The following is a 121,896-nucleotide window of genomic DNA, read 5'->3' as shown; positions in this document are numbered from 1 at the left end:
CCTGTCATCTGCCGGGGTTCCCATAGAACCTGAATTACTATTCAGAGGCTGCTTTAATATCCCACCCGCATCTCGTCTGCCCCGCACAGCTGGTTGGAGCCGCCCCGAAGCGGCGCCCATCGGCATCGCGGCCGGGGGCGTCGGGGCTCCCGCCGCCGGGAGCAGCGATGCTGGGGGGCGGGTGGGGGGGTTGAAACGGCGGAAAGGAAAAAAGGAAAAAAATGGAGAAAGGAACGGCAAGGGAAAGATGAGCTGAGAGGGCGGGAAAGAGGGGGAGAAAGGAGAGCGAAGGAAGGGAGAAAGGAGTGAAGGATAGAAAGAAAAGAGAGAAAGAAAGAGAGAAGAAAAGAAAAAAGAGAGGGACAGTGAAAGAGCTGAAGAAGGAAGGAGAGGGAAGGAAGGAAGGAAGGAAGGAAGGAAGGAAGGAAGGAAGGAAGGAAGGAAGGAAGGAAGGAAGGAAGGAAGGAAGGAAGGAAGGAAGGAAGGAAGGAAGGAAGGAAGGAAGGAAGGAAGGAAGGAAGGAAGGAAGGAAGGAAGGAAGGAAGGAAGGAAGGAAGGAAGGAAGGAAGGAAGGAAGGAAGGAAGGAAGGCAAATGAGTGAAAAGAAAACGGAAGAAAGAAGAGAGAAGAGAGAAAGGAGGAGAGAGAAAAGAGAGAAAGGAAATGAAGAGAAAGAGAGAAAGAATAGAAGAGGGAAGGACGAGACGTAGGCTGTACTGGTCTCTTGGTCTGGTTTAGAGGGAGGTTTGGGGGGCGCTTACTCGATGCCAGGGTCCCTCAGGCCACGCCGGGCTCCTCGCCCCCTCTGCGGCGTCCCCCGTCTCGTCCCGTCTCACCACATCCCGTCCCGTCCCGTCGCATCCCGCCCCACCCCGTCCCGTCCCATCCCATTCTGTCGTGTCCCACCCAGCCCCGTCCTGCTCCCCTGTTTCCCAGCCCGTCCCGCGGCCGGAGCCGCCTGCGCGGGGCCGCAGCCTTTGGGGACCAGGTGACTGCGGGAGGCGACATCGCCCCCGCGCACAGACGTCCCCGCCGCTCTCAGCGCAGCGCGGAGCCCTCCCTGCGCCGGAGCGGCTTGGTGGCCTCAAAGGAGCTCCCTGGTGGGACATTGCTCTCCGCCACTGCGCCTCTTTGGATGCCTGTTGTTCCTTAACATTCATGCCTCATTACGGGGCAACCTGTTCAATCGGGGAGAGCGCTGTGCCAAGGGGCAGCGGCAGTTCAGCGGTGGGCATCAATAAGGGCTGCCTAGGAGAAAAACTCTCGCCGCATCCCTGGGCAAAAGTGATTTCGCTTTAACGGTGTTTCTAGTAGTCCGGTTTAAGTATATAAAGAGCGATAGTGGAATGTTTTGATTGAGTCTAAACATTGTCTCTGAATAAAGCTGAAACCATGTAATTAATGTGTCTTTTTAATAAGGGACAATACGGTCGTTCAAGCTATTTAATTTCATTTAATTTTCCATCCCATTTGCTCCAAAGGCTGCTTTTACTTTTAACACCCGGCCTTTCATGCTGCATCTTGCTCCAGTGGGCACATTAGATCGGTTTCACCCTTCCTTTTTAGGGAAGGAAAAATAAAAGAAAATGTGGTTCCTTTCCTCTTAATTTATTTCACTTGGGGAACTTCAACTTTGAGCCACAGGACAGAATAAAAATTGGAGAACTGGTGTGAATGCTTCCAGAGCAAGAGCTTTTCTTTTCTGAGTGGCTGGGAACCAGCCACAATTGGCTATATTAATAAATAACTTTCCTCACAGTCGGCCTTTACATGGTCCTATTGATAAAATTGTTCGCGTGTCGTTCACGCTTTTTGACTCATTAAGGCCTTGGACGGAGCGGCTCCCCAAGCGGAGCAGTAGGGTACCCTGCTCGCCTTAAAAGCCCTCTCGCTACCTCTGCAGCTCTTGGAATTTAAGCCGGGACTCATCCTAAAGCCGCTAGGCCAGAGGTTATAGGGACATGTTCATGGCTTAAATTTATTGCCCTCAACTTCTTGTTTATCCTTTCCCCCCCCTCGCCACCATTCATGCTGCTGATCAAAGGGGTCATCTTCAGTTCCCCGCATCTTTCCCCCCCAGCCCTTCCCCATCCCCGCTGAAGTGAAAAAGGAACCATCCCGTCCCCGGGACGGCCGCTGCAACTGCGCCCCGGAGGGCCGGGATCGATGATCGTCGCAGCCGCTGCGGACAGGCGCGACATTTACCTCGTGCGTGCGCATATGGAGCATTAATTAAAGTATATACGCGCCCCGCGCTGATTTAGTGCCGCCCCGAGCAGCCCCGTCGGGCCGAGGAGACGCTGCCCGCTCCGCCCATGTGGAAATGTCCCCCCGACGGAGGCCCGGAGCGGAGGGCGGGAGCGGGACGAGGTGTCGCCGCGTGGATTCCCTGATCCCCCCAGCACCGCCCCGACGGGCAGTCCCGGGCTGCGAGCTGCTCGCGCTGAGGGGTCCCCCTTGCTCTGGCCCCCACGCACACGCGTGGTGAGAGGGAGGCCGGCCAGGGCAAAACACCCGCGCGCGGGCACGTCGAAAGGACGCGCTGGGTTTTGTGCTGCAGAAGAGGCTGACCCGTGAAGCGCTCGCTCAGCTACCTGCCTGCTGTAAGGCACCTCCCAGCACAGGGTTTTTAGGTGGGTTTTTTTTTTTTTTTGTCTTGCTTTTGGAATTAGTAGCTTTAAATTTTAGTGAAACTGCTTAAAAAAAAAAGAAAGAAAGAAAAAAGAAAAAAAAAGCCCCATCCCTTCAATTGCTTTTGGAAGAAATGTATAAGATCTGTACCAGCAGCACCTGCTGTTTTGTCCATACTCTTTCATAATGTACCAGCAATAGCAGCGAAAATATGTCCTTGGGTGCATTATTTTCTGGGGCTTCTCATAATACCACCAGCTCCTCGTTTTACTTTAATCAAAATATTCCAATCACAGAGTCTTTCGGACACAGTCTGTTCTGATCACTTCGATCTAGTTTTATTCATAGGCTTCACCTTAGGAAAAAAAGATCTCGTTGAAGGCACTTTTGGCTGTGGGAGAGGAACCTGTAGACATATGAAATAAGGAACCCAGCAGCACCCTCTGTTCTCTCGATGTCTGTGATACCTTCTGGTTGTATGTCCCTATTTCCTGGCGGTTGCTTGCCCCTCTTTCCTAACGTATCGTTCTGCGAATAAGGCGAATTGCGCAGCTTCCCCGGCGCTCGCAAATGTAGCGGTTTGTGTTTCACGGGGACTACAGCGACTCATATTTTGTGCTATTCATCCTACTTAAGGAGCAAAGTTGGTCTAAATAGATTACTGGCCTGAAACCAACCCACTGAAATGGTAATATGGTCCTTCTTAAAAAAAAAAAAAAAAAAAAAAAAAGTGTAGGTATTTTCTGGTGTTTTCCCATCAAGTACCTGCCCAATTTCTGTATGGCACACGCCAGGAATCAATAGAAGTTAACAAGTCCTCAAAACATTCCCCATCTCTTTGTTTAATCTCCTTTACAATAAAGCCAAGGGAAGAGAATTAAAAATCTTTGAAGTATATTAAGCCTCAAAAGGCTCAGCCAAGTAGACTTAAAATAGTCACTTATTTTCCAAAACTGGTTTGTCGGGGAACAATAAAAGGAAGCAAAATTTATGGAGAAATTATACAGTGGATTTGTCACTTAAAATATCGTAACTGTCTCGGGGACAATACCCCATGCTGAGGATTAATGGTCCCTCCAGACCTTTGATTCACCAGCGCCTTTTCTTTGCCCTTGACAAATTGGATTTTTAGGAATGGGAAGGTCGCCTGGCCCATTGTTTGCCGCCCATTCAGAGCGCCTGATTATGCAGGAGGGTTAGGGAACGGCTCCATGTGACCCTCTCGGATGGGACTCGGCAGCTGCTCGAGGAGCGAAACTCTCTCACCCAACTCGGCGCCCTGGAGCACCCGCCTGCCGAGGGGTCCCCTCGCGCTCCCGTTGAAAAGCGGGCGCGCACAGGGCGCCGCGTCACTCTGCGGGCGGAGAAACGCCCGTGCGCATCCCTCTCGCTGCCTCTCTCTGTCATTCCGGCGCCGTTAAGTAGTTGGGGACCCTGCCTGCTCGTAGCCAGAGGCAGCGATGCAAACGAGCCGCGCTCCGGCCATCAGCGTGAACGCGGAGAGCTGCATCCCGGCTGGACTGCGCCTGGGGCCCGTGCCGGGTATCTTCAAACTGGGCAAATACCTGTCAGACCGCAGGGAGCCAGGACCCAAAAAAAAGGTATTTCCTAGGGTGTCTCCTGCGTCGGCTTCGGTTGGACTTCCTTTTTTTTTTCTTTCTTTTTTTTTTTCGAGAAAGGACTGCTTCCTCCTCGCTCTCTCCCTTCCTAGGGCAAATCAGGCAAAGGAAAGAGGAGCGTTTCCAGAGCGTCCCGAGGCTTCTCCGCACGCTAGTTATATCCCTCCTGCTCCCTTCCCCTGTCCCGCTGCCTAGCGCCGGAGCATCCGCCGGAGCATCCGGCCACTGGCTCCTGCGCGGCAAGACCGGGGCACCTGCCGGCTCCCTCGCCCAGCCCCGGCCTCGGACACGGATTTGCGTGAAAGCGGCAGCCGCCGGATCCCGGTTCCCGGGGCTCGGAGCCCGAAATTCGGAGCCCGACGCCCGGAGCCCGGTGCCCGAAATTGGGAGCCCGGTGCCCGGAGTCTGGTACCCGGTGCCCCGAGCCGGGCACCCGGTGTCGGAGGAGCAGATCCGACCCGCTTCCTCGCTCTCTGCCCACCCGGTCCAAACCCTCCGCCCGCTCGGCGCAGGGTTTGTCACGGCTCCCCTCCCGCCCCTACAGCCCCAGTAAAAGCGGGTGCGCGCTGCTCTAGCCCCCGATTTTTATCCGTGGGCCGGCAGGAACTGCAGGGAGAGCCTGGTTTATTCCCGCGTTTCGCTTCCCACATGGTCCAGGCTCATCGGCCACGGATGCTGCGCCTGGCCCGGAGCGCGGGCTGCGGGGCCGCGTGGGAGCGGGTCGCGCGTGGGCCAGCGGCGGCCGCAGGTGCTGGCCCAATATCCGCAAACCCCTGGGCCGGCTCGCAGCTCCGCAGCCGCGAATAACCCAACAGGGCGAGCTGGGAAATAAAGCGACTCTTCGTTTAAAGGGGCGCACAGGAGGCGGGAAGAAAGCGGTGTCTGTGCGGGGGTAACTTACCCCATGCAGCAGATTTTGGGGATGAGAGAGCCTCAGCCGAGGCCGCCTGCCATCCCCCCGCGCTCACACGTTCCGCTCGGGCTTTTAATGCCCTTTAATTGTTTTTAAACGCTCTGCCAGCCCACTCAAATTTATTTCTCATCTGGCTCCATTGGTTTCTCGCTTTAGACTGCTTTGTTCGGATGACTTTTATTGCACGGTCATTGGGCGAATGGGCACTTCATTTTCTCTTTGTATGGGTAAGCAGATTATGAAGTATGGGGCTACGGAGACTTTGTAGCTGAGCAGACCTCTCCCCTTTCCCCCTCCCAGCAAGTCTCGCGTTTCGCGATTGCTCTGCACGGATTCAGAGGCCGCACAAATTCTCCACGACCAGCTAATGACACCTTGGCGGGGCATTTAACGCAGTGTAAAGCTGACTGCGGCGCCGTCGCCGCGCAAGGTGCATTGGGGACCCAAGGGGGACCCAAAGGAATGATGCGATTTATCCTCCTCATGCTGCACACTGTGGGAGCATCCCCTCCTCCCAGCCTCCCCATCCTTCCTCCCGCAGAGGAGGTGAGCGTCTCAAGTCCAGGAGGGTCCTGCTCGAAGAGGAGGAAAGAAGGAGCTCGGGTGGGGAAACCCGAGGTCCTGCCTCCGCTCTTTTCCAGCCCTGATTCCCGGCACCAGGCGAGGGGCTGCTCGGGGGAACAGGGGAGGCTTGGAATTATTTCTGCTGTGTGCGAGTGGCAATGACGGCGGTGCCGCTGTCTTCTAGGTGCGGATGGTGAGAGGGGAGCTAGTGGACGAGGCCGGCAGCTCAGCCCTGGAGTGGATAGGGTTGATCCGCGCCGCCCGCGACTCCCGGGAGCAGACGCTGGAGGCCGTGGCGGAGCTGCCAGGAGGACAGGTACCCACTCGTGGCCCCGCAGCCTGCCAGCCCCGCAACCCGCCCGCCCCGCGCGAGGCTCCTCAACAAGTTGCCTTTCTCCCCTCCCCGCAGATCTTCTACCGGGCGCTGCGGGACGTGCAGCCGGGAGAGGAGCTCACCGTGTGGTACTCGAACCCGCTCGCTCAGTGGTTTGACATCCCCATCACGGCCACGCCGACGCACGACGAGAAAGGTGCGGGCGCCGGGGGGGCAGTTCTGCGCTGGGCTTTAAACTCCCGGGTCTCCTTTGCGAGAAAAAAAAAAAAAAAAAAAAAAAGCGCCGCGGGATGGCATCTCCACAGTGGTATATCCGCAACAAGTAAACCCGCACACGCGCGTGTGGGTAGGGATAGCTGTTCATTTCAGGTGGGCAATTTAACTGGCATCTTTGACGAGAGGTTAAAAAAGAGTCCTGCTAAAAATACACTGCCACAACATTTAATACCAGCACAGCTGCAGCGACTTTTAACCTGCCTCCCTTTAAAATAAGACTCCATCTGCTCATTTGAAGGGGTGATATATTAACTTGGTAACGTATGGAAAGGCCTCCCGTGCCTCTAGTCCTTCCGTCACGGGCACAATTTTATGATCTTCTGATAGAAAAACGTGATTTTATGAAACAATGCTCATGTTGTTGTGCAAGGCAGCCGTTTATCTTCATACGTTCTTAAAAACGCACCGTGTGTGTTCCTCGGTAGAGCTTCGGGTGCTCTTCGCGGGTAGCACTGAGGACAGTGACCTCGCAGCGCTCAGGCTGACGTAGGCGCGTCAAGACGAGTAATGGTCAGTTCGTGTGAATTAGGCTGTACTAGGTAAAAATAAAGCCGGCGTCAAATATGTGTGCCCGAGGATAGCAAGCGAGGGAAAGGCATCAGTCCTGGATCACTTGTTTGAATCCGCCAGCTAATTCTCGGCGGGGATTGTACCAGTGGTTTTTTTTTTTCGCTTCCTATCTTTTATTTTTCCTTTTATTTTTTTCTTTCCCCCCTTTTCTCTCTTTCTTTCTTTCTTTCTTTCTTTCTTTCTTTCTTTCTTTCTTTCTTTCTTTCTTTCTTTCTTTCTTTCTTTCTTTCTTTCTTTCTTTCTTTCTTTCTTTCTTTCTTTCTTTCTTTCTTTCTTTCTTTCTTTCTTTCTTTCTTTCTTTCTTTCTTTCTTTCTTTCTTTCTTTCTTTCTTTCTTTCTTTCTTTCTTTCTTTCTTTATCATTCTCCTTTTTTTTCCATTCTTTTTTTCTCTTTCCCTCCCCCCCTTTTTTTTCTCTCTCTCTCTCTCTTTTTTTTTTTTTCTTTTCAATTTAATCGATGGCGCCGGCAACATAAACGATGGGCGCGATAAGAATGTTTGTAGGCACCTCCTCGGTGCTGCCCGGCTCCTCCGGCCGGCGCGGGCTGCGGAGCCCCGCGCAGCGCGGCCGCCCCGTCGGGGCCACGAAGCTCCCGGCGCTTCTTGCGCCTTCTCCACGCGCGGGGCTGCGCATCCTGGCCCCGGAAAAGGAGAAAGGGCGAGATGCGGCCGCGGGTAGGATGGAGTGGTGATGGGCTCTGGCCCCGCTCTCCAGAGGACTCTACGCGGGGACCCGGCGCTCCTCGGCAGGAGGACGAGACGGCTCAGGTTTGCCAAGGGCACGCGGCGTGGGGCGCCTTCCTCCTTGAAGTCAAAGCGGGGTTTGCAAACTGATCCCGCAAATCTGCTCTTTCTGCCGCTCCGCGCTGTTCAAGCTAATCAATAAGGATCCAGAATTTAAGGGGCGCAACCAAAGGCGGAGACGCTCTTCTTCTGAGGAGAGCATGATGGAAGAGGAGTGGGAGACATTCAGAGAAAAGCTTTTTTTTTTTTTTCAACTTCGGAATAATTCTTTTGGACAAACGCACCTAACCCCGTTATTTTGAAGTGATGAACAAGGGGTGTCTTTTTATTTTTATTTTATTATTTTTTTTTCCCCGAGCGATCGTTGGCTGGGCTTGATTGTCGCTCCAGGATGGCTCTGGGGACACCCATCTGCTCTCGCCGCTTTTGCAGACCGCCAAGGCCGAGCAGCCCCTCGCAAAGCGCCGCCAAGGCAAAAGCTCCCGGCGCGGTAGGATGCGGAGCGGGAAGGCTCCTGGTCTGGCAGAACTTGGCACCAGTTCCCCAGGGCCATCCCATAGGATTTCTGCAGCGCTTCAGCCTCTCCCCAGCGAGATCCCCCACAGCCGGCATCCCTTCCCTCCTTCTTTCAGCCAAGCTAGGAATCTATAGGCGCAAACAGGGAGCCATCTGAATCCACTTGGCCCCCGAGACCGGCCCCGAGGAGAGCGGAGCCCCCTCCCGCCCTCGCCGGGGGCTGATCCCGGAGAGCCAAGGGCCAACTGGATCGGGGCCGCGCAGGAGTTTCCCGGAACGCGCTCCTAGCGCTTGGGAGAGCTCTCGCCTGACCTCGGCGCGTTTCCTCGCGCGGGTCTTTTTAGAGAGGAAACATCTAAGTCGGGACTGACTGCTCAGGCGTAGGGTGCGATGTGGCTCGCAGGGACTTCCGCTGCTTTGGAAATATCTTCTCGGTGCATTTTGGTGCCTGGGGGAGAAGAAGAGCCAGGCGGGTTCGGGTGAATAGATCCAGGTGTGTGTCTGGATAGTTGGCGGGCTAGGTGGGCGGGCAGAGGGTCCCGCAGGGACCCTGTTTCGCCATCGGGGCCGGGGAAAGGCGCCTCCGCCCAGGGCTGTTGGCCACGAGCAGGGCCGGGAGCAGAGGCCGGAGCGTGCGCCCCGTCGGCGCCCACGGGCGGCCCTCGCGGCCGCCGAGGTCTGTTCCGCTCGAGCGGAGCCGAAGCGTTTAGGGCACAAAGGGCATTGTGCTCCGCGAGGGAGCCATTACATATGGCCCATACATACCGGAGATTGTCTCGCCGCGTAATGAGGGGCTCACGATCATTAGATTGCCCTTTGTTCGCCGCAGCCGACTCCCTGACATACGCTGCCTCCTCCGCAAACGCCAACAGATGGGTCCCCCCCCCTCCATGCACCCCCCACGGACCACTCGCGGCAGCAGCTGCTCCCCCCGCCCCCCCGGTGCCCGCCCGTGAGGGAGGAGCTGGGGGGCGCCCCACGGAGGGCGGCGGGAGTGGTGGGGGGGCCGCGCGGGGCGCGGGGCTCGGGCCGTCGGGCCGCCTCTCACGGGCCGCTGCGCTTCCCCCCGCAGGCGAGGAGCGCTACATCTGCTGGTACTGCTGGAGGACCTTCAAGTACCCCAACAGCCTCAAGGCCCACGTGCACTTCCACTGCGCGCTGAGCCACGGCCGCGCCTTCCTGCACCACGAGCACGGCCGCCCCGTCGAGGCCTTCGCGCTCGCCGCCAAGGCGGTCGCGGAGCCGCTGCGGGCTCCCCCCGCGCCGCCGCCGCCGGGCTGCGGCCCGCGGGAGCCCGGCAAGCGGGAGGCGTCCCCGCCGCTCGCCAAGGCGGGCGCAGCGCGGCGCGCGGCCAAGGAGGAGCAGGAGCGGGCGCTGGACATGAGCGTGGGGGCGGCGCGGGGGCCGGCGCCGGCCGCTGGCGGGCGGCCCCGCGGGCAGCCCCGGCCTCGCCTTCTACGCGGGGCCGCGCTCGGCCTTCCGCCCCGCGGGGCCGCTGCGCCACGAGGCCAAGGGCGCCGCGGCGCCCGCCTTCGCCCGGCTGCTGGGCGGCCTCAAGGCGGGCCGCGCCGCCGAGGCGCCCGCCACGTGCGGCGGCCCGCGCGCGCTCCCGCTGCTCGCGCCGCTCGACGAGGCCTCCGCCTTCCGGCACGTGGAGCGCGCGCTGCCCGCCGCGGCGCTGCCTCCCGGCCGCTACCCACCGCTGCCCGGCGGCGGCCTCGACCGCTTCGCCCTGCCGCCCTTCGAGGGCCTCAAGGCGTACGCGGGCGAGTGCGGCCTGCCCGTGATGCCGCTCACCGTGTACGGCGGGGAGCTGCTCTACAGCGCGGCGCCCTACTACCCGCTCAAGCTGCACCTGGGCGGCCTCCTCAAGTACCCCGAGGCCGTGTCGTACGTGGGCGCGCCCGCGGCCGGGCTGCCCGGCGGCGAGCTGGGCTCGCTCGCCACCATCGACCGCGAGATCGCCATGCACACGCAGCAGCTCTCGGAGCTGGCGGCCGAGAAGGGCCGCGCGCGGCTCGAGGCGCTGCCGCCGGGCGCGGCGGGCGGCAAGGCCAAGAGCGGCCACCTCTGCCTCTACTGCGGCAAGCTCTACTCGCGCAAGTACGGCCTCAAGATCCACATGCGGACTCACACGGGCTACAAGCCGCTCAAGTGCAAGGTGTGCCTGCGGCCCTTCGGCGACCCCAGCAACCTCAACAAGCACATCCGCCTGCACGCCGAGGGCAACACGCCGTACCGCTGCGAGCACTGCGGCAAGGTGCTCGTGCGGCGCCGCGACCTCGAGCGCCACGTCAAGTCGCGGCACCCGGGCCAGGGCCTGGGCAAGGCGGCCCACGACGCCAGTGACTCTGCCTACGCGCACGCCGAGCCCGAGCAAAAGACTGACAACGAGAGCGACGTGGACGTCTGCTTCACGGACGACCAGAGCGACGCCGAGACGGGCGGCCGGAGCCGCGAGCAGTAACGGGGAGCGGGACCGCGGTCGGGCCGGGGCAGGACGGGCTGGAAACCTCCCCCCGCCCCTCCTCCCGCATCCCGGGGGCAGCGGGACGCGCGTGCTCGCTGCGCGCCCCCGGCCCCCGCCGCGGCAGCCCGCGGGGCGGGCGGCGGAGACCCCGACGGGCGCCCACGCGCCGGGTTTTCAGTGGCCATATATTTGTATTGTACCTTTGTGTGGAGGAAACTGTGCCTTTTGGAAACGATTTTTTTTTTCTTTGTACTTTCCCATCACTTGTCCCAGCTTCCCGAGCTGTAGGTCTCAACGGCAGTCCCGGTTCTGCAAGCGCCTCTGGCACCTGAACACTTTATTTGCCACCTCGCAGATGTGCTTTGTCAGGTCTTGAAAAAGCAATACCAACAGCTTTTTATTTTTTATTTTATTTTTTTTCGGGGGTAGGGGGGAAAAGAGGCAGCAAAAAGCCTCATTAGCAGCACTGAAGAGGTCCATGATAACAGGTGCACCATTTGATCGAGTTGCAATTATTATAACAGATGATATTTGAGTAACAAATGTAAAATAAATATTGAAAAGCATGAATCTAAAAGCACGCACTATATACTTTTAAAGGAAATACACTGTTTGGTAGAATACAAATGTGGTGTATGTTTGTTTTCTAATGAATGATGTGCAGTGGATACAGTATTTTGGTCTTGCTTACGGTTTGTCATGCGATTTTTTTTAAATAAAGTTCTGACAAACTACTGTTTGTCTAGCTGTTCACTGAAGGGCTGTCAGCAAGATCTCGGTTTTTGCAGTGTAGCACTTCTAATCGGGAGCTTGGCTCAAATCCCATTATATCTAGCGGCTTTGGATCAAGCTCCACACAATTTGCCGCTCGGTATCGTCGCCGGATACTTTTCCCTCTCTAAGATGGAAAAACAAAAACAAACGAGCAGACTCACGAATAAAACTCGCTCCGTTTTCTCCTATGCCTGCGGCTTTTTGAAAGCAATTAGTTGAACGGGGCCAATGTTAAGAGGTGTTAAAGGGTATCCGGTATCAATGTGTTTTAGGATATCCATCAGCAGCGTGTTTTTTATCTAGGAAATGTGCTCCCTTTGCAAACATGTCTCTCTAGAATCACTGCTGCTCTAAGTATCAGCGAAAAAAAATTCTCTTTTATCTTGTTGGTACCGGAACCGAAATATGCTCAGGAACAAAATATCTTGTTCCAAAATATTCCCAGTTCACAAAATATCTTGTTTCCCCTGGAAAATCCTCTGGCTCAAAGCGCGGGGTTGTGAGGACCTGCTGGCCGTGATGGGCGCCTGGGCGGATCTCCGCTTGCCACTTTCGGGGGATTTCGTGCGGCTCCATTATCCTGGCTTAGGGCACTAAATACCTACCCAATTCGCTGTTATCATAGGAAACTCCCTGAAGCTGTTCAGGTAAGTTAATGGCAAAAGTCTCTGCTATGGACAGAGCAGGATCTCGTTGCCATCGCTGGAATAAAAAATCCCGTTGTCATTTATCACACCGGGAGAGGGCTGTGGGTTTTGGCAGCAAATGGTGCAGTTCGATATGTATTTATCTCTCACCTTTTCAGAAGGTGGAAGCCCCTCCTGGCCGATGCCGGGGAGAGATGCCTCGTGTTCCCTCCGTATATACCATCCGACCCAGCATTAGTGTGTTTTAGGACATATGTGGAGTGAAATCCCCCTGGTTCGGTCTCAGCGGAGGCACTTGCGTGGGCATCCGTCGGCAGGGAAATGGCCCTTAAAATATTCCAGCCGCCTACTAGGTTAGAAAAAAAGCTCTCTTGGAGCCTATAGCGACGAACGATGGAAGGTTAAAACCCTAATCTGCGAATTATTTGCGTATCGCTGGAGTCTGTGTGTTTTAACAAGAAGTGTCCCACCAAATCGTAATGCTTCAGTTACCATATTAAAAAAAAAAAGCAGTCCGGACCAGTCAGTTTGTATGGATTTACGATACGTATCTGTAAAAAAATAATGTTATCTTTGAACTGAGGAACGAAACACAAACCAACTAAATAAAACCAAAGGCAAACAACCAAAGCCATAAAAAAACTACACCAGCCCTTCACTATATATATAAATATATATATATGTATATATATATATATATTTTCCTGAAGCGCAGCGGCTCAGTCGAGATGCAAAATACTCGAGGAGAAATTCTGTCACATTTCGTTTTCAGGGCTACGTCTCCAGCGGAGGCGCGCGCTCCAGCACCGAGCTGGGCCACACGCGGACGGAACCGGAGCCTCTTCCAGCAGCCCCCGCGGACTCCCGCGCGCGCCGGGGCAGCCCCTTCCCGGCCCTTCCTGGGGGCGTCCGGCCCGAAGGGGCGTCCGCGAGAGCCCGGCCCGCGCCTCGGGTGCAGCGCGCTGCGCGTGGAGCCGTCGGATGTGCCCCGGGAGGGCAGCGGCGAAAACTTGGCTCTGGTCACAAGGCTTCCTGTGACAGGTGACTTTTTAAATGATTTTATTTTATTTTATTTTATTTTATTTTATTTTATTTTATTTTATTTTATTTTATTTTATTTTATTTTATTTTATTTTATTTTATTTTATTTTATTTTATTTTATTTTATTTTATTTTTATTTTCGCCTGGGGTAACGTTCTCCTGTGACTTGAGTGAAAGACTCCTTGGAAGCCTGGGTGCATTTTACGTGTCCGTAACAAAAAAAAAATCAAGCCGGACTATTTGCTTTTGATTTTTAAACGTATTTTCTAAGTCCCAGCCGGCACCCGGGCGCTGCGCTCCGCTCGGGGCAGCGCGGCTTTTGCGCGCTGCAGTCCCGCGGCGGGCGCAGGGCCCCGCTCTGCCCGCCCCCTCGGGAATCGGCGTCCCCCATTGGCTGAGGGCTCCCAAGCCCGCCTCTCTATTGGCTAGACTGTCGAGGTGGGCGGGGACCCGCGGGAGTGGGGCCAGCGCCGGGCGCGGCGCATCCTCCCGCTGCCACCTCCGCGGGGGAAAAATGTCTTTTCTCCCCAAATTTATGAACATGATCTGTTACGGTAGAGCGTCCTCACAAGGAGAAAATAACACTTGCAGAAAGGTGAGGAAAACCTGCTGTTTTGATCCAAAGAGGAAAATATAGGCAGAAATAGGTGGCGAGGTAGAGAAGGAAACCTCTTATTTCTTTTAAAGAGCACCCACTGAGCGGCTGCTTAGCCCAAGAGTCATAGCGATTAACTTACAAGCTTTCCCTGTTTTATTTTTTTGTGGCAGACCTCATTGTTTTGAGTAAAGCTGAAAGGAGAATAATGAAAAGCTCCATTCTGCAAGTGAAGTATAGAACATTATTTGCTTTTTAGAAGACAAGAGTAGAAAAAATGTGTATACATATACACACATATATGTATGTACATATGGGAATGAATTTTGGACATTGTTAAGAACCAGGCTAAACATTTTGGAAGCTAGTCTTTCAGTTTCCAAAAACTTTTTCAGTCCCAAGTTTTCCTATAGAACGAAGTGATTTTATCCCTCTCTCTCCCTCTCTTTTTAGCCTGCAAATCAGTTTTGACAACATTTTGACTTTCCTTGCTAGCCTGTTTATAGGAAAAAACAAAACAAAACAAAACAGGAAAGTCTGTGTGCATCTGGTAGGAAGTGCTGGAACATTACTAAAAAGAAAATTGTAAAGTTCTTGGAGGTGAGCTTGTGATGAGCTGATCTTGATTTTGCTATGAAAATCTGCCATATGCTGCTGAATAGATTTAAACACGCCACTTGAGTTTACAGCTTTAAATGACCTGGCACCAGCCTGATTTTGCAAAGGAACTGGATGCCAGCTCTCGCCAATGAAGCTAGTGGTGCTTGTTTAAAATTTGTCCAGGTCTTTGAGATGCAGCTGAAAACTTGTCAGAACTGGCTAAGGAACTGGCCTGGAGTCTGCTCAGGGGAGGATTTGATGACTTCTGGGCAAGGCAGGAGCACTATGTTATATGTTATATGCTATGCTAAATGTTATGGACACATAACTTTTTGCATTGAACATATTTTAAATCACACACACACATATGACCTGACCTGAAAGCTCTTATTCTTAGCCTGTTGCAGATATGCAAAAGGGGCTGTTTTCAAAGATCAGTTTTGAGCACTGCATGTCTGTAATTTGGCAAATAAACATGATTTCTAGATTCTTAAGGAATCTGATTCATAAGGAATTCGCTTGGATACATTCACCCCGAAAATATTTCTGGGGAATTGTTTTTCTGTTTTCCCTAAAAGTTTGGGGCTTTGGAGGATGTGTTGAAACAGTCACTTTATTTGTAAACAGCATTCTCAAAGCAAAACGAACAAACAAACAAACAAAACCCATACTGCACCTGATGAAGTAAGCAGAAAGCCTTAGATTCAAACTACCTGTGTGACAAGGAGACATGGGGAAGCCTTTAGGACATGATCTAGCTTTAGGTCAGGGAATGGTGAAGGTCAAGAATTGTTTTTAATCTTTTCCTTGTCCTCAAAACCATCAGAAAAGAATGACTTAAAACTTGACTGTGAGCAGTTACTTCCTGGATTATCACCTTAAGGTAGAGAGGAACATGTCAAGGTTGGGTTCAAGCTCACTGGAGTTCATTGGATCATAGTGGATAAAATCAAGGAGCAACAAAATGCTTTCAGGTATATTCAAAGTCAATCCAATGAAGAATGATTCCCTACAGCATGTCGGATTTTATAAACTTGCATTTTACAAGAAACAGGAGAAGGAAGATCCTTAGCAACTGAAGAGCATGGCAGCTCTTACTAGAGCTGAGGTATTTATTCGGCTATCTCTAGAGATGATATTATGAAAGATGATGGAATAGTATGACCAAAGTTCACAAGCTCTCTCTGTGGACTTGCAGCTGAATGTGTTTTTTTTTTTTTAACACAAATGTATACAAATACATTTAATGATTTGTATTATTTTATCTATGTTTGGAACACACTGTCCTCTTCCAAGGTTTATGAAAGGGTTCATATTTGTATTCTTTTTTTAGAAATTGTGCATGGTCAGCTCCTGGGTACTATGGTACCAGGTACCAGGTAATCTGAAGCCCCTATTTGTAACAGAGAAAATGTGTTTTAGAAAAACAGCAGCAATAAACTAAGGGTTCAGGGTGCTAAGACGTAATTACTGTCCCTTCTTTTGCCTAATGCATCACTTCAGCTTTATTGTAGATGGATAAACATTTGTGTGGGTAAAACATTAGGAAGAGAGTTACTCAGGGAAGGGATTATATTTTGCACCCTTTGTACCCTGGAAGTTCATAAAGCTGATGGTGAGTCAGAGCTGCTCTATCTGACTTTTACTTTGGAGCACATAAGTGTTTCTTGTAGCATGAGGAATCCTTTTTTTTTTTTTTTTTTAGCTCTATTCAGAAAAAAATCCCATAGTACTAGAAATATGTTAGGGTATATTTCTGAGTATTTGCACATTTGCAACCAAGTGGCAACTCCATGTTGTAGTGCCCCACTAGCTGTGGTATTGATGCCTTCTTTTGCCCCTTTTCCCCTTATCGTGGAGATGAGTGGAGCAGACATTTCTGATGGAAACGAAGGGCTCTGGGTCCGTCTGTAGCCTCCGCGTGAAGCTGAGGCAGGACGGTGGTCGGGGCTCGCAGCTCCCCATGGCCCACAGTGATCCTTGTCTTTGGGGAAGCAGTCCCCAAAGGGACCTGCCTCGGCGCTGTGCAGCCCAGAATGCGCCACGTCGACACGCTGAGACTTTGCAGGCGTTTTTTCTTTTTGCTTTTTCTCTGCTCTTCTTAAAGCAGAAAGATGATTTGGTGTTCCCTAGCTTTGTGCTGGAGACAGCCGCCTTGATGGAAAGAATGCTTTTTGGACGAAGTGGTGGGAGAAAGCTAACTAATTTCTCAATGTCCTGGTATGAGAGACATCACAAACTATGTGCTATATTAAATTGTCACAATGGTTCCAAAGCAGATAGGATGTTAAAGGATATTAAATGAGATGCTTTAGCAGCTGAAGAACCTAGGGATACTTAAACTCCCAAGCCACTTAATTTCAGCGTAAATGGGACAACTAATCTGCTTAAACTGCATTTTTCAAGGTGTTCTGAATTAGTTTTAAAGATGTGCCTCTGCTCTGTTAAGATCTTTCAAAAATTCTGAAAAAAAAAAAGATTGTGACACTTATGATTTCAGGAATACTGCTCTTAACTATGGTAATAAATAGGAAGGAAGGGCACAATTTTGTTTCCTGAGTGGAAAGTTTTAGAGATAAAGTTAATAATATTTCATGATTTTGTAGTAGCTTATGGAAAAATATCCTGTTTTAAGAGTATATTATAAAACACTTGGAAAATAAAATGTATACCAATGTACAGCATTTTACAGTGATACAGAGCATTATTTGTCCCAATTAATAAATCCAATATCTATCTTAAAATAAACCAGAAGAATTAAGTATAAAACATCACCCTTATCTCCAATTATTTGCAACTCTTCCATAAAGGCATAAATTACCTCACTTCATACTAGATCTTCCTGTTTCTTGTTCTCAGTTTAGTGTTTTGGAAATAAACGGATTTTGATGAAGAGCAGAGTAATAAATGACAATCTCTAGTTACAAGAAGGGTTTCCTGAAGTGATTCTTTATGAATTCTCAGTTACATTTAAAGTCAAGCTATACATTTGTAAAAAAGGGAAACACATTTTGCTGATGATAATGATGTATCATGTAAGAAAGGGAACAAATCCTTTTTGCTTTTAAAATGCCTTCTACTTTTATGCAGCAGATGGTGCTAGATTGTGAATATATGTCAATTTGATTTATTTGTAGTATGAAGAATGTATGGTGAAAGACATGGCATGCACAGTGTTCAAATAGACTATGTAGCAAAGTGATCTTTATAAACTCATCTGCTTTGGCACAGTCTTCTGTGGTGCGCATCCTTTTCCTGATGTCCCTTCTGTACCGTTCCAAGACATCCAGAACCATTTCTATCTATAGTGCTTAAGAACGATGCCAAAACTAACAGGGAATTGAGTGACAAAATTACAGCCAGCTCTACAAGAGAGCCTTTATCTAAAGAATATGTAAAATAGAAGCAGAGGTAGCAGACGTTTACCCAAATTATGTTTGCCAGTGTTCCTATCGTTTGTGCTCAAGTCCCAGCACTCCCAGGCTTGGCTTTGGCAGGTAGGGACATGCTGCCGTGAGGACAATCCAGACTCCAGCTGCCCATAAATCTTTTCTACCCTGTAGGCATGTAACAAGGCCCTTCCTAGGGAGAACTCCAGGCTGAACTTGCCTCCCATATGCCGACTATATGATGTTGTTCCAAGAAAAAGAAGTGTTTGGGCATCCGTGGAAGGATGTTTGTTTGGATCCTAGCTCTGCCCTACAATTTTTTCTTGAACAAATTTGTCCAAAAGTTGGATTTGTTGGTTGGACGTTACTGAGCAACCTCAGTGTTTGGCTCCTGACGAAATACAGTGGACATTTGGAGATTTGGTGATTCTTTTTAAAATTCATATGAAATCATTTGCAAAAAAATGCTGGTTTGTTGCTTGAGTTTACATTCTGCTTCTGATGGTTCATTAGAATCTGTTGGCCTGGGTCCAGGAAAGACACTTCAACTTCTGGGAGGGCATCGAGAGAGATTCAAAGTTACAATTCGTTCTCTCTTAATCTAGTACCCAGGAAAAAGCAGGGCAGGGTTACTACAGGCTTTCCAAAGACTCTTTCTGGAATGGAGAAACAAACTTTTGGAAATCATTAGTCAGATGCTGATTAAATAATCAACTGAGAAAAAGTCTGCTAAAATACTGAGGAAATCTAGGAGATATTTGCAAAGATATTCTCAAATACTGCCTCAGGAGTCAAACTCTAGGGTACATGGTCTTGTTTGGCGGTCACTGCACTGGGATATGTTCAGGTGAGGGAGAAAAATAATTAAATTAGTGGATTAGCAGTGTAGAAACTGGTAGATTTTTCAAAAGAGTGACTTTGACAGAATTCTTTAATCACATCAGAGAGTGGTTCCTAAAGCAGCTGCAGAAAGTCTAATCACTGAAGCACAGCGAATGTCAGTGTATCCAGGTGTTGCTGCTGTTCCTCAGGAGCGAGGCCTCACTCACAGCAGAGCCATAATTGTTTAGTGATTCCAGCGGGGGAAAACAACATGAAGAAGGATCTGGAGGCTTAAATCAACTGGGTGCTCAGAGAGAGATTTAAAGTGTTACCGAAATTTGCATTGCAGTCCTGAACTAGGGAACTGTGAGAAAATGGGAAATGTTTGTATGAGATCCTTAAACAGATTTCTGAACTGGTACGTCAGTGATGAATCTTGGCTAAACTGTGAAGCACTAGCTATTTTTTTATTCTGGAGGAAAAGGTATATAAAGTAGTAATAATATCACACAGAAAGAAATAATTTCCTGTTTGGTTAGACTCTTTTACCTGGAGTGTGGTGACGCCACATTGCTCTGCTCAGCCCTTACCACTATCCCTGCCATGGGCACAACTAATCCCTGCATCCAGGGATATGGACATATGGACACCCAGACTCAGGTTCTCTCTCCTTTCCCCTCAGTTTTCTGGATGAAGCTGAACAACTATCCTGTTTCATTCAGTCACATATCTTTATATGGCAACATCCTCATTGGAGAGGAGAATTTTTACACGAGAGTTAACATGTAATCCCTTTATGCCAATATGAACCCAGGTTTGCATGTTCAAAGCTTTTACCAGGTCACTTTATATCCTTATGTGCATAGCATCTGTCTGTCTGTCCATCTATGTATCTATCCCCATAGAGTGCATCTTTTTTTCATGTTGGATTATCTACCGCATTTTTTTACTGAAAAACGTTCTAGAAAGTCTCGTGACGTTGGCATCAAGTGTTCTGTCCTGTTTATGTTCAAATTTGTTTATGGTCAAAGTTGTTAATGGTCAAATAAGGACCCGTATTGGACTCTATAGCTTGAATAGTTTGAATATAATGATTTATTCTGTGTTTTTGTTAAAGAAGGTAGCTTGACTGAGATTGTTCCAAGACAAGCTTTTTTTCCTGATTTTTTTCCTAGACAATTAGTCCTCAGTTTTAACAACTCAGAGGGGGCAGCAGTGTTTTGCGGGGCCTGTTTTCTTTAGGAGACATCTTTGGGCTTTTCTGTCTTTCTTGAACCTCTTGCCCACAGTTCCATGCATTCAGCCTGACTTTGCCTGTCCACATCCAACTTCAGTATATTTGAAAGTGAGAGGCAGATTACGCTCTGTGAAATGAGTTAAATAATCATAGAGTATAAAGTGTTAAAGAGGGCCTGTTCTTTGCCTGTGATTTCTGGGAGCAGGACTTGTGCAGCAGAGATTTCTAGCAAAAATAAAATGTCTTGTTTTTTGACATGTGTCTTGTGTATTGAATCCGTGCCCTGGGGAAAAGGACCTTAGCTTCAAGATTCAACCAAACATACACTAATCAAAGGAGGCCTCTGATTCCCCACCAGCCTTGGCCATGTCCCCAGGTAACAGGGAGCTCTGCAGACATGGAGCCAGACCCATGGGCTGCCTCAGAGGGCAGGAAGTCCATGCCTGGGGACACCTGCCAGGCAGATGACAGAGAGACAGCATGAGACATGACAGGGTCCGCGTTCCTGTAGAAGCCTCCTACACTGGCACAAGCTGGTCCCACAGAGCAGACGATTGGTGATCTGCATTGTGCTGGTCAGCAATTCAAAGCATGGGGAGCAAACTGGAAAATGCCGATAATCTGGATAATTGTCCCATATCTAATGCTCCTCTTTCTGAGCCTTTGGTTAATACCAAGAAGTACCAATACCAAGAAGTAAGGACATGTCTGTTACAAAGGCTTTGGGGGGAATTACAAGATGCTCAAGGCATAGGCAAGCAATAATTGTGGAAAGCACTGGAAAAGATAAAGTCTTTCTAGGTGTGCAGTGGGACCTGGTCACACAAGTGAGACACATCTGGTGCAGTATGAACGTGGCTGGCAGTCTCCAAAGGTGCCAGAGGAGCTCGCAGTGTGGGTGGAGAAGAATGTTTCAGTCCTGGATGCACTCACAGGGACAACTAAAATTAACAGGTCAACAACAAGATTGACCATCTGATACATATTCAGCCCTCAAATAAGTGCTTAATTCCCCAAACTCTTATAAATTTTATATTTTGAGATTTTGTTTTCCCTTGCCATACTAAGGAAGGATTTCTCAACTTCTTTATTAGCTCAGGTTTATCTGTCTGTGCTCCACACATCTTAGTCATATTTACTCAGATTTTCACCTTAATGTCATGAAGGACATTTGTTTGTTCACCAAATACCTAATCTTGCATTGTATGGAGTCCTCAGTTAATTTTTTCTCTGCCTTTGCCTTTCAGTTCCCTGTAGCATTATTTATTTTATCTTTGAAACTTTGTCTGGTCTAACTATGTTCTTCAACCTTTAGAAATCTAGATGAGCATTTTCCAACAGTCATTTTTTCAATTTTGTGTTTCTGTTCCCATAAAAAACCAATTTCAAGTTAGACATGGCAGAAAGCTTATAATACTGCATGTCTGACTCAACAATCTCAGATCTGTTAAAGAGAAATCATCAGTGTGAGGGTTATTTTTTTAGCATGAAATCATATCTTTTAGAAGTGTCTTTTTTCCTAGGATCCCATATCCTTCAAGTTTCTTTAGCACAGGCTGATAACTGCATTCTTTTCCCCACTTTACTGTAGGCTATTAGAAATCAAGAATCTCTGAGCAAACAATAGAAAAAATATTAGGAAAAAAAAAAAAACCTTTTGCAAACTGCTGAGTCCGACAGGTTCAGCTGTTCTTTTCTTGTTATTCACCACTTTCTGCCACTCTTCTGGACTTAATCCTCTGGCTTTACCTTCACTCCTGCAACTGGGAAGTGTTCTTTGGTAGAAAGGAAGGACGACTGCAAGCCAGAGCTCATAATTACAGGGCAGGCTCACACAGAGCAGGCAGCTGCCTCTAGCAGCACACTGCTAGGGGTGGCATGATGGCCCTGCTCTTATACACTTGTTTAGCTGGTGCTAGACTGCAGGAGGCTGGACTTGCTCTCAATCTAGCAGCTTGGTGCTGAGGGTGGAAAATGGCCCCTCCTAGCAGCAGCATTCACTGCCTCATCTCTCTCATCATCACTTTGTTCAGTAGGAAAAGCCAGATTGATCCTTCTGTGCACTGTTCACTGGATCCTCCGTTCCAGCTCCTTTGCTTGGCAGGAATAGTCTAGTCCTGGACTCTATTCTTGGTGGGATGCAATTCTTCTGTCTTTGCTTTGATAAGTCACTGGATCATTCACAAGGCCATCTAGTTCAAACTCCTCTTCGGAGCGAGGTCAGTGATGAGTTCAGGCCAGGTTGCTCAGGGCTTGCAAGGTGCTAATGATGGTGGAGCCTCAGATGATCATGCTTGAAGAATGAATTCAGAGCATTTTGGGCAGTTGTTTGTCTTGACTTAAGCAAGGCTTTTAACAATGTTTTCTGTAATATCCTGCTTGACAAACCGCTGAAGGTACGGATCAGATAACAGGGCAGTGAGGTGGACAGAGAAATAGATGAACAACCAGGCTCAAAAGGATCAACAGCAAGAAGTCCCCTTTCATCCCTGCTTTCCCACTATAAAGTACACGGCACAGAAAGCTATATCTGGTCTCATCTTCTACAGAAAGCTGCAGTCTGACATTTAGACTCAAAAGCAGGAATTGGCAATTTTTAAAGACAGTCATAACCTCATAGTATTTACATGCAAATTCTTTTGTTTATGATTTTCCATCTTTCATGTTTCATTTTTTTCCCATGTCTTATTTATTGCGTATAGATTCTGCTTTTCATAAAAGTCTCTGTCTTCAGGAATGTACTCACTGACAAAGTGTCTTGTGTCAAATAGCAAGTACAAAATATTGCACATATCAGCTGGTATACAAGAAAACTGCTAAATATTTCAGAAGGAAAAGAGACAGTTGAATAAGGTGCATTTTATGATCAAACACATTCATTTGTAAATTAACATTGTGTTTGATGTGAACCTAGTGAAAGGGTCTTACTGAAAAATCCATGAACTCCATAGAAACCTGTGAACACTTTTTCAGCTACTCATATGGTCATAACATAACATTTATGTGTGCATGTCGCTTGATTTGATCAGTAAGTTGTGCATTTTTTTCCTATCAGCAAATTGAAAGGCTGTGAGAGAAAGACTGTGAGGTTGTGCTACATCAAATACTGGGGATTTAGTTCATCTTAGGCAAATTTCAGTTGCCACGAGTTTTGCAGAACTTGATAAGACTATCCCGACAAATTCTCAAGATGTACATAATTTACATTTCAAGCTTTTTGGTGGTAGTTTAAGAGACAGCATCACTAAAGTATCCAAATGTTACATATAATCACAAGAAAAAGACCAAGGTAACAAAATTATGCCAGAACAGACTGTTCAGCAACTAGCCAGGAAGAAGCCTCTTCAAAGGTGTGAGTCAGCTAGGGGCATGGCCTGTTCCTGTCATTACTAGGGTAGGCAGGAGACTTGAAATTTTCAAGGAATCAGATAAATTATGTTTTTTTATCGAAAAAGATTATTCTGCTGTAAAGACCCTTATGCTTACAAAAAAAGGTAGACCTTTGTCGCAGTCGTGACGGCCAAAAACACAAACAACTGGGGTAGATGCAACTCAAACTACGCTTTGTTGTTTTCTAGGTACATTATTTATACTGAGCTCTCCTCGTTGTGGCTGCTGCTTATTGGTGAGGACTACAAAGGACAGTAGCTAGTGACAAGAGTTATGATTGGACGATTCTTAGCTTGACCAGTTTCTGCTCCGTGGCCAAACTTCCTTAAACTTGTTAATAAATTTCTGCTGTCTTTGTGTGAACTCCCTATCTCATAGACACACTCTAATCTTTTCAAGGTTAACATTCTGTGCTAAGGGAACCAGGGATTTCACAGCTGCAATCCCTGACAGACCTTGTCTTGAAAATTGTTTCGCCCATCCCAAGGTAAAGACTTTGCCTGGTAGAGATAAAAGTAGTGATGACTTCATTTCTTTTAATTTTGTTTTTCATCTCTGGATCCATCTCTCTTTCCATAAATACCTACGTCTAGGTCTTGAACAAATATAGTTTCACTTATATATATTACAGAGTTCTTGTTTGCGCAACTCAGCAGATCACAGAATCATAAAACGGTTGACGTTGGAAGAGACCTCTAGAGATCATCTAGTCCAACCTCTGTGCTCCAGCAGGGACATCTAGAGAACAGGACGCACTGGGTCACATCCAGGCGGGTTTTGAAGATCTCCAGAGAAGGAGACTCCACAGCCTCTTTGGGCAGCCTGTTCCAGTGCTCTGCACCCTCACAGTAAAGAGGTTCTTCCTTACATGGAGACAAAACTTTCTGTATTTTAATTTGTACCCATTACCTCTTGTCCTATTGCTGGCCACCACGGAGAAGAGAACTATCAGTCCTCAAAATAGTCTAAAGCTGCTCAGTGTTCATCCAGCTAGATGTCTAAAGGCTATCCAGACTGTAGTTCATGGAGACATAAATATCTCCTAAGAAATATTTATTCTTTATTTGTTTATTCTGCCATTGTTATTACATTACTGTGTATGACACGCAAACATCTCAGAGTTGCAAGTGTGAATGGTTGCTTGACTAACTGTGCTTTGTAACATACTTATTTCACGGTGGACTGACATTTTCTGAAGAGAACAGCAGTGACAGGGGGAAATTGTTCCTGTTCTTTTAGGATTTTTTGTAATCTTTCTCCCTCTTATTTTAGGTTTGCTGCTGAAGAAGATGAGTAAAATGAAGAGCTTGAAATCAAGATAATTTATTTTTTGGAATAATTTATTTTTTGATTGTGGAAAATTAGAAATTGATTCTTCTTCAACACTGGAAAAAGTTCAGTTGCACTTTTCAAGAAATTATTTTTACTGCCACTTGCTTCATGTTGAACAAGCGGTTCTAATAAGGAACTTGCAGCATTTGCATCTTTATGATTATTTCAAAAACAGTAGCTCATTTGTTCTTAATAATGTTACTGAAAAATACTAGTAATTATATAATGGCTATAGAAATCACATTTTAGGTAAATGAAGAGAGAAATGATTTTTTTTTATTATAACGCTCCAATTTATATGTAATTACCAGCTATAAAAGAACCTTCCTGGTATGCATAATGACCACCTTTTGTCCTTGCATAAAAAGTCGAGGTGTTTTCATTCAAGGTTTTGTTCTCTTCAGCTTATTTCTGGCTGGTTGGGGAGACAGAGGCAGCTGTTTTTATGACAAGTGACACAGTCCTTCCCTAGACTATTGAAAGCATTGGTCGGAAAACCAGCTGGGTTTATTCTTAGTCTGTCGAACTCAAGCCATAGAAACAAGAATTCTGGGCAAGCTAGTCAAAATGTGTCATTGTTAAAAAGGAGTAGTTCTTGATTTTTTTTTAATGTTAATAGAAACTAGCAATTGTTAATTACCTGTAACTGCTCTGATTTAAGGGTAATACAATAGAAAACATGCAAGCAACATAAAGTGACACACAGTTTTTTTTTTTTTTTTTTTTTTTGAGTTACCTTGGTCTCCATTGGAGATTTGATGTTGCATGATCTTTTTGTGTAAGTACGTACCAAATTCTAAGAGAAATAAATACAAGACTCCTCTTGCAGTGTCAGTAGCTATGACTATTGACTGTAAGCCACAGGGTGATGTTTAATGAGAATGAATATATTTCTGTCTTTTGTATAGAAAGGAAAAGACTATGGGCTATGTAGGAGTGTAGACAGTTCTCTGATAGGAGTATGTAAGTTTGGCATTTGTATTTTGATTGGGCTAGAGGGATATTGCTAGAGATGGAAAATCTAGATAAAAGGTGATTGCTTTAAATGATAAGGTCATGGGCTGCATTGACAAACTATAATTACTGGGGCAGAAAGCAAATGTTTGTTTTAAACATGGTGGAAAGATGGCAGATAGTGCTTGGACATGTATTCCTAAGGGGGAGGCTTCTCAGCTGAGTCAAGTTGAATAACAGGTAGAAGAGTTGCTGAGCATTGGTCTTCACAGCCCAACGTAATTTTATATACTTGACCTTTAACATGTGAGGAGGGGCTCAGGTATTTAGAAACAGTAGTTTTGTCACTATCATTCTTGCAATGGCATGATGGTCGAGGTACAGTGAGCAATTGGCATAGAATTGACATCTGGACCTCTCGGCCTGCCATGAATCTAGTTAGCAGCCTCACTTAGACTGCCGACTTTACTATGGGTCAAGATGAAATAAACATTGCTGTCAAGAATGCCCTGTTCACTCTTTCAAAAATTGAGGAAATGGAAAGAAATTTTCCATACTTCAATGTCTGCCCCAGCTTGACTGTTTTGGCAAAAACAGTGGAGACATCCCTAAGAAGGAAGCTGGTAAAGCCAACATCTTGTTATAAAGTTTTTTTTTTTTTTTTTTTTTTCAAACCTTAAATAATTTGTGTTTTGAATCAGGAACTAGAATTGGGATGAACAAGTAATTCTGAAGCTTGGCTTGTCCGTTTTCTGATCTGTCTCATGAAAATTTCTCCAGATATAGGGTCTGCAAATTGCCCTTTGAATTACAATCCTTATTATATGCAGTGCACTGTTTCATTTGGTAAACAGTCTGTACTTTGCATAGGGTTCTTGTGTTACGGTTGGCCAAATGAGTAGATGCAAGGAAACTGAGGCATGAGCAAGAGCACCAGCAATCCCTGAATGTGTTAATGGTTACTGACTGTTTCTGGACCCTGACCAGGTTTCATACAAAGAAGAATTTCTAGGTTTTGAACTTCTGTTTGTTCAAGGCGTTTTCCAAAAAGATAGAAAATAGCACCTAATCTGAAACACTGTGGCCTGGAAGGTGAAATAAAATGTTTTGTGGGCGCTGCTCTTGCACTACAAGCTTCAAGCTCTAGTTGAAAGTTTCAGTATTTTAGAAATATACATATACAATGTTAGTGATGAGGAAGAAAGTATGTGAGGCAGTTTAATCGTAGGGTGAGTCTGGATAACATAATTAAGGTTTTCTTCTGTAAACATGCTGCATTAGTCAGCCGAGGAAGGAGTGAATGAGTTGATCACAACTTGACAACTTCGAGGAGTCAAAAGGGGAAGAAAAAAAAAAAAAAAAGCTCCCCCCCGGCTTCTTCACACTGTTGTGATGGCTGGTCCAGGCAAGGCAGGTGCTCCAGATTGCTTTTCTGTCAACTCCATCCTGCTTATACTTGTTATTTACTTTTCACCCAAGTATTAGGTGCCGTCCCTGAAAGGTACTGAGAAAACAGCAGAATGCTGTGATTAGTACACAACATAGAGATGAAAATATATATATGTATGTGTTGTCTTGTTGTCTGCTTACTGTTGATGCTCACGGACCATCTCACTGTATCTCTCAAGGGCTTCATATGGATGCTGAATACAGAAGAGACAGCTCTGGTTTGAAGGAATTTGCAGGTATTGCCGCCATTGCCCACAATGACCCTCGTCGCTGAACGCCAGAAACATGAATACCTTTTCATTCAATCCTCAAGCTTTTGGAGGTGGAACAGAAATATTTGGTTATCACAAAACGTTGAAAACACCAGAACATAACATCCAAATAGGGTTCAAATAATTTTTTTTTTTTTTTTTTTTTTTTTTTGCACAGAGACACTTGTGTTCTTGACAGTCAATAGCAAGTGAATGGTGAATATAATACATAGTAAGTCATGCTAAAATCTACAGGTAAATGACTGTATTATTTGCAATAAACAGCTTTCCATTTAATATACTGGAGTTGTTCCAAGGACATCTTTTCATAGGAGAAGCAGATGCAGATGAAGTTTTCCACAATTTAGGCTGTATTTTTTTAAATAAAACATTTAATTAGCAGGCATGAACACAGCCAAACACTTGAAATGGCATTAAAACAATTGTTTGATATTAAGCAGCACACACATTCAACTTGTGAATGCAGTTATACTGAAAAGCTTGAAAATATCAACAAATTGTGGTGTGTTTAAAAAAGAAGTTTTAATTTTCTTCCAAGGTTTTTTCTTACATAAGTTGAAAGCTAAAAAAAAACAGTTCAAAAGAACATAAAAAATAGGAAAGAAAAAGGGAAAGGAAGAGAAAAGATTGTCTTACTAAATGCCAAAAGCTTATTAATATTTCTTTTGCAGATCGGAAAAGGATTCTGACCCATATTTTAAACACAGTACCGAACTGCTGTGCTCTCACATGGAAAAGTTTTTTCACATTATTATAAGAGACTATGATTTTGCATAATTTTCTTAAAATTTGAATGCAACAACAGAACTTAAATAACATTTAGAGTTTTGTAACCAGAAAATCTGTTTTTAAAATCGGTTTTGCAAAATGGTGGCTTAGGGCCAGTTCCAACAGAACATTGCAAAAGTGACTGCTTATTTTACTGAATTAATCTATTGATTTCATTGAAAGTGCCTAAATGCTTAAACCTTGATCATATTCCAAAGAATCTTTATGTTTTGCATTAAAATTCAAAGTATCCTTTGAAATCCCTGAAGTTTAGCATTTTGTTTGAAATCAGGGTATAAGTTACCCTACCTATCCCTAAACAGAAGAAAAAGCTCATTGCATCATCTTAAAAATACAGACTTCTCAGAGTTTAACTATCATTAAGTGATCATTACATTGGCACTGGAGTGGTCTTATATCCACATACACTTTCTAGCCATCATGATCAAACAACGGTGTGCACATGACTACATACAAAATATCACAAATCTATCCCCATAAAATCAAAATTTTTCCAAAACATACTGAAAAACCTATAATTGCTGCTGAGATTGCAGGCATCGTTGTAAAGACCTCAGATTTGAAAAAGAGCTGAAAAAACTCTTAGTTTTACAAATCTAAAGAGGACCTATAACACATCTCTGGAGAAATAAATTGAGTCTCTAACTATGCCAACTGCATGCAACATAAAAATTTAGTACCACTAAAAGCTGCCCTGATCTTAACTCATATATTCCTAGTAATCAACTACTATATCATATATGCATCATATGGAAAATATTTTGCACAATTACAGCCTGTGCTATAAGAAGGCTGTCTTGAAATGCATCATATGGAAAATATTTTGCACAATTACAGCCTGTGCTATAGGAAGGCTGTCTTGAAATGTATTTTTCCAATACCTTCTCCATCATCTTTGGAGCAACTCCTAACCTCACCAAACTCATAGTCAGAAACAAACTTCCTGCAGCAGAACAATACTGAATGAATCTGCTAGGGCAGAAATAGACGTTTACAAAAATTCCATAAGTACCCTAGTAAACATATCTCATAAGGGAATCACCAAAATCTTTGGCTCCTGTACCTATTGCTAATATAACATTCTCATCTAATATATTAAATATTTTTATCTAAATTATCTGAATGAAATCAAGCAATCGCAACAGGCACTGACAGAGCTGAGAAATACCCAGTTACCAAGGAGAGAACATTTCCCTAAAACAGCAATTTCATTTTTGACATCTAAGTCCTGGTTTTAAGGAAGACCAACATAATCTCTTCAAAACACAAGTCTGGAAATTAAAATTCATATTTCTGGTGGATGCTGTACATCATAGACACGATAAAAACAAGAATTATGGGACAAGGTAGCATTGCAACTTATGGAGTTGCAAAGAATGTAAAAACTGGAAAGAATGAAAAGCTTTGGTGTGCGTGTATTTCTAGAAATACAATGACTAAGACTGAGAGTAATTATCTGTGTTTAAAATAATCCTTTAAATCATTTAGGAAACTAAACAGAAAAGGAGAGTTGGCCTTGATGGCATAGGATGAGAATATTAGAGGGAGAGAAAATAATGTTGTTGGCCTCTGTGAGACATAGAGTTATGGACATGGAAGTATATAATTAACTGCCATTTGTAGAAGACAAGTATTGGATGCCTCCCAATAATACTCTATAAACCAGAGGCTTTTCTGGTAGCTTATAAAATAATCATAAGGTAGAGGGAGGAAACAGACAAAAAAGAATCCAGCATCTTCCCCTCATTACTTAACCATGTTTTGAACCATCCAAGTGAACAGTAAAATTAGTATCTTATGCAGGTGAGTTAAAAAACTGAGAAAAACACAAATAAGCAAAGAAGGACTTTCATTTCAACAGCATATTAAAATCAAAACAGCCAACACTGACGATGAATTTTGCTTTTCTCTTTCTACTTTCATAATGTGCACATATACAGTCATAGAGCAGTCATGGCCATGGCAAAAAGCAGTAGGAAACATTACAACTGAATGTACTGTAGAGAAGAGCACAGCAGAGCTGGTATGAAGCCACAGAGCATAGGATTTCCAAAACAAAGCACTCTTGTGGCAAAATAAAGGATTTAGAAGAGAGTAGTTCATTCACATATTATAATGAGAAATCAGCATATGTAGTACCATTTTTGCACTCAGCCCATGGGTTTTAGAAATAGCTGTTTATTGGCAGAGCCTGCTTTGGATAGCAGTTTTGTTTCAGCTGGCCGAGAGGTCACGTGAATGAGTAAAGAAACTTATGAAGCCTGGCCCAGTGAGGTGGTGGTTGCCCACTGGGTGGTGTGAGGGACAATGCAGAAGAGTTTTGGAGAGGTTGTTGAGGTACCTGGGAGGGTATCGCACGGAAAAAAGAATGAAGAAGTGCAGTTCAATCTGCTGAGCCTGGAGAACTGGAGGAGTAACTCTGGCCATGGTCAGGGTCATATGCTCTCTTGAAGGAAGAGACAAAAAAATTCTACTCAGTCTTCAGACAAGTGCTATTAGTCCACACTTCTGCTATTATTTGCTCTTTCAGAATATAGCTCTAGAACACTGCGACATCAGTCTGCCCTCTGCAGCCTCACATTCAGGTGTCACATTCAGGCTCATTTCTTACAACACAGGATGTCAATATGGTGTGGAAGCTGTCTCCTAGAGCTGGGCATCCTGCTGACTGCACCAAGTCTTTGTTTATTCAAAGCGACCTTCACCTATGACCAGTCACTCAGTAAGCTCTGAGTAAACCATTTGCCGACTGTGAAATCGCTGGTCCAGTCCCACTGCCCAGGCAGGAGCTGTGTGGCCTGGGAAGTGGAATGAACATTTTGGTGAGGTAGTTGTCCTTCTAGCACACAGCTGGAAGAACTGCATCTGCAAGAATGCACTTTCCCATCCTTCCTTTTGCCTCATGCAAAAAGCATGAACATCTAGAGCCAAAGCAGCTGTGACAAAAGATTCTAAAGGCTGATCAAGGCTTGCACATACTTTTTCCCTCTTCTGGTATCTAGAAAACAGGAGAAGGCTTTGCAGTGATTGATGGAACAGAGAGTAAGCAGAGAAAGGCAAAATAAAGTACAGACTAGAAACATATATATGTATAGAGATATATACAATTATTCCTCTATAAATAACGTTTACTTAGTCATATCTGGTTGAGTAAGAACATTTTGACACAAAAGTTTCAGTTAGTCTTGCTCAAGTCACCTTTTTTTAGCCATATTTTTCCAAACTTTTCACCTGGAAAAATTATGTTGATGGTGTAGCCCTCCTGCTCCCCAAAAGACACGCTGCAAATGAATAATGAGAATACTAACGGTCTTATTACTACCATTATAAATAATAAAGTGGAGGAGGAAATCAAACAGGACTGAGGTTCATGCACAATTGCTGTCTTGGCAATTTTTGTTACGGCCCATGGCACGTTTTTTGCTAGGATTCCATTTGTCCCAGGCAAATGGAAGAAGGTAAGAGAGGCAAAAGAGAAGCTTCTTGGTGGAGCAACCTGCCGTGACTCACGCGGGCAGCCTTCCTCAGTCTGCACAGCACAAGCAGCTAACTGGGGGACACAAGAAGACTGGGAACTGCCAAATATGGATGTGTTCTGTTGAGGGACGGTTTAGATCTGATAGAAGAGTCACTGTTAAGAAACAAGAGATGTTGACACCTGGAGAAGAGATGTAGTTCTGCAGGAAGGGCAGCCCTGCTTCACAAGCACAGTTGTGGGGCCTTTCACTCATGATGGCATACTTGATAAGACTATAGCATATATTTGTTGGTTTTCAAATACATACCAGTTCAGTAATTACTTTGAACAATTCCTGTGTATTGTAGCTAAGTTTTGGACAGATATTGCCATCCTAAGTTGTCATGCTGCTTAGGTCCCTTCCTTGCCTAATCTTGCTCTGTTCTATCCGAGGTCAACAACTCAATATTGTGCAGGAAAGTTGTTTTGTTAAATAATTTAACCACTTCTTTGCGTAATGATAAAGTAAAATTGGTAGAAGAAGCTTGTTATCAATCTGGGGTACTGGTAAGTAGTAATTATATGTAATGAGGCTTTTGTCTTGCAGCATTTTGAAGATAATCTTGAACTCCTCCTCGTGCTTTAGCAGAGGACTGTCATGTTGAATATTCCTTTAACATTTTCCTCACTCCCTGGAGAGAAATTATAGCTTGTTAGATGGAAGCTCATTTGAAGCCTCAATTTTCTTGAGTATCCTGCTCTTGTGGGGAGTACCAGGTGTGCTCAGCGACTCTGGCCTTCAGGTTCAAACTCAACTGGCATTCTACGAGTCTTTGATTTTTTTTTTTGCTTCTGCTGAAGCGGCAGTGGTTGTCTTGACAGCAGGAACAAAGCTACCTCCTTGCCCTTTGATATGTAGCAAGGTAAACGAAACCAAACTAGGCTTTGGAGAAATGGGGCATTTTTAAGGCAAAGGTTAAGGCAAATAACCTCATGTTGATCATATCTACTAAAAATTAATAATTCTGTTCACAGTGTATCATTAAGGTATTCAATGTAGAAAATAAAGAATTCACCAATAAAAAGATATGCTTTTTTGAGCTGTTTGATTTGTAAGGTGTGACACACCCAGAGCTCCAGGTGATGTTATGCTGTCAGAATCATATCCCAAAGGAAGATAGAAAAGTCCTCAACAAATTAGTTTTGATGAAGAGGAACAAATATAGAGAAATAACATGATTATATTAAAACTGTTAAAAGAAGTATTGGAGTGCTGAACAAAACAGATTGTTGAAAGAGAAAATAAACACTTTACCTTTCATTGATTCTGAGAAATTCTTACATCAATGATTTCTATAAAGCTGGCCAGGACTGTTGTTCATGATAAGAAGGTCTATATAAAGTGTTGTAGGAAGCATAAAAATCTTTTAGGATGCTAAAATGCTGAGTTCTTAAAGAAAGTTTTAACATGACCTGCTGTTTTTGCAAACTCAAACTTAATCCACCCTATAATGAAGCTGCATTTGTAGACAAAAACTTATGATGAAGGCAGAATTTAGGTATTCCTCAAGTTTATTTGCAATTATGAATTTTTGCTATCAGCTCTGTGCAAGTGGCAATGCTGATAACAGACATTTCGTGATTCTTGAAAATTCAGAGACCAGATACCGCAGATTTTCATTCTTACTACATAAGAACAGACTTGCAGCACATTATGCTGTGAGACATAGTTCTAATACAGTCTTGTTTGCAGCTCTGTGTTTACACAGGAATGTTTGCCATCCATGGCGTTTTTCTGCTCATTTGAAATTTTCTCAAAGAAGCTGGTGCTTGACTCTGTGAACCCTCAGTTGCGAAGAAGGAGATGAATACATGAAGCAACGTTAACCGTTGTCTCAGATACACCTCCCTTTTTATACTTTCTGAAAGGCTTATCTCATGCCTGCAAAAGAATTTTAATAGCACATTTAAATGGTAAATGACAATGAAAGTCTTACAGTGTTATCTTGCACATCTATAGAGCAGGATTTTCTCATAGGTACTTCTATATTGATGAACCGTGAATTTGGGGCTTCTCTTCGTTAATTTGCCACACAAGATGGAGTAAAAGGACAAATAAGAACAGTGACTCTTTAGATCCCTTACTGACAGGGATCTGTTTAAATCAAATGAGCATGCAGGTAAATGCAAACTCTATTACATTTCAGAAATTTGAATGCTGTATAAGCAATACCCTAGAAAAGGATCTTAGACTTTCTCCTCCATTTATCAGCTGCTGGAACAAATATAACTGCTTAGTAGAAGCCAAATTATTTTCTATTAAATGGAATTTTAGTGAATAATTGCAGCTTAATCAATGCAGTATATAATTTATTTTCATTAGGCTCTATCAGTCTCCTTGGAGACCATAACTTAAGAAAATTCAACAGTTGTAGGATCACAGATCATTTTTTGTGGTCATTATACTTTTAGGCTTATAGTTTATGCAATTTCAAGTAGTTTTTCTTTGTGTGTCTTCTTTGCAACTGCATGTAATTGTCTTATGAAACATTAGTAGGGAGTATCAGAAATCAGAACATATTATGAGTCTTTTACACGCTTGCAAGACAATGGGGTCAAAATACTGTAGCAAAGTTTTAACTTTGCTATACATGCTTATACATGGTAGACAAATTACATTTATAATGTAATTACCTGAAAACACACAAAAATAATTTAATGTATTTATAATCAAAAGCTAATTTGATTTACTCTAATATATAATTAATACATGAAACTCAATGAAGATAAGTTGCTTAGTGGTCTACAAGAAAACAAAATAATAGATAAGAACATGCCAGTGAATATGTATTAAAAAAGGCTAACAGAATGTACTAAAACTTTAGATTCAAATGCAGTGTCAGTAGCAGTCCGAATCTGGAACCGTTACCGAAGGTTTCATCAGGACAGTAAAATGGTCTTGGTATTCGTACCAGGTTTGTAATAGGGATTGGTTTGTTGTAGCACTTGCTATAGCAAAAAACATATTGCTTGTTTTCATGGAAGACAACTTCTTTTATTTTTCTGTATCCTGTTAGTGATATTTCACCCTGACTCCATAAAGGAAAGAAGCTTACAGGATCATGTGTGCATATCTGCATATATCTCTGTATCTCTCCCCTCATAACTTTTGAATCCATTGGTTGAATTCAGCCAAATTTAGCAGGATGAAGAGGTTCGAAAGATACCTAAGTTCCTGTGCAGTCCATGAAAATAGATAGTTGGATAGGTGAGAACATTTCTTATAAGAGAGAAATTGCAAATTGATCTTGTATGTTACTAGGCACCAGAGATGTGGCATGGGAAAGAGCTGCTCCAAATGCCTACTGTGGGAAGATCTTCAGCTGGAGTTCAGACACGGCAGCCACGGGACACAAACCTATGGGAGTCTCATTAGCACTGATGCTTGCAGAAATGGTTATTTTAATAACCATTTGGAGGGAGGGCAGCGAATGCAGCTCCAAGCTCGGGTGTAAGCCTCTTGCTTGACCATGCTGGAGGTAGTCACCAGCCAGCTGTGCTGCGTGGCACTGGGTTGAGAAGCCAGCTGTGCCTGTGATGCCAGCTGTGCCTGATGCCAGATGTGTCTGTGCTTTGGGCTGGGAAGCCAGCTGTGTCAGTGACGCCAGCTATGCCCGTGCTTTAGGGTATTGGGTGATTGAGCCATAGTGCTCTACTTCTGTTATCCTCATGGCCCTTCTGACCATGGGAGGCTGGGAGAACTACTATTTCACTGTGTTTTGGAGTTCCTCTCATTCCCTCTCTTTGGTCAAAATCTTCTTGAACCTTTTTTTTTTTTTTTTCTCTTTCAATTTCTTCCACATAGCCCTTTTGCTTGGGCAATGACTGCTTTAAATTCTCAACATTATATTGTCCTTCTCCTTCTACTGTGTTTTAACCTTTTAACCTTATTAACTTAATTCCTACAGCAGTAACTTGTCCAGTGTTGGTTGGGCTCCCTCCCTGAGTCATCAGGTGATTTCTAAAACTTTGATGATACCAAAACACTGCATTGAATGAAACTGCTGCCATTATAGTGACTAATAGAGCATCAGAGTGTGACCCCACCTCCCCATCTGCTGGTTGGACCTTTCCTTGGGGAAAAGTGTGCCAAATGCTGCTCTTTTCTGTAGCACAGCAGTACATGGCTCTGCCATCGCCACAACTTCTACCACTTGGCACTAAGTCGTGCTACAACTGCAGCACTCCCATGGCAGGTTTGTTTTAATTATTTCCAGGGCAATATAACAACCACATATGTGAATAAGTGGACAGTTGCCACTTGGCATCAGTCTAGACGTTAGCTTTTTCTCTATATTTTCTTAGTGCAAGAATTTTTTGAGTATTTGATATTTTTCAAATGCACAGTCTTGTCCCTTACTGAATATTTATGTGTGAATGAGCTGAAATAATATCCCTTTATAATGAATGGAAAGAGAAATAGGCACTCAGTGCATGATCCGCTGACCTACTCACAGTTTTAAAGTGAGATGTAATTTGGAAGTGCCATTTCTTGCCATTGAACATACAGGCAGGATGGATGACTAACTGGGATGCAGATTTTATACTTTAGAGGTCCCATGCTGGGTGCAAACTGCACTAAGGTGCCTAGCTGCATTTCTCTGCTCATTTTTAGTCTGTAAATTCCAGTCCTAGGCTACTAGGGCTGCTAGGGGACTAATGGGACTTGGCATCTTTATGCAATCAGTGTTTTGGGGGGGCATTTGATACATCGCACCCTCTCTGAACCCAATTTCTTAGCTAAACCACCAGTTTCTTGAAGTGCTAGAGGACCACAGGAGACTGCAGAAAGGACAAAGCAACAAACCTGTCCTCTCTGCCCAATGTACAGCAGGGAAAAGCTCTGCTCATTTTCTCTCCTCGCCTCCTCAGCACCCCAGAAGGCTGTCAGTGTGCAATGTCACTGGAGGGTGTAAATCCAAGAGCTTCTGACCAGCCTCAGCAAAGGAAACTGCTTCTTTTAGCACAAGGAAAGAGTTCAGCTGGTATATATATACATATATATATAAAGAAAAGGTACATATATGCTATTTGTTTTACCTATGGGGGCTTTACAGGAGCCCTACTGAGCAGCCACAGGGATGAACATAGTCACTTCCAAATATGTGTCTCTATTCCTGCCCTATCGGCTCACAGTGGGGAGAAAAAGGGACCTATTCTGCCGAGGGACTCCCACTCTTCTTCCTGCATGTGAGGTTTCGGGATGCAAATTTGACTAGCCTGGTTTTCTTTTGTGCTACTGAAGATTATTGTGCTGTTCAGAAACTGACGTGTACAAACAACCGTGCTCATTGTGAGCTATGCCAGACACATGCTCCTTTAATCGTTGTACTTCCCATATCTGTATGAAAATCATTAGTAGTAAAAGGCTTTGCAATTATGCAGCTACTTTCTCTGTGAGTGTTCTTGAAAAACTTTGCTAATTTCTCAGTGGCATATTCAGAAGAAACAGAACAGAAAGACTTTTAGCTGAGGCCCATTAAGTGTTTTTCCATCTGCTTGGGGTGAACCAGAAAGAGCTATGTGTTAGGTCTTGCCTTATGGCAAATCCTGATCTGCAGTTGCTGTTTTCCCACACTTACTTAAGCTTCTTTGCACATCCACGCACACAAAGCAGATGCCGGTGCCACAACAGGCCTGAGAGGCTTCTTCTGAGTGTGAGATAGTTTTATACAGCCAGGTCCTCGGGAGTAGCCTCCAGCAAAGCCAACCAACCAAACCAAAAAGCTGCTCACAGTTGACATCAGATGATCTGAAACAGGTTTATCGATTGAAAAGGCAAAAAGCACACGAGATCATGAGTTGTCTGCTGTAATCCTTCTGGACTCAATAGCCTTGTTTGGGGAAGGGCTTTGGGAAAGGAAAATCACTGCAGGAAAAATACTGTATTTTTCAATTTTCAAGGTCCTCAGCACATAGAATAAACAGTATCACTGAAAAGGCACTGAAAAGGAATGTTAAATAATATTTTTTCTTTTATACAAAGTAGGAGGGTGAGAAAACAACAAGTAAAATGTATCTTTTTGTGCACTGACAGTGATTGTTCCCTCTCCACGGGGGTGAAATCTTGCCATATAAAAATAATTGGGAGCATGCCACTAACTGCAATAGGGCCAGGATTTCACCCTTTTTATTCAAACCTAGACTCTCTCTTTGGCAACTGGCCCCATCTCAAACTTTTCTCTAGGGAGCTATTGTTTTTATATTATTTGCAAATCCACACTCATTGCTTTTAAAAAATACTTTTCAGAACCATGCAGACTACTCAAAAGAAACAGTGAGGTTGATAAATCTATTGTTAAAAGAATAAAATAATCTCAAACCAAAACCTTTTTCATTCTTTTACATTATTTGAAAGCTTTTTGTAGTAGTCATTTGGTAGCTTTTGAGTGTGAGTTTGCTGAAATTGTTTTGACTTATGACCTCATGAAAATAAAACTCATGATTCATTTGTAGAAGTTAGGAGTGTTGATGGAGTTAGAACCTGTAGAACAATTACACTGAAGTAACTTTATGAAGTATACCTCTTTGTAACTATAAAATATTCTACCGTGTGAGATTAATTATTGTATTTTAATATCACTAGCAGGTGCAAAACTTTCATGTTTTTCTCATATGTTGTAATTATAAAGTAAATCAAAGAACTTCATAGTGTAGAACATTCACAGATATGCGTGAATTAAAAGATAATTGATTTCTTCTTATCTTTCCCAGATAGATTTTTGGGTCAAATTCTGCTTCCATTCTCTCAGTATCTAAACTTACATAATTTCTGCTTTTGTAAAAAAAATAAAAATATATATCTCTCCACTTTTTTCTTGAGGGTGAATTTTACATCTCAGATAACTAAAGCGATACTTGCTAACATGCAATTTATTAGAAGAGGATTGTACTATTTTATCTCTATGAACTAATGCACATGACACCCTCTTTAAAAAAATAATTTTGTCCCAATGTAATCTTCAACACAATCCTTATGTGTTTATTTCCATGGTGCAAGATAATTTACACATATTTGCACTCACCCTTGCAAGATTCTCCTGAAAAGTCTTTGTAGATTAGTTTTCATTCCATATTGATCTACCCATATTCATGATTAGATGTTGATGGAATTTGGCAATTTAATCTTCTCTCTCCATTTTTAGAAAACTACTTTTAGAATCATTAACCTATTGAATCAAAAACATACAGCCTGATATTTTTTGCGCATCTACATACTCCTGAATGTTTGTTTTTCAGATTTTATCAATTGCTTGACACTATCTTTGTTAAAGACAGCATAAAATCTTTCCAGTGTTTGCTGTAAAATAAAGATATAAGAAGGAAGCCATGGCAAACATGTTGCCTTTGTGATAACATTATCAAAAGTCTAGCAGGGGTTGGATCTACAGCCCTTAGAATTTATTTTATACCAAAAAGCTTTTTGAATACATAATGAATACTCACAAATGAGAACCTATTCAGACAGTGTGCTATTGAATCAAGTTCATCAAAGTTAAAGTAACGTGTATTTTCTGAAAGCTGTAGATGATTATACACTGGTACAACTTCAATGAGTTCTGATAATCATAATTTCCTCTAATAGAGTTAATTAAATTATATTCTGTCTTGGGCTCCTTTTCTTATACCAGAATGATTGTAAAATACTCTATTATGTTTCATTGCAGTATAGCAGATTCTACTTAAAAGAAACCAACCCAACTGCCATATTTGTTAAAAATAAACTACTTCTATTTTGTGTCTAGTGATTCCTTTAATGTGTTCCTTCTAAATTGTACCTGCCAAAGATGATTGAGAGATGGCATTTATTGAACTGAAAGGAGCAGGGCCAGACTGTGACTGACAGGCGTACCGCAGCCTGCTTCATCTTGGTGGTGCTTTTTGGGAGCTCGGTCTACCTGCCGTGTCTCTGCACCACCTTATGAGACCAAGGGAGTCTTGTCATATCTTCCTTTATTACCATTTGAAACATATTTGTAACATGCAGTTAAATAAAATTGCATATTGGTGGAGTTTTACTAATACTGTAAAGAAAACAATAGATAAAGCCAGATGCACAACAAAATCTGAAAAAATCTGAGAAAATCTGAGCTTCTGATCTTGTTCAAACACTTGATTTTTGAACTTTGACTTTATGATATCCTTTGTCAGAGCCTTTTGATTGATTTAGAGCTTATCTTTCGCCATCACTTATATTTCATAAGGTTCTTGGGGTTTGAATGACAGTGGAAAACAGTAAAATATTAGTCAATTTATTAATTTTCCCTAGGTCACCTGGAATTATTTTATGCTGGAAATTATATACAAAATACACTAGATGCTTATGTATAGTCTAATTGCTGCAATACAGATAGAAGTGCAGGTACCATTTCAGGTGAACTAAAAGTAAAAATAAGTATGTGTGTGACTTATTTCTGAACCTTGCAGAATTCAGAAACTTCTCTGCCTCTCCTTGCAGAGAAAACATATATATTGTAATATTTGTTTTGGAAATTTATATATTGGCCGACCATATGAACATGTTCTCATTGCCTACTCAGGCCTTTGAGCAATTTGCAGCCTTTTGTTAGCAAATAAAGGCTCTCTGAGGCTCCTACTTGAGCACAGAGTTTACCAGCTGCTATCCACTACTAGACCTCATTAGGGGCCTGCTGTTCTGCTGAGAACCACACCACATGCTACACCCTGCGTTGTCTGCATATTAGCCTGTTGCTGCTCCTTAAATTACCAGGTACAAAAGGTTGTTCTATTTCTCCATAGAGAGCTACCACTCTTTTGCTGTTTGAAGAGGCTCTATATCATGATCTCTCTAACTAATTAAGGCTTGCAGACAAGCCACAGGTTGTTACAGAGGATTTGTCCCCATGGCTGATATCAGTGGGTTTTTTTTTTGTTTTGTTTACAGAGGATTAAAGCTGCTGTTTCTCAGATTAAAATCTTAAAACAATGACAACAAAACCAACACACGCTCCTGTAGATGTTTAAAATAAAATGCTTCTTAGAATTGACTAACAGTGCTATTGTTAGGACACTGTTAGTGAGAGACATTTCATAAATTCAAAATGTAGATTTAAATATGAGGAAAAAAATGGAATTACTTTCTATATGACTAGAATTAAATCCATTCTAGTTATCGTCATAGAGAATTTCATATAGCTCTGTTTGAACCTGGATGTTTGCAAAAAAAATAACAAAAGTTTTGACCAAAGTAACTCAAAGTGGAAATACTCTATTTTTGCTTTTATGATATACGGTTTTGATGGATTTGTGTGAACATGTGGGTTCTCCCAGGTCGCAGTTTAGAGTGTGACCTGGGAGAAAGACTACAATACAGTGATCTGCTTGCAGGCCTGCCAGAAGAAAATGTTGCTCCTGCTGCCCCTCTTCTGTCTTCCAAGTGAGATATCAGTCATCACATACTGGACCACATTTGTGGCAGCTGCCAGCATTTTTTGTATCTTGTTTTTGTTTATTGTAGAATGTCTTAACTGTTGTATAGTGTTATTAGGTATTTCCCAGATGTAAGTGTGAATAAGAATTAGTTGCATTTCTAATAAGGTAGCATGTGTTCTAGAGATACCATGCATTGATTTAAAACCTTGTCCAACAGCTGAAACACTTAACTAAAAAGTTTGTTCTTTTGTGTATACATCATTATATACTGGTGCCAGTAAAGAGCTATACTTGCCTATGATCATGGAACTATTTACATCAGCATGTGTATTAAAGAGGATCAAATAAAAATTATTATAGGAAGAAACAAATATATCAAAAAGAAAATCAATTAAGAGCCATTTTTTTGTAACAATGCCCAATATTTATCATGTGGTTTCTGTTATTATTAAGTGTATAGAAGTGCACCAATACTATGGACTTGCTTTACAAATGCATTTTGGTGTGTAGCAAAACAATCTTCATTTAAATTGGATTAGCAGTGTTGAAATCTTTTGAGAAAGCCCATTTATATGATTCAGGGACAATTAATGATCCTGTTACATGATCTGCCATCTGTTCAAAAAACAAGCAAACCCAGTTACCCTTTCCTCCAGGAATTCATAGCAACATCATAAGGTGTTCCAGGAATTCTATAACACATTTGTATAAAATCCATAATGTGCAGCTGGCTGTGAAATTTCACTTAACAGAAAGCATCTTCATTCTGCACATGTAGCTGCATAGCTTACTAACATAGGAGTTCCCAGCTGTCATAAACATGTATTAGTGATACTGTGGTCTGACGCTGTGAGTCCACAAACAATAATGCTGTAATTTCCAAGAGAGCCCGTAACTCTTACAAGAACTATGCTGTATTTCTGAGAAACCAATGCAGTCTCAATCTGAGGACTTCACAAAAGGAAATTTCAGTATGCGTATGTCTGTCCCCACAATTTGTCCCCCATTTGTCACAAGCAACATTACTTCACCTTTTAACCGCTGTGCCTTGACCTGCTCCATGAAGGAGCTTCTACTGCCAGAAACACCTTCCCTGAATATATACTTTACATATTAGAAAAACGGTGAATCTCTTTTCCATCCTAAGGCTGACTAGGCCTTTAAAAATTACAGTTTGTAATAGAGGAATAACTTAAAAAAAAAAAAAGTCATAAGGTGATAGAAAAAAAAGCCACCTGGCATTTTCTGCCACAACCCTTAAACAGATTATGGTCAAGTGCTTTTGTAATCTGCTTCCTTCATGGGATAGAAAGATGTGTCTCTTGTGTCATACAAAAGACATGCTATTTTCTTAAATCTTTTCTGAGTGTGTTCAAGATTTTCAACATTCTTCTTAAAGTATAGAAAATAGAATTGAGCACAGTATTACAAAAACATTTTGGTAATACTGTACAAAACGAAATATATATCTCAGTTTCTATGTAGGATTCTTTTACGCAGGATTATGTATGGATCTTTGGTTTTAGCTAAACCATCAAGGCAGTAATTTGTGTTCTGCTGGGCTTATATTGTGATTCCTAAATCTCTTTCATTGTCATTGTATGAGTAATATAAAAAACTTACAGATAATACCTGCCTTTTTTTTTGTTCCAGATGTATGACTGAACAAATGATTAAACATAAATTAGTGTATATTGCTGAAGTGAGCTAACTGTACAAAGTAAACTGGATCCGTCTCTGCAAGTGATCTGTCTAGCTATCATTTCCTTGCCAATTTTTGCATCGTTTATCATTGGTTGTTTTAGAATTTCTCTTTAACATCTTAGCTTTTGCTAAGAATAAATCCCTGTAATACTTTAAAATAACTATCCTTTCTAAATGATGATTTCCCATTGGAAATTATTTTCAGGGTGATATTACTATTTTTTGACCATTTTGCAGACTATGCTCATTTTACAACAATGCTGATATGTAATCAAAACATGATGTTAGACTAAGTAAAATAAGTCATAGGTAAATATCAGATGAACTCAGTCTTCAATATCAAAAAACTTCTTACTTAAAACCAACAACACACACATATATGACAAAACCTTCATAAAATCCTGTTCATTATTAATACTTACATTTCTTTTCACAATAATTTTACCTTCCATACATGTCCTCTCATGGTTTTGCTTAAGATGGATGTGAGGCAGTATTGTTAGTGGCTTTCCATTTATTAGTGTAAGTAAGTTTTCCATTTGTTAGTGTAAAATTGACTTTCTTCTTTTGGGTTTTGGAATTTCCCTGATATTCACATAAGAAACTCTAAAACATACAAATGAACAAGTGCCCTTTTATGGTTCACATTATTAGTTGGTGTTTGATATTCCATCTGGAATGTTATTTGATCAGGAGGCTTCAAATGTAGCTTTAAAGGGGGGCTGCTCTGAACTTGGACCTTTTTCCAAATTCTGTTTTTTTTTCCCTAATTATTTTTATCTCTTACTTTAAAAAAAAAAAAAAAAAACCAAGGAATGCTGATAGGGCATCATTTGGTTAAGTGGTTAGTAATCAGTTATTATTTTTCAAGAAAAGAATCACACTTCTTCAATATAATAGGTTATTTGGCTTTTAAGAAGATTTTGTTTGTATGTTCTCTATTTAAAAAGTTGTCCTTAGGTCTTTTGCCACCCACAGATGTGCTGGTTTTACCACTAGTTTTCATTACAGAATATATGTTGCTATGGAAAGTTATGGCAGCTGCAGTGACCTTACACCTCCATGTATATGCAGCCTCTCGCTCTTCTGATTTCATAATTTGTGTTTATACAACCTGAATTTCAAGTTTACTTTTTTCCAACCATATGAGACGGAAAATAGAAATAACCATAATTGACAGAGGTATTTTTGAAGTGGAAGGCTGCCTTGTGTATTTTTGGGGTATTTACTCTTGTGTTTTAAAGTAAAGATGCAGCTGTTTGCAAAGCAGTGTTTGGGCTCTCCTTCAAGATCTTTGACGTCTTTCCTGGGAGCTTGTGACTGATGGAACAAAGAGGACAAGCTCCTTCTCTGTCTGCACATCTGGGGCTATTTTTTCACCTTTATTCATCACTCCAACATCTCCCTATCCTTCCAACAATCACAAGGTTTTCATTGTTATTAAGTCCCTCTCCACACACTTCTGCTGTCAATAGTTCTCTCCAAATAATAAGAAATATACACCTGAAAATAATCTTAAACACAGATTAGAGTGATGCAACGTTACTGACTGGGTCATTCTGCCAGTAGTGCGTTGGATGGAGCAAGAGTTGGAAAAAATGTTCAATAAATAGCTATCACACTCCAAATGTCTTCACTGGTATCATTAGGGAAACAGGCATGAAGAGATAAAATTGAGAAAAGTAAAATTATTTGGGTCTTTGAAATCAAGAATAAGATTCACGAATCAAGAATCAAGAAAGGCCTAGTTTGAAGTTTGGTGTGACAGAAGGAGTAACAGCAGCAAGTTAGCACAGGGGAATGACAGTCAAAATGGTAGACAAAGACTAATCTCAGTTGCACAGTTTTTCAGAAATTGAGGTAATTTAGTATAAATGTTAGAAATTTGCAAGGACCATCCTGGAAAATTATTAGATATCAAATGAGATTCAAAGCCTGAAAGAATTTTGTCTGTGTGTTGTTATGCATGGTCCAGAAGTGGAGTCAAAGAATTCAGCTTTGATCATACTATCATTAGGACAAAGATTAAATATTCAGATAAAGTGCCAGAATGACAGGCACTGCATGGAAGAAGACAGATGCAGAGACTGAGGCTTTACATTCAATTAGGATTAGCATAAGAATGGTCATATTGAGTCAGACCTTGCCTACTATATTGGTTGCAACAATGGCCAAGAGAAGATGTCACTTGGGGGAAAGAATGGCAATAGAGCAAGCATATGGTGACGATTTCCTGAAGAAAAGTGGAAAACAATAAAGAAAAAGATTAATAAAACCTGGAGGGGAATCTCGGGGGTGGAGAAAGAAAGAATGGGATACAGCAGATGAAATGCTCCAGTAATAGATACTCTGAAAGGTGCAGAATCAAGAGAGGATGTGCTCTGAAGTTTGAGAGGAACAAGATCTTGGAGAAGAGAAAATTCTTGGCAAATCATAGACTCATGCTAGAGAAAGGAGAGAGTATATGTGTCCAGAAATGACCAGAAAAAAAAATCAAAATAAACTCAAAATAAGAGATTTTTTTTTATTTTTATGATTTATTCACTGAAAATTATGTCTAAGTTAAGGCTAAAGTGTTTATGAACTGTTTATGTGTTTCAAGTTGACCTTGTTTTTTTTTTTTTTTCCTGGTTCAGATGTGAAAACATTCCCTCTCATTTGAAAGCATAATTTCATATTAGATGGGTTTATGTTAGAGATAGAAGATAATGGCTGCAGATGACATGTTCAAATTAAGAGGAATTAAGATGATTTGCAGGTGTCGTAGACATATATTGTCGAGATATCACAGAATCACAGACTCGCAGAATGGTTGAGAGTTGGAAGGGACCTCTAGAGATCATCTAACCTGTGCTGGTGTCTGGGGTTTTTCCTCCCCAGGTGCAGGACCCTGCACTCGTTCTTGTTGAACCTCATAAGGTTCCTCTCTGCCCAACTCTCCACCCTGTCTAGGGCCCTCTGAATGGCAGTACAGCCCTCTGGAGTGTTGGCCACTCCGCCCAGTTTGTATCATCTGCAAACTTGCTCAGGGTGCACTCTGTTCCCTCGTCTAAGTCATTGATGAATAAGTTGAACAGTATTGGGCCCAGTACTGATCCCCGGGGGACATCACTGGCCACAGGCCTCCAACGAGACTCAGCCCCATTTATTATGACCCTCTAAGCTCTGCCATCCAGCCGGTTCTCAATCCACCTCACTGTCCACTCATCTAACCCACTCTTCCTGAGCTTCCCCATGAGCATGTTGTGGGAGACTATGTCGAAAGTCTTGCTGACGTCAAGGTAGGCAACATCCACGGCTCTCCCATCATCCATCCAGCCAGTCATCCCATTGTAGAAGGCTATCAAGTTGGTCAAACACGACTTCCCCTTGGTGAATCCATGCTGACTACTCCTGATCACCTTCTTTTCCTTCACATGCCTAGAGATGGTCTCTAGCACGAGCTACTCCATTACCTTTCCAGGGATGGAAGTGAGGCTGAGTGGCCTGGGGTTTCCTGGGTCCACCCTCTTGCCCTTTTCAGGAGGTTCATGTTCTCCTTCAGGTAACCTCAGGGTTACCTGAGGTGTAACTCGGATATTGATGAAGGAGAAAGAGCATAGGAATGGAAGTCAGAGTTCAGATAGGGATTAAATCGGAGGAATTAGAAGCTCAAAAATCTTGGAAACAGAAGTGAAGAGTTTGAAACAGTTATAGAGAGTGGATTATGTACAGAGCAAATGTTATCTGGAGCATGTCATGGAGCATGTTCTATATCAGAGGCAATGGGCTATGAACTGAAGAATTACTATATAGGATCATGAATACCCAAAATGCCGAACGTAAAAAAGAGCTCTGTGGTGGAATCCAGAGAATATTTGTTTTAGAAGACTCATTATGCTTTTCGTCATTTTGGAAACTCATTATGGTGTTGCTAATTGACTGCATGCCCCCCTTCCCCCACCTTGGTAAGTCACATGTCAAAAAAACAAGGCTGGGTAAAGAGGCCATTAGCTCTCATGATCTTTCCTGACAATCAGCAGCTTCTCATTGTGTTAGGCTGGTTAATAAATGCATGAGTCACAGTACTCAACAGCAGAGACTTGCCCAGAAGTGAATTTGGTCCCTGAGGTCACGGCGTGCTCCGACTTACACCACTGTTGTTGGCAGATCAGCTGGGAGTAAGGAGACAACTTGGTCCCTCGCTGTTTGTGACATCCACTTTGGGACTTTCACTGGCATAGCTGCTGAGCAGATACAATTAGTGTTCAATAAAGAGACACTAACTATTTACAGATGTATCAGAAACAAAAAATTCTGACATTCAATTTCAGAGTTTCTGGAGAAGTGAAGGTAATAGTGACACCAGTTTCCCTCACAATTCAATTCAAACTGTAACTTGGTTTTATATTAATTCCAACAGATCTGCTTTTTCTGTGTTTACTGAATCTCATGGCAAAGTATAGTTTTGGTGAATCTGTAGTCCTAATTATTTTCTCAGGCAGTGAAAAGACCAAGAGTGGACAACCTACTCCAAACATGTCTGGAGTCTTTCCTTTGCCTATTCTGCCCTAAACTGGAAGGAAAAATAAAGCTTCCAAAATCACTGCAAAGAAAAATGCTTAGTAAAGGTTCAATATTGTTCTGGCTCCTCCTGTTGCTTTCCATGGAATGGACGTGAGTGTTACCTGTGGGCTAAGCTGAGGTGACTGGAAACTCATACTTCCATTTCAGCTCATAAATGGGCACCAAATAGTGCACAGGCATTCCTACTTTGTCCTCACAGTGTGCAGTATGTTGGTTTGGATGGATCAGCCCTGGGGCCAAGAGGGAAAAACCCTGGCTATGGGCTGCCTGCTGCTTCTGCCCACCTGCCTGCCACCAACACCGCTGTGCTGATGTTGCTTGCCAGGTGGACACCTGCCCATGAGGACCTAGTCTGGGACAACCACATCATTTTAGGTAGGTCAGGAAACAGCTGTCAGGCGGTGTAATTTGGCTCTCCTAATTTGGAAGTGGATCTTATTCAGCCATGTAGCTGTTTGCCTGCTGACAAGCTCACATGTATTATACTGTGCATTATATGCGTGATTGATGCTTGTTTATGGGAACAATTTGCACTGTGACAAAGCTATAGCTTTTTTTGTGTGTGTGTCAAGTGACAAGCAGCATTGACCTCTTTGCCTTTCTGCAGAGGTGGTATAACTTACTAATATGGTTTAACACATTTTGAGGATGAGCAAGGAAACTACTACAGCCACAAGGCAAGGCAAGTACTTGGAAGCAGTTCTTCTGGTTCCATACAAGTGTGCATATTTTAGGTTGCAGGTTAGATTGCAGGTTATACGTGTGAATTTTGTAGCCTTATTTTTCATTCTTTCTCCTCATAGATAGTATGAACAAACCAGTTATGCAAAAATCTCATCTTTACTCCTTTTCCTAGGTAGTTTTACAGTAAGCAATCATATAATATTAGTGCAGGGTTTTTTGCTCTTATATTACAGAATTTTTGATAAAAGAAAACTTTGATTATGCATATGCAATTCATTGTAAGTTTCAGTCAAAAGTATCACAGTTTCCTGTCTTACATTTGCCTAAAATATGATGTTTGTAGGTTGATTTTTTTTCTGTCAGTATAGCCATGGTTTTACTAGGAGTAACACAAACCACATTAGGAAGATTTTCCAAAGTAATTAAAATGAAAGACTAAGGTCTTGATACAAAAATAAATTAAATTTTATTCTCTTTTATATTTTTAATTTTATTTTTTTTCTTGTGAAAAAAAAAATATCCAGATTATCTAGTAGTCATCAACATCCAGTTTCACACTACCGCCATATGTTAGCATATGTTTTCCTCTGTGACCTTTTTCTAGTTTTATAGAAAGAAAAAAAATACAGAGCCTACCTAATAAGTTACATAAAAGAAGAAAAGAAAAGAAAGAACATATTTTATTTCTTATTTCACTCTAGCTACTTCACTCTAGCTACTACATCTAGCTACTTAAAAGAAGAAAACATATAAAACAAAAAATCCTGTCTTGTACTGCAAAAAAAATATAATTTAACAAACACGAGACTTTCTCCCAGGAGACATGTGCCCCACCTTTCATATTCATTTGGTGTTATGTTGTTTTCTTTAGCGCTACATTCCTAATTCAAATTGACCTAGCTACTAATAGAATTTAACTTATTTCACTCAGACTGTGAAATACACCTGCAATTCCCTGCTATGTTTCCTTTGCATGCAGAGCCTGTTGAAGAGCTTTCCACCCTTTTTCTGCCTCTGCCAGCTGTTTGTTCTCACCCTCTCCCTTTGGAGATTATGACCCCCCTTCCCTTGTGCTGATTCAATTGTTTCTGTGTCTGTGCCTTCAGCTGGATCTGCTAGATGAACCATATAACCCACCCCCCCTCAACATTGATGAAGAGAAAGATTTTTTTTTCTTTTAACTAGTTTGTATACCAGTTCTGATTTAGAAGCATAGAGAAATGGTTCAGTCAACACAGTGGAGGAGGTAGTAACTGGGATGGTGGTGGTGGGAGCAAATGGAAAGGAGCAGATACAGGTAGAGGGAATCTGGAGCACCTCAAGGCCTGTTGATGAAGGAACAAAAACGGGAGGAGAGTCTGTCTCTTGGAAATTATCTCCAGTTGAAGCAAGAAAAGTAAAAACTCTTAAAAATCATAATTTTTGGTGAACTGGGGAGTGCTTTCAGGCAGAAAAGAGATTATGTGGTTGGGCTGAAGACTGGATATGGGAAGACAGGTTTTGGATCTGAAGGGAAAAAAAAATAAGGCAGAGCCATTAACAGTGATATTATGATAAAGGGGCACCAGTTTGGAATTGTTCCATGTTCCCTACACACCACTTGCACTCCATCCAAACGGAGGTTGCATAAAGTCTTGCAGAAGTTCTACAGTACCCCACTTTTAGTTCCATTTGGGGATGTATGGTTGTGATGGCTGGGACCTTCCTGCTCTTTTCCTGCTAAATGGTATCCAGCTCATCTCACGGAGGTGTTATTTTCTTGTAAGTTAAGAACATGGAAGGGAACGCCCTTGCAGCCTACAAAGTTGCCCCTTGTTTGTGACTGCTTTACTAATGAGTCTATCAGAGTAGGAGCAGTATTGCAACACTATGATGCTTCTTTCATTATTCTGTACTGTCTTTTGAATGCAACTTAATTGGGTTTTGTGGGGCTGGTGAACTGAAGTGAGGAATCCTCAGGTGTGTGTTTTTGGTAAACAGGTGGTCTGGTTGTACACACAAGTCTTTCTTTCCTTGCTTGAAGATGCATTCAGACCCAGGTAGCTGAGAAACACTCAGTAGCTCTCCAAGGTCACATCACACCTGCATGAATGGAAAGCTGTGAACCTGGTGGGTGAGGCCACCTATTTCAGAAAGCTGCAAGCACATACATCAAGTTCTAATAGTGTATTTGATCTTTACAAACCATGGAAATATGCCTCTGAGTGAACTGAGGACAATTTCCTCATGTCTGTTTTTTGAGGTACAGCCTGCTGCATTCTCAGTCTTTTAAATTGATGGCTTACACGTGTGCACACAGATGCTGCACAGCATATGCTGAAGTTTTAAATCTTCATCTTTGCCTCTGTGCTCATGAGTCTACAGCCTAACTGCTTTCATGTCATCTGCACCTTCTGTGACCTTGTATAGTTTTTTTCTTTTCTAGCTACTATGGGTGCTCTCTGTATTATTTTGCAATATCACCTTAATTATGTCTGTTTATCACCTGTCATGCAGAAAACTCACTGTTTCTGTTCTTTCATCCTCCAAGTAATTTCTAATTCTAATCTTCTAACTATTCATCCCTCAATTGTATACAGCTCCTTAATAGCCCTCTGTTGCTGAATTTTACTGAAGGCTTTATGAAACAGAAGAAAAAAACATATTCTTCTTTTCCCCAGTGTTATTTTGTCTATTCCCTGGAGGAATTCTGTTGTGTTAATAAGCAAGATCTTTCTTTGCACATCTTTGTACTTTTTATAGCATATTTTTCCTTAGATTTATTGACTCTTTATTGCTTCATTTAATTTACCCATTTTCTTTCTTTTTTTAAAAAACAAAAACTTACTATTTTTTTCCCTGATCTCCAGTTTTAAAAAAATAACCTGTACTGTTCACTAAATAAAACAGGAGAAATGGAGGCAATGGAGTGCTCTTTTTCAGTAGGTATCATCAACCTTTTCTTTTTGTTTTCATAGTTTTCATGGTCAAGAAGTGTTTGATAGACATCCATTACTTTCATTTGAAGGTGGTTGCTTGGAGCTTTATCCACTCAGCCCTGAAATGATATTTATAGTATCTCTGAAATAAAGGCTTGCCCTGTCATTTATTATCCAAAATCTACAACTCATGGTTGGTTTCAGAATGCCAGATTGTCAGTCAATAAGATGGTCAGGGAGGGATGGAAACTGGAAGAAAACCATGTTGAAATCAGTGTTTGGTGATGGACGAAATGATTTAGACTAAGCAATTTTTTTGAAAGTTGACAACTCCTAGCTAAACGTATGCAGGGAGAAAAATGGATTACAGACAGATCAACTGTGCTTTCTGGCTCAATGTATGGGAGCTAAAGCTATCACAGATGAGCAGGCTGGAGTAGATAGCCAAATTTTGGGGAGGCTCGAGAGGAAAAGGTGGGCAATGCAGAAGCCTGCAGTAGGGTCTGTTTCATGTCACTATGAAATTGCAACCATACATGGAATTCCCATCATAATTCCGTTCACTACGTAGGCCTTTATTTTGGAGAGCTGGGTCTACTTTTTGCTCCAGAACACATATGGTACCAAAGAACAACCTGGTTTGTTACTTTTACTCTCACGGTTCAGGATTAATTCAGACAAACAGCTTTGTTTTTGGCTTTTCTAACTGCAATAATATTTTTTCTCAACATTTGGCAACTGCAGATGGCATTTTAGGTAGCTCATCTAACACAAGGATCTTCTGGCTTTGCTAGTCCTTTGTAAAGGACACTAGACATAATTGCACAAATTCCTTCGTGTATTATTCATTTTCAGTCACACAAACACATAATTTCATCTGCAGGATACCATGTGATTCAAAAGGAGAGTCAATTAATTGCTATTTTTACCATGGTCAAAGTTCACTATTTATTACAGAATGATCTCCAAACAAAATAATTTTGTAGTGAAAATGATGGCAAGATGTTTAGAATTGTTCTTTTATGAAATATCAGTTATGTAAGTAAAAATAGAGTAGAAAAGGAATTTAAGATTTCTAGCTCAAAGTTAATAAAATAATTCAGTAAAATAACTGTTATTGCATTACTATTGCATTATTGCTTTTTGTGATTTAGAATGCAAACTTTTATCAGGTTTTATAGTGATACTTTCTAGTTTGGATAAAGTTGCAATGGATCAGACCCCATCCAGTAAGAAGAGGGCCTAAGAAGACCAAAAACTGGCCAATGAAGTCAAGTTGAAATAGGGGTTGCTTATTGTTATCAGATTGAAAGGTAAGTATGTGACTTTATTGCCCCAGTGGTAATCAGTATTCATCCTTTGGAGACATCAGTCTAGTGCTAGTCAGCTCAGAACAACTTGAATGTCTTTGCAGCTCTTGGTAGTTACTGCAGTGTTCATGCACTTACGAACTGTGTTGGGCCTTGATGTGCATGGTTGCTATCTTTGTTCCTCCTAGTGATGAGCAAGAAAGATAAATGTAACTGCTGAGTTTTTACCCCCTTCTTGCTTCTCTGACTCACCAGGAGTAATCCAGGTTTGTTTGACAACCTGGGGAAAAGATTCATGGATGCAGAATGTTCAGTAGCCTTTCTACAATTCTTACAAAACAAAACTAAGGCACAAAGAAGCAGGATACAGATGCTAAAATTGCATCCTAAGCACACAAGTAGTTTGACTTATGATATATCTGGATGTTTTAATTTTTAAAAACAACAAATACATAAGTCAACTACAATCTTGTGTTATTGAAGATCCTTGTCTAATACTGACCCTGAAAGTCTCTAGGAACTTATTTTACTTAGAGATTTTGTCTGTGCATTGAAATCCTGTCTGCAGAGAATTATGTCTTGGTCCTCACTTCATTCCTGAGTCTTCTGAGGATCTGTAAGTTGTTATTTCAGCATCTAGTTAGCCTGAGTAAGAGTGCATGGGCATGCTCAGGGTGCAGCTAGTGGACACCCATGTACTGAACTCCACATTAAGCCAGCAACTTCTGGCTTTTAAAAGACAGCAAAAGAGAAGTCTCAGTCACCTGGTCTTCAGAGTACTCAGGCAGAATGGAGAGGATGTAGTTCAGTCTTCACATTGTCCTGTTGAATGGCTCTAGGCTGTTTTCTGCTCAGGATGCAGCTTCCTTGTATAGCCCAGTCTGAGGCACTAAGGTAATTTGCATTAACATTTTTGTTTGTATCGTGAGGAGTGTGCTTTTGGGCTGAGTTCCCAGTCATCTGCATTCCCCACTTATCTTGCATTGAAGATCACTCTGTGTGGTCAATGTGGTTCCTTTTGTGAGAAACTAAATCAGCAGACATGTTCTAGGAGAACAGCTGGCATTCTGCAGTTGCTAGGATATTCAGTCTGCTGGAGAAGATGGAGCTATTGTGAAGTGAACCCACAAAATGCATATTCTGTGGTGACTGGGTTCCCAGCACCAAGCACTCTGAACTTCTGATTGACTCCTACTGGTCTGCACTATATACTAATGCAGTTAGTGGCTTGGCAATAGCTAATAGTTGTAATGTACTTGCTAATTGCCTAACTGTCTCCATCATAGAATCATAGAATCGTTAAAGTTGGAAGGGACCTTTAGAGATCATCTAGTCCAACCCCTCTGCACACGCAGGGTCACCTAGAGCACGTGGCACAGGACTGCGTCCAAGCAGGTTTGGAAGATCTCCAGAGAAGGAGACTCCACAACCTCTCTGGGCAGCCTGTTCCAGGGCTCTGTCACCCTCACTGTTAAGAAATCTTTCCTTAAGTTCCTGTGGAACTTTTGATGCTTTAGTTTGTGGCCGTTTCCTCTAGTCCTCTTGGTGGCTACCACTGAAAAGAGGCCAGCACCATCCTCCTCACTGCCTCCCTTGAGGTACTTATAGACACTGATTAGATCCTCTCTCAGCCTTCTCCAGGCTGAAGAGGCCCAGCCCTCTCAGCCTTAAGCAATGTTGTATTGAAGTCTGTGGGCCTAGCACCAGGTCCTGGTGTTGCTTCAGGGTGATATGCTTAAAGCCGGGCATTGCATGATTTGAAGTACTATCACCTCTATCCCTTTTTAGCAGCAGCCCTAAGTACATGTCCATTGGTATCTACCCATATTATACCTAGCTATTAAGTTTCCTGAATAGAGATGTTTATGTGAAACAGAAAGAAATTTGCAGTCTGCATTAAAATCTTTCATCAGGAAGAACATACTCATTAGTGTAACATTCACTTTAATCTAATCTTCTTCTTCTGCTACTGCACACTGCTGATTTATACTGCACACCACTCTTTTTTTTCCAGCATTGATTAGCAGCTAGAAACCTGGCCTGTTTTTCTCTTACCAGAGCATCCTGCAAATTGGGGGTGGACCTTAGTGGTTGGTAGTCAGGCAGTGAGGCGCTCTCTGTATTATGTTAGTGTTGTCACTCACAATGTTTTCATTATGAGCTTCATTGTTTACTGTTAATTTCCTGGCTGTTTCAAATTATGTTAGAATGAATTGCATGACAAAGGCTTTTAGACTTGATTTGATTTTCTTTCCCAGAGAGAGTGTGAAAATGTTCTGTTCTCAGTTCCTTTTTTTTTTTAAGAAGTGTGTGTGTGGATTTTCAGATACTACTTCCCTGATCATTTGTATCCAAACAGAATTCTAACTAAAGGCGGAAAAAAAAGAATTTTTTGTTGTTGTTGGGTTCTTGTCCTTGGTCTTCCAAGAGCTTTGCTTCTAGAGCTTTCAGTGAAAATATATCAGAGATCTTGGGAAGGCACTTGCCAGCTCAGTCTTAACAGAGCCACCGATGCTTTTTTTTTAGTGTGTGTGGGTATGCTGAAAAGGAGATAAGATGTGTGTTTATGTGAATTTCAGAAAGCATATTCTTAATTCATTCTTAAGCTGCAAAGGTCATCAACTCTCAAGAACACCAACATCCTAACAGTGCTAAAACAGTGCTAAAGTTGTAAATCTACAGTTTAAGTTTGCATGCAATAAATGACAGGTTCAACAGACACCTGGGAAAATTGGGAAAAAAAGTAAGTTAGTTACAGTTCCGGGGCACTTATTCTTCCATGAACACAAGCATAGTAACTGATAATTAAACAAGGTCTGAGAACGACTGCTGCATGTTTTTATGAAATAATAGGGAATATGGAGTCAAAAGCTCCCAGTCTCTGAGCTGTCATGAAAGACTATGACTCTGATGACTCTTCTTTAATATAATCCAAGATTCAGCTACATTCTACTCCACTGTTTTATTAACTTAGAAACTATTTTTAAAAGCTAGTAAAGTATTTTAGCTATTTCACTGGTTTGGTAGGTCCTTTTATCTTCTCTGACTGCTTTACATTTCGGGGAGAGATATTTCTTTTTCTCATTTTAACATCCTTGAGGCGAAATACAGCCATAAAGAGATGTGATTGATTCTACTGGTTGCTACAAAAATAAGCAATGTACTCGCATACCACCTTTTGCCATTTTATGCCAGTTCATAAATTTGGACACAATAATACCTTAAAAAGAATCCATCTGCTTTGGCCCACAGTCAGATATATCTTTTGAATTTTAATATTTCTTTCTGCCTGTTGGTGTCTGTCAGGTGATATCTCAGAATCACTAACTCTGTTTTTTGCTCCTGCCAAGCATGGCTCCAGCAGGCCCATGGCAGAGCTGGCTGCGCAGCTCTGCCCGGACGCACCGGTGCGGCTCTGCAGCACCTCTTCTTTCCCTTTCCTGCGGCAGCGTAGAGCAGGCACCGCTGTCTGCAAACCGCAGAAATCACCACACTTCTGTCACCATTATGCTGTCTGAAAGCCTACTTTTAAAAAAATAATTAACCACAGAAGTGGAGGAACCCTTCACATTAACCACTACATTTTAACCAGTTACAGTCTGGCCCATGTAATAAGGTGGCACTTGATTTGCAGAGCATTCTGTCACTAAAAGGGATCTGAGCCTACTAGAACTGCTGCATTACATCTTCCCATAAAAATAAGCTCTATGATATTTACAATATTTTTGTAATCAGTAATGCCAAAGTCACCAAGGGGGAGTCCTGTTTGTTTAAAGATCAGAGGATCTGGTATATAATATTGAAACCCATAGCAATACTTTAAAGCAATAGGAAAAGGCTTTGTCGACCATTAATACCTTAATCTATTGCTCATCTGAGTAATGTCGCCACTGTTCTATACTTCTCTGCATGACTGCAGTAACCAAGGAAGGATAGGTGAATTAAGGTTTCAATGCAACATTTTAAAAAATGATGCACCTATCTTTAGATGCATATGCTTCAAGAGACTAAGAGGAGTTTATGCATTATCATAAACACAGCTAATTGCCATGAATATGTTTCGCTACTGATATTTGACAAAGCGAACTCTTTGGTAGGATAAGTATATAATGTTAGCATACAAAAATACCTCAGAAGACAGAAAATAATATTTTTTCCTTTAGTTTTTGGCAGATCTTACAATAATCAACGTCAGTTAAAGCTTTAATCATCCAAGGCAGAACAGCCATCCTTAAAATCAACATCAACTTAAATATCAACAGTTATTTTCCCAGGGCAAGAATAGATGTGAGCTTCTCTCTGCTACAAAATGGATTCTTTTTCCCAGTTACAAATATTTATTATTTCCGCTAGAAAGCTACTCCATTAGAATTCCAAGAGGAATTTATTGTGCAGATGAGGGTATTCCTCTAGGAATCTTTATATCCCAAATGTTTTTGATATCTTGATTATGTGTTTTGTAATTTGCCATTGCCCTGCTTTCTAAAGTACCAGTCCAACTCTTAATTACCTACAGATGATTTACTCAAGTGTGACTTAAGCAGCAGCACTTTGTCTTTAACTGTAAAGCCATTTGCTCTACATCATGCTAATGACATTAGGCTGAAAAATGTTGTGTACTTTGTCATAGGCTTAGCATGTAGGACTACTGGACAGCTTCCTCTGTAGATATACTGCAAAAACTCTCTCTCTTATGCAGTGACTACTAAGTTGGGAAGATATCGGCAGAGTGATCAGAGCAAGAACCTGTCCATAATTTCTGGTATCAGTTACTTATATATGGAGGCTGGTCACCAGAAGAGCAAAGCTAGGAAACACGTAGGAGGATAAGGAACACTCTTGTCATTTCAAGGAGAAACAAAATGTCCCGACTTATTTGTTTTTGTACTAAACTACATGCATTGCTCACATTGTTCTAGGTTCTTAGAATACTTTGATAGATAGAAGTCAACAAAGGGGGAAGGTTAAGAGCTCATTTATCATTTGTCTTTCTATAAAAGAAAGAAAAAAAAGAAAAAAAAAGAAAAAAAAGAGGCTAGGAGGTCTCAGTGTGCTATCTATATGGTTCGTTGAGCTCATCTGGAGGAAGAGATTTTTTCCAGCCTAGTTCTTTTGGGAAATGTACTTTTCCAGGCAATGCATCTTCTCTCCAAGTTGAAAGTAGTCCAGATGATCGAAAGTTCTGGCTGGGTCAGCACTGTTGATAGCCAGCGTCTGGATCTTCCCTGAACCATCTGGACAGCATTGGTCACTCAGAACTGTGGCTGGTGTGCAGCTCTGTGGACCAGAACTGGTTCTGGCCAGGGTGGAGAGGGCCTGTGACTGCTCTATGTGCAGTCACAGACATGACCTAGGCTGAGAGACAGCAGCTGGAGACTGGCAGCTAACTGCAAAGAAACGGAGAGTTGTTCAGCATACCTGCAGCCACAAATATGGGACTGAAACCCAAAAAAGCAGTAGGCAATGATCTAGTGAGAATGTCACCAAACCCAGGAGCCACACAGAATCATGTGGTTCAAACTGATGATTGGTTGGTGCTCTTAAAGGCTTAAAGGTTGGTGCTTTTAACTCAGAACCAAGTGATTTTTTTTTGTTATGTGAGGCAAACCCAGACTAGGATATCACTCTGTTGTCTAAAATTTTTAGCCAAGAGAAAGAATTCTGTGACATGCCCAATTATTTGGGTATATTCTCACTTACTAAGATCTTGCTTGGCAATGTGGCAGATCTGTAATGGCAGATCATTGAAAGGGTGAATGTCAGTAAGATGAATTTTGAAAGTGGATGTTTCTTAAGGAGACACCAGAAAAGGAAGGAGGAGGTTTGTGTGCTAGAAGAAAGGGTAGATTGGGCAAGCATAGGTACATACTTATGCTGGGGAGCTACTGCGTAGACAACATGTCAGCAACTGCATAGCCCCATATAACAAAGTTCTTTCTAAGGGTGAAATTGGTCTGCATATCACTTTGTAGCACCATACAGAGTTTGGGATTCACCAAAAGTCAGGTTCAATAAGAACAAGTGCAGGGCCCTGCAGCTGGGGAGGAATAACCCCAGGCACCAGTACAGATTAGGGGTTAACCTGCTGGAAAGACCTGCAGAGAGAGATTTGGGAGTCCTGGTTGACAACAAGTTAACCATGAGTCAGCAATGTGCCAACGTTGCCAAGAAGGCCGATGGGATCCTGGCCTGCATCAGAAGGAGCGTTGCCAGCAGGTCGAAGGAGGTGATCCTCTCCCTCTACACAGTTCTGGTGAGGCTGCGCCTGGAGTACTGTGTGCAGTTCTGGGCTCCCCAGTACGAGAGGGAGGTGGAGTTACCAGAGAGGGTCCAGGGGAGAGCCATGAAGATGATTAAGGGATTGAAGCATGTGTCGTATCAGGAAAGACTAAGTGAGCTGGGCTTGTTTAGTCTGGAGAAAAGAAGGCTGAGAGGAGATGTGATTAACATGTTCAAGTACCTGAGGGGTGATTGTAGGGAGGATGGGGCCAGGCTCTTCTCCATGGTGGCTGGTGACAGAATGAGGGATAACGGGTGTAAGCTGAAACACAGGAAGTTCCACTTCCATGTGAGAAAGAACCTCTTTACTGTGAGGGTGCCAGAGCCCTGGAACAGGCTGCCCAGAGAGGTTGTGGAGTCTCCTTCTCTGGAGATCTTCAAAACCCGCCTGGATGCGACCCTGTGCCCCATGCTCTAGGTGACCCTGCTGGAGCAGGGGGGTTGGACTAGATGATCTCTAGAGGTCTCTTCCAACCCAAAGCATTCTGTGATTCTGTGAAAAGTCCATGAAAAAGCTGCTAACTTCTCTCACAAAGAAACTTGTTTAAACTGCATTCCTCAATATGCAGTACAGTGGTTAGCCTTTTTGTTTGTTTGTTTGTTTTTTTAACCTAAAAAGATGCAGCCTTTTGAGTTAACAGTCCGTGCCACTGGTGGGGTGAGGGTATTAGATTTGGTGGCAATATTTGACTATACTACAGTCTGTTTTTTTGTATGTGTTTGTATATAGCTAAATTGTAAAAAACTTTATTTGAAATTTGTTGCTCCTATTTCTACTTACTGCACTTAGGAAAGTGAAGCTTGAATATGTATGCTGAGACAGAAGTCACCAAGCAGAAAATAGAAAAATCACCATATACCAACTTCCTTTTCAAATGAGGAACTGGAAACACTTATGGCTGAAGAGACAGATGCACATGAAAGTCTCTCAATGTTTGGATGATAAGCTCTTCTTCCTCTTCTTCAGAGATTTCCCTGAAAATAGGAATGTAACATGGGACAAAAGTCTGAAAACATCAAAAAAATCATAAAATGCCAGCGTAGCCTTTTATTTTAAAGAAGACATGGCATGTTGCAGTATTGTGCGTGCTGTCCATCCAAGTGCATCCTTGCCTGGCACCTGTACCCTGCTGAAACAGGCTGACTGGCTTGTGAGCAGGCACACAGCCAGTCTGACAGATGGAGGTGAGTGAAGTCAGCCAAGAGACCATGCGCTAGCTGTGCATCAAGTGCTCTAGCTAACGGCAGGATTCCCAGACAGAAGCATCCAAATGTCTCCTGATAATCTCCTATTTACATACCGGTGTAAGGCAAAACCCAACAAGAATAAGAAAAGAGGAGTAGGAATAGGAAGATATCAGAAGTTGTTTCTGTGCAATTTGGATTAGTGATGTAGCTGTGGTGTGAGTCAACATTTTCAAAAGTGACCTGTCAGTTCAGATGGGTTGCTTTTACACATCTTTTAACACCACTGGCAAAATTAGGCAGGGAAACAAATATCTGTCTTCAGAGGAGATTCATTCAAGGTCATAGGGTACATTTGTAACACATTAATTAAAATAACACTATTTCCTGACTGTCTGTCTTTTTCCCAGATACAAGACCAGAAAAGCAAGAGCTCTTAGCACTCTCTCTTTTAATAAGCTGGTATTTATTTATTGCTGTCGGCAGCAAGGGCAGACTTTTTTCGTAACTATGATTTTAAACACATGTGATAACCAAATAGCAGTAAAAACCAGCTGAACTATCATGCAAGGAGTTGAAAATAAGGGTATGGATAAATTGCCACCATAAAGGGAGAATAAATATTCAATCTATATAAAGATTTGCTAGTAACTTGTCAGACTCGCTTGGTGCATCCTGTGATAGTGGTGTCTTGTCATTTGCAGTGCAATATAATAAAGCTGTGATAGGCATAAAGTGGGATGTTATTTGTCATTTGGGATGCTACATAAAAAAATAAAAGGTATAATAAAAGGTAGTCAAAACTTCCATTCTGACCAACTTTTCGAGAGCTTAGAGTTGAGGCATGCACCGTCTCCCCAGGGGACCAATATAAAAAAGGTTTTCTGTGGAGCATGGACTTGCCATTGCATTTTCATTTTTGTGAATTGTAAGAGCCCAAATAAAAGGGAAGATTGAAGCAGTCTTGATGCACAGCACCAGGACTACTTCTGACTACTTCAGAAAGTTGCCATGGCTCCCTTTACACTGTGGTCTATTGAGTGGGACAGAAAGCAAACTCAATAGTACTCAGAGCAGGCAGTTGGTCAGGCAAAGGCCAGAGCCTTTAGTCCTTCACTCCCCTGCCTCTTCCAGTTTCCAGGCATGAGCTGAACTGGCATGGGGGATGTTATAATTTGCTGCTGGTATAGACCAGCAACAAATTACTGCCCCCGAGGAATGACCAGGAATAGGGAACAGTGTCTCTGAGGCATAAGTCCTTGAGGATGATTGCCTATGCACCACCACTCTCAGGACCATACCTAGAGGCACAGACTACCCTGTAGAGCATGTATTCACAGCCACTAGAGAGCAGAGAACCTCTCTCCCACCTCTACAGTTTGCCTCTCCTCTTCTAAAGTGTAATCAGGGTGGATAGATGTCAACTTGATTACACTTGAAAAAACAAATCATATTGGTATGTATCTTTGACCTCAGTGTAGTAGAGAGACAGTTGTCTACTGACAGGCTTGGAACAATATCTTTAGCTGAGGAGACTTGCTTCTACTTGCTGTCTCTTTTTTTAACATGTTCTAACATTGCCTTGCATGTGATAACTGATGAAGCAAAGTATTACTCAGTGTGAATACCGGCGGCACAGTTGTAGTGGAATGTAGAGAGAAGTATTTATGATCACAACTTCCCTATTAGGATGGGCATGCAGTAAATCTTCGCTAGAAACAAGGCAACATGAGATGACCAAACACAGACGACTGCAATGTAGGTCTCCAAATCCCCCTACAAATCAAACTGATGCTAGTTTCATAGTCAGTAGAGAGAGGTATGTACATCCAGGAATATTTCAGTTTTTCCTAGTTTACACATCAAATGATGAATCTTTTTCTAAAAGTGCCATTGATTGCACAAACTTCAGGGACTGTAGGTGTTTACACTGTAGAGGCCTATACATGACCCTACCTAGGGAAATTAAAGATGGCAGTAGAATTTAGGTGTCTACATGCAAGACACGGATCTTCAGAATCCTCTTTTAGTTGCCACTTCTCTTTGGACATATCAAAAGTTCCTGAGACCCAGATCTGTAGAGTTGCTGGAGGCAGGCAGACATGTCTGTGAGGCACCTTGACTACCAGTGACATCCACTGCCCTAGGCTTCCTCTGTTCAAATGAAGAAAAACACAAAAAAATATAAGTCAGGACACAGCCTAGTTCAGAAATACTACAGATTATGAGCAAAGCTGAAAAAAAAAGCCTTAAAATTTAGCGTTTTTTTTTGTTGTTAGATTTTTAATATTTTAAGTTTCTGAATAGATTTGAATTTCCTCAAAAGTAGCATTCTTTGGTGAGATCATGTTTATTGATCCTGGCCTTTTCTCAACAGATATTGGCTAATCTCTAAGTTTCCTTAATTATGTTTCAGCAGCAATACACTTCCTCCTTTACGTTAGTGTGGTTGAGACAATTAGAATCTGATGGCTATACTCTTAGATTTTTTTTTTGTACCAGAATGGCTAAAGAGTAAAGTGGCTGTAAATCTCCATCTTTACTCAATGACTTACTGTTCCTTTGATACATCCAAAATATCCTGGATTACTAAATGACCAGAACATTCATTTTTCTAATATATATAAACTATTTGATCAAAACTCACCACTATTGTAGTGGCAGGTGACTAAGGCAAACAGCACAGTGGCATGAGTGTCTGTTGAGGAAAATTGTGTGCAGACTAATTAAAAAAAAATGTAGCAGGGGGGCAGGGAATGTTTTCTACTTCAGTGATTGTGGAGCCAAAACTGTAGTTAGTGACGTTAGCACAAAAAAAAAAAAAAAAAAAAAAAAAAGAAAAAATTGACTTGTTTTCATAGATAGCATTTTCTATACTGTAAAGTACAAAAATATCCCAGTATTTATCCTGAGCATAAGATACTTTGCTGGGATTTATAGGGACTGAAGTGACTGGGTTACAATTAAGAGAAGTGAAAATAAGCAGAAAGAAGCTAGTAAGAAAACTGTTAATTTCTAAGCTTCTCTAATTTGTACCTGAATGATCAAATTTATCTTAATTATTTATCCTTGGTGAGTAAAATCTTTTAAAATAATAAAGCTGACTCAAAAGTAGTCCATTCAAAGTCATATTAGTCCAGGAAAACATATTCTGAATAATGAGAGGCTTATGAAATAGAGTTGAACACCTACATGATACTGATAGAAAAGTTCTTACTCAAGACAGTGTATGATTTACCATCTATTCTAAAGATATACCACTGTATGGTTTGTGAGAGTGTGGTAGTCTGTGACTCCTAGGGGCATCCAGTCCAGGTCCCTACTAAGGCTAGGTTTCGAATTAGGCAAGAGAGAAAGCCTAGAGTTCATGTAGTATAAAGCTGCATAGAGCATCAAAGGATGTGCAAGACTGTCCTCCACCCAGGACGGTGCACCTTACAAAGGGCAAGCCAGGTGGTGCACCTTGCAAAGGGCAAGCCAAAACAAATGCAAAGGTAGAACAAGACTGCTCCCAGAACAACTATTACCTATGGCCATGAATGAGGCTGGTGGGCTCAAGTAGAGTTCTGGGTTTTTCCTTTCGGGTTGGGATTAGATGATTGAGAAAGTGTAGATCTCCGTGAGGCACTGGGTTTGAAAGACATGACGAAGGAATGAGGCTGCAGCCAGGTAGTTCCCAGGATTGCCTTTACCTTTTGGTCAGGAAATGGGTTGGTGACATACAGTTGAGGCCAAGTTTGAGGTTATGGATAGGGCTAGGGTTAGGTTTAGTCTTAGATGAATGTGTATAACTCATGTAATGTTGGGTTGCAAAGGGCATGCCAAAGGAAGCGTGAAGCTGCAGCCATTTTTCTTCCTATCAATCTGTTTCATTTTGGCCAGGAAAGGGATTGGTGGGTTTGAAGCCCTACCTGAGATTAGTGTTAGGTTTAGGGCTAGGATTAGTTGAGTGAGAAAATGAGATGCTTTCTTAATCATCTAACTCTAACCCTAATCTCAGGCTAGGCATCAACCTTGGCCCAGCAGTCCCCTGACTGGCCAAAAGGAAAAAGTTCTGCAGGAAGCACCCTGGTTGCAACCTCATGCTTCCTTCGTCATGCCCTTTGCAACCCAACATTCTACAAGACTGTACACATTCTCATTCATCTAAAACTAATCCCAACCCTAGGCCCTAGTTTCAGGCAGGACCTCAAACTGGGTCCACCATCCCCCTTCCTGCTCCAACGGGAAAAATTCTCATGCAAACAATTAGGCCACAGCCTCTTGCTTCCTTATGCATGCCCTTTGCAGGCGAATGCCACATTTATCTATGCATATCTATCATATGCTATCCCATTTGTCTAACCCAATCCCTACCTCTAAAAATAACCCTGACTTTACTCTCAGGTCTGGCCTCATCCCAAGATAATCAGTGCCCTTCTTGCTCAAAAGGAAAAAGTTGTCAAGGAAGAAAAAATGGTGTGGCTTTCAGCAGCTTGGTACAACCACTTTGGCATGCCTTTTTAAACCCAGCACTGCACGGGGCTCTCTGCTTTCTGACTTGTCTAAATGTATCCCTAACCCTATCTCTAATCTCAAACTGACCCTCAATTTGAGCCTACCAGCCCCCTTCCTAGCCAAAAGGAAAAAGTTCTTCTAGGAGCAATCTTGGTATGTCTTTCAGACAGTTCACTTCTTTTGGCCTAAACTTTGGACCACACCAACTTGACCCCAAGGTTTTCTTTTTCACCTAATGCTAATTCTAACTGTTGCTCTAGCCCTGGTCTGAGGCCTGGCTACCTGGTTACCACCTGAACCTCCCATCTGCCTTCATGGCCAGAAGGAAAACATGGATAAGATATAAAACAAAGGGTTTGAGTTCTGCTACTGCATATATTCGTGCATACCACCATATCCTGCAGATATTTATATGAAACACTTGGATACATAACGCACTTGGCTTTCTTTAATGTTAAATACAATAACATTCTCATCCTGTCATCTTTTTTTCCACCTCTGCTATCTTTACTCCACTCCCAATCTTATTTTCCACTTTCCTCAATTTCTAATTTGTACATATTCTCTCTGGGTAAAAGAGCATTTCACTCACAGGTTGTGTATAGAAGTATGATGTTACTCAGATACATCAAGATGGAATATCAATACTGATTTTCTGAACTGGGGAACAGTGTGTAAAATAACGTGGAGATAGCTGGGGGAGATGTTACAAGAAAGTTACCTATGACAATGCATGGAGGGGAATGTCAGGTCAGGTAGGTTCTTAAAGACTAATGGAGTAGAACTGGATGTGGCAGCTCTGCTCACGAACAGTGACAGAGGGATGCCAGAGGGATGTCATCATGCTCTAGCATAACATACTTTTCTCATTGTCACAAGAAGAACGGTCTTGAGGGCTTGAGCTCAATGAACCACTTGGGCCAAATCTTCTACCTCCATGAAATTATCTATTTTCCTTTCAAACATCACATCCTGTGATGTCTTCTGAGATATGCTAAGAAGTACGTATACGTATGTCTTGGCACAATCACTTCTCCAAACCAAGGCCCTTCCAGACTGCTGCACAAACCTGTATTTGCTAGGAAGTGGATTTGGGGCTCATAATCCTTCTTCTGAATGAGAAGCAGCTTTAGACAAATAGCGTGAGATCTTCTCCCTGAAGGAACTTCTCCTGGGCCAAAAATAAGACGGAGCAAGGCCACTATATCCTTTCCTTATTCAAAACACAAAAGAAAACATCATCCAGAAAGAGAATCAAATCCTTGATTCATGAGTCTTGGTCTTTCCCCTGTGTGGGAGATTGTCTTGTCTTTTTCCTTGTGAATTTTACTTTGACAGATCCTGTACAAATCCTTGTTTTAGAAAGTTCATGCACAACATTTCCGAGGGATAGTGTTTTCTATTCTGAACATCAGGGAAGGAAATCTTTCTGCCTCTTTCTGGATAGACTGCATAGGGAATATAGACATAATGAGAAGGTCAGATGGGTGGGTGTAATGCTCATGCCACAGATGAAAATCTGGATGAGAATTTCTCTCTGAATAAAAATAGAAATATTCATAGCTTTGATCAGATTGTAAGAAGAAGTCAAGAAATAAAGTCCTTTACCTGGATGGCATGAGAGAGAGCATAAGTTAAAATATATACCCAAATCATTAGCCAGAGAGTCCGGGGAGGCAGTAGTACTGTTGGCCATGACAAAGAGTGGGAAGGACAACACAGCGAAGTTCAAATATTTGCTGCTGGCTATATTTCATCTCACTTGGTGGCTCAACATCTAGTAGACATGAGACAGACAAACAGCTCTCCCAAAAAGAAATGCTTTTACTTTTCTTTATGAAATCTTTTCCCTTTTAAAGGTGTGTGTGTGTGTGGGATAATGGGAGATTATTAATTTTTTTCTTGCTTTTTCTTTTTGTTAAGATGTGCAGGGTTAGTTGGTTGTTCTTAAAGAATTATGCTTGTTAAGGTGCTTATTACACATGGTGCAGGACTAGTAACAGACATTTATGAGAAAACTCTTTTTTACAATTGTAATTTGAAAACTGAATTTTCATGAGAAGACTAATACAAGATTTCAATGGCTTCTATGAAAGAAAAAGGATGGAAAGCCCATTATACAGAGATATTTATATAAAAACTCTAAAGTAGTTCCAAAAAGAGTAAACGAAAGTTTCTTCAATAGTTACATTTTCAGACCTATCCATTATATATGTTATATAGCATTATCCCAGTGTGTTTAAAATGCACATATATCAGAGAAACCTTTGTTTGCTAGAGTGCACGTACTGCTGCTGTGCATAAAGTACTCTGTGAGGATACACCCATATGTTGCTGAAGTAGCATTAATGCGTGCACTTATTTTGATCCAGAGGAACCTCAGGCGTTCTTCCTTTCCTTCTTGTATGCTGATTATTTCTGCCAAGGCTAGAATCATCTGTGTGAGAGCGCGGGGCCATTGCTTGGTGACAGGCTGTACATGCAAATAGATAGCTCTCATGATGCTTAGAAATGTTTTTCCTGAAGGTGCTGTGTGGCAGTGCCTTTGACTTGTAGGAGAAGACAGCGTGGGGCAGGCAGGAAGGGACTAGCCCCGTTGCTCTGTAGCTGTGGTTGGTTGGTGCACAGTGCCCTGTTGTAACGGAGCCTGGAAACATTCCTTCTCAAGTCCTATATGTAAACATGTCAAACACATACTGTGTAAATATGCCAGAAAGAATGATACTTTTATCTTTTTATGCTAAAAATGGGTAAAGGAATTGTCATGACTCTTGCGAGGAAAAATTATAATGTATGACATTAAATATTGACTGAAAATATCTGCTGGGCCACCTCTTTCTATCATTTCAGTATTCAGTTGCTTCTAGGTAAAGTATGTTTTTTCTCTCCCGTCCATAATGCCCTATAATATATCCACATAGTCTTATCGTAGCCTTGCTAGAAAAATTAATCCATTTTTCTTATCCAGATACAAATTAAAGCTATTAGGTCATGGAGTAATTTCATTCATTATCTTTTCATCTTTAAAGCCTATTTCATTCAAAATATACTTTTTTTTTTGAGTGTAGATGGCTGAAAACCTGATGGAAAATCATTAGATATAGGAGGTCTTCTTTAATGTGATTTGTAATGTGCTAAGTAATGACATGTGTGTAGTCATGCCTTTAAAATACTGAAAAAGTCACATATAGAGTAAAGATAATATTTACTAGTGGGATCAGTAAGATGCTGTATGAATTAATAATTGCTGGGAAGAGGTGTCTTCTGTTTTGAGCCAGAAATTGTACAGTCAGGTCACCAATGAATGATTTTGTATGCTATATATCCTATGTAATAAGGTAGGCAAATGGGGAATGAGTTTATGACAGTCTAACCTGATACGAGTGGAATTTAGATAGCATGCAGCAGAATGAGCTCTTTACTTAATATTTTATTTAGTGAAATGGGTGGCCATAGCAAGTGTATTCAAAAGAACACATTTGAAATGCTCATTATTCTATTCAACAAACAACACTGAATGCATTCCTGTGTGCAAAGCTGTCTTCACATTTGAATGTTTTCTGCTTCTCATTTGACTTTAAACTCACAGTCATTGTTATGTAGAACTGTTTCAGTGAGGAAAAAAATGCTCTTCCTTGGCCTTGATAGTGTGGACTAGAAGCCCTTTTGATTTTACCTGAAATAAAATATCAGGCCTTTGAGCTGTGTATGCATTCTATATGAGCCCATATGTGCACATGCACGCGTGGGCATTTGCGTTGTGACACAATGCAAAGACCACAGGCGCACATGCATACACGGAAAGAGAAAATTACGTTTCTTGCGCTTATTTTCTTGGCACTTGCAGTTTGGTTAGATGTGAGATAGATGAAACATTTGCATCTTCTATCTGCATAATGAGTTCTATACAAAATGATTGCAGCTAATGCAAAAGACAGGGTGGCATGTTTTCAGTTTTAATGGGGACACTCAGAAAACTTCCAATCTTTCTTGACATTTCTTATAGCAAAATAAATGTGGTCTAGGTTGGAGTGTCTATTATGAAAATAAGAGAAGAGCAAGTCAATTATATTTCAATGACTGAATAGCCAGGGGTCCTCATTAAAATGATCAGAAAGGCTGCAGTGTTGCTTTCCTATATGTAGCCACTGATTAAGTTGTATAAGAATGACATGGCCTTTTTGGGAGAAAAGCAGAGTATGCCGCGGTATCTAGCCAGCCAGCCAGAAACCGTTGACACTTACAAAAGTGAGATGCGCACTCCATCAAGAAAGGGAAGTTACTACTTATGGGGTCATGGACTCCTGATGTATTTAAAAATAGTTGTGGCTGTTTTATTGGACACAGCCGTAGAAAGCTTTGAATTTGCACTAGGTTGTATGAAAATGCCTGCGGTATGGTGGTGATATGGTATGTTTTCCTTTCCGCTGGCTTCGATGAAGTATACATAGCTTAACAGAATAGTACTATAATACAATCTTTGTGTATTTGAACCTTTAAGCAATATTTTAGTTATCAGTTCATTACTATTCATTTCTTAGAATTTAAATCCTTCCTATTTGCCAATTATATTTTTTGGTATAAAATGTTAGGAGAAAAAGGCTCTGTAATTTTTTTTCCCGGGAGAGACGGAGAGACTGTATCCTGAAACAGTAAAAAGAATATTTGCTTAACCCTCCTGGGGGTCTGGAGTCTGAGGAAATAGAGTATTGCCTATGATCAGCTAATCCTGGATCAAGTGGCTGTAGAACATTTTTTTTTTTAAATATATTTTCCCATTCATAACAGTTCATAGATCTTACATATTTATTTTAAAATAAGCATTCTGCAATTATATTTTATACAATTTCTCCTGATAAAGGAGACTTATAATATGGATGCTATAAAGAGATATGCCTTATATGTCTTTTTTATTACAAAGTGATGTAGAAGGTTAATGTTTTACCTCCAATAACAATACAGAGCAGAACAACACCCATGTGTTAATTAGGCTGTCATGATTTGTCTCCTCCTTTAAATAGATTACATCACTAGGTAAGTTATGAGATTTATTAGAGGTCTTTTTCTTAGTACAGAGAAACAGTTTAAAACAATAATTTTCTCAGCTTAAAGCAAGGTGAAAGTTAGCATTGTCATCTACTTCTACCATCTGATTCATGTAAATAATTCTAACACAACAAATTAAACCAAATAAAATCTCTGCTATTTCTAACTGCAACTACTGGTTAATCTAAGCTTGTATTCTAAGTCAAATCACATCATATAGTGCTTCATCATCGATAATGATGTTTCATTATAAATTAGGAACATTTGAGATTTATATTAAAACCTGATCATGTTTTCATGAAAGAATTCTTGGTCTCTGAAAAGCCAGCTGTTAGAGATAAATATAAATTGAAAATATCAACATATCTAAAGTGCTTGAAACTAATTTACTAAAAATCAAAATCAGTTAATTATCAGCTAAATAAGAATGTTCTTCATTTACAATTCAAGAGTTCAGTAATGGAAAAGGGGAACTGCAAGTGCTTGCAGTGAACAATAATAGAATTGGTAATTTAACCAATTATTATGTACCATAAAGCACCTCCTCTGAAAGTTTTTTGGTGTTTGTTTACACATATGTCATCTAATAGAAGTCTTCTAAGTGTTTCTGCCATATGCAGTTGTTAGGAACATATGACTTAATTCTCTTTCATATAGTTTCTGTAATATGTTTGACTATTCTAAGTGCTTGTGCAGTTCAACCGAGTGTTGTTTCTTATGTAGTCAATGCAGAATCTCATTGTCTTAAACATAATTTGGTTTATTTTTCTTGTTACTAATTAGCAAATGTAATATGGATGGGTATTTGATACTATTTTTTGCAACAGAAATAAAATGTGTAAATATGACTTAATGCAATATATATGTAAAAAGAGACAACATGAGTATCAATATTCATGCTCTAAGAACAGAAATATTCTGCTTCATACCTGAATTTGGTTCAAACCTCAGATATCTTTTCTCTCAATAGCATTTTAGTAGATAGTCTAGTATGTCTTCTCGGCAGTATTTAATATGGAAAATACATAATGACTAAAGAAACTAAGAAGAGTATAGCAGTGTATTTTTGGAAAAAAAAGTGAAGTGTTGTGAAGGTTGAAGAGTGGAGCTTGAGATATGTTGGATATCCTGGTTTTGTGCTTTGTGTGCACAAACACATGAAAAAATAAGAAATATATTTCACAGGAAGATGTTATTAAAATTCTTGACATGTTTCTCTAATTTGTTTCCACAGATATGTGTGACAAAATGTATTTTTTAACAAAATAAAAAGAAGTCAGATAATATGGACCTTAGTTTTTAGACCCTGGTTTTTAAAAGTAATTTTTATGTTATTGTGATTTTCCTTTGAAACTGAATTATCAACTGCAAACTGTAAGCTTTTCATGTGACTCCTATGTTCTTCCAGGATACTCATCTGAGAAATCAACTCAGAACTGATGTTTCTGAGTGCTTCTTCTGTGTGGGAGATATATTTTGTCCTCTGTGTAGAATTATAAAGAGACGTTTACACTTTTTCTGAGGTACCTTTCTTTCTCTCTCTTTCTCTTTCTTTCTTTCTTTCTTTTTTTCTTTCTTTCTTTCTTTCTTTCTTTCTTTCTTTCTTTCTTTCTTTCTTTCTTTCTTTCTTTCTTTCTTTCTTTCTTTCTTTCTTTCTTTCTTTCTTTCCTTCTTTCCTTCTTTCCTTCTTTCCTTCTTTCTTTCTTTCTTTCTTTCTTTCTTTCTTTCTTTCTTTCTTTCTTTCTTTCTTTCTTTCTTTCTTTCTTTCTTTCTTTCTTTCTTTCTTTCTTTCTTTCTTTCTTTCTTTCTTTCTTTCTTTCTTCTTTCTTTCTTTCCTTCTTTCCTTCTTTCCTTCTTTCCTTCTTTCCTTCCTTCTTTCCTTCTTTTCTTCCTTCCTTCCTTCCTTCTTTCCTTCCTTCTTTCCTTCTTTCCTTCCTTCTTTCCTTCTTTCTTTCTTTCCTTTTTTTTTTTTTTTCTTTATGCGACCTATAGAGGTATTTCGAAGAAACAGAGATTTCCAGGAAACATCCTAGGTTGCTATCTGTGCCTTTATTTAAACCTTCTTTCTTTTACTGAGAAACTCTGTTCTAGTTCTGTGATGTAGAACTTGCATCCAGGAAAGTATGTGCTGCATATTTTAAGTGTTTAAAGAAGGCTAAGGGATTAAAATTATTTAACAAGTTATGGTATGTGAATCTAAGTGCAAAATAACCTCATTATAATAAATCACAGGGGAAAAATGCTGCAGAATCAGAACTCTCCAAACATGACCTAATGTCAATAATGAACTCTACTTTTAACCAGCCTTTCAACCTGTGTATCATCAGAGTAATTGGTCTTTTAGTTGATTTGACTAACTGACAGCTAAGCCACTAATAATTACCTATGGCAGCATTTATGTTTTTGTTTTACACTAGAGCACCACATCAGTGAATGTATTTTAAATATTAACAGTATTTGAATGTTTAGGATATCATTTAAATAATTATTTATGGAATTATGATTACAGATCCATGCCTACAATAGAGGGACTTTTAAATTTAATTAAAGAAAAAACAACAGCATATCTGCCCATCTAATTTTGTGGTTAAACTATTCATGACTTAATATATTAATTTTGCCAATTTGTTAGGGTATCATTTCCACTTTATGACAAGCTTTCGTTTTTATTTAGCTAAATTTGGATTCAAGATAGTGCTTACTTAATAACTTATGCCTTATGAAGCTCTTCCGGTGCGTGATAATCTCTCTACCTTCCACAGTTTTTTCCACAATTGTGTTGAGGTTCTTTAGCATAGTGTATTTCTATAGGAATGATCTAAAAAAGCCAGGGCATATGGTATGGTCTTTGCTGAGTAGAAATATGCTGCAAAGGTATCCAAGAAGAACAAGAGCGCTCAGTTTTGAGGTAAGCTAAAGACAAGGAGTCACTAAAGGCTAAATTAATACTACTGTTTGTTCCTTTGAAAAATACTGATAAAAGTACTATGTTTTATTCTTAACTAAGAAGGCATATTATTTTAAAGAGATAAGAAAAGGTTTTTGGTGTTATAACTGAATAGAAAATAATTAATTGGGAAATAATAACTAAAGTTTTCAGATTTCAGATATCCTGAGTCTTAAAATGTCAGCTTTCATTTATAGAACTATAGATATTTCATTTAAAATTTAATATTTTACCTTCTAATATTTATTAGAAACTAAGGTCTCTATCTCTCCCAAGCTAGATATGGTTTATATTCCACTGCTCAAAGTCCAGTCATATGGATACAGCCATAGATTTTTCCTGTACAAGAGAGTATAATTCTTCTATTCCCACACCTGTCATTTATATAATTAATGATATGTAAGAATCTCAGTACATTAATTGGTTTCCATGTCTGAATTAAAACTCCTAGTATTAAAAAGAATGGTAGGCATTTTGAAATTCTATGCAGCACATAATGAGTAACCAAAATTTTTATATGTTTTTTAAATTGTTTAGACATGCTATCTGGAATTCTCCTTAGTAATATTTCATTACTCTTGAGACTATGTTAGCGTGTTTTAGTCACAAATATTGCTCACCTGGTTGTACTTAAAAGTGAGATTTTGTTAAAAAGGTAAGCCAGATATTTAACATAATTGATGAATATGCATAACAGTAGCCACCATGTATTTCAATATTACATGAAAGTGTATTTTCAAAAGTATTTAGCTGAAGATACTTACATTTTTTTAAGACTTGCAAGGGTACTTAAGATGATCTATGACAAATACTGTTAAAACTTATTACTCTTATTTAAAGCAGAAATAGAAAACATATACCTGCATACATGAGAGATATACACACACATTTGTTTAGTAGTTGATTTGATATGTGATCATTCTTTTTTATTTAGTTATACTTATTTACTCAAAGACATAGGAACAATTCCACATTTAAGAATTTATCTATTGAAGACTTATTCTTCTATAAAAGTATTTTTAAATTTTACCCAACTTTTTAAAAATAAATATTTATAAAACTTTATTGAACTATGAATTCATTTAATAAATTTCAAGAAAATGATTAGTTTAAAATAGAAGGATATTTCTAATTCTCATTTGAATAAACTATTTAGTTGCCCCAATTTGCTGTTACAAGGTAGCTAGAGCAAGTGTTAAAATAACATCTAGTGTCTGTGAATACTGGAATTCTGTGTATTTTAAACGGATTTCAAAATATTATTTTAAAATATAAATATATTGTGCAAATATTCCTGAAAAAAATGCTATAGAGGGGTAGTACTATTAGAGTTTAAATCCTCTTTCTGTGTATTGAATATCAGTTGTCAATTATCCTAGTGAATTTACATCAAAGTGCAAGGGAAAAGTTTTTGATGGATTACTGTAAATGGGAAATCAAATAAAGGTGTTCTCCCTTAAGTGTATCTACATTTCAGTAATAAATAATTATAACTAGATACATGAGGCTGGTACATACACATCATAATTATATTTGATGTATTCTTTTTTTGTATATTGTCGTTAACCCTAAAAATGCACTACCAATTATAAATGTGTAAATTACGTTTATTCTGACAGTCAGATGGTCTTGAAATTAGGAGCAGTCATAAGATATACATTTTTTTCAAATGCTTCCTCCAAACATGCTTTTAACTAAGACATACCAAAAAAAACCCTCACTCAAAATAGTGAAAGGTATCTAAAGGAAAACAAAATGATTGCTGTTGCTAAAGAGCAATATTTAAAATATTTAAAAGAACACTCAGGTAATTCAGGTATTAGGGGGCTGCTGAAAGTGTAAAAACATAATTTTCACAGGTATATCATTCTCATTACTAAATAATTGTAATGATTTTCAATTAAAAACCTCACAGAAATTTAGAGTGTGTATAAACAGTGTGTCTACCGCAATTTGCAAAGGTTATTTAATTTTGTATACACTGAATTGTAGACTGAAAACTTCTGACAAATACTTAGTGAAATATCAAATAAATAAACTAGTCTGTTAGATATTCTCATCTATGTTTTTAGATGTGACTAACTACTGGTTCCTGTAACAGAGAGCATTGAATTTTTCCTCAATGACCTCCTGTCAACAGCAAAATATTGGTAATAATATTTAATGTATAGCCTGATTGCCTCTGTTCCTAAAGAAATCAGATTTATCAATTTGTTGCTTTATTAAGATTCTCTTAGTGCTGTCTGGGTTAAAAAGCCAGCCAAATATATATTTTAAGCTACCTGATATCTGTCATCTGCCTGCCTAAACACTCAATGCTTATGCGAAAAATCAAAACAACATTCCAGGTGCTATATTAATGTCATGTCAATATTTACAGAAATATTTCACATGTAAATATTAATGTCTTCTACAAGACACAGAGTCTGAAGAGAGTTGTAGAGGACCTATTGACCATATGTAGGAATAAACTTCAACTACATGGGGCCCATGGATGAGACAGAATAAAGGTGAGAAGTCACTAAAGATTGCGACCTGCTGCGAAACTTATCTTTTTTTTTTTTTCTAAAATGAATAGGCAACTCCCAATTGTTCAAGCCTTGTTTTTTTCAAAAAAAAAAAAAAGTTCCAAGTAAAACGTAAATGTGCTTCTATCTTGAGCACACTTAAGTCTTTAAAAAGTTTAATCTGGTAATGGTGAGATCCAGGATGATCCATCCTGAGATGTATGGTTATAATTTGGACCAAGGACAAGAAAATATTTTCTGAAAAAACAATCCAAAAGCAAGCAAACAAACAAACAAAAAAACAAACAAAAAAACCGAGGTTGTGAGCAAGGCAGTAAACTTTAGAAAAATATTTTTGTTGGGTTTTTACTTGATCTGGCGAGAGAACCAGTTTCAAGCTCTTGGCTAAAACGGCAGAATGCTGTGTCTTTATTCAGCTATGAATATTTTCTGTTTGTTTATTTATTTTTATTTTGTTGTGAACATCTGTTGGGCATCTGAAAAAGTTCTGTGGAATATATACCATATATTAAAAAAGTCTTGGCAAATAGAGCACTTTGTGTTACACAGAAGGATTTCTAAACCGCTTGAATTATAAAGGCCTTTGCAAAAATTGGAAGCTTTCAGATCTAATAAGAGATGTTTGCTTACAGTTTCCAATTAATATTATTTAAATAAATCAATATTAAATGACCTTAAAACAGAGGAAAACATATTCTTCTGTTCCACATAGAATCTGTAATGTCTCGGAGCTCTGAATGGAGGCATAACCTATGATAGTGAGTCTGGTTGAAATAGGGATGCCATTTTCGGTCCTCTGAGAAGCCTTCTTGTTGTAGATGAGCGGCAAACCACCGTGTCCGGGCCTCTTCTTCCAGAGCCCCTGATGGCTGTAACAAGATAGGGTGCCATGCAGTTCTGCAATGTGCACACGAGACTAAGCGGTTAGGGACACAGATAAGCCACCGCCTCTTCTCTGAATAATCCTAAAGGCAGATTTCTGGAGAGAAATCAGATTTCTGTTCCCTCTTCACTGGCTATGTATCACTTTAGAGCAAAGTAGGAGCAAGGATCTAGTTCTCTGAGAGAGATGTCTTGAAGAACCTGCTGTGCCTTTGCCCTCAGTGTTTTTTTTTTTTTTTAATATGCTGATTCCTGTGTATAGTCTGTTTTACTTCCAATATGATGAAGTCAGATCTTTGGCTGTCCTAAATAACCTGGTATTCCAGTAAACACTGACACCTCACAACACCTTTTTGTAAAAGTCAGTAAACACTGGCACCTTTTTGATACCATTTCTCAGTATATTAACAGAACTTTTCAACACAACTGCAGTACTGTATGTCTTGATAGCTGCTGTTCCAGAACAAACGGTGAATTTATATATCACATTTGTTGTTGCAAAGAAGTTTCTGACACTATTTTGAATCAGGTTCCCATAGTCTTTGCCTTTTTCTTATACTTATTCATATATTAAATAGAATTTTACTTTATTATTAATTCATTTTTCTGCCTGCTCTAAATGAATGCATTTTTTTTCTTCAGATGTATACTAATATCTACAGATATATATACTAATTACATATATATATACACTTTATATACTATATATATATACATATATATACTGATTAAAGGCTTAAGTGAGGCTCCCGGTAGAGACAATCAAAGGAAATAGACCCCTTCACAGCGCATTTTATCTCACTGGGTTAAACAACCATGTGAGTTGTAGAGGTCAAACATATGCAAATTCACCTCTGAAAGCAGAAAACATTGTAGACCTTTTTGTAGGTATGTTACAACACACATTTCCTAAAATAATGATTTTTTTTTTTTTTTGGAGCTCAGGGATGTAGAGAGAGTGAAATTTACCACCTAAGTACAATAAAAGCGCATTTTATGTGGACTCTATGAGATTTGTGTTTCTGAAACAAGTTAATTTTACTAATTCCAGCACAGATTCCAATACAGATTTGTATTATCTGTAGTCATGTGGTGTATTAAGAAAGATCTGCATCAATGAAGAAAACAACTTGAATGTTTTTAAGGTGTGAGAGATGGAGCCAAAAGGACATCTAATTAGGTACTCTGTTAGAAGTCTAGAGCTTATTCCATAACTATGCATCTGGACTCCAGTATTACTGATATAAAAAGAAGATATGGTATAAGTGTCCAGTTATTGATTTCACCCTTGTAGTATGTCCTGTATGCTTTCATTAAGATTTAAAAAAATTAATACTTATGGTGTCTGCATAATTTCTTTTCTATGTGAAGAATATTTTTTTCTTTCATCTTTTCATTGGGTAAGGAAATAAAGGTGGAATACATGGCTATAACCATTCAGGTAAAAGACATAAGGAAATTGCTATCATGGACTTTAGATAATTTCTAAATTGCAATTTGCAGATGACAAGAAAATTCTGGTTTTCAAAATGTGTTTCATTTTGATAATGCAATCTTTAGATAGCATATCTACTATACATATATACTAAATTGACATGAAATATTAAAGAAAATAAAGTTTCAAAGGACTTTTGAAAAACACTCAAAACTGAATATCGTTATATATAAAATTGCCCCCTGGATGATCCTCATATGCAATATCTATATTGATCACATATTCTGTAAAATGCCAGTTAGATCTGAGTTGCTTAAATGCTGAACACCAACGTTTTGATTGAAATTCTTCACTCTTCATTTCTTCATTCCTTTAGATATTTTGAAGATAGTGATTTACAAATGTTTTAGAATCCAATTGCTACTACATTATAAAAGCACAATATCTAATGTACACTTAGCTTTAGAACTGAGAAACATTGGAAATAAAGACAATTTCAAATATTTATTTTTTTTCAATTTCTCCTATAAAAATTAACTTTTTTTCAGTAACTTTGCCAAGACAATTAATTAAAATGAACTCAAAATCTATAGGAATACAGTCCTATTCTACTAACTTTGTCTCTAAATTTCTAAAAATAGTTCATATCCTTGCCATCATTTCTGATAGTCCAGTGCTTTTATTTTCAGAAATATTTTTCTCTCCCTCATTGTTTTAAAAGGGCCTGGCTTATATTCAGAAAGATGTAACATATCAAAGAGAGAGAGAGAAAAAAAAAGCCCTCCTATGACTGACAAACTTATTTTGGTGAAATTTGGGCTATAAAATCCAATTCTTTCATTAAGTCCCTCTTTTATGAAGCTCCCTTAAACATCTGAGTGACACTGTTTTTTTAAAAAGATATTAAGAGAGAAAAATGTTGCTATTAGGAAGCTTTAGGGGTACCCAAAGCTCTGGGTCTGCAATGATTTTTGTGCATATATATCTCCCTGGCTTCTCTCTTCTCTCAAGAAATAGAAAGGATTTTTCTGATGATTAAATAGCAATCACAAATAATTTATCCTGTTTGTTTTTAATGGTTAACAATTTTGTTACTTGCTTTTTATTCCAATACAGATTGTTTGCTCTTTTATATTGGACTGCAGACATGTCACTTTAATGACATCTTTAGACTTTGAAAACAAAATTACACAGCAGAAGGATGACACATACGGAGCTGATCACAGAACAGTGGTTCAGTAAAGTTGGAACCACATGATCTGCCAGAAGCTGACCTCATTTCTGAATGCTTTTAAGTAATTTGTACAGTTTTGCAATAAGTTTGGAAGAGCAGCTATTTACGTATTCAGTTTCAGTTTATTTTTTGAGGTTTTATATTTTTACTGATTTTATTTTTTTCTTAAATGAACTTTATGTATTTTCTTTAAGAGCAGTTAAGATTGTTTGTAAATAGGAGACATCAGCTACAATTGAATCACACATTTGTTGGAGCCATAATATCATAATACAGACTATAACTTTTAGGTCTATTAACATGTCTAGCAATACACCTCCATATTTCTTTTATTTTTTTACGGAATTATCTATTCATGAAAGAAGGCCCATTATGAATCCATGAGCCCACTAATTTATTACTTTCCCTTTTTTTTTTCTCTCTGAAAACCAAACAGACATAACTATAATTAAAGACTCTTCAAGGTTAAAGTTGAAACAGGATCTCAGAGTCCGTTTTCAATTTAGATTTTAGATAACACATCTGGAAAAGAAAAAAGGATCTTCTTTTGGCTTATGTAAAAAATTCCCATTAATATGTGCAAGCAAAAGGGAAACAATCAACACATGATACAGAAAAGAGTCACAATTCTTAAGGAAGGAAGGAAATAAGTGGCTAGAATAACTCTGTGCTGATGTTGATTTGTCAGATTTTTAGACTTCTGTTTTAGTTATTTAAAAGAGATTTTCGGAACTGAATGAGGCTGTGCTCTTTTCCCCACTACTGCAGCATAAAGTCCCAGCCCAGCATCTGGTATCACCCAGATTGGACTCTTCTGAACCAGTCTCTCCTTAGCTACTCTGGCTTGCTCCATGTTATCCTGTCACTAGGAAAACACAGGTGAGAAGACTAGAACAAACGATGATCATTATTTAATCCTTTAAGAAGATAAGGACATGGGTGAGGTGAATGATTTGGGTAGGAGCGAAGTCTTGCCATGGGCTGTCCTGCCTTTCCCCGCTGATGGCTGTGGAAACTTGTACTGCCTTGCAGTTTTACTATAGACAATCTTCTTTCTGTGCTGCTGAAACTGTCTGCTTGCCTTTTTAAGACAGCACAAATAAATCAGCAGAGAAAGAAGAAAACAAACAACAAAGCAAATGCCCTCCTCACAAACTATGTCAGAATTGGTGTGTTTGAACATACTTGGCCAAAGGAACAAGTGAGTCGGTCAAGGAAAGCAGCAACTCTTTGGGTAGGTCCTACTGAAATACAGTTCAAAATATGCAGGTCCGTGGAGGGAGCTCCTGCTCTCCCCAGCCAAATGGTGGTGATAGGAAACTGCTGTGTGTGCGCTATGGTTCTTAACAGCAAAAGAAAATGGGTCTTTAGAGAAGAGATAGCTGCACTGCATCAACCGTGATATAAAAATATTGGAGGAAGACCTTTCCCTGAAGGTCTCAGTTGTCTATAATTTTCTCCTATATGTTAGCGTGAATCAAGAGGCTGTATTTATATCTCATTGACATCATCTACAAAGTGCTCAGTTCTATCAGAAGAAACATTATCTATATGAAAGCATATTCAGCCTCATCCTTTGTGCAACTTTGCAGAGGTACTGAAGAGTCCTTTGTATAATTGTGACAACTTCAAAGCTTCCTCCTCATCTCTGAGGTCAGGTATTACACTTTTCATATTATGATCAGTGAGTTTCTACATCTGCATTCTCTGATTAAAAAATTAAATAATGCATGTTCTTAGAAACATTCTATACAAATTAAGATATAAACAGTAATGTCTTCTTTGTAGTTCGGTTGCAGCTTGCATTTAAGGGTTTTTAATCATCCTGCAAAAACTAGTGAATTGTAACACATCGGTTGAGTGTTATCAGTGTTGATTTTCTGTGGAAGGAGGCCTGGAAGTCTGAAAACACCTCTATGAAAAAAGAAACATAGTTTTTATGCAAAATAATGTGAACACCAAAATGGTAATGAGGTGTATTCACAAAGGCTAACATTAGCCTGGAAAAGCTAGTTTTCTTCCTAAATTTAATGGAAGGAGATGCACACCTCAAGAAAGAAATCCAACAGAAGCCTAACTTCAGATACTCTTAATTGCCCTCTACGGCTACAAGAGAGGGAGTGGATCCAGGGCCTACAGTCACCATTCTGTGTACTCCATGTTTCAATGGCCTTAGAAGCCAATGCCTTTTGCAGAAATGTGCCCAAAACCACAGTTTTCTTTTAGAATAGCTGGAATTAAAAGTGGCTGTAAAGTGCTGCATCTTAGGTATGGGGACAGCTTGAAAGAATGGTTCTCGGAGTTCTCAATGAGAATGGTTCTCATTGACACATTCAGCAATTTACATGTCTGAAATGACTTGTGATAAAAATTAGTGAGCACAGTTGTTCATGCAATATTCAGAGATGAATGAGGGTGAAAATTCAACACTTCATTTACACACTATTCTCTGAAAGACAAAAAATATTTAAAAAGCCAAGTCAAAAGAATGAAAGGAAATCTTTCTAATATGCTTCACAAAAAAAAGGCTGCTAAAATAAACATTGGCTTTTTGTACTGAAAAATTAGGATAACAAAGTGAAACTTTTGTATTATTCTCTAGTTGTAGTAAGTTTCTCTAAAATGGTAAGTTAGTTAGGATAATGCATCTGATTCTCTTACATACTTCTGTGGAAATCAGGGTGAAAGAAACCAAAAGGTTACACCCATTTAAGAGACATGATAATGCAGTTCTGGCTCTACTGTTGCTTTGTCCAAGCCCTACTCTTTGCACCACATGCTTCATGACTGTGCAGGGCCAGGACTGATGGGATTTGATGACTGCTGCTTCCACTGTTAGGTTTAAATAGACTGTTAAAGTTATTGGGGTTTTGCTCCTGTTTCCTACCATATGAATTAGGGCAACAAAGAGACAAATATAGGTCCTTCAAAGAGAATTTAGTGTGGTTGAGTCTAAGGAATGTGATAAAGATATATGAGGTTATAAGTTAGAAAATTAATAGGATTACATATGGGGAAAAAATCAAGCAAAGGAGAACATTTGGAGGATCAGACAAGCGCCACAGATTCTGGAAGAATTCAACACTTCATTTGTATTATTTTTGGTTCCTCACTTTTTTAAAAATGAAATGGTTCTCTGAAGGACAGCAAGATTTATACTCCATATAAATAAGAAAATTTCTGGGATATTTTTATAGTATAATTCACTGTGGAGAAGACATTTGTTTACAGTAATCAAATAATCCTTGATATTATTTACTTCCTTTTTTTTAATGTTTGAGTTTACAAGACATTTTCCCTAGGAATAAATAGGGAATAAACTGACATCGTGCCACTATCACCACTGTTTTGTCAAAAACTATAATGCAGTTCATCAGTAGAAAAATTCTCCATTCTGGTTACTTTGATTTAATTTGACTAGACAAAAGAAAATACCTGCCTGAAAGAAACAGAGTATCAAAAATGTTCAGGACCCAACAACATTGATCAGTTTGTGCTGATAACCAAATGTGGGATTTCGTATGTGGAACTTTTCTGAAAATCTAGCATTTAGTTGCTTGTTTGTTCTGCCTACAATGGGCTAATGGCCTTTTTGCCTTTTCCCCCATCTTCCTCTCCACTCAGTTCCTTTTTAGCATTTTTTAATAGCCTAATTTGGCTAGAGCATTCCTTCTACTTGAACTTTTTAAGCACTCTGGCAAGAAAAGTGATGGCAATTAAAATTTATGGATTTAATTTCTATCCCTGAGACAGACCAGCACTCTATGCCCAGACCAATGGTTTAGATGAAGTAAGATGAAGATGATTCCTGCAAAGTACTAGATTATTATATTTTGCTCAGACATTATGTTAGTGATCTTATACTTTGAGAGATTCAAGAAAACGGCTACAGAACTTGCATGTCTTTTATTCTTTTTGCTCTAATTTCCAATTAAATATACTTTGTTCCTTTTGGCAGGCATAAGTCGTGAAAATAGCGATTCAGACTCCACAGTTTACTTGGGAAAACCCCGTGCTTTAATGATTTTTTTATTTTTTAAAACAAGTTTAGCTACTTTAGGTAAAAATTGGTATGGGAATATGCTGTTTGCATCCAAGCATGCGCCTTGAAAGCTAAAGAAGCTTCTTCTCAGATATTGCCAGTTATTATCCTCAATTTGCATTTGACAAAGAAAATACCGCTCCAAATATATCAGTGTCCGTCAAGCCATCTTGTTTTACAGTTGATATAGCACTATCTCTATGTAAAACATACAGTTAATAGGTCCGGGATAATAAGGATTTTTTTTTATGTCTGCTTTTACTATCATGTCCAATCAATGCTTTTCATGGCTGTTTAGCCTGACTAATGACTTCCAAATGACCACAGAAGACAGAAGTCTGGATGTTGCAAAGTGTGAGGGATTAATTTCAAAAAGCCTGCCTGAATTGCATTAATGTATCTACTTGACTTGTGCACATCTCCAGGGCAAAATGTAGTCAGGCAAAAGGTAATAAAGAAGATTTCAGATTGCAATTTTCCTGTTTCTAAAATGAAATATGGTTAATTGACTTATCATTCAATTTCAAGTGCAGCAGTGGAAAAATCCTGTCAGTCTTCCTCGGTTTTGGTTTGGTGCAAACTGTTCTCCAAAGTTACCTGGAAAAGAATCCTTTGGAGTGTATTCGGTTCTTGCATATGTGTATATAAGTATAAATGTATATACATATGCATTTATACATATTGGATATGATGTGATGTGATATGATATGTATGTAATTATATATGTATTTATGTATGTGTTCATGTATATACGCATATGAGATAAACCAGGTTTACTGTGCTGTGTTCTAATTTACTTTTTCGGTAGTCACCGTCTGCATTTAATTCTTACAATATTTTATTATGACTATAAGGTATATACAGACTGAAGGAAGAATTACTATCAATGCACCTAGAGTGCACAGAAGAGTAAGCAAAATCTGGAATTCTACAGACCCTACAGTACTACATTAAAGCAGAATTATTTTATCAGTGAATTTCCAAGGTCTCCTGCAGTTATCTGCAACAATTTGAAGTCAAAATAGGAATGAGAAAAAATATCTTATAGATTTTTGGTATATTAAATAATATTTCAGATGGAGTATGTATGCAGTAAAAGCATTGAAAACATAATTTTGGAATTTTCAATACCTTTACTACAATATAGAAAATAGTGATTATTTCAAAGATTATTATTTTTGCACTAGTGTGTGTAAATTTCAATAACATTTTGGGTTAATTTTTCTATTGTTGAGGTATTGTATCAAAATGTTCTTTATATTTAAGCTTATGCAGTTTGAGAGTGAATAATTTTGCAGCAATAGTATATATTTGTCACTTAAATCTAAGTACTTTGGACTTCCTTATTAGGTGTACATTTTTAATGTCAAGGTTTCAATATTAAATATAGATTTATTTTGTCAATTGTGATGTTGACAAATTTAATTGACCGTAATTGTTAAAATTGCTGGTCATTAATTTATTCTCAGATTTTCTGTGTGAAAATATAAACCTGCAAAAGTGCCATTGTCAATTACAGTCCATTTGAAGTGACCTAATTAGCATTGTGTGATGAACCAACACATGGAAAAACAAATGGGGAGACATGGTGGGGACATAATTGAATGTGACATGAATACTAATATTGACTTTATACTATCTGAGTCATAGAATATCTGTCCAATGAAACGGATGCGATTTTACTGCATGTTCTTATTTGCTAGAATGGTATGAAGGAAAATGAGTAACACCTGAATCCTTCCTGCTGGAAAAGAGTGCGGGCAGTATGAATCAAAAGGCTGAAATAAAGTCGGTGGAAAGCGATGGACAATCTGGCCCATTTTCTCCAGTGTTCTGAATAACTTCCTTCCTTTTGTTATTTGCTACACTACTGCTTAAAGTCATTGCATTGTTCCTGAGATGAAAACAGTTGAAGATGCAAATGAGGGAGTATCTAGAGAGGAGAAAAGCTAAAAAGCATGTCAGTCATCATCAAGTCACTATTGCCACGATCCTTGAATTGTTACACCAACAGACAATGGTAAGTGCTTATAATGTCCCACAATCTTCTCATTAAACCTTGGAGCACTAGCTTGGAAATGGCTGAGACCACCGTGAATGCTGTGGTTTCTTCTCATTCTGTGAACAGAACTGAAGGCTGTTTTGATGAAGACACATCAGATCCTGGGGCGCGGGCTGCCAAATGCATGCAATCCTTCCTGTAAGTGGATCTGTAGAATAGAAGTCAACCATAGTTTGAAGTTTATCTCCTGTTAGCTCATATATGTTTTGGCTCCTGTATTTATTTGTCCACTGCTGGATGACCCAAATGCTGCTGTTGACATGAGGAGGTTTGTGAGAAGGCCTTTTAGACTCTCAGGCTGTCAAAACTCTGCGTCTTCTCTGTATATGGCAGGAGGTTCATCATTCATGGAAAGCATTTCCCTTTGGCACACAAGGCCAAGAGCCTAGAAGACTGAAGAAGTTAAAAGATTGAAGAGAAGATAGAGAGGAAGCCAAGAAAGAGGAAAGAAGAGGCAAAAAGTGGAGAGGAGAGATGCTTATTATGTATTATATGGATTTTACAGCCCTTCTGATAATAAAATGTTTGTGTGAAATATCCAGTGTGTTAAAAATGCCTGTACAGAAATAAAAGGAAATTCCTTAAGTTCCTTTTGAATTAAAATATTTACAATATCATTGTATTCCTTCTGCATTTTTATGATGAACTTGCTTCTATATGTGTTTGAGACTGGATATATGTATATGACATCTAAAAGCATCCGTTAAAATATGACTTTAAAAGATGCAGTATGATGAGTCATGTGATTCAGTCTCAATAACCAAAACATCTAGAAATTGCTTCTCTTCATGCCAGTTAACTGGTAGCAGAATATACTCCTTCTAAGTATTCATTTCTTAGTAATATTCAAATTTGGTCACTTTGGTCACTACTGCAAAATCTGAAGACTAAATTGTTTCTTTTGCCTAACACACATAGTTGTCATATCTCTGATACTAGCAAAGCCAAAATCGTTTATTTTGCAAAAGGTTTTTCAGAGAACTAATTATACATCAAGTGGGGTGATGCTCAGAGTAGAATGAATGAGAAATAATGAGAAAAACGAATCCAATAATTACTTAAAGTAGTGAGTGTTAGCTTCTCCTCTGATCCTGTGGTGGTGGTAGTCAGGAGTAGCTTCAAAGTAACAATACATATCCAGGCACTGAGGACATTTTTATTCTCCTATTCATGTTTTACTGCATTACAAAAATCCAGTAGATTTAGTCTGTTTTCAATTACACTAGCCACTTACACATGTAGTGCAAAGCTCTCTGTACCGTTGTACTGGTCAACAAAAGACAATGATTAAATTCTAAAAAAAGCATTAGATGAAACTGCTACTACAATAGGCATCAGTAATCAGAGGCATAATCATTTTCTGCTGGAAATTTGTAGCTGTAAAGTGAACAAAAATGCACATTCGGCTTTGAAGTCCATTTTCATGCAAAGATCAAATAGCTCTATCAGATTTACTCTTCACAGTTTTGAAGTGTAAATGTACATCAATTCAGAGACAAGGAATTATTTACTGTACCTTTGTGGAGCAGGCATGTGTTTAAAAATATGTTTGACAAAATTATTTTTCTTTAACTGTTAAAATTTTGGAGATACTCGTATTTAATGGAAAGGAAAAGGCCCAGAAGTAATCACAATTGCTTTCTAGTTATTGTAAGGGGATGGCATATTCACAGGCCATTGTGCTGACACCCTCAGGATTTCCAGTACCTGAAGGGACCAGCACTGTTGCACCTTGTCTGAGTATACAGACTTAAAATGGAACTTAGCTCATTGACCTGAAGATCAACTACACATTTGTAAGTATGCATTTAATAAATCTAGCTCCATACTGCCTGGAAGCTGCTTTACCAAGCACCTCTTCATCTCTCTCAGCTGCCAGACTTGAATGGAGATTGTGTTTTTCTAGCATAGACACATACACAGTATTCAGTTTTGACAATACACAAAACAATGAATTTCTCGGATATCAGTATGGAATAAAGGCAGATGAGTACGAGTGGAAAACTCAGGTGCATGAGAGGAAAGGAAGTGCTAATGGATCTAAGGGCAAGGAGAAGATTTAAATTGTATTGCAAAAATATATATGTATTTTTAATATAAGGGGAAGTTGACTGAAGTTTGGGGCCTGTCAACACCATGCGGAACTCATAGGACTCATAGTAGAACAATTTGAAAGTTTCACTGGAAAGTGTTAGTTCATCAAAGCTGATCACAGGAAAGTGGGAGTGGGTGGAAGGGCCCACAGAGTCAAGAATTCTGCAAGATGCCCACGGAAGAATCATTTTTAGGGAGAGGTACCAAGCTTTATTCAGAAATGTATTTGGAAAAACATACAGTCTGCTTACTTAGAGATCTGGTTTGGAAATGTAGTCTTCGTAAGCATTCATTTTTTTCTATTACTCTGTCTTCTGGAAGAAAACCATCTCCTCTACAATAGAGGGATAAAACCTTGAAACATTGAGTGAGTTTTTTAAACCCAAAGTGGGTAAACATCCCAAACTGAGGAAGAAGAAGAGGACACATGAAAATAACACAACCCTCCCATGGAAAGTCTGCTTTTGTTGAAATTTTACACACTGGAAGTGTGTAAACTTTCACACTGTACAACTGCACATAACAAAATTGAAAGTATACAGCTTTCCTTGAAGTATTGCTCTTTATTTTTAGTGGTGTGTGACTTTTATCAGCAGCTATTTTTAGCTACTGCATGCGCACAGCTCTATATTCATACATACATATATATGTATGTACGTATATACAGATATATGGATATATAGAAAAACAGATAGGGCTTGCTTGCAGGCATATTTCTCAGTCATACGGTTGCTATTGCATTATGTGTCCTGGACTATTTTCTCCATGAGAAAATGACAGGTGGATAATGACTGTGTAGGTATGGACGTGAAAAGCAGGATACTTCTAACTTCTTACCAAATATATCACTGCAAATGATTGCAGGTAAAGGTTCACAGATTTGTCTCCTGTTGTCATTTAAGGGATCATTTTCCTGAATGGTAAGATATTGAATGGATAAATTATAGGATATCAGCAATTAAAGTGATAGCTGAAATTTTGCAAAGTGCGTGGAATAAGTGAATATGCACTTTAAGTCAGATCCATATTTTCAACACAAGATATCTCTGCTAGCGATAAAGCAAACCAAGGACTTGTGTCTATTTGTGTTTATTATTAAGCTGCAGTGTTGTGAGATCAAGACATTTTTAGTCAAGTGAAGTCTCTTTTTTCAACCAGTCCAAGATGTAGTCCTAAATTTATATAAACCATTCCTGTCTACAAGAAATCAACATGAATACTTGAAAAATAATGAGCCCCAAAAGGATACCGATTACTTTCATTTCATAATTTCAGATGATATAAACAAACAGTGATAGGATTTTTAGATACTAATATAATATAAATAGAAAGATGGACTAGATAAAACCAGCTGAACACTAGTCTGTCCTCAAGACCTAACAGGGAAGTAATAATGTGCTTTTGAATATGTTGCAATGACTTTTGGCAGATATGCCGTATACAATCCCATACTACAGAAAACCATTGAATTTGATTGACTATTTAATCCATTTCTGAAAGAGCATCACTAAGAGGATGCTTATATTATTAGTATTTTTTTAAGCCAGAATGGTACAGGGTTGTCAAAATGCTACTTGCAGCCATGCTGACTGCTAGTTAGTTTGCCATGTCCAGTAGTAGTAGATATTTTAAAAGCTGAGAAAAAATGTTTGCTGATATTTGCTACAGACTTTCTTCTATGAAATGCCTATTTGATTTCATTACATTAATTCTGTTTTGTCCTTACCAACAGCACTTTGAACACAGTGGGACATAGAGCTTGTAAAAAGACATCAGTCATTGGAAAACAACTTGAAATATCATTGTTTGAAATTGAAAAACCATACAAATTTTTAGCATTAAGCATTTTGTAAGACATAACACATACAATATATACCATACACCAAAAATACATATAAAAGCATGCATACTTTTTATTTATTAATGTCTGCTTAATTATCATTAGATATGTGCCACTTCTTTTGACAGTATAATACTACGTGGTGTTTTTATGTAATTTCATGCCAGGAGAACAATACTGAGGGTATAAATCTGGATTGGTTGATAAAACTCTAACCTACTGGCTGTTTGATAGAACTGCACAAGTGTTACGTAAAGCTCAAAGAGGTTAACACTGTTGGATATGCATGTATTGAACACGAAAGAGCAGAATTACTGAGTTCTGTAGATGTAGCAGAGAATAGAAAACATTAAGAAACAGTCTGAAGAAAACATGGTGTGGAGACTGATGACTCTGTGTTACCCACTGGACATAAAAACTCAAGTTCTCATAAGGTCTTATAAAAACTACTCCCGTTCTTTTTTCTCTTCCTGTGGAGTACCACAAAGCATATGGTACGATTAGCCTGCAGTTTTCCCTTTAGCACTTCTGAATTCGCTGCTGTTCAACTACTTTAAACAACAGAAAGATGGTTTTACTCTCTCTTGATTCTTCCCTTTCTGGGTCTCATTTTTCCAACTGAAATAAAGTCTTTCATAAGCACAAAATGTTTTGAAAAATATTACTAAAAATATGCACACAAGCAAGCATGTTTTAACATGGTCTGTGTCTCACCTTGGTCTCATGTGTTACCTGAGAAGCTGTCCTTTCTGAAACCGTGTAGCAGAGAGGAATTCTTAAAGGCCAAGGTAAGATATAGTGGGTAGCTGCTATCTTAGGTGCCTAAATTCATTACTGATATCCTCTATCCACCACTAGCACCTTGTCCTGGAGTGGGCTTCTCTTGAGAGGACTTAACATACATGAACTTAATATTCTTTTTTTTCATATTATCTTGATCTTGAGATAACCTTCTGGCACCTATTTCATCTTCCAACCTTATGAAGAGATGCAAACATGCCTTATATTGCCAGCCTCATTTGGTAGACTCAACTCCACGGTTTTTCAGACATTTCAGACTGTGAGGTTGCTGGGCACAATATGGCATTTCAGCAGCTAAAAGCACTCATGCAGAAATCTATGAAGACTGAAACTGAAGATCCTTCTCTGAAGTGATCTGAATTCCTGTCTCATAAACGTCTGAAATGTCATGCTATGAGGTAGAAGAGGTGCTCTGACTTTCTCATCTGAATTTCTTCACCTTCCCCAGTAAATACCCTTAGTATGATCCGAGGAGTGAACTAACTTGCACATATTTCAGACATATTGCTGATGATATGTGACGGGGATTAAGAGGACTGGATCTCACTTTGTGAAGGTGATCTCACTTTGTAAAGGTTTTACCCTTTGTAAAGAGAAGAGACAGGCACTATAGACGTTAAGTGGAGTGAGCTGTGGAAGCACTTACAGATCAGAGTAAGCTGGATGAGTCTGGAAGAGAAAAGTATTTGCAATGCCCACTCAACATTTTTGACTGTCTATTTTTCTGCTAGTTTTATTGCTCCTGTTTAGAGACGTGTATCTCTAAAAAAATTTATTTGAAGAGTACTTGAATTTATACTAGAGGCTCTGATTTCTACTAAGCGATTAGGTATCTGAAAGAGCGATCATGCAATGTTCAATGTTGTGCATTTACATTCCTTTGGAAATTGACCCCTCAGATTTTAAAGAATGAGCACTGAAGAAAATCCCACTAGGAAACTAGTAAGATTGAATTGAACAGGCTCTGAACAGTGTGTTGAAACTAAGGCTGGGACCTCAGTGTGAAGTACCAGGCTAAAGAAAACATGAAAATGTGTTTCATTCAGTTAATAACTAAACTTTGGTTGTTTAAAATATTAAACTCAACAATTAAGGACCCTGTTATGATGTATGTACACAAGGGTGCTAAATAAAGGCTATATGGAAAACCCTACTTCTGGATATGTAATTTTTTGAGTGCTGGCTTCTGAGACCATTTAAAGTCTTTTCAAGGGAATCTTCTGTGTGTGTTATATAAAATACCATTAGTCTTTTGTGGTCTAACTGTCATGTAAAGTTGCTTCAGAGAAGGGGCTCAAGTATTACAGAAGCAAAAGTATTAGTTTGTTATTCATCTCATATGATTTAATAGTCATGTCTTATTTATTTATTCTATTGCTTTGGCATGTTGTTAAGCTTTTTTTAAGTCTCAGTGTTATCTCAAGTGACATTGTCAATTGGGTCATGGCCCAAGACAAACTGTTCCTTTCTAAGCTGCTAGTATCCTTTCTTACCAGTTTAGCAGCCTTATGCACCACAGGGAACAAAAGCTGATCAGAAAAGTGACATGACACATTTGCATTTTTTCTGGGGTAAATGGACTCCTCTCCTCACAATAAAATCCTCCTATTTTAACACTGGACAGGTGATAGGGCCAAGAGCAACTGTAAAGACGTGGGTCCTTCCAGTAATCTGTCCAAAGCGTAGCAGTGGGATTTCTGGCTGTCACTTGCAGATACCTCATCTGAATCATCCTAATCAATCAGTTCATAACTCAGGCTTCCTTGACATTGCTAAGCCCTCCTCTAGTAGCATCACAAGTGCTTTCTACTGTCTCATATTAGCTATCCAGGTAGATAATGAGAGAGAGACTCATTTAGAAAACAGTGATGAAATGTAACTGAACATAAAGTCTTTTGTTCTGATACTCCAGGAGGTACAGAGCCCTCCAATATTTTTCTCAATGGCTACTGAAAGCATGTCATACTAATGTGCTTATGTTATGTTTCTAGGATTGGTTTATATCCATTCTCCTTGTACTTCAGAGATCTGAGATACCTAGAGTTCTCAGAGCAAGAATAAAACGAAAAAGCTTCACTATTATGGTGTGGGGGATCTTTTACATTGAGCTAAAAACCCTCTATGTGGAAAACAAAACTCGCACGCCAAAAACTTAAGAGGACTATGAAGATCATCACAAACGCCACCCATGTCTGTTCTAAATGCAGAATGCATGTTTTTAATTCATATTCTTAAACATATTTAAACATAAACATGATTGTGTAAACATGTATGACTGAAAAAGGCAGAGAAAACACCAGTTGCTCTGCGAACACTTTTGTTCTCAAGAAGACAAGAGAACAGGGGCAAGGGGAACAGGAAAATGGAAAAATGCCAGGTGGACAGAAGGGGAGGGAGAGAAAAGAAGCTGTGAATGTGGGAGAAATGACACTAAAATATTAAGAGGGAGAAAATGTAAATCTGCAGCAATGAATTAATATGTAGAAAGATGGAAATATCCAAGTCTGGTACTGTTATATTACAGTAAATCCTGAGCAATGAGACAGTAGGATCTTTCTTCTCTAGCTTGGTGTTTCTTTGGTGCAGAACCTGCAGGCTGCTAGGATGTCTTTTTTTCTTTAAGTCCACATGCAGCATGGAATAGATGCTTTCCTATTTGCGATGGTCCCTGTAGAGCCCACCACGACCTACCTAAAAGAGACCAGAAATCTGAGAAGGATTTGGGACTTCAGAAAGCAAAAGGATGATTACAGGTGGACTCTATATTCCCTTTTCCTGATTCTTCAAAACCTTCCAAGGTGGCTTTCATGCTTTTGTTGAGAGCCAGGCCTTTAGGCAATAGGCATGCTACTTAATGTGATTGGCGGAAAGACTAGACAGCTAAAATCTGCCAATAAACAGATGCTCTCTATTTAGAAGACAAAAATCACAGTGCATACTGGTTCTCACAGCAGCTAATCTCAACTCTGAGCAATAGCACCAAAAATTGTTGGTGCTTTCAGGATCAGTTTCCTCATGATTCATTCTTCTGAGAATCTCTGCTATTCTGGAGCTCCATAGCTCTGCAGATAACAGAGGAGTCAGATGTTCTGCCTTTCCCATGCTTGTGTAATTCTCAAGTAGCTATCTAACTCTGCCTCAAACTGTTTAAAAAATCTTGCCGTGTTCCCCCTTTAACTTGGCTGTGGTATCTGAAATGCAAATGTCTGTTTGGCATACAAGAGAGTTTCACCTCAGGTGAGAGTTTCAACAGGTGAAGGCCATGATGACATAATTCATTGTTCAGCAGAGGATGAAGCACATGTGCCTGATGGAGATGGTAATATTAGAAGTCAGTCAGACAATTCCACTGCATGAAAGAGAAGGTAATTACAAACAGCAGATTTTTTTTTTTTCTCCAGTAAATCTCTCCACCTTCTACCTGAAGAACTACATCTTTCCATGATGCTTCCCTTTCTGCTTCCCCACCATCTAGGCTAATGCTCTCCTACAAGGGTGGTTCACATGGTTTTGAGTTGGGTTATGAGATAGAAAGTTGTTAAACATGACTGAATCCTTTGATTTGAATGCGTTTAATTGAAAATGCTAAAATAAGAGGAAACATATACATTAAAATCACACGCTTATGATCATAAATAAATACATTTTGAAGAGTGCCCTAGCTTTCCTCTTCAGATCCCCTCACAGGCTGAGTAGAGCAGCATAAATGAAAACAATGAGGTTGAAGTATTTTGGAGGAAGATACATTTCATCTGATTTGGTTACACTTGAGTGAAACTGTGAGTAAAACTCCCAGGAATTACTTGTATATTAATAAAAATGGCTATTGTTGACAAGTAGAGCATGTGGTAGAAGATTGTTGTCAGGGTAAATGGTGGTTACTGGAGGCGGGTTGTCACTGAGATAAAAATGAGGTGAAATGGCTTCAGTTGGTGAAAAATGACATTGGCTCAATAGATTCATTTCAGTGGAAGGGTTGTAGCAGGAGTCCCTGTCAGGACACACTGCTCAACAGAAAGGGTTATAATCTCTCATTTGCTGAATATTTTGTAAAGGGCACTGATATTGCCATTAAACCTATCCACGAAAAAAATAAACATTTAGAAATCAAACATCGAGAGCCTCAGTGTTATTGGCCTTGTTCCCTGTACACAACTCTCATTGATGTCAGCGCTGCACAGATCTAGCATGGCTTATGGCCCTGAGGTTTTATCCTTTCTGCATTACTTGACCTAAGAACATTGCTTACCAGGCAGTGAAAGCAGAGTTTGCAAGTATCTTGAAAATGGAAAAGCTGAGGCACTGCTAGAAAATGCATAATTGTTAGAAAATAGATCAAAGGGAGATTGTAACTTTGAAAATGCAAAGTCTTAGTCTGAAACTTTTGACATTCTGTTCTATGTATATGCACAGCTAAAAAAAGATATTTCTAATTTGCAAATATAAGTAATAATCCACATCTATACCACAGCATGTTGGTGCTCAGAATCAACTGGCAATGAGATGGTAATTGGAGGCTAAGCTATTCTCCATTCATCCTGCTGGGGAACTTTGGAGACATTTGTTGTGTTACTGACACTTCTTTTGTGGAAAACCAAGAGAAAAATTGAATTGAGGAAAATTTCCCAAACATTTTCATAAGAATTAAATTCAATTAGAGGAGGAATGAAAACCTGAATCTTATGTTGTTCAGTATAGCGCAGTTCCCTGGGAGAAATCCTAGGTCTGTGACTGATCCTGCCAGAGGAACTGGCCTTGCCTAGCTGGCAACACATTTTGGCACAGGACAAATCTGGCCCTTGGTATGAAGATGGAACATGCTGAAGGAGAAAAAGATTTAGAATCTGTGTGAATGTGGGTATTAGTTGCTAGTCCATCTAATACTAAAGAGGTGGTAACACTTTACCACCACACATGGTAGTAAAGAATTAACACAATTCTCTCTGAAGCTCTCTCAGATTTTCCACATTTTAAACTTTGCAGAATCACAGCATGGCTGAGGTTGGAAGGGACCTCTGGAGATCATCTAGGCCAATTCTCTGCTCAAGCAGGGTCACCTAGTACACTTTGCACAGAATTATGTTCAGGAGGGTTTTGAATATCTCCAGAGAAGGAGATGCTACAACTTCTCTGGACAACCTGTGCCAGTGCTCTGTCACCCTCACTGTCAAATTTTGTCTCAAATTCAGGTGGAACTTCCTGTGTTTCTGTTTGTGGCTGTTGCCTCTTGTCCTATCACTGGCCACCACTGAAAATAAACTGGCCCTATTCTCTTGACACCACCCCTTAAGATATTTGTATAAACTGATAAGATCCACTCTAAATGTTTTCTTCTCCAGGCTACACAGTCTCAGCTCTTTCAGCTTCTTCTCATAGGAGAAATTCATACCAGGATATTATTGGTTGTCTTGGCCACAAGGGCACATTGCCTGTTCATGGTTAGCTTGTCCACCAAGACTCTCAGGTCCTTCCTCCTCATTTTTTATTAGTCCCTCTTGATTTCCTTGACAGTTTTTGTTGAAGTTACCTCAAAAACTCTCCCAATTCTTTCACAGCAAAAGGCTATTTTGTCCCTTGTCACATTCACCTCAGGTGTTCCAGGCACCAAATTACTCTATCAAGAGGTGGAGAAATCTAGAGAGTGGGAGGTGATCTCTTGAGCTGACATCTAAAGGCCTGCTCCCCTTGTACATCACCTGTACTCCAGCTCTTTCCTCCTCCTGTCTGGGGCAGGTGTCTGCAAAGTTATGTCCAGGCTGTGGATGTGGTGGGGGTCTCTGGGCTAAACTTCCTACTTTAAGGAGCCTGTGTTTACTTCCTGGTTTATGCTCCTGTTAGCCCAAAATGGAGTAGCCACTACAGGCTTCAAAACAGTAAGACACTGACAGACAGAAAATCTGTAGCATTATTTGTTCAGGAATCTTAAAGGTGAAGCCTCTGTCATGCTCAGATAATACTCTTCAGATACCTTTAAAACCTTGACTCGTGGTGATCACTTACAGCCTAAGGAAATCAGCTGCAGATCTTTTTTGGCTTTCTCTGGTTGCATTGTGTTCTGCAGCCCTTCCGCATAAATGCGACAGTTGCAGTGAGAGAGGGCAAGTGGAAAATTGACAGGAGAAAATTGTTCTCTTGCAAGGCTCCAGCGACAGATTTAAAGATGTTCAAGGTCTGATAGATGCAGTATTTTCAATAAAGAACAGAAGGTAGAGAACAAAGGGTTTCTCCTTTTCCTGGAAATAATTTATGACGGTTGGTCTTGATCAGCTGCTTTTGACTAAAAGGATTCACTGCAAAGAGTAAGTGGCTTCCAGAAAGATCCTAAGGTTAATATAAATGATCAAGATATGTAAAAATATACAGCAAATGTAAGATTATTTTCATATCCAACTGTCATTCACATAAATAACACAGCTGCATTGCTGCTGCAGGCTATCCACCAGCAGAACTGTTGGTCACGATTGATTTGCTGCATCAGCAATCTATCTTTCCAATAGTATGAACTGAGACCCAATTAGCCAAATACTGGCCTGTTGAATATGAAAGTTTAATTAAATAACACCAGGTGGAAGGGAGAGGCATCTTCTTTCTCCAAATAAAAAAGGGTGAAGAGGACAAAAAGCAAAAGACCAAAACAAGAGTCAATTAATCTCCTTTGGAATGAGCCCCCAGTGTAGATAGATAAGTAGAGAGTGCGGTTTTTCTACTGCGGTTTTTCAGGTAATCCACAGGATACAAGCAGAATACAGGACCTGGGGCAGGGAGGGCAGCCTGAGGGAAAGGGTCTTGTAGCTGAAGAAATCTATGTAGAGGAATAGGTATTTCTTCCTCGTCTATAGCATAGGGTAGTAGGCTGCGATCCTAATAGGGATCTTCATCTCATGGATATATGCCACTGACAACTAGAGCTCTTCTAAGCACAAGAGACTAACACTATGCACTGTTACTTACTGGCAGGGATTCCACATAGAATTATTTACTTTGGTATAAAAGAAAATAAGCTGCCAGGTGATCAGATATGAACAGAGTCTAAACAGAGCAGTACCTCGCCAGAGACAACGAGAGAGAGTTTATAAAAAAAAAAAAGTATTGGATAACCTAAGAACCTAGACTGAATAAAGGTGAATTCAGTCCTAGGAAAGTGAGGGAAAAGCTATGGTGCTGTGCAAATTATTCTTACCATATTTCAGGTAATTGCTTAGAGCAGGCATTCATGCTGAAGAGGGAATCATAGGGGTATAGTGAGAGCTTGTCAGAACCCCGGGGACTTGAAAGAAATCAAGATTTAGGGCACAGAAACAAACTTTTTTTTTTTTTCCTTGTCTGTCTTGGTAACCCTGAAGAACCCCATTCTAGAACTATGTTTGAGTTAGGATATAGCAGAGGTTGAAATAGTTAAAATGGTTTTGTCGATTCACTCAAAACTGCTAGGAGCTATCCCTGTCATTGAGATGTTCCTGTACCTTCAGAGCTCTCCAGGCTCCCACAGAGGAATTTGTTGCTCCTTTGTTCATCCTGCCTCATCAAAGTTTTTCATGTTGTCATCTCATCCGTATGGAAGTGACCATACTATTCACTGGTTTGCAGATTCAATTGCAAGGAATCAAAATGTTTGGCCAGATGACATGTGTTTTTCATATGTCCTCCTTTTCCACAGTCTTTTATCTTAAAAGTTAGGTAATGCAGTAGAATTAGGATGTAATTGTAGCATATGGTACAGTGCTGTCATATCTACTGTGAGTGTTAACTACAGTAAAACCAAAGGAATCTGCACTATGGTATGTCCTGAAAGATTGAATAAATATTTCCAAGTAATGTTTGGCTTGAAGACCTCTGATAATGTTGTATTTCGGGTTGCAATAGTTTCCCTGCTTTTATAGATCTGTTTCGCTGCAAGACCTGTATGTTGTAAATAACAATTATCTATTAAGCACAGAATAATTCAGAAATAAGGGAATAGTATTTATATTGATCATTTCCAGTCATATTGGTGAGTCCTCTCTGATTATTTTGTTTAAAAAGCAATGGGCCGTTTCATGCTTCTTTTCACATGTATTTACAAAATTTAATGATAGTTCAAATCTCTTTCTACTAAAGATGATGTTTCTGTGTGACTCTGCCGAGATTTATCTGTGCTTAACGCATTTCCGTTTCACAAAATTGAAGGCCACAGAAAGATTGCATGATACGCACAGAGAGGCAAAACGGACCCTTATGTAGAAAAGGTCCAAGGTTCTGTTTCACATCTGTTTCAATCTTTGGAGCTTTTTTTTTTTTTTTTTTTTTTTTTTTTGAATTTTCATCCTAAAACTCTTAGATGAAATAGTTCACTTAAAAAGACAACTATCTACTCAGTTCTCAAGCTGTCTGAGCCTCTCTTCTCACTCAGAAAGGCAATGTCCTCCAGCCCAGGCCCAGGCTCTCCTCACAATTACGGACTCTCTGTGCTCATTAAATGACATAAAAGGAACACCCCTTTCTGTCATGAAAAATTCAAGATCTAGATCTGCTCACAGAAGTCACTATCTGTTTGAGTGTAAGGATGGGACATACAGGTAAGATGGCAGGAGCTGTGCTCCACAGCTATAAACAGGCCCTGGCAGTGGCCCAGCATTTGGAAGGGTTTTTGAGATAATGACACTCAAAGTACAAGGAACAGTAACCAGATTTCTCATTCTCTTATTCCTGAGATGAGGCTTCAATATTGGCAAACTTGCAAGAAAGTACATCTAATTGAAATAAGTTGGATGAACACAAAAGTAAATTTCAGCAATATGTTTATACTTTCATGTGTTTGTTCTTCCGTCCTCCTTTCAGTTTTATTGAAAAAAACTGTAATGCTGATAGAGTATACAGTTGAGTTCCTAATTCCTTACTCTAAAGTGAAGCTACTTGCAATCTTACCGGCCAATTTCCTAAAGTGCTGGTAGATCCTTGTTACAAATGGGACCAACCACTTGCACCAGGTAAGATGATAAAAGTGCAGACATTTGTCTGTCACAAATGAGGCAGAGAAAGAGGCTGCTGTGCAACAGGCAGAACGATGAAAGCCATGCCAGCCATTAACAGAGCACGCTAAAGCATACTGCAGCTTACACTTCTATCACAGGCTTCTTATGCGAAGAAGCGTGGAAATAATTTTTAATATTGCAGTGCCCTGGTAATGCTACCTGATTTTCAAACACTCATATTAATTAGCTATATTAGCCATAACGTGCTTATAAATATTAATTTAATGGGTTTTGTTTTTATAGGTACTTTGATGTTTATAAAGACCTGCAAATGTGTTGCAAATTAAAGTCACAAACTCAGGGCAACCTAGAATTAATTAAGAAGGCTATTTCAAAAGCTATAGTGCTCCTTAACTCTACTCTTGTATTCACATTCATGCTAACGTAAAGACTTTTGGCAGTTAGATTTTACCTGTGTCTGTGGAATCCTTGTCTGTCCTTGGGATTAGTTGAAAACCTGCTTGGCCTTTGGTATAAAACAGATTAGCCCAGATGCTCCTAAGGGAGCAAGGCACTGGAGACTCCGGAGTCCGATGCACTGTTTCTTTGTTTCTCCTAAGCAGTCTCCCAGCTATCACAGTAGCTTTGCTGCTCCATTAACTGCCCCTTTCTAAGGCCACAGGCTGTTCCTTGAGATATAGAAAGGTTTAAAAAGCAGATACGCAAGCATCATGGCTGTACCACCAGCAATTGATGAAAAACTAAATTGAAACTCAGCAGTATGTAATATAAATACTTACAGATTTGTTTTAGATTAGCCATTAAAAGGTTTTCTGCAATACTGCACAGTTCATAAAACTACACATAACATTGTCACTCCTGTACTGCTAGTACTTTTTGCCTGTAGGTTCTTATATTGGGAAATATACCATTCAGATAGAAAGTGTTCAATCATTTTAATGTGATTATTACATTGTCATCTCTGCCTGCATTGGATCTTGTTTGTTTGTTTGTTTGTTTCTCTAAAAATGATTCTAGTGATAGGATATCTGTTTTTTAGTGTCGTATAGAATAAATCCAGAGCAAGTTAGGCTTGCCAGATCTACTGTTGCATGCTTTTACTCAAAGTTTTCAAATGAAAGGCTCTGTTGCTTTAAAACTACAAATATAACTAAAAAACCCAAACCATCTAGTTTCTCAATGTTTTTGCAAAAAAATCTTTTTGTTCAATTATTTTATTGTGATGTCCAGCTGTTGGTTGTAGTATGTGGTTCTTTATGTGCGCACTGTTGTGCAGAAATTAATATTTCCCACAGATAAACAGACTAAACTGGAGAGTAAAAGAGTGGTGGTGATAGTAAAAACAGTGAAAAAAATACCTAGTCCTCTTTCATGGCCATTTGCTGTTTCAATTTCTGATGCAGAGTCAAAAAACCCTCACAGTGAGTACTTTCAAAATTAACTCTCTTTTCAGTTAGCCTAGTGTGATAGCTCTTAAGCAGGGATTTCTGGGTTGATTTAGCTGTTTCCATTTTATGTTTGGCTTCAGCATTCATACAACTGTCTCTTTAGCCTGAAAAGCTCGCTTTCCCTACCAGTCCCGCTCTCTTTGTACCATTTTCCCATGTAGAGCTCTGCTACCTTTGGCCGCTTGCTCCTGGCAGCCAGATGGTCCCTCTCTGCCAGGCTCTGCTCTTTGCAAAGTCTCTAAACCAGATCATTGCCAGGGTCTCAGATTAGGGAAGCTGGGCTTCCTCCTCTGCCAGAGGCTTGCATTAGGGATGTTGGGTTTCCTCCTCAAAATTCCCTGTCTAAACTAAGGATCTTGTCCTGCATATTATATAAAATATATAAGACCAGGAGGGTCGTAAGAATTCAGTCTGATACCTATTGCCAGATTCCTATCCCTTCTCATTTTTGCTTTAGAATCCCAGTTTCTAAAGCAATGGGGCTCCCAAGATTTCTTTTTTGTGAGAGCACCAATTTGTGCTGGACTAGACTGACCAAAGCCTGCTTGTTACTGAGGGGAAAAGAAGCTTTTGCAAGGCAGTAAGGTTGCTTTCCCTGCACGGTATCACTGAATTTTACACTCTACTACCAGATCCTAGATGTAAAAATGTAAATACTGTGGGAAGTATACCTATAGAAATGCAACGTGATATGTATATGACTGGTGGCCAGTGCAATTGTGAAATGATTAATTTAATGAAAAGCATGTTTTGCTTTTCTTAGCAATCCAGTCTGCTAAAGGCCTTTTGAATATTTAGTAAACCCAACCACATTCATGTAAATATACTCTGTACCACATTTTATCATAGCAAAAAAAAAAAAAAAAAAAAAAAAAGGAGAAATACACAGGAGTTTGGGAAGCTCTGCATGTTGGAGAAAACCTTGAGTTTTTAACTCCCTTTGTAAAGCGGATCTCTCGAGCTCTGGTCCTTTTCGTGAAAATGGCACATATATCTTCAGTTCAAATTAAATGGTGTGAGTCATTTAATTTTAGGCAAGAAATCAACTTTTTTAGGCAAGAAATCAACAGTTTCCCAGAAATCAACTCTAACAAGGAGAGCTGCAGTCAAGCACCCTGTATTTATTCCTTACCTAGTCCTATAACATGTTTTTTTTTTTTTTCTGCATCTTTTCTGCACCCTGTCCTACCTGAAAACATGATGGAGAACATTGCCATTTTCTCCCTGTTCCAAACTCCATGAATCATCCCTTAGAGAAAACATAGAAAGGATCTCTCTGATTTGGAGAGTAACTAGACCAGAACTGTAGTGACTTTTTAAAGAACATAAAAGGCATGAGGACCCAATGGAAAGTATAATGCTCCAGTAGTGAAAGCATTTTTCCTATTTCATCCTATTTCTGCATTTCAGAGGTCAGATACTGCAATGTGTATTTTTAGTGGGCAAACTGAAAGAAACCAAAAATGTCCAAATCAGTGAAAATAAGCTTGAAAAACGGTAGTTCAAAAACTAGCAGAGAGCTCCATCTGCTGCTAGTTAACGAGAACAGAGTTTCACTGAACATTCGCTCATTGAAGCACAACCAAGAGCAAGACTGCTGTCTTGAACTGCTCAACATTTCTCTTTGCTGTGCTGTAAAGGTGTCTTTGATAATTAGGAATATGAATACTATGCTTGTCTTCTGTTCCCTTTATTTTCATTTTCCTCTCTTTTGTTTTGATTTTTGCAGTTGGCATCCTGAGAACATTATCGGTAGTTGCATAATATTCCCATATAATAAAATGTATGCTTTCATATGCATATAATAATACTTGTAATTTATATAAATAAAAAGTGGAAAAAAATCTGCTTCAGCCTGTGACATAAAACCAAGCTTCTCTTGTGTTTCATCCTCTCTTGAGTGTAGTTCTGTATTTGAAGGAATGGCCATCTTCCGTAAAAGTCATGGCAGACTCCTAAAGCAAAATAGTTTATTCAATGCTCTGGATTCACCAGTCTTTCTCTACTTTTCCTTTGAGTTTCCCAGTAGCTTGGTTGATACAGACATATTGAGGTCAGTGTGAAGGTCTGACAGATACAGTACAAACTGAGAATTCCGTATATCTCCTAAAGCGTAACCTCTTCCCTTGCGTTCTAAAAAGTGTCCAGACAGCTAACATATTTTTGTATGATGGTACACATCTTAAGAATGTGTATAGTTTCTAGCAAAGCATTCCTTTGCTGTTCATATTGTTTTATAAATACGTCTGAACACAAAACGAAGGATGATTTTCTGAAATTTAGAATTGCTTTGATCAGATGCTGCAGATCTGAACAAAACAAGCAGAAAAGACAAGGGGAATATTTTCATAAATTGTTTTCTTTCAAATGCAGTCTTATCTGTAAACACTTACTTGAAGCAGACTTCGTATATAGGTGTAGTTTTATTTACCAGCCATGCAGTAAGTCATTTTTGCTTAGGTCTCTGTTAGTCAGTAGCATGGCCAACAGAAGCAGTTTTGTAGAGTGAAACAATCAGTACCGAGGTTTCCAAACTCACACTTCTCCTGTTTCCAGGATTTTACTACAGATTAGCCGTAGTCTGGTCCCATGGACAGACTATCCTTTTGTAACTGGATCATATTAAATTACCACTGGAAGGAAACCCTCTAATTTGTTTTCATCCAAAATTAATGCCATCCATGTTCTCTGTGACAACTTTGTGCTGTCTACTAAAGTGTGATGTCTGGAAGGGTCAGTTAAAAAGACACTTCTGCTCCAGACTAAAAGGCTAGCCCATAGGCTAAATTAGTGCCGGAATAAATTTTGGACCTGAAAAGGAAACATTTCTTGCCAAAGATGGGCATTTTTAATCTTTACCAGGCATAATGCATCATGGCATATGTGTTAAAGTGTGTTTCAATCCATTGTGCTCTTATGCGCAGACACAAATTCTCTTTCTTACACTGTACCTGGCTTGTCCCTGTCCTGCTCTTTTCTTTCTGATGTTGCTTGTTTCAATAGAACACAACTATCTGGTAGTCTTTTGCATTAGGTTTAATCAGCATTTGACCCAAGATGAAAAGTGTGGAAACAATTCTCTGTACAGTAGCACTTACCACTAACATCAAGATCCTGCCTCTCTGACTAGGAGAGCTCAGTTGTCCTTCTAGCTAAATATAAGCATTCACACTTTCCTCTCCCCAGAGGGAAGACATTTCCATCTTAAAGAAAGTAAAGCTTTTTCATAGCTCTACATACCTCCTTTCATGGTGAATTGGATTGTGACAGATCCCGATGTTAAGGATCTTTCACTACCTGTAAGGTAGATCTTTTACTACCTGTAAGCTTCTTAAGATGCTTCAGATAATGTTGTTTCTAACTTGCAGTGAAATAAAATCCTGTAGATAAAAAATGTGCCATTGAGAATATACCAAAGCAATGCCAACAACACTACGAAACCATTGCAGTCATCACATGTGCTGATCAGAAATGCATGAACAGTAGTATTTTAATGAGGTTTATGACTAAATATAGGTAGTGATATCAATATGTTGAAAACTGGGAGCTTTGCATAAAAATGCTCTGTACAGCTGATAAAAGAGCAGAGGCAATGACTGCAGTTGCAAGCAAATCCTACAAGCAATATATATTAGACAGACAAGATATGACCCCTGTTAGTTTGCCTGAGGTCTCATGTACCAAAAAACACAATAGTTTGAGAAGGCAGAGAAAGTGACAGGGATGCGGAAGTGCTCCTGGCCTCAACAGGGCGGGAATGAGCTGTCGTTGCAGCGTGTCGGAATTAGCTGTAGCCAGACACGAGTGTGCTGGACCACTCCAGCCCAGTGCAGCAGGACTGGAAGGGAGAGATCTGAAGACCACCAATTTTGGGTTTTAAATAGTGTGAACAATATTGGTGACAGCTCCTGACACCATGAAATAATGTCAGACTCTGAGATCTGCCATATATATTTTCAATATTGATTGGAAAAATTGGGAAATGAGACAAAGAAAGAAAGAAACTAGGGTACAGGGTGGGAACTATATTCAAAACAACACTAGGACAAATAAGATGGACCTCAGTTCTCTAATAAGTAGGTCTGTCAGCCCCTGAGAGACCTTGCTAGGTCATTAACTTAATACTGAGGTCTAAAGTTACTGAACACCCAAATGCTACTGCTTATGGGTACCACATTGCTGTGCCTGGTCCCAGCATACCTGATCAGCTGAGACTTGCTTGCTTCTACCTTTAAACATGCCTATATTCAGCTATAGATGTGTCTGGTGGTTAAAGTGAACCTCAAACCTGGTTTCATTGAACTTACCTGTGGGCAGTCCATGTAGACTGTTGACAGAGTGACTATTGGCAGTATCCAGCAAAGGACTTTCAGCTTTCAAAAACTATAAAGGTACAACCCAGGCATGACTTTGACTCCTACTGAGGAGTGCAGGAACCCTGTATTTACCTTAACTCTTGTAGTTTACCACCTGGTGAACTGTAGTGCCCTCGCTGCTTGAAAGATCTCAGATACCTTAGGTTCTGCTGTCTCTACCTGCTGACCACCTTCAGGGCTCTTGCACCTCTCCCCACCAGAACTAATGCGGCAGTCTGGAACATCCTGGCACTGTCACTACAGGATGTTTTCCCCAGCATACTTTTCTAAGAGGCTTTCTCTGACTCTAGTTCAAAGATACCCTAATTTATAGGCCATGGCCAAAATTCTAGGGAAAAAAGCCTTCATTTTGTGAGACTGACAAGTGAGTCATAAGACTCATTAGAATACAAGCACATTCTTAAATTCTGACTACTGCAGTTGACACCTAGTTACACAATGAGCTTGGATTTCTTGTTTAAGAATAAACTAATTCCCTAGGTGTGCTATCATTTTAATTCTCTTCTTATATCTTAGATAAGAGGACAGCAATGGCAATAACTAAATCAATGAGGATTCCTTCCTTCTTTCTTGCATATACGTGTCGCATGAAGCATGTTTTGCTCTGTTCTTCATCTTCTGTTGGACTAGTCATGTATCAGAAATTAAGTTTTATGTCAGAATTTCTAACAGTGCCTGATCAAATTATGAGGATAGTCATTGTAGCTGTGTGATAACAAGGATCATTCATCCCCACTGTAAATTATGGCCAAAATAAATGTGTCAAAAATACTAATCATTTCACATATTGTATATTTACACATGATAAAAATCTATACTTGTACAGCATTTCTTCTAAATTATCACAAGCTGTCCCCACCTAAAGTGAATCATTTGGAGAGTCTATTTTTATGCTGAGCCATTTGCTTCTTTTACCTTTCAAAATTACTAACCATTTACAAAATTCATAACCGCTTACTGCATCCCCTCTTAGTTCAATTGACCATTCTGCCTGTGCTCCTAGAAGAGAGTAGGAATCTCAATCTTAATCCAGAAAAAAATAACTGAAATTAAGGTAGGTCTTTTACATATTCCAGTGAATCACAGAAACGATTACAGGAGGGACCAGTAAATCATTTTTATCCAGTTTCCTCTGTTTTATGTTTTTTTTCTTTTGTTGGGTTGAGTAACATAGCTGGGACAGCCTGTGTCCTATGAAATGTCCAGCAAAATTATGGATTCTGTAAAAAAAAAAAAAAAAAAAGCTATCAATAAGCTCACAAATTCTTCCAAAATGAGTTTCAGGTTTGCTCACGGAATGAAAAAGACAAAAACAAGCAAAAGTAAGATTCAAGTGGGAGACAGATTTCATCTGCCAGATAATTTCAGCCTGATCTCAGCTTGTGTCCCACATACTCCATTAGTAATTGCTTTCCCATCAATTCCTTCCATTACAGAAGAACTATTACATGTAAGTCCAGACCTCTTTTACTTTCTCTCAGTGCAATTCTTGTCAACTTACATTTTAAGTGAATAACACACAAGGTTAATGGTATACCCTCTAGTAAAATGAACACACAAAGCTTTCCAGCATGAGATTCAATCACATATTAATTACAAAATTAAGTGATGACTCTATCTTATAGGCTTTATTAAACTCAGTGACAGCTTCAGAAAGAAAAATAACTTTCTGTGTATTATAAAACAAACATTGTATTGAAGTTATAAAATCTGGAATAAAGTTAAAGAAGAAAAGCAAGTAAATAAGACTGTTCTGGATCTTATGCACATTGTTCAAACATATCAAAACAATAGAGTGAGTGTTGCAGTCATAAGCGTCACCTTGAGACTTGGATAGCTACGATTGCCCACTTATTCTTCAGCCATTACCACACTATTGAAGAGTTCTCCAACAATGCAGTTGTGATGTGGTTCAGTACCCCTTTTGGGTTCTTTTCCATTCCTTTCCCCAAGGGTAGAGAGTAAGAATAATTTGAAATTAATTAATAATTAGCCAATAATTAACAATATATCATTCAGTTGAATAAATGTTATTTGCAATTGCTTCACATGAAAAGTTAAAAGGTAAGGCACTTGCATTGAGCTGGTTCTTTGAAATCTGGGGATCAATTCTGCAGATTTGAGCTTCTCTCTCTGAAGATACTATGATTTTGGAACTTCTGGGGGTGCACAAACCAATTTCCTATCCATTATTTGTATTATGGTAATTCACATGCTCCCAGCATGTGGGAAACCTTGGTGGACTGTAGCAAAAAAACAAAGCACCAACATTAGCACTCTTGTGTAATATGGCAATACTTATGGAGTGCACGTGTGTTTTCTTCAGTTTTCAAGGAAACCTTTGGCCTGCAGGTCACTGCCAAATGATCCCTACATTAGGTATCAAGAAATAGACCTGTTCAAACTGTCTTTTTCAGATTCATCTAAATATCAGCCAAATACTATTTTAATGAATATCTACTTATCTTTGTTCATGGCACTCCTGAGTTTCTCATGATATTTTCCAGTCATTCTTACTTTATGTTCTTTTTTTCGCCCAGTAACTATGAGTTGCATAAGTAAATAATTACTTTTGCCATTTTTAGATAGTTTGAACTGGTCTTACTGCTTTATCCCCGTAAGTCTCCTGTCTTTTGTCCAGATTAGCACTGTGCCTCATTTGAGATGCTCTGCGTATTTTCAGATGAAAAGCAGCTTGGTTGAAATCTCCAACACTGAATGGAGAAGGAGTGCTTGCAGTGTGAGGTACATTAGAGAAGCCCCTAAGAACAGCATTCCCAGGTTGACTGCTAGGTTATTGCACAGCTCACTATCATGGTGTGAAGGGGGAGAATTCTTCACAGAGAGGGAAGGCTTTAAAGGGGCTAAAGAGATCAGCCCGGAATGCAAGAGGAGGTGCTAGTGCTTAACTGCTTGAGGTGTTGCTTAGTCATCTACATAATTTAGTACTAACACTGTACCTAGCATTGTGAACAAAGTTCAAGTGATAGACTCAGGGAATTCAATATTTTTTTTCTGCTTTCTCTCTGTAAGACTTCAAGATCCTCCCTTCACCTGCTTACCCATAGTCCTTCTAGATAGCCTGAAGTCATTATAATCTCCGACTGTCCACAAATCCCATAACCTCTTTCAGGACAAAAGACTTTCTAGGAAAGATCCAATTGATCAAGTGACATCAGCAACTGACACCATGCTTAAGGTCATGTTTGTCTACAAGTGATATTACTCTTCCTTGTAGGACCGCCCTTGGAGCTAGGTCTGTGGAAACCATCCGTGGATCCCTGGAGGTGCAGTTGCCCTGTCATATGAATGTACTTGGCAACCTCCATTTATCCCAGCTGATATAACAGCCCACATTTTACAGAATAGAAAGCCCTAAATACAGAGCAATATCATGTTCGTGTTTCCTCATGAGATAGTAGAAGAACAGAAAACGGACCCTTCTTCCTCTTCCCCCCGCTTTGTCTTCTAACATCTGTCAAAACATTTGTTTCTTTCATGCTTTTACTGACCACATTCACTGTTTTATTTTGTATCCTTAGTGTGATTTTTATGAAACATTTCAAATAATCCTTAAAGATGGGTCATGCTCTTTGACAGTTTGCTGACAGTTAGTTACTGTTGCTGCTTTAATGATGACCAGACTATTGAAAAATCACTTAGTGCCTTTTTCTCTCAAGATTACTGCAAACAAGGAAAACAAATACCATGGCAATATATCCTACCTGTTGTAGATTTGATCTTTCTAGAGTAGTATTTTATTGCATAAATTACAAGCATAAATCTGTATGTTTTGTTTGGGATTTCATTTATCTACTCTTCATCCATATTTACAAGAATAAATTACAGTCCTGATTTGCTGCCTAGTAGCTAATCATCCTCTTTGACCATCTGATGTTCTTTTGGCAAGACTTTAATCTAATGTTATGTTTAAGGCCCCATATGTTGGCTAAATACTCTATTACATACAGGATAATAGATGGTTCTGGAGAGAGTACATTGCTGTAATTCATTGGAGGCAGTCTTTTAATGTCATAATGCATAAAATCCTGACTATTTTGCCTTTAATTTTAATTAGTAAGTTTTATCTCTCATCTGTAAGGTCCAGATGTAAATTACTGTTTTGAGCCATGGAAGAACTACAGATAGCAATATAAACGGTAGAATTCAAAAGTGCCTTTTAATATTAAGTCAGAATTTCTGTATGCTTAAAAACAGTTCAAAACTGAACCAAAATATATAGTAATAAAGTAATTAAAGCAAGTTAAATTACATCTCTGAAAATAGAAATGTAGCATGAACCTCCTTCTATGGCTGAATACCTGAGATTCCCAGTTCCCAGATTGCGCTGAGTATCAAAGTAAGCTGCAAACTCCTGTCATGCACAGAGGAAGGATGTCATCAGAGGAAGGATTTTTGATGGTGTCTTGCCTTATTAAGAGACAGAATTTCCTGATTCCACCTGTGGAAAAAAAAAAAGTATAATCTGGAACAGGCCATAAAAGTTGCTGCAGGACTATATTAGTCCTGTTTCCTTTTATGTCATTCTTAGCTCTCAGAGACTTAATGCACTTTCTTAAATAGTTCATCTAGGTTTTCCCTGTTTTATAGTCTCGACATTCAACCTGTTTTGGCCTTGGTTTCATAGCTTCCAACAGTAGTATCAAGTCAGTGAAGATGATGTTTCACAGTAGCCAAAATCTCAGCTGAAGCTTTTCTGAAATATGCAGTACAACAGAGCTGACATATCAGAGCTGGTGCTGAAAAGATGGGTGATGTAGCTTATGAATTGAACTAGAAAATAGTGCAACTAAAAGCTTTCAGAAGTCCAAGCTGATATACTACATTGCTTCTGGCTTTGGACCTCATACCCTTGAGGTTATGTCCGATGTCTTTATCCATGGCCTGCACTGAGCAGTAGACATATTGAATATAGCTTACATGTCCTTTGCAGTGCAGCCTCTCCATGGGTTTTCCATGGGATTCCTGCTTCATTCAATACACAGGATGGATGATAGCCAATTAATAAGCAGATGCTTATTGCACTGTGTTTTGTTCTTGTTGTTCAGTGTGTGTCCCTATGCAATATGTACCTTCCAAAAGCAGAATGAATTCCTCAAAGAATTTTCTGTGATTATGATTTGGAAAGTAATTGACAATAAAAACTAGTGCTAATTAGCAGAATTCTTATGTCAATTTTACACCTGCCTGAAGATGAACTATAATTTCTTCTGGAGATTTTTCTCTATTTATGGCAGGGGGAGCACAGCAGACCAGTTTAGACTAGATGGATAGTTAAGAGACAGCGATTATGGATGAAAGATGGCTTTGGGGAGTAGAGAACAGTCCATCTCCATAAAAGACAGAGTAGTTTCCACCTCACCTCTGAGAACCATGTTGTCTACCAGGCTTGTCTTCTATTAGGAATCAAACGACAGTCAAGGCATGTGGTCCGTCAGTGGTCCTTCTCAGATAAAAGAAAAAACAAATTAAATTATTAGTTTCCTGGAGAAAAAAGCATGTTTCTTCACAGTGCTTTGGCATCCTCAGATAGCTAAGTCTACAGACGGATTTTGAGGAGCAAAGCCATTATTTTTCACTCAGTTTAGTGATATTAAATGCTAAATTTCTGCAGCAGAGGAAGTTATTTCTTTTGTTCTCCTGCACTGGAATTTTTTCTCCACATTTCACATTTTTATTTGTCTATATCCTGTTGTTCCTGACTTTCTTGTTATTATAATCAAATTGGTGTTCCATGGTGGATCCATGACTGGTCTTCACCTCTGGATTTTGCATATCCCAAAGTCGAATTGTGGATTACCTAGCTTCATAAGCAGCTCTCTACAACCTATTGAAAGAAAAGATATGTTGCTCTGATGAGTTTGTTGTTCCTTTCAGTTTGAGACATACATGCCGAAAGTCCTATGTCAATAAATGCATCGTTGTCTCATTAAATGACATTAAATTTTTAAAATGCTATGGATACCCGCTGACATAAAAGCTAATGGATCAATACTAAGAAGCTTTAATTCAGATCTCATCATGAAAAAAAAGAAGGAAAAATGTGAATGAACAATTGGAGTGGAAGGTGATAACTGTAATCAGGTCATGATTGTTAGTCCCTAGGCATTCAGTAATGGCAAACCAATGACTGTCCAAATCAATAACATGCATTTTTAATGCTTCAGAGGCTTAAGAAAATCAAAACTGAAAGATATCATGAGAAGGAAATTTTCTTTCAAAGAAAGATAGATAATTCTGACAGATAACTGGGATGCTTTAAGGAAGCTTTCATGACATGAAATGGGATAACTTTAGTTAACAGCCTGTCCTATTCCAGTAACAAGATGAAAGCAGTAACTGAAAATAAGAGAGCCATACATAAAAATGGGAGAAGTAGGAATAGCAAATGTGATATGCCAGATTTGATGCATTGAATACTGATAACGAAAAGCTGAAGAGCGCTCTCTGTAATATACGTTCATTAATTCAATATAAATAGTAAAACTACTATTACTAGTAAAAAGTATGCAGAAATAGGAAATATATCTCTTCTCTATATGAAAAGAAATGAAAAGATGGATTTGCAAAAGACAGTGAAGTGTTTCCCAGTCAATTAGTAATTCAATAGATCCTTCTGAAGAGATGGCTTTTTAAAATTATCAACCTTGCCTAATGCAGTGAGTTTTGTACAGAACAGGGAAACTGTTCATGAGAAGCAGGGACTCCAGAAAGTCTGCAGAAGCTCCCAATGACCAAATGACCAGAATGCAATGCTTCAGAGAAAAAGAATCTGCAGCTATAGAAACAAGGCAATAATAGTAAGCAGTAAGAAATAAAGGTTTTGCATTTGACACAAAAATGAGACCAAAATTATAATGCTGCATAAAGTTATTTAAGAAAAAGGAGAAATAATTCAAGGCCTGAAGAGCATTTCTTATATTGAGAGAGCTGAGAAGCTCTATATTTGGTTTGTCAATATAAGACTGAGAAGTGATTAATTTACAGTGTTTCTCCTCGGGAAGAAGGACTGATAGAGATGGTATTAAAGACCTTTTAAATCCAGGACTGAAAAGAATAATAAGAATTAATGACTGGAAACTGAAACCAGGCAAATTCAAACAGGGAAAAATGCAGAAATGATAGCAGTAAGAGTGAATAACACTGAAGTAATTTGTTAAGAAAGTAGTAACAATAGACATTCTCCATCAATTTTTTTAAAGTGGTGTCTTAAGTCCTGTTATCCAGAAATATAATTGTTACTACCTACAGTTAATTTTGCTTAAGTTAGAAAGCTTTGATTTATTTTTACCTTGCCTTTAATTTCTCTATTATTCATGTATAATGAAAGCTGACAAGAACTTTCGGTTGTAAAGGGAACAAATGAGAAGATTAGTCTAAAAAAGTTATTCTTTTCATTATAGAAGGCAGAATAATGTAAAAAGTGCTATATGAGCAGTTGCACGTGCCTTAAAGTCTCTCTATGAGGAATGGAATGATTGGAAGTCAAAGTGGGACAAGCACTTGGCAAAATCCATCCACGTGTTGTCCATGGACAACAGTCCATGTGTTGAAGCAATATCACACTATATCTTGCTCTGCAAGCAATTTTGCTTAACTAGTGATTTGTCTGAGACCACTGCTGCTACAGTCATGGGCTCCTAAATTGAGAGACTAGACTGTAGGGGAGGGAGAAAATGTCCTTGATTTTTTTTTGAGAGGATTCTCCAAATTCAAGGATTTGAGTGATAGATTAGTGGCTTTGCTTATGGCAGAAACCCCAGATTTTTTTTTTTTAAGCATGTTTAAATAGAAGGTGACTATAATTTTTCAGCCAACTACAAGAGCAGAAATTTGCCAGAATTTAAATAGCACAGGATATTTACAGTCTCTGTCATTAAGAAGTCCATCCCCTCTAAACTGTGCCCAAAGATCCTGTGTATGGAAGGTCCCCGGTGCTGCTTTCAGCTCTGCCTCTAAGCCAGAAGAGATGGACCTTGGTAGGTACCCCAGGAACCTTCACTGTACCATTTCAGCACCTCTCCAGTTCAGTGAGCGTTTGTTATGCTTGCCAGTCCAAAGTTTTATTACACAAGGCCTTGGATTGAAGAGGTCATGAAAGCAGGCTACAGTATACATGTTTTACACTCCTTTTTGAAGACGTTTTGCTGCGGCAAGTGCAGAAGGACAAAGCAAGAGCAAATAGAACTGTTATTCCTATTCACCTTTGGTTTTCAGAGTTATTTTTCTAGGTTTTAGAGGACTGTGGTCCCCACATGATATGGTTTCTTCACCAGTGAAGAGCTCTTTACTATATTTAGGCAGAAGTTGGCACTACAGCAGCTCCATGCCGTGGTTGCTGTGACATTTGCGGTTAAGAAAGTCCTTCTCTACTGCAACGCTCAACAGAAGTTATTAGAAATTGTGTAGCTCTGGTCATGAGGTTTGAAATTCTTCTCCAATTCCTAACAGGATTTATACGGAATATGGTCATGCATATCACCCAGAAATGCATGACTCCCTTCTTGCTGTAGGGTCCCTCCATGCCTCCAGGGAGTTCATTAGGAGCCAGGGGAATTCATGTGACCAGGAGAGGTTGAATATTTCACTTACTCTCTTGACCCTCAGAGTTTAAAGAGAGATCAGGAGCGAGCAGAGCTTCTGCATATATATCCCTCCAGTGCTGCCTTGTCTGAGGACCTACACTTGAGGGCCATCCTCCACTGTAGCAGCTAAAGACTGTCCACAGACGAGTCACAAAACGAGAATAAACTCATGCAGAATGAGTTCTGTAGAAATGATTTTCTCCATGGACTTCAGAGGTAGACGGAGGATTTAGGTGCTCCTTCCACCTTCAGATAGATCTAAACTTAAAAAAAAAAACACCAAAAATGTGTTTGTGCAGTAGCATGTGGTAACATGCAATTTGCACGTGGATAATAGTGAATCTTAGTGAGGATTTGATATTGCTAGCTTCATTTTGCTCACCTTGCTGTGTTTACAAAATATTGTAGAATTTTGTTTAGAGACGAGAGGTCTGCAGACTTTGAAGGCTGCAGAAGACAAATGGCTCCCGAAGTGACCATTCTGTGACTGTAATGTAAAGGTGTTAGACATAGCATCTCTCTGTTTTAATGTGCGTAAAGAATCAGGAAGCCATCCTATTCAAACAATTCAGGATTTTTAGAACTCTCTGACGACTGGATGTTGATCTTGCTCAAGTAGTGCACATGCTTTTGCTTACATTTTTGAAATTTATATATTTTTTAAACATTATAAATGAAGTTTAAAAAACTTTGTTTAAAAAAAGCAGAATTTTTCAAATGCTTGGAGTGGGGATACCAGAGTGCATCTGGCCAGTACCAAAGTTCAGCTGAAGGTGTAAGAGCAAGGGAAATGTTGCATCTGTACTTTTTACTGGTAGGCCCTTCTTCCCTGCATTTGTCTCTGTCTCATTTATACTTTTATCATCCAAGACACCTTTGCTGGATAATGAATTTTATTTTATTTTTTTTAAATATGCTACTATCCTACTAGTTAGACATTTCCTCTATTGCCTTTTTACACTATATAGCATTTTATGTCTCTCTCAAAACCACCTTGTTCAAGCTAAAGGGTTTGGCTGGTCTTCACTTGTCTGGGAGACATTTCGTGAACATGGTTTCCTCTTTTGGAATTTGGACAAGTTTGCTAAACTTGTGAGATTGTCACAACGGAAATATTGTGCTTCATGGATTCTCAGCTCTGCATTCAACCCTTGCTGAAAATCAGCACAAGGGTAAGATTGCTGAAACATCATATAGAGCAATAGATACAGTTGGCTCAGTAGAGCATTGAGTTGCACAGTGACGACGTTTCAATTTAATTCAGTTATATTTATCATATTAGGATAGTAAAATATGCACAAACCCCATGGAATTTGTTGTAGGTGACATATACAGACTGAGTTTACGTGGAAAATGTCTTAATTGATGCTACTTTGAGCTTTCTAACTAAAGTTAAATAATACATTAACTATGTAATCATGTTTTCAAAAAAAAAGAACAAGGGGACACATGTTCCCCTTGGAATTACTTAAAAATATGTATTATTCTCCTGACATCATTTAGGAATTTTAGATTGAATGTTAAAGCAAAATTGTGCAGCGGCAGAATTAATGCTGGAAATGTTACAGGTCTTTGTCACAGCCACTATGTTATCAAATCAGTGTAAAAATAAATCAGAAAGATGGGTTTGGTATTTGGCCACACAAAAAAAACACCCATATGTAAAAAGTCTCCTGTGTATAGGGCACATTGCCCTGAGCTGGTATTACCATGTAATTTTTGCAGATTAAAATGCTTGCATTGACAGGTTTTTCTCGTGAACTGCACTTTTGATGCTAAATGCTGCAGAAGTTCTTGCAGAAGGCAGCTGAGGAAGGAAAGAGGCAGGCTTGATAAAGAAAATGGAAGACAACAGAGCCTAATGGAGCACAAAATGGATTTTCTCAGCCAGGGGCAGCACTCGGCAACAAGGAAATGTTGCAAGTATTTTGAGGCCACAGAGTTGGGGACATTTACGGCTCTTTATTATCAACATAAAGTTGCTTAGTCCAATTACACAAAATATTTCAACAAACTAGTTAACACCAAATGACAGTACAAATAAAGACACAGAACATTAAGGTGTAAAAATAAAAACGAACGTGGTTGCTGCTACCATACTTGCAAGCACAAAAATATTTAAGCGCTCCATAATTTTCCAGTACCTGTGGAGGCTTTCATTATTTTATTCTCTTTCTGCACACTGACTGATATTGCTATATGCAATAATCTTTTTTTTTTTTTTTGTCTTTTCCTACTGAGAAGAAAAATGAAGAAAAATACAGTGATACTAAGTGCATTTAAAAAGCTCAAACTAAACACAGATAGATACCTCCAGGTTAGTTAGACTGTCCACGGGGTGTCACTGTTTGATAGAAATATTCTTTCTAGGCTAAAACCTCTAGATTCTTTGCTGGATTGTATGCTAGAAGTTGCAGATTTCATTCTGAAGTTGTCTTCTTCATCTGAAGAAGGAATTTGGAAGAGTATTTGCGAGTGGGTTGTTTTTATTCTGAATAGATTTCAGGAAAATGCTCTCAGGCATTTTTAAAAACAAAAGGCAGAGGAATAAATTTGAGAAAGATAAAATGACCTCAGAATATTTGTGAGATGCTAGAAAACATTATCTGGATTTTTTTCTTTTTCTTGTACTAAATTCCAAACTGCAGATGCATATCCTCCCATTTCCTGACTGGAAGAAAAACTAATGCTGAATTAAAAGGCAAAACCTGTTCCCAAGAATTTTCAACTCAAAGTTAGTGAGGCTTGTACTATGGCTAGATATATTAAAACAGTCTGATCTGATTAATTCATTTCTTTAAAGGGCAGTTGGCCAAAAGTATGAAATTATACAGTCTTTAGGAAAAATCTTCTTTAAGGAAATGTAAGTTAGATTAAGCATGCCCATTCACTTCAGAGAGAGATAGTAATTTGATATGACTTTAATATCTCCTACCCAGGTAATGAGAGGAAAGTTGGAAAACAAAATAAAATATATTTTCTCTCTTAACAAATAGTGTAATAGGTACTCTACCCTGCACAGTTTAAAAGTACATCCAATTAATTAAAAAAGGGTAGTAACCTAGAAAAGGAGGATAAATTAATCCCAGGAAAATGGGAAAGTGAAGACAGTATTTCAATGAAATGGACATTCTGAGAGAAGTAAAATCACTGAGTGTGATAGAGATCAAAGGATTTATTGTCTCCTGTCTAATAGCAATGGAAAGATTTATTGCCCCCAAACCTTGTGGCTTCCAGAAGAATGTACTTACCCCGATGTCTGCTAAATGTGGATAAATTCCTTCCCTCACAAGCTCTCTAAAATGTGGAAAGATTTACTTTCTTCCGAACAGTGTGCCTCAAACAGGCAGCTCCAAAGTATGCCACAGATGGTGCATTTTCCTTCTTTATTAGGAGAAAACTTCACAGAAGGGGTCTGAAAGTACATTTTTCTATTCTTTTTTTTTAAAAAGAAAAAGAAAAAAAGGTTGAAGTTGGTTAGAAAGACTTTTGATAAGATATTGTTCTACAATAATCTAAGGTAATCAAGACCATCAAATATATAGGATGTTTTATTATAGAAGACTAAAGTGGCTGCAATAATGTAGCCATGCTGATTTGAAGGTATAAGCAAACCAAGGTTGCAGAGACTTAATACTTTCTTTTATCCACTCACACAAGTGGGAAACCAAGAAAGCTTTCATGCATCTCAGATCTTCAAAATCAGAAGAAATTGTAAACTTGAGGCCACAACTTTACAGCTTCTGTTTCATATCCCGAAAAAGATTTGTGTGCCCAAGAGCAAATCAGCATTTTCCAACTACATCAGCTGGATCAGTAAAAGGTATTTGCTCTGTCCATAAATCTTTCCTTGCTATCGTTAAAATGTTAGAATATATTTAAAGCTTTCAGATGTTACTGGCTGTTACGTAATAACGAAGCTGATTACACATCAAACGCTGCTTACAAGAAAGACCAGTCAGGCTCAAGGTGTCTGAAAGTCCAGAGACTATGAGGATAACAGAGATCTTGACCAAAAAATGCAAGCTGAAGTCAAACATACCTCCATCTAAGCAACTGTGCATGCTGTCAGGCTTTCCAAGTCCGTTCCCAAGTGCCAACTGTTAACTCCATTTTAAGGCTAGCCAGGTGGAAGTGCACAGCAGAGGCGCTGGATCAGAATTTTTTTTCCCTTTTTAAGCTCAGCCTTCATACAAGATTACTCAAGCTGTGAGTACCCTGGGGGCTAGATCTTCTTGTTTTCATATGGAGTGGCTTTCCTGCAAAAACCACTGGTGCAGAAAGTCAATTGCAATTTTGGTTATAGAGAGGGGTAAATGTACAGTCTTTTTAACTTTAGCATTGGCAAGACACAGAGCTCTACAAGGGCTAATTTATCCTTTGTGTCTTGTGGGCTGCTGGTAGCTGGGATTAGCTTGTTAAGAAGCAGCACGAGTGCCACAGTCCTTCCCTGCAGTGTGAAGGTAGCCCTGGAGCAGTGGGAGTGTGGTCAGAATCAGGCTCAAGGCAGTTGGATAGCAATGAGTATCATTTGGAGGGCAAGGAATAAGCACAAATCCTGCAGTTACTACAAATCTGAATCTGTAGCATGCACTCTATGTAGGTATAGTGGTAAGTTGGCAATAAGCAGGGCTTGGACAGCTGTTGGTTCTCAGTCCTCTGCAGCTTGATATGTTTGCCTTGGACACTTCTTATTTTGGTATTTCACAGGCAAATATGAAAGGAGAAATGCCACACTGAAAGAATGCTTGGAAAAGGCAAATATTTTCTGGCTGACTCACTTGTTTATGCCTGGAACAGGAATGCTGTTAAACATCAATATACCTATCAATCCTATTGTTTTCCAGGGGACTTAATGAAACTTCTGGAACCTGCACTCTGAGGGCACCACATGACATGTTTGTTGTCCTAGAGGCTTTTTGAAACATTTGTGGTACAAATATTAAGGAAGATTGTTGGGAAGAAATCTTAAGAATGCTAGAAAACAACATGCTTGCATCGTTATAAATTCAAGGCAATAGCCTAACAAGCATATTTTATATCTGCCATGGAGCTGAGGTTTATATCAGTGAGATCGCAGGCTATTGGAATATGATGATGGGTGATTTTGGTCTGTGGTTCATTAGAGCAAATAATGCCACAATCAGCTTTTTTTTTTTTTTTTTTTTTTTTTCTGCTTTTATTGTTGTACTGCTGTCCTTTGATCTCCTGACAACTTTAGTTATTTATTTTCCATAAGGGCAGCACTTCTGAAATCCATTAGATTCTTGGTGGTAATGAGATTCTTGGTTGTCTGCCTTCATTTCAGCCAATCTCTGTTTCTCTCATAGAGCTCTTCATCTGAAACAGACCTTAGCTGCAGCTCCTGGAAATAATGCGCTTCCCCAGGCCTTGCCTATTGATGATTCACAGGTCTACAGCACAGCTCTCTGCAGCTGACGGAGCCCAATAAGTGTCTGTCCCAAGGTAAGGCTGTGGAAGGTACAGGGGAATTTCAGAGGGAGCTGAGTGCTTTAATGTATTTTCTAAAATCTCTTCTCAAAAATCTTGTAATTTTGTTTCTACCTTTAATAACACCAAGCATAAAGCTGACTGATATCAACACTTAATCTCAAATGTTAAATAAACATCAGATTTTAGGAAAGATGCTTCAAAGCACAAATTTAGAGTAGTCTTTAAGCTACTATGCAATGCCAAAAAGAGCATGATAGTGATTACATTTTGAGAAATTATGTTACATACATAAATCTGTACATATTATTGCTATTGTGCTTATGTATAAAAATATATGCCTATATGTACACATAGACATTTATAAGGAGAGCAATGCAGAAACTGAATTTCAATATAGGCTAGCTTTGGTCTGAACAAGCAATAGTGATTTTTAAACTAATTTTTGAGTGATAGAATATTTTTTGAATATATTTCTCTAAGCCTCTGTGAGCATGCTAGAATATTTTGCTGACAACTGTAGTCCAAATGGCAAGGTTCTGTTACAAGGAATTCATCACAGATGCAGTCCTTAGGCCAAATTATGACTGAAAGGAGACTGGAAATAAAATGTTAAGAAACAGCTGATACATTCTAATTTATAAAATGCAAACTGGGCAGGATCAGTAGGTTCTGACATATTTTCACTTGCTAGTAGCACTGTTGGGGAATGCAGGAGCCATCAGTGAAGACTTTAAGATCTCCTTCCCCTCCCCTTCGGCAGCTGTTGACCATCATTTCTCAATCAGGTCCACTTCTTCAGCATGTCAGTGAGCTTCAGAACTTTTCTCCAGATGGCTGTTGAAGTTGGGAAGGATGACTGCAAGATGCATATTAAATATCTGAGCTCCCCCTGTAAAGTTTACGTCTGCAAATTCAGATGTCCTAGGGTTTTTTGTTTTGTTTGTTTTTGGAGGCATAGGTGGGTGGATGTGATTAAGGGAGGGAGGTGTGGCGGAGTAAGACAGTCAAAGCAACAGCATGTTAAATCCATGAAAGTGAAAGCATTTTCATAGATTTCTTTGTGCTTTGGATCAGTCCTGTGGTTTAACTTTAGTTTTACTTCACAGAGGAACACGCCTTCCGGGTGGGCAGATCCTCTGTGCCTCAAGAGAGAATCCCTCAGGACCCTCTGTTCCATGACATGCTTGTCCATGAGTGCTATGTCTTGGCCCAGTTTGGGGAGTAATGACAACTTTTCAGGCCCTGTAGAAAAAAAAATCATATCTCTTTTCTGTTCCCGTCTCAGGATTTTTGTCACTGAGGGTATAACAAAGAACATACTCTGTATTTTCTTCAGTATGAAGATTACTACTGAAATTTGTTGTGAGGTCCTGGTCTCTTGAGTAGGGTGTTAGACTGACTTTTTATCAGTATTGTCATGCAGCTGGTCAGCTGAATTGCTCCACTAGCTGCTCTTTTAATTGCTTCGTTAATGTTACTGAGATTATAATCCATGGATTATAATGTTTGGATACGTACACCGCATATGGATATCTAAATGTAGACATACAAATTTAGGTGTTTTAACCTTGAGTGAAATTCCACTCACTGTTCTCCTGAAACTTTCCTCCAACTGCTGTCAAGAATTTTCCTCACATCAACTGCTGTGATGCTCAGGGTTACCAAGCTGAGCATGGGTACAAATGTGTAGGTCTTGAGCAATTTAAGTAGAGTTCCTATATGTGAGCAGTGAGAGAGCTGATCTGTGGGGGGGCTGAGTTAATTTCTTTATTCCCAACCTGTCACCCTTGTGGGTGATGGGACACCTTAACCTCAGCCCATTGTCACTTCCCACTTGGACCTGGAATTCCCTATCTCGGAGGGACCTTATGTGGATCTTTCTATCTCAAGACTTTACCTGAAGGGTACAGATTCAGGAAGCACAGCAATGACTGTTGTAAAATGCCACTACACCACTACTCCTCTAGGTGAGAATTAGTTCAGTTCAGGAGTTGTGTAGCCATTTGGCCCTAATAATGTTGCAGTCAAATCATTAACTGTGGAGAAATGCTTTGTTAGGACAGAGGTTCTCAAACCCTTTAACCCTGGGCTCTCCCTGGGGATGCTTCTGGAATATGACAAGAAGTATTCTACTGAATTGGAGAAAAGAAGTACAAATCTGAAGGAAGACTTGCATCTACAAACGCTTCTCTGCCTTGTTTTATTATTTTTTTCTCCAGTTGTATCAGAGCGCTATTACTTCTCCTTGCAAACCTTTTCTTCATGAACAATTTATGGCTTCACAACAATCATGTTACATCTGTGTTCATGGCAGGACGGCCATGACAGTATAAGGCCACTTTGCTGCCCCATAGCTATTATATATTTTTTTGTTTATAGTATCTTATTTTTAACTATTTTATTTGTTTTTAAAAAGTATTTCTCTAAGTAAGGATATGATTCAAGTCGAAACTCCATGGGGAGACAACAAGGACTGCTGGGTCGCACTAAGATTAGAGAAAGGACCCTCAGGAAAACCATGTACTTTATAAAAGAATAAGATAAAGTACAGCCTATGAACTGAGATCTAGGCTCTTAATGTTGTTCGCTATTTGGCTCAAGTATTTGGGAAGCAGAAAACCCGCCTTGTCTGGTAGTCTTGGGCTTTTAAAGATCGACTGAATGGATCAGAGTGATCCTTCAGTCAAATTTTTAACTTCCAAGAAAAAAAAAGAATCCTTTTTTTTTTTTTTTTTCTATAATGTAGGTGATGTTTCTTTCAGATGTGTACTACTGCTTTCCAAAAAGCAAAAAGTCCTTGGGTCATTTTTATCAAACCATTTCATTACAGTGAGTCTGCTGTAAAATGGTATATTCTGGGGTTCTTTGGTACCAGAATAATTTATTTGTCAGCATCAAGTCAAGAGCCAATAAAACTGTTTGGATTTTACTGATGAGTTTAAAAAAATAGTATGAAAAATGAATCACGATTTAGGATGGGCAGATAGTATAAATCTTTTCTGTGTTGGCAAGCTTTTCTGAAATTCCTGTCCTCTCCGACTGATTCAAACTTTGGCCCTCTGGGATCTTCCCAAAATAAACATGTGGTCTGCCTCTGGATGGAGTCCTGCATTTCTGTTGTCCTACTCCTTTCAGCCATTCTGCTCTGTGAGTAATTGGTTGTAGATATTATCTGGTGGTCTGCACTTTTCTGATTGCCTAATATCTGAAAATAAAAGACTTTAGAGAGCTCTTTTGTTTGGATTTGTTCAACATGTAGAGGGAAACACAACAAATGTAAAAGAAGAGTGTAATAAGGACTTGGGTTGGTTCTAAACATCCAGGATTCATGGCTCGGGAATGAAACATGCCAGTTATTTTGTATGACAATGTTATATCTCATAAACTGGAAAAGTGAGCCTTCAGCTGTGTCATCTACTTGCTAATGTCTCAGGCAATCAGATTATATTTAACAGGCTAAAAATCTAGAAAAAAAAACAGCTAAAGGAATGACATTTTCTAATAACAACCTTCATAAAACAAATGAAAGGGTTTTTTTTTGCTCAGCCTCAGTATGATCAAAAATACAAAATCCAATCTTTCATTTACCAGTTTGAGAATGCTATGATTTTAACAGTTTTAAGAGAAGGGACAATTTCCTTAATAATGCTTTTACATTTCCTTAATATTTGCTTGATAATGCTGTTATGTTTTGTGTGTTGAAAGGCATAGCAGTTTGCTTTTAGAAAAGCATAGGAAAGATTATGCTTCAAACATGAGCCTCTGCCTTATAGCTAGGGAAACTTATAGGAAGAAATCAGCGTGTCTGAGAGGTAAACCTGCCCCATATGAAGAGTGGAGTGTAGCGAAGTCTGATGTGATTCAGTGAAAAGTTATTAATTGAGGAATTGTTGGTGTAGAAATCATCATCTCAGAATGGGTCCACATTGCCTGGTGTGCTGGACGGCGCTCTGACATCTAGTGGGATAGTACTTTACTGCAGGTAAGTGCATTCACATAACCACACCTAGGGTTAAAACACTAACGCAAAAACATCCCAGACATGCAGACAGTTGATGCTCCTAAGTATAGAGCTGTTAAAACTATCTATTCTCTTTTATTCAGTCATGGGCACCAAAATAACAAACATCAAGAGTCAATTTTCTAGT

At 39.7% G+C, this 121,896-nt stretch overlaps 2 protein-coding genes across 2 annotated transcripts; both read left to right on the top strand.

The window, feature by feature from the left end:
* The first annotated feature begins 4,091 nt into the window (after window positions 1-4,091).
* Window positions 4,092-10,633, top strand: PRDM13 (PR/SET domain 13). Its single transcript, XM_088534673.1, is given in 5 exon segments — window positions 4,092-4,232; window positions 5,912-6,043; window positions 6,137-6,257; window positions 9,239-9,581; window positions 9,583-10,633. Coding segments are annotated over 5 exon segments (1,788 nt in total).
* Window positions 10,634-12,785: 2,152 nt separating this feature from the next.
* On the top strand, window positions 12,786-59,292 carry LOC148595984 (uncharacterized). Its single transcript, XM_088534708.1, is given in 4 exon segments — window positions 12,786-13,098; window positions 57,993-58,588; window positions 58,591-58,717; window positions 59,267-59,292. Coding segments are annotated over 4 exon segments (1,062 nt in total).
* The last annotated feature ends 62,604 nt before the right edge of the window (window positions 59,293-121,896 follow it).

This window comes from Tinamus guttatus, unplaced genomic scaffold (assembly GCF_059628265.1).
Source record: "Tinamus guttatus ecotype Peru unplaced genomic scaffold, ASM5962826v1 Tinamus_guttatus_pri_ptg000036l, whole genome shotgun sequence".
In the NCBI taxonomy this organism is placed as follows: domain Eukaryota; kingdom Metazoa; phylum Chordata; class Aves; order Tinamiformes; family Tinamidae; genus Tinamus; species Tinamus guttatus.
This window is presented reverse-complemented; position numbering and strand designations above follow the sequence as displayed.